Source organism: Epinephelus fuscoguttatus, linkage group LG6 (assembly GCF_011397635.1).
Source record: "Epinephelus fuscoguttatus linkage group LG6, E.fuscoguttatus.final_Chr_v1".
NCBI lineage: Eukaryota > Metazoa > Chordata > Actinopteri > Perciformes > Serranidae > Epinephelus > Epinephelus fuscoguttatus.
Window position 1 is genome coordinate 39804103 of NC_064757.1, and position 144179 is coordinate 39948281.

At 40.6% G+C, this 144179-nt stretch overlaps 1 protein-coding gene and 1 long non-coding RNA gene across 3 annotated transcripts; one reads left to right on the forward strand and one right to left on the reverse strand.

The window, feature by feature from the left end:
* The first annotated feature begins 355 nt into the window (after window positions 1-355).
* On the forward strand, window positions 356-41748 carry LOC125890164 (uncharacterized). Its single transcript, XR_007449510.1, has 4 exons — window positions 356-491; window positions 835-887; window positions 3981-4066; window positions 41076-41748. It is a non-coding gene; the product is annotated as an uncharacterized LOC125890164 (long non-coding RNA).
* Window positions 32266-73194, reverse strand: npffr2a (neuropeptide FF receptor 2a). Of its 2 annotated transcripts, none has more exons than XM_049578600.1 (4): window positions 72968-73194; window positions 64652-64986; window positions 50902-51001; window positions 32266-38956 (listed from the first exon to the last, which is right to left on the reverse strand). In XM_049578600.1, exons 2-4 carry the CDS (start codon window positions 64977-64979, stop codon window positions 38104-38106), a joined length of 1281 nt encoding a protein of 426 aa, XP_049434557.1. In that variant the 5' UTR covers window positions 64980-64986; window positions 72968-73194; the 3' UTR covers window positions 32266-38103. The 2 variants fall into 2 exon arrangements, with proteins under 2 accessions (XP_049434557.1, XP_049434558.1); XM_049578601.1 differs by lacking the exon at window positions 72968-73194 and adding an exon at window positions 67803-67867.
* Window positions 73195-144179: the final 70985 nt, after the last annotated feature.

Genomic DNA, 144179 nt, shown 5'->3' on the forward strand with positions numbered 1-144179 from the left:
TTGAATTGTAACGCTTTCACAATGATGTATAATTGGGTAACTGTCCACCATTTTAACTGCAAGGTGCTTTTTGTTTAATGACTTTGCATCGCCGGCGGGGCGGTGTCAGCTACCATGTAGGAGCCATGGATGTATTAAACGATATTTAAATGCATATTAATCGAATAAGTAGCTCTTTAATAATCAATTGATAATCAATTGTCTGCGCACGTAAAACGGTAAACCACAATATGAAGTTCTAACACCGCCTCTCCGGATGAGTTTCGGCGTACGCCTGGTCAAAGTACAACTGCGCCCTGAACAGTCGGGTTAACTGAAGAACATCTACTGCGCATGTCAGAACGCGATGGACAAACTGACAAACCTGCTACCTGTACTGGATCATTATGTTTTACTTTTGTGATTTTTAGCGTTATAAATATGTAAACTTGATAACTTTAAGTGACGTTACAAACAGACAAAATGTATGTCTTTCTCGGTGGGTCGCTTTGGTGAGTCTTGCTTCATTGTTTTGGTGAAAAAACACTAACCCATTAAAGCTAGCTTAATTGACAGGCATTAAAGCTAGCTAGCATTGGCTAGCTGTAGCTGGATAAAAGTATGTTCTCTGTAATAATGCAAGTTAATTTAAGCCTTGCTCTAAAGCAGGAACTGTCAGTTTTACGTTATATTGATTATGATAATTTAAGAGGGCAGCTACAGGAAAGGCTGACTGTGCACATTTAGTTATTGTAATGCCCTAAATTTAAACCCTAAAATATCAGTTAGTGTAATATGATTTTAGGCATTATTTTGAGCACTATCTGTATTTGAGTGCATTCCCTCTTTATCCAGGTCATGGGCTTGCTATCTGGAGAAATGCATTTGCCAGCATGGTGACACAAGGGGTGAGTACAGCTTTTGACACCTGTCAGATGCCTAACATACTTTTTTGTTGAATTGCTGTTACATATCAAAGAGGTAGTGTGTGATTTTAAATTTTGGTGAGGTGATGTAATGGAACAGGGTGTCTACAGGTCCTTAAAAAGTCTTAAAACGTCTTAAGTTTAATGTTACAACAGTAAGGCCTTAAAAGTCATTGATGGACTTAACTTCTACAAACATTTTTATCTAATTTCATTAATACATTTTTTAATTAATTTTTCTGAAAATAAGCCTTTCTATGTAAATGTCCACATTTATAATGTTACAAATCTTAACAAAAAAACTATTACACTGTCAGTTACTTCATACAAGATTCAAGATTTGCTTTATTGTCATTTTCACCGGGTACTAGACGCAGAAAAAAACGAAATACTGTTTCTCCATCAGTGCAGACAGTGCATTAAAAGTCAATAATAAATATTAAGAAAACAAACAAACAAACAAAACAAAAGAAAAACTGAAAAATTAAAACAAGATAGTAAAATTTAAAATCACACAACATACTCATACAGTCACAAATAAAGTGCTGGTAGTGCATCGAGTCCAATCTGTTGCCCTGACAGGTGGCTAGCTGTCAGGAAGGGGGATGTGTGTGTGTGTGTGTGTGTGTGGGTGTAAGTGTGGGGAGGGGGGACAGTCCATTGACCAGCCTGACAGCCTGAGAAAAGAAGCTGTTCAGCTTCCTGGTTGTCTTGCAGCTGATGCTGGTGTACCTTCTCCCTGAAGGCAGTAGGGAGAAGATGTGAAGGGAGGAGTGATGAGGGTCCTTAATGATGGAGGAGGCTTTGCGGATACAGCGCTGCTGTTATAGATCTATCAGGCAGTGAAGTGGAGCACCAATGATCTTTTTGGCTGTCTTTACGGTTCTGTTCAGCTGCTTTTTTCCCTTGGCACTGCAGCCGCCAAACCAGGAAGTGAAGCTGTATGTGAGGATACTTTCCACAGTACTCCTGTAGAAAGTGATGAGATGAGAGGAGGGAAGGTCAGTTTTTCTTAGTCTGCAGAGGGAATGGAGCTGCTGCTGAGCTTTCTTGACGACTACCAAGGTGTTGGTGGAGGAGGTGAGGTCATTGGCAATGTGAATGCCCAAGTATTTCACGCTGTTGGCCCTCTCCACAGCAGTCGGGGTGCATGTTGTTTGTGAGCTCTCCTGTAGTCCACCACAGCCTCTCTGGTCTAGTCCACATTGAGGGAGAGGTTGTGATGTCTGCACCATGTTGTTAGCTGCCTTACCTCTTCCCTGTCTGCAGACTCATCATTGTTCTTAATGAGACCTACCACGGCTGTGTCGTCTGCGAATTTCACAATGTGGTAAAAGCCATTTTGAAAAGATGTGTTTTGAGGAGTGATTTGAACTGGGAGAGGTCAGAGCAGCTATGGAAAAGGCTCTGTTGCCCCAGGTTCAGTGCTTGGTCCTGAGTGGTGGAGTTAGGAGGTTGGCATCAGAAGAGGGGAGACTGCAGGAAGGAGTGTGGCGGTGGAGCAGGTCAGCGAAATAGGAGGGGGTTTGGTTATAGCACTGACACATAGAGACAGACAACGATTCACGCTCACATTAACACCTACGGCCAATTTAGAGTCGCCAATTAATCTAGCCTGCATGTCTTTGGACTGTGGGAGGAAGTGTGATAACCCACCAAAAACCCATGCTGACAAGGGGAGAGCATGCAAACTCTGCACAGATGGGCGCCCACCATTGGCTTTGCACCCATTACTCATTACATCTGTGGGTGGCGGCGGCAGTCACCCCCCCTCGTGGCCCAATTGTTGAAAAATGCGCGCTAAAGTGCCCACCTGGCAGCAAAAATGTCCTCCTGGGAGCCAAAACGCGCGCTAAAGTGCCCTCTCGGCAGCCAAAATGCCCTCCTGGGAGCCAAAATATCAGCTAAAGTGCCCTCTTGGCAGCCAAAATGCCCTTCTGGGAGCCAAAATGCGCACTAAAGTGCCCTCTTGACAGCCAAAGTGCTCTTCTGGGAGCAAAAATGCGCGCTAAAGTGCCCTCTTGGCAGCCAAAGTGCCCTACTGGGAGCCAAAATGCACACTAAAGTGCCCTCCTGGGAGCCAAAATGCGCGCTAAAGTGCCCTCTTGGCAGCCAAAGTGACCTACTGGGAGCCAAAATGCACACTAAAGTGCCCTCTTGACAGCCAAAGTGCTCTTCTGGGAGCAAAAATGCGCGCTAAAGTGCCCTCTTGGCAGCCAAAGTGCCCTACTGGGAGCCAAAATGCACACTAAAGTGCCCTCCTGGAAGCCAAAACGCACGCTTAAGTGCCCTCTTGGGAGCCAAAATGCGCACTAAAGTGCCCTCCTGGGAGCCAAAATATCAGCTAAAGTGCCCTCTTGGCAGCCAAAATGCCCTCCTGGGAGCCAAAATATCAGCTAAAGTTCCCTCCTGGGAGCCAAAATGCGCACTATAGTGCCCTCTTGGCAGCCAAAGTGGCCTCCTGGGAGCCAAAACGCGCGCTAAAGTGCCCTCTTTGGAGCCAAAAAACACTAAACTGCCCTCTTGGCTGGTTAAAACATGATAAAATGCCCTCTTGGGTGGTAAAAACGCGTGCTAAAGTGCCCTCCTGGTTGGCAAAACACACTAAACTGCCTTCTTGGGTGGAAAAAACAAACTAAGGACTATATCACACAGAACCAGTTTGGATTATCTGGTGCTAATATGGTGTTAAAATGCACTAGAATACAAGAAATGGCATCTACTTAATTGAAAATGTTCTGGGGGAGGACTCCTACACTGAACTCATTGACATTGACCTTCTTTATTTTGTAAAAATAAGTAACACAAAAAACCATACTTCCTGATGTCTTGGAAAAAGACTGTGAATGACTGGGAACTCTGAGGGAACACAAGTTGTTATAACCTTAAAAGAGAACCTAGGAATATGACCTCCATTCCAACAATTTAAGTGCAGCTTGTTCACTTTACTGCTTGTCAGTCCAATCAGAGTTTTCTGCAATCTTCCTTCATCAGTCACTTGATGAGTGTTAGACAGTTGTCAGTGTACAGGATGTGATGCCACGGCTCTTATATTATGTAGTTATGTCTTTATAGGCTGTTTCTATAACCTGATCGAACCCCCTGCAGCACCAGAAGTTGTCCAGAGAAAGACCCTCAACACCCAGGCTGTGTTGGATACGGTACGATTTGTCTAATTTCAATTATGTAATTATTTTTCCTGTTTTGTTTTCCCCTGTCTTTAGTTGTGCATTCTGGCTGGCATTGCACTTGATGTAGTCTCTCTGACCCTGAGGCCATTTGAGTCTGCAAAAGAGATTATTCAAATGTGCAATATGTTAAGTCTCCATTAGAACTAGCAGACACAAACATCTGTGTAAGCGTTTTCACTGCGTTGCATCAGGAGAGATCCTGTTTTACATTTATTCAGCTGCTAATCTACGTTTGTGTTGTAGCAACTCCCCAGCTGGCCACATTTAAGCCGTCAAAATAATACTGCTCCTGTATGATATAGTTGTTTTTGACTTAAATCATTATAGGATTAAATGGGTACATGCAATACAATGCATAATGTTCTTTAAATTGTTTAGTAGTCATTCTGGATTGCGTTGGATTTAGGATTGTTTTTGGATTTCCCTCTTTTATTGCCTCTCATTTCTCGTATTTCATATTTTGCCCCTCTTCATCTTTGGGTGTCTTTGTCTCTCTTTTTGTTTAAATTGCTGTTTGCAGTTTGAATAATTACTATAAAGAAACTGCTTTAAAAAAACAAGGTAACATAATATGGTTGGTACCAGTACCTCACTTGGTCACTGTTAGTAGAGACTTCTGAATGCATTATGCACTCGCATGAATGCAGCCACGGGAGGGGATGCTTTCATAACTCTTGGAAAACTTTAAAAATGTCTCACGCAGCTTACTCGAACAATTGCCTGCAAGAAATGAGCCGACCTGTGAGCTTCAAACATCTGTACAAGTGTCTGCAGTTTGGTACATTTTGTGTGAAGCAATCCTTCCACAAAACAAGAGCTCAACCAGAGCACAAAGAACTCATAAAAACAACGTGACCAGAAAAAAAACTTGTTCAGTTTGAAAAAGATGTCATTCAGTTTCATTCAGTGTAGGAGTTATGCCTTTCATCATCCTATCACAGGCTGGGACATGTGTCACGATCCAAGGCTGACTTTTTATTTTGGCGAATGACAATTTAGAAGAGAATTAGAGAATGTTCTCATGTATTAGAGAAGACATTTCTGTGGATGTTTCTATAATTTGATAATACTTTTAGTTGAGAATCAAAACACGAGTTATCAGTGTTTAATAAAAAAATAAAAAAGCCTCTCCCCACTGGCTGTCTGTAAAGTTCAGAATTGATTTTAAAGTTCTCCTGTTTGTTTACAGAGCGCCTTAATGGTCTGGCCCCATCCTGCATTGCAGACCTCCTAAGCCCTTATTCTACCCCAGGTCCCTCAGGTCAGCTGACCTGGAGCTCCTGGCTGTCCCATGCTTCAGACTCAAGCTCAGGGGTGATTATACCTTTGCTGTGTCTGCCCCCAAACTGTGGAACAGCATCCCCTCCAAATCAGATTTGTCCCCTCCACTGATTCTTTTAAGTCCAGGCTCAAAACCTACTTTTATTCATTAGCGTTTGTGTCCCCTCGATGTAGGGCTGGGCAGTATGACCTAAAATTTATATCACGGTATAAATCGAATCCCTTCATGCTAACGGCATATATTGCGGTATAAATTTAAGTGTAAAAGTTATAATAGAAGTGTTTCTGAATGGGTTTTGTAGTCCCTTAGCAAAGCTAAATTGATAAAAAAAAAACAACAAAAGCAAAGATATAATGTATTTTTTAGAGCATTTATTGTGCAGAATGCAGATCTCAAAACTCAAAATTAAAACCCAGTACTCTATGGTGCAAAATGTCCCCTGGGATTTATATCAAAAGGTAATTTCCTTCTTTTAGCAAAATCCTAAATGACTGAGTTGTGTTTTTTCCACCTGGACCTTTATACTCTGCCATTTCTCCTCTAATCATCACGCTGTAACCTGTGACAGGCTGCTATGATACCACAACTATCACGTGCTAAATCACGGACATGAACCAGCTCCTCTTGCTCCGCTGTCTCTGTGCTTGCAGCCATTTTCACACTGAGGCAGGTGCGATGACGTCATCGACGATAGGACGGTAGAGCGCAAATCTCTACTGTGGGCCAAATTTATATCATTTCTACCGTCTACCGCATATACCGTGCAGCCCTACCTTGATGTGATATTGTGAGCCATATCTCCCACCCCGAGCAGCCATTAAAACAGTTACTGTAAACTGATAAAAACCTCACTGTATCAACATTCCAGTCAACACATAATTGAGGCTCCACAGGAATTAAGTCTCGCGAAGGTAGATGGAGCCCTGGTGTGTCAGTCATGATATGAGAAAATAAAAATACGACAAAATATGTGCCACTGTCAGCACTTAATGTCGTGAGGACTTTCTGTTGTGCCTGAAGCATGTCTCATTTCCTTAGGAAATATTCTGTTGGCTTCCGAACACATCCCGGCAGCTTTATGTTTAAGTGTCCTTGGAGCTTCGATGGTTTGGGGGCCTCATTTGACAGGATTTCACCACATTCAACATGCTGTACTTTCTGCTTGGCATCTCTGCCTGCCATCGTGAATCCAAATGTGATGTATTTAGGGTCATATTTCCTCACTAGGCTTTGGAGCTGTTCTTGTTTTTCTCCCTCATCACTTTTTCCATCCGTTATTTATCACTGCTTTCGAGGGAACCTGATGTTGTGATTTGTGTAGTGCTAGATGTTGCCCACTAGATGGCACTCCAAGGTCCGAGGATCGCTGATCTTGGGGAAAATGCTGTAAGGGTTAAAAGATGTCTGAAGATGTAGGATTATTATAATAAAGGAGTGTGAGATTCAACGATTTGACTTAGCTAAGGAGACCCCAATGATAAAAATCAGCCTTCCCACAATCATGGAAAACCTGGAGAAGTCATTAAATTAGTAACAATAATTAAACATTTTGGAAAAGTCGTGGAAATCATGGTCTTGTTGTGTGTATTGAATTGTTACAGCAATCTTCCGTGGATAATCTTAAACAAATTTAATTTCTGTAGCTGTAGAGGTAACGTTGCTCCAACACATGTGTGCCACCCAGCTGAAGTAAGGGTTGAATTGAGTTTGTATCTGATACGTTTAAGAAATGCCGGGCAAGTGGTCGGGGAAAGTTTTTTATATTATCAGATCTTGAAAAGTCATGGAAAAGTTTAGAAATTTAGTCCATGAAAATATGTGGGAGCCCTGTAGAGTTATGGAAGTATACAGTTTTGCACGTAATTTCTTTTCTTCTCTGCAGTCTATTGTCCTTGCACAGTGTCACAACCAAATTGAGAAAGTGTTCAATAATTTTTGACCTGCAGGAAAGGTAGGAACAGGTCAAGGTGGCTCTCCTTGACAAATTAAGTTGATCAAGTCGCAGATTTTGTGCCGTTTACGGAGGAAGTGGTAGTGCCTCGAGCCAGGTTGGACAATATGTACCGCAGGTGGCACAAATTTCAAAAGGACATCTCTGAGGGTCAGGAAAGTGGCAGCACAAGGTCTGGCACTTTTTAGAAGTGGGGTTTGTTATGTGGAAGGCTGCAATTAGCGCTCGTTGTGCCCTTTTCTTTAGTTCTTTAGAAATTCTGTGATTTCTTACAAGGTCCTGACCCAGCACCACTCTTTTGAGAAAACCTCTTCCAGTTATTAAATTAAACCAAGTTTGGGAACACTGAACAAACTCTCTGCGATAAAATATCCAGTTTCAAGAACAGACCAGGAACACAGATGTAAATAGTAGTAAATTCATTCTTCCTTTATCTCTGGTATCTGAGAGCACGCTGGCATCTGTACTGAGAACCATGGTGAATTTATGTAAAATGTTTATGTATACTCTATGCTTGCTGGAGGGTGATGTCACGCCTGACTAGAAGTTGGCTGTGGCTTTATGTCTACAGTACGTAGTCTCACAAACAAGTAATTTGTGTCGTCTCAATCACTGAAAGGAAACTACTAATTTAAAGAAAATGTTTACAGGGATAATTGTTGAGGTACATGTTGGAAGAGATAATTACACAGCAACTGAAGCGAGATATGTAACTGAATTTATCGCCTCACAAGCTCAAAGTTATACTCAACTCAAATCTATTTATGAAGCACATTTAAAAACAACTCATGTCGGCCAAAGTGCTGTACAAACGGAATAAGATGCTAAAAACACACAAAAGGCAACATAACTGTCAGGTACACAGCTCAAACATTCAGAGACACAACAAACTAGGGTTGCCCCCCGACCAATAATATTCCTAATCGACCACTAGTTGTCATTTAGGGCCATTAGTCGACTAGTCTCCTGCATGTTTATGATATTAATTTTATTATTAAATGATATCTTTGAGTTGAAGGTGTGAGAAAGAATAGTATCAGTAACATTGTTAACACTGTGCTACATTACAGAGAAATACAAAACCATACTAATGAACCTTCATTAATATAGGCCTGTATTTTATCTCCAAGTGCACGTCACACACTGAGCGAGCTGCCTGTTAATGACGCTGTGGGCTAATGGGCATGTAGCTACTTCCATGTTTCAGATGATACGTCATGTTTGTAGTCGACCAATGAAGATGAGTTTACATATCACCTTGGGTTCGTCCTTCACCTTCTCAAAATGATCCCACACTTTGGATTTCCTGCCCGACATGTTATTAACTAGCCTGTGGAATAACCGCAGGTACCAGCCCTGGAAATTAGGGGCCGTACACATGCTGCGTCTTTGACCGCCTGGAAAACTTGAGGTTGTGCGCTGGGCCCTACTGTTGGGCCTTTTTTTGTGCCAGCTTTCAAGATCGCGTCGGCATTTGAGGTTTCTAAGCAACCTGTACAAGCAGTGCAGAGCTCATTTTCTTCCAGGCCCTGTTTATAAGTGCGTAGGCCTATCGTCCGAGGGACAGATGTAAAGCTCTGGGTAGCCCTGCACTAACATGATCAACTTTTCTGTATTTATCAGACTGAATATTTGCAGAAGAAGGGAAATATATCTGTTGGCTGTGATTGGTTTGTAACCTGACTCCTATCTGAGCGTGGCCACTTCCTGTGTCTTTTTTTGCAACTAAGCAACCAATGAAATTTTGCCGACTAATGACTTTTCTGGTCAACTAACGTTTGGTCGACTATTAGGGCACAGCCCTATAACACACACAGGCATCCATCAGAGAAAGCCACATCAAGGGGACTCAAACGCTAATGAATAAAAGTAGGTTTTGACCCTTGACTTAAAAGAGTCAATAGAGGGGGCAAATCTGATTTGGAGGGGATGCTGTTCCACAGTTTGGAGGCAGACACTGCAAAGTTATAATCACCCCTGAGCTTGAGTCTGAAGCATTGGACAGCCAGGAGCTCCAGGTCAGCTGACCTGAGGGACCTGGTATGGAATAAGGGGTTAGGAGGTCTGCAGTGCAGGATGGGGCCAGACCATTAAGGCGCTCTGTAAACAAACAGGAGAACTTTAAAATCAATTTTGAACTTTACAGGCAGCCAGTGGGGAGAGGCTAAAACAGATGTGATATGGTCTGTCTTTGAGGAGCCTAGTAGCAGCATTCTGAACCAGTTGGAGGCATGACATGGTGGACTGATTAATAACAGTAGTCCAAACAGGAGGAGATGAGAGCGTGGATGAATATCTCAAGGACATACAGTGGTTTGTGGGCTGTACGGTAGATCAGGCTTACTCTCATATCCATTGATTATTTTTTTATTAAACACTGATAATTCGTGTTTTGATTCTCAATTAAGAGTATTCTCAAATTATAGAAACATCCATTGAAATGTCTTCTGTAATACATAAGAACATTCTCTAATTCTCTTCTAAAAATTTTTATTGTCATAGTTTTGCCAAAATAAAAAGTCAGCCTTGGATCATGACAAATGTCCCAGCCTGACAGGATGATGAAAAGCATAACTCCTACTCTTCAAACTGAATGACATCTTTTTCAGACTGAACAAGTTTTTTTCTGGTCACGTTGTTTTTATGAGTTCTTTGTGATCTGGTTGAGCTCTTGTTTTGTGGAAGGATTGCTTCACACAAATTGTACCAAACTGCAGACACTTGTACAGATGTTTGAAGTTCACAGGTCGGCTCATTTCTTGCAGGCAATTGTTAGAGTAAGCTGTGCGTGACAATTATTTGAAGTTTTTCAAGAGTTATGAAAAGTTTGTCTCAATTTGCCTGTTTACTCGTACTCGTACTCGTACTCGTCGTCCTCCGCTTATCCGGGTCCAGGTCGCGGGGGCAGCAGCCTCAGCAAAGAAGCCCAGACAGTCCTCTCCCCCGCCACTTCCGTCAGCTCCTCCGCGGGAACCCCAAGGCGTTCCCAGGCCAGCCGGGTGATGTAATCCCTCCAGCGTGTTCTGGGGCGGCCCCGAGGTCTCCTCCCGGTTGGACATGCCGGAAGGCATCCTTACCAGATGCCCGAACCACCTCAACTGGCTCCTCTCGATGTGGAGGAGCAGCGGCTCTACTCCGAGTCCCTCCCGGATGTCTGAGCTCCTCACCCTATCCCTAAGGCTGAGCCCAGCCACCTTGCGGAGGAAACTCATTTCGGCCGCTTGTATTCGCGATCTCATTCTTTCGGTCACTACCCAGAGCTCGTGGCCATAGGTGAGGGTTGGAACGTAGATCAACCGGTAAATCGAGAGCTTCGCTTTCTGGCTAAGCTCCCTCTTCACCACAACGGCCCGGTTAAGCGCCTGCATCACTGCTGACGCCGCCCCAATCCGCCTGTCAATCTCCCGCTCCATCCTACCCTCACTCGTGAACAAGACCCTGAGATACTTAAACTCCTCCACCTGAGGAAGGACCTCCCCCCTGACCTGGAGTGGGCAATCCACCCTTTTCCGGCTGAGGACCATGGCCTCAGACTTGGAGGTGCTGATTCTCATCCCAGCCGCTTCACACTCGGCTGCGAACCGCCCCAGCGAGAGCTGGAGGTCACTGTTCGATGGAGCTAGGAGGACCACGTCATCCGCAAAAAGCAGGGACGAGATCCTCCCGTCACCGAACCTGACACCCTCCACCACTCGGCTGCACCTAGAAATTCTGTCCATAAAAGTTATGAACAGAACCGGCGACAGAGGGCAGCCCTGGCGGAGTCCAACCCTCACCGGGAACAGGTCCGACTTACTGCCAGCCACGTGAACCAGACTCATGCTCCTTCGGTACAGGGACTGGATGGCCCTTAGCAAGGGGCCACCAACCCCATACTCCCGGAGCACCCCCCACAGGATGCCCCTGGGGACACGGTCGTAAGCCTTCTCCAAATCCACAAAACACATGTGGACTGGTTGGGCAAACTCCCATGCCCCCTCCAGCACCCTGGCAAGGGTAAAGAGCTGGTCCACGGTTCCGCGTCCGGGACAAAAACCACATTGCTCCTCCTCAATCCGAGGTTCAACTATCGACCGGACCCTCTTCTCCAGCACCCTGGAGTAGACCTTACCGGGCAGGCTGAGGAGTGTGATCCCCCTGTAGTTGGAACACACCCTCTGGTCCCCCTTCTTGAAAATGGGGACCACCACCCCGGTCTGCCACTCCAGAGGCACTGCCCCCAATGTCCACGCAATGTTGCAGAGGCGTGTCAGCCAGGACAGCCCTACAACATCCAGAGCCTTGAGATATCCGGGACGAATCTCATCCACCCCCGGGGCTCCACCGCTTCGGAGTTGTTTCACTACCTCAGCAACTTCTGCCCCAGAAATTGGACGACCCGCCCCCGAGACCCTCATCTCTGTTTCCTTACTGGAATACGTGTTGGTGGGATTGAGGAGCTCCTCAAAGTATTCCTTCCACCGCCCGACAATGTCCCCAGTTGACGTCAGCAGCTGCCCGCCCCCACTGTAAACAGTGTGAGGAAGTTGCTGCCTTCCCCCCCTGAGGCGCCGGACGGTTTGCCAGAACCTCTTTGGAGCTGATCGATAGTCTTCCTCCATGGCCTCACCGAACTCCTCCCACACCCGAGTTTTTGCCTCAACGACTGCCGCCGCTGCGCTCTGCTTGGCCCGCCGGTACCTGTCAGCTGCTTCCGGAGACCCACAGACCAGCCATGCCCTGTAGGTCTCCTTCTTCAGCCTGACTGACTGATTACCACCGCGACAATGGCAGAGCGGAACAAGGCCCATTCGGACTCAATGTCCCCCTCTGCCTTCGGGACGCGGTCGAAGCTCTCCCGGAGGTGGGAGTTGAAGATCATCTGGACAGGTTCTTCCGCCAGGCGTTCCCGCCAGGCAGACCCTCACTGTTCGTTTGGGCCTGCCGGGTCCGCGCGGCGTCTTCCCCCACCATCTGATCTAACTCACCACCAGGTGGTGATCAGTTGACAGCTCTGCTCCTCTCTTCACCCGAGTGTCCAGAACATATGGCCGCAGGTCAAATGATACGACTACAAAGTCGATCATTGACCTGCGACCTAGGCTGTCCTGGTGCCACGTGCACCGATGGACATCCTTATGTTTGAACATGGTGTTAGTTATGGCCAAACTGCGACCCGCACAGAAGTCCAATAACTGAACACCACTCGGGTTCAGATCGGGCAGGCCGTTCCTCCCAATCACGCCCCTCCAGGTCCCGCTGTCATTGCCCACGTGAGCGTTGAAGTCCCCCAGCAGAACCCCTTTCGTCCACCGGGGTAAACCCCAACGTACAGGCAGAGAGTCTGGGGGCTATCAGAAAGCCCACCCCGGCCCTCCGCCTCTCACCCGGAGCAACTCCAGCGAAGGAGAGAGTCCAATCCCTCTCAAGGACTAGGGTTCCAGACCCGGAGCTATGTGTCGAGGTGAGGCCGACTATATCTAGCCGGTAACGCTCAACCTCTTCCACAAGCTCCGGCTCCTTCCCCGCCAGAGAGGTGACATTCCATGTCCCAAGAGCCAACTTCTGTAACCGAGGATTGGACCGCCAAGGCCCCCGCCTTGGTCTGCTGCCCAATCCACATTGCACCGAACCCTTCTGGATCCCTCTGCGGGTGGTGGGCCTGCAGGGGGACGAGCCCATGTAGCCGGTTCGGGCTGGGCCCGGCCGGACCCCATGGGCAAAGGCCCGACCACCAGGTGCTCGCCCACGGGCCCCAACCCCAAGCCTGGCTCCAGGGCGGGGCCCTGGTAACCCTCCGGGCCGGGTACACGTGTCCTTGATTGTCTCCATCATGAAGGGTCTTCTGAACCGTTCTTCGTCTGACCCTTCGCCCAGAACCAATCTGCCATGGGAAACCCTACCAGGGGCAAAATGCCCCCGACAGCATGGCTCCTAGGGTCATTAGGGCACTCAAACTCCTCCACCACGATAAGGTGACGGTTCTTGGAGGAGTTGCCTGTTTACCTTAAAGCCAAATGTGGCATATGAGACCATTTTTTGTGAGTGCGCACAAAAAGTAGAATTGCAACAAATTAAGTGATGTAGTTTTTGCTTCAAATATTCAGTAAAAACAGAGGGAGAGACGCTGCGCTGCTGCCAGAGGAGCCGCTGAATGAGTTCCCTCTGAGCGGTAGGTCACTAAAAGAGTCTGAGAAGTCCGGGGCTGTTCATAAAACATTCAGGACGCCAAAGTTTATTCCACACTACTGAAGCTGCTCCTCTTTTTGGAATCACAGCAGTGTCTGTAATAATTTCTCCTTCAGCCATGCTTGTTGTTGCCGTGGTTAACAGTATGAAGTCAACATGTCAGCAAGTCAGAATATTGTGAGTATCACAATATGAATTTTTCATATCATCCAGGCGCCATCTCACTCCGTCCTCCTCTCCTTGCAGTTCTCGTCCTCCCTACTGAAATTACATCCAGCAACTACTATTAGTAACAGAGTAAAGTTACCAGCGGAAACACTGTGTTTTTGCAACTTGAGAGTAAAGGATTGTGATGTTTATTACAACTTTATTAATATCTGTTGCTCCATTTCTTTACCAGAGCAACTCCAGTCTGCATTCCTCTTTACCCATTAGTGACACCACAGCCTGCAGTGTTGATAGGCTTGTCTTGTGACATGTGACCAAATAGGTAGTGTCATGGCTGGGACGTTGAGTGAGGCTACAGAGTGATGACTGCAGACAGAGTGGCTGCAGCATCAGAGCCAAACTGGTGCATTTTTCAATTAATACATATTTTGTGGCTTTTGGATAAAGAAAAACAAACGATAATAATAATGATAAAGAAAGAGTGTGATGAAATCATGTGCTGGTGCGACCCAGTGGTTGCATCAGTGCTATTAGTCTCAAACTCTGGAGCCCTGAAATATGCTAAAAATATTCCCAAAACACTCAGGCTGAGAAGAAAATGTATCAGTGTTATTCACTGCATGCCAAAGGTGTGCACAATCCCATTTTTCATGGCCTCATAGTGCAGTACCCACAGGTATGCCTGGGCAATATCTGCTCATCCGGCGAGGTTAACTGCGGACACTTCAGCTCCTCCATCTGACCTGACACTCTTCCCTTAGGGAGGCTGGTTAACTCGTGGCAGCAGCATTCTCTCTCCGCAGTGCTGTGGTTTGGTTTATGTAGCGCTGAGGAATGACTGACTTTAATGAAATGTGGTTTAGAAATGCTTCTGACAGAGTGGCTTCATGCAAACATATTTGCTTCAGCTGTTTTGTGACAAGTTAATTCGTCGGCTGTGGTCATGTTCTCCTGCACGGCGCTAAGTGGTTTTAAAAGAGAGACGTGTTGATGATGAGCCAACAAAGAAAAAAAATCACCCCACACTTTTTATTTTCCACATCTGATAGCACAAGGTCAGCCTAAGGAACTGGCGGTTACATTTATGTGGCATTGCTGCATTGCCTTTTTTTGAATCTGTGTTGTTATTTACACCAACCCAACAGTCATATATAATAATCAAAATATATTGATGGGAATACAGCCAAGTATTATATAGTCCAAAAACATCAGATTTGATGCTCAAGAGATGACAGCATAGTTCGTAGACCTGACTTAAATATTTTACGAACTGCTGATTGCCACAAAATTTTGTGCAGACATTCATGGTACCCATATTATGAATCCCAACTTTTCCTCATGTCACCTTAACATTAAGATTTATGGTTTTACATGTTCCAGCAACTACTGAAGAGATTCAGATTGCCATGAAAATTTGTACAGGCATCCATGTCTCCCCTGGATGAGTCATACTGATTTTGGTGATCACCTGACTTTTCATGTAGCGCTATCATAAGGTCAGAATTTTAATTTGTCCAATATTTGGTTTGTGACGTTCTCCCACAAGTAATGGCATTTCTGTCATCCTCACCTGCACTTTGGGCTTATCACTTACAGGTAAATGTTAGTGCGGCTTATTACTCATTGGCAAATATAAGATGGCAAACATCGTGAACAATATAACCTGCTAAACATGAGCATGGTAGTGTTGTGAGCAAATATAGTCTCATAGGCTGAAACCTATCTCAGCACAGCCCTGTCATCAGAAGATATGTTGGCATTGTACGTTATATTTGTATCTATTCATACATTTCTCAAGTGACATAGTATATGAGCTGACTTTGCCATCGGGAAATGAGGGGATGGTGGACGGTGTGACCTGTTGACCTGTTATTATGTTTCCAGCAGTTTTGTAGCCACCAAATGTGGGTGTTTTTAGTAACCCATTACTGTTTTTCCACCGGGAATAGTGGCAGTTAGTTTGTCTTTTACCAAGACATCGCTGCATTTCTTGCCAGGACAGTGGCATGAAAGCAGGTCTATTTTAAGAAGACATAGCTGAATTTCCTACTGGCATAGTGCCACAAAGCTGTTGTATTTTTACTTAGACACTTCATGCGTTTTCTGATGGGATAGTGTCACAAAAGGATGTTATTTTTACTGAGACATTGATGGCTTCTCCAGCTTTGATTGCGCCAAGAAAACAGCGTTTTTTGAGCCAAACATAATCTCTTCCTAACCATAACCATGTGTATCATGTGCCTAAACCTAATCACACTTTAACCACAGCATTGTTTAAGTGTAAAGGTATCTTATACATAGTAATGTACAAATATAAGGTTTACAGAAAGGTACAATACCAAGAAGCACCCACTATCACAGTTCACCAGTCTGTCACATCTACCCTCTAAGTTCTAACCTGTATATCTGTGGACTGTGGAAAGAAACCAAAGCACCCAGAGGAATATCTGTGCAGGCAGAGAATGTGTTAACTCCTCACAGATAAATGTATTCAAGTATGATTTAATTCTCCTGCTCTTGACAAATTGCTGCTCTTTGTCACTGAGGCACCAGGTGGTCAAAGGCCACACCGTTGAATCCTCAGAGTCATGGGATTTTAAAACCGCCTAGGCAGAATAACATTATTCCAGTCAGACCATTATGATCATCAGAGTGTAATGGCTCTGTTCAGTGCAGCTTCTATGCCCTGACAGAAAGACATTTCACACAGGGAAGAGCAGACTAAACCAAAAAGACAGCTTGCTATGATGGCCCAGCACTGTCAGTCAGTGTTATGTGCACATGCTGCGACAAGGGCTGCATCTAAAGACGGTCTTTATTGAGAATTCATTTTCCAGTTATTTTTCAATAAATCTTTTAGTTTATTTTCAAAAGTAGTGAAAATACACATCACAAATTTTTAGAGCCCAAGATAACATTTTATGTTGCTTGTTTTATCTGAAAAACAACACAAATATGCAGTTTAAGGCAAATGTATTCTTTCTTTTAATTTTATCAGCAGCTAATGTTCAAATCTGCTGCTACCCTCATTTTATTACTCCTCTTTTTACACACTATTACCTGTGTCGGTTTAGAGCTAAACATAACTACAGAGAAAAGCAACATTTGAGGAGTATGAACCAGCAACTGGTTGATGCAGTGATGACCTTATCAAGGTTTTTGTCCCCAAACTGAGTCATTTAATATTGAGTGCTTAAACTGAGTCCCAGTCCTTCCATTTTCTAGATAAATCAGCTGCACAGTGTATACTTCAAGTACATTAATGTAATTAAAATCAATCCAGTGAATATGCTCGATGATTAAATAGCTCTGCAGTGCATGAAGAAAAAAGTTCCCGGCATCCAAGCTGTTCCTAAATTATTATTTTTTTCTTTTAACAAATAATCAAGTATAAAGTAACAAACTCTCTCTTTTATCATAGTAGCCTTGTTGTTTTGAGTGAATTTCTCTTTTCTTGTAAGCGAGTATTGCCCAGTGTTTGTCGCTTCACTGCAGTCAGGGCTGAGTGAATTGACTTCCATTGAGTGTTTATTTTTATTGTCTGTACATCTCTTGTGCAGATTAGGCAATGGTAATACTTGAAATAGCTTTTTACTACTGTTTTTAGCATTTTCCTTGTGAGGTGTTTATTGCACTCTCAGTCATGTGATGAGTGTAGTTGTCAAAAGCTCTGCACCCCGTCTCTCCACCGAGCAGGACGTTGAACAGAATGCACCACAAATGAAGCACAATGCAAGAGACTCTCGCACTGAGTTGAAATGAAATGAGTGCTTATAATTTTGTTTATTAAAAACAAATTAACAGTCTTTTACTGGATTTTGCTGTTGTTTATGGCGTGTAATGTTACGCCACGGACAAGGCTCTGTCCACACAGAGCTTGGCGAAGTGGAAGAGGGACAGAGAGCAGAGAAGATGTGTGTTGGTGAAGATTCTCAGTCTAAGATACACAGGTGTAACCCCTTTGTAATCACCAATATTTTTATTATTAACAATAATCCAATTACATATTTTCTCTCGGTAACTAACTTATTACAATAACATTTACATTGTAATTTACTGAGATGTAACTGCTTACAACACAGGGTGTCATATCTAGATTATACACATTCATTTTGCCCTGCAGCAGCCACCACTGAATAGCATTCAGCTGTTTTATGCGTAGTTGGTAGGACCAGCTGATCATCAGCTCATGTGGATGGTATAAATTACATCATGTGTCATCCCAATACTGTGTTATGGGTCTCATGTCATGCACGAGATTCATGCATTCATTTATGTGTCATTGGTATATTTAAAGATTCTAGTTTACCCAGTGGGAGAAGAACTGTTGTGATTGAAACAGCTTGCCAGTAAATAACAGTTTTATTTCAGAGAAATATCACTTTACCTTCAAAAATTGTAATTGGTGAAACAGAAAGGCCAAAATGTTGATACTCTGAAGGCTTCTCAATGAGGAAAAATTTAATCTGAATCAAACTGAAAGTTTGATTCAGATTCACTTTTTGGTAAAATATGGAAGCATGGTGAATGGAGGACATGAAATGCAATTATTCTAATTTCTCTGCATTGAATGTTACGAGGTGAAACTGGAAGGGTTTCGTTTTGTACCACCGCTTTTAGTCTGACTGCTCCACCACCTTAACAAAAGCTTTATTCACACTATATGCTCTGGGTGAAGAAATATGCCGTAAAAACTCCTGTGAATCAAAGTCATTTGAAACAATTTTTACACTTCCAAGGTTAGAAGTGTTTGGTTTCCTAAACCTTTAACAGCCAATCCACACTGAAGGTGTTTTTTAGGTTCGTCCCCCTTAATATAATGGTAGGGGAAACAAACACTGATCTACATCGATTAATTAAGGCTCCGAGAGAGGCTCCCCTCACTTGCTGTGGTGAGTGGGGAAATAAAATTACTAAATCCATACATGAAAACACTGATTTCTACTGACATGAAAACTATTGAATTTCTGCTGTCAGTCAACTTGGTAATGGCAGGTTAGCACCATCTACTCAGCTCTCCATCTACTGACAGGCAGCTGAGATGTTTTACAAAGCTGGAGTAAGTGTGGATTGGATGATAAGACCACTCATGTTTCGCTTATGTCTCACTTCCAATCAGGATTCCTAGTAAGAGATAATTGATATTGACATTGGTGTTATCTTTGGCTTCACCTTGGCAGCCAGTGACCCAGGAAAAAAGTCAGATTCGTTTTTATGAGGCTGTTTAAACTGGCATCACATGATCTATTTAATTTTTAGAAGCATGAATGGTTGGAAGTTCTGAAGTTCTGAGTGTGAAAGTACCATTGAAATTCTAATTTTTTTCAATTAAAAATAATCATTGAAAAAGGAAATGACTCAGAACATGACTCACAAGATCATTCAGTTCATCTCTTTCATGGAAAGAGTTTCGTTTTCTCTGTGCACCAGCTGACCTCCGTGTGCCAGCTGCTTTACTCCAGCTGAATCCTCTCTGTAGTGAAGCCTCTTCTGACAATAAGGCGCCCCAACCATTGGTTCCTCCTCTCCTTCTTTATATAATCCATCTGGACTCTTGAGTTGCTCCTCGCACACTTAGAATACACTGTGATTTAAACCAGTTATCAGTTTTTTAGAAGCTCAAGTGTCCTAGTGATCAGCCATAATCTTTGTCACCTTTACACATGTTCTGTTTATAACCTGCAGTTGAGCTTGTCAGTTGCTTTGAGTGAAGTTAACAACATAATATTACTGCCTATTTGTGGAGTCCCACCGACACGGCGTCCAACAGCAGTTTAACCAAATCAGCTACATTCTAATGAAAAAGAAGGGGGTTAAAAACTGGAGGAATAATACCAACAATACACGTTTTTGACTGACTTATTAACCTTTTTTTTTAAAATTATTATTAAAGCTACTTATAACCAATATTTTGTGGCAAATATTTGTGCAGTTTTAAACAATTTTAATGCCTTAAAAAACATCTCAAATGTGACTGTAGTCTTTCCTTTTGAATGGTTTTGTTTTGTCAAACAAAACCATTTTAGCATTGTTGACTATGTTAGCAGCACTAGCCATGTCGACACTGCTAACAGTGGTAACATACTAAACAATGCTGAAGGGGTTTTATGGCTCAAGTTATTAGGAATGCAGGGTATTGGATTTTTTGCCAATATCCGATATGCTGATATGTTACAACTCATTTGACTGATAACTGATGCAAATATCAATATAGCCTGTTTTTTCTTATATATATATATACTTAATAAAGCGATTGAGTCTTTTCTGTAGTGGAATTAACATCATATTCTGCCTGCATACTCTTATCATGTTGACCCACCAGCAGATAGAGACATGAAGTGCTTTTTAATGTATGTAATATTTATTCATTGTGCAATAAAAGAAAAAGCATGTTGGCAAATTCTGATAGTACATTTTAAAGCTGAAATTAGACGATACCGATGATGTGCCAAAATCATTGTACATCTCTACAATTTATTGCTGCTTATTCACTGGGTCTAGCTGGGAGGAGATCGAGGGCAGGCACAATGTTTCCACAGTGATACTCTTGGGTTGGGATGGCATCCAAATAAGCAATGCCGCTAGCTAGCTAGCTTCTACCAGACCTGGGTGGTGGGCAGTGCAGTAGATTGAAGAGTGGCAAAGTTGACCTATAGACCGACATGTAACTGGTCAAAAATGTTCTCAGTGTTTAACCAATTAATGGGAAACGTTGACGTCCCTAGTATATGGATATATGTATGTAATGTATACGTACTGTAATTTATACGCTGCAGACCTGTATAGCTCTAAAGTCACATCTTCTGAATGTTCCTCACTCGCAAAAAAACCCCCAAAACAATATGAAGCTTGCAGAGATCTGATGTTTGCTTGCAGAGAAACTAACTTTTCAATTCACTATTCATGTCATCTCATTGAAAACAGTATTTTCTACTAGCCACTCACAGTTGTCATTGTCCGATGTTATTTTTCAACCCGGTTTCACCCAGTTGTTAAAAGCTGGCGCTTGGTCAATGACTTCTGATATCAGACACCGACAAAAAAAAGCCGTCCTTTCACGTCAGCATGATACACGACTGGGTGCCGTTTCTGTTTAATTGCGCAGGGTGGCATCAGTGGGAAGAGCGACGGAACAACAACAAAAGTTAAAGAAGCGCAAGTCCGGTTGGGGCAGGCAGGAGTGGTGGTGGATGGGTCCTACAACCACCGACTTTCATCCGGGTGGCCTGTGTTTGCTTTCTGTAAGATTGTAAAGCCAAAGCTCGTTCTCTTTTCCTAAACCTAACCACGTGCTTTTGTTGTTGAAGGAAAAAAACTTGACTATGTCGGTACAGAGTTGTACCGACATAGTGCATTTATTTTGAAAGAGACTGTACAGTATGCAAACTGTACATTTCCTGTGAAAACGAAGTGCATTTTGAAAACAAACAATGCACGTAAGAGGCTTAAGTTGACACAGCGCCCAGAACGTCAACAGCCCCCACCTAGGGTACCTAGCATGTCATATCTCAACATGGAAAGTCCATGACCAAACATTGATATGTGATGAGGTCGGAGTGAGAATGTGTTGGATTTTTGGTCTTTAAAAAAATAAAAACATGATAGAAATGAGAAAGATCAATATCCACTAAATTTCTGATCTCTCACAAAGCCCAGAAGGAGCTGCTTACAAATGCATCGCACCAATTACTATAAACTGCAATGTGTGGCATAGTTTCTTTAGATTGTTGACACTGAATCGATAACTGTGGTGGAGAATGATTTTGGTACTTTATTGTTTCCAAGTTAAGACCAGTATCTTTATTAATGCCCATTTGGACATTCTGCTCTTAACAAGAACACAGATGCACCCATTCACAGTTTGGGCACATTGAAATATCTCTTTATACAAAGGCAGGACAGAAATGAGCTTGACAATTTTAATTGCATAAACAGAACCACAGCTTTTTTCCCATTAATTCAATACTACATACTAACAAAATAAACAGGGGAATTATACACTCAGTGACTGGAGAAATGGAGCCTCTGTTTCTTCAGACAACCATTAATTTTCTGTTATGTAACGTGAAGGTGTGATTATTATTGGGACTGCAGGGTGAGTGGGTGCCCTTGGTGGATAATTATGGGAGACCCTTTGCTTTCAACTGCTGCACGGTGGGCCATTGTAATACCTGGAGGTCAAAACCTTGATGCCAGAGCTCTGCTTAACAGCTTATCAGAACAGTGCAGGTTCATCCACTCATGGATTTTATGTATCCCCAAAGGAATGACTGAAACCTTTAAAGAGGGTCGAGAATGAATTCTAAAACTGGAAATGAGTCAGAATTTTTGCACTTGCAATTCCCTCATCTTGAAGTCAGTGAGTTGTTTGAATGGGTTTTTGGTCAGGTGCCTGAAATAAGGTCTGTGGTTAACACAAGCAGAGGAAACTTTCGCATTTTGTTCTGTGACAACTAAATGTTCATCTGTGCCCCACTCATGAATTTTTTACGTGTCTTAAAAAAGGCGGTTGCTAACAAGTGGCTAAATGAGACTGCAGAAGTTAGCCACTCAGACGACCTTGGTGTAGCCTAATGTCAGCTTTTTACTTCTGGCGATTGCATATATGCTTCAGTAATCATAAAATGTGAAAATTTATTTTGTTGAACAAAACATGCAAGTATCATAAATGTTTGCCACAGAGCTTTTTTTCCTGCAGTAATCCAAAATTTGAAAAACTGGGAAATCCATTGGCTTTTTTCAAGGGAACCGAGGCAGGTGGTAACTTCTGGGTTGTCCTACAAAAATCTTCATCCATTTAGCACTCTATTGCCTCTCTGGTAATCTTGCATGATTAGTAGGGATGCACGGATTTTGAAATTCTGGGCCGATACTGATGTTTTTGTATTTTAGTTTATTTTGGATTTGTTGTTATTTATTTCCCCTTTTGTACCAGGGGAAAAAGAAATCTAAACTATAGAAAATGAACTGTTTTAAAGTAACTAAGCCCTCTATTACACTACCTTTGAATGAGCACAAATTCAGTCATACACATTTATGAAACAACCTTTGATACAACATGCAACATCTCTGTAAAAAGCTGCTCCAGAAGCTTTTTCTGCTCATAATTCCCTCTCTAATATCCATTTTATATTGCTGTGAAAAACAGAAACAAATTTCTTCTTTAAACAGCTGTATTTATTCAAGTTTCTCGCCAAAAATTACATTTTACAAGATTACACTGAACACATCATGAGAACCATATAATTTTTCTCTGCCTAATATTTAATGTTACTAAATAGAGCTTGAACGCATCATAATGCAACTCAATGCATCCTCCGTGAGCTGTTGTGGCCACGGGCTGCTGATGAAGAAACAGCTTCACCAGTTTGATGACACATGCACAGCATTTAGAAAAGGGGGACACCAAAAAGTGATGCACACAGCTGGGACTAACTTTATATTACCATTGCATAAAACTTAATTTTAATTTGGGTGATTTTCCAGCACAACTACAAACCACAACCACAAACCAGGCCAAAAACAAGTGCCGCACATTGGTCATCAAATTGATGATGATATTTCTTTATCTGCTTGAGTTGTGTCTATTTGTTTGTGCTCTCTTAATACACTGTACATTAAGCTCTCAGGCTCAGCGTACAAAACATTGAGCACACACAGAAAGCGTATCTGACATCCGGCCATGATGTAAACCTGCAGCTTAAGCAACTGAATAGCGTATGCAATAATACAGATGAGGCCTCTTTCAAAAAGACATCCTGTCTTAGTCCAAGGACACCAAATGAATAGTTCAAGTAACATTCATGTTAGAAAAAGCTAAAGGGAATAAACAGGGGTCTGTTTTTCGGGTCACTGAATGTATGTAGAACGCAGAAAGACAGAAGGCAAGCAATATGCTTTTCAGTTACAGTAGGTACACTGAGAACAAGGCAGAAAAGAACTCAATCAATAGAAAGGTTGTGTCGGAAATCACTCACAATACAGGCTGTATAGTGTGTTGGTTGGGAAAGATATGACATTATTCTGGTCATGGCTCTTTGTTGAAAGTAATTTCAGTTCAGCAGATAGTGGCTTTGATAACCTTTCTTAAATTTCTATGTCATACTGTGGGACGTTATGAGTACAAGGTGTGCAAACCCTCACTGCACAGCTGGACTCCACTACAGTATAAAATTACAAACAAGTATATAGTGAATGATTTCAGACAAAGCCTTTTTGTTTCCCTTGTTCTCCTGTAAATAAATATACTTTTGCATCTTTTTTCATAGACAAAATGGTAAACATATCTCAATAGCCCAGTATTTGTTGAAATGAAATAACACAACAACAGTATGAATTGTATGATGAAGAAGTTTTCACTGTTTCACAGATTTTTAAAAGAAAAACACATCTTTCAAAAGAAGGAAAGCGCCATGCCGGGATGAATTCAACACAGATATTGATCTAGTCAGTCCTTTCTATCCTTATCATTATCACAAAAGAACAGAAATATTTCCACATTTCTTTGCAAAATACAGTAATAAATTGAAGGGTGTTTTGCTTTGCCAACATTTCAATTTATTTGATGGCACAAATTAAGTGGTTGTTACATAGTCAAAAAGAACAATGCAATAGAGTCAGTCAACCTTAAAATAGCTTGTAGCTTACGAACAGTCTCCCTACTGGGTTGTCAAAGGGGATTTGGCTGTGATTAGTCATGTTCTTTTCCATTCTTGCTTCCAAAAAATCCCCTAAATGAGTCATTCCTTGACATTAACATTGACTGTGTTATCAGAGTATTGACTGTATTCTGTATAAAACCTTTCTTTTTGTCTGTTTTTTCTTAAACTTCTCTGTTTAAAGCAGCTGTGCGGAACTTTTTACCATTTATAAAACTGTCCCTAGTTCGTATCACCCCCTTGAGATCCACATATTTAGTTGAACCCAACAGCGACAAAAAAACCTTTCTCTATATGGCTATTTAGTGTAGCCTGGCTCGGGTCAGACACAGCGGAAGTCAGCAAACCAGAATACGACACCTGGAGGCGAAAGTAAGTCTGCACGCCTGCAGCGGCCCACAGCCATTAAACCACAGAAGAAGAAGGAGCCGTGTTTATGAGTAGGATTTAAGAAACAGGCTAAATGACATGTAGTAGGGAGTAGTCTCTTTTACAGTAGGTGGTGGTATGCACCTGGAAGTTGTTTGCGATCCGCCAATTAATTGAGAGAAGAAGAAGAAGAAGAGCCGTGTTTACAGAGAGTGTTCTTTGAGTAAGCAGTATGTAACGGGCATTGCTGAACACATAACAGTTTTACCAGATGTATCTATAAGGACTTGGTTGTACTTTCGATGTCATGGCGGATAAAGAAGGAGCACCATCTAAAAGAAAAAGAACAGAAGAAGGCTAAACAGGACAGTGATAGGGCTCGAGCCCAAATGCATGTAAATCTCGGTCGGCATTCACCAAGTGGAGAGAGCTGAGAGATTTGAAAGGTTTTAAAACTGATCCCGAGTTGGCCCTTTTCCTAATCGACAGGTATGTAATTTTTGTTTTTATTTAGAGAATATACCGCAACTTGTTAGACGTTGTTTCACTTCAATATATGACGACATGGAAGTTATAAACAAGCTAAATGTACCGTTAGCTGATGTGAACTGCTTTTGTCTAGTAATGTTACAACAAACGCCACAAAATTATCTGTGACTGTGACCATAAACACAAATATACAGCAGGCAGTTGTCCTCAGTTTATAAGAAATTCAGAGCTACACCAGAGCATTTATGATTTTCCTCTCGCTCTCCAAAACAAATGCATGCGGTAATTGCCGGTTGCAGTCGAGATTTTACGAATGAAGCCGAAGGCTGCAGTCGGAATTTTACGACACCAGGCTGTGGGTGTCATACCGCTTCGACCAAAAGGGGTGCTATAATCAACAAAAACGGGAAGTTCTGCACAGCTGCTTTAAATTGTGTATCATGATACTGGTTCACGATCTAGCAACTGGTCTGAATCAGTGTGTCAGACATATTAAACTGCAGATACCCAACTAAAACTTAATATGCAACTGAAAATTAATGGTGCTTTCACACCTGCCCTGTTCGTTTGCCCCCTAAGTTCGCTTCGTTTGGGCAGGTGTGAACACAGCAATAACACTCAGGTGCGCACCAATAGAGACCACCCTTCAAGAAGGTCTCAGTCTGGTTACAAACGAACTCTGCTGCGGTTCATTTGTGGTGAGAACATGATCCGACCTGGATCTGAACCAACTGCAGTCACATGACACATTGTTTGGGTTAAACATGAGCATGTTACAGTCCTGGAGGATTATTAATGTGCACCTCCTCCTGTACTGCCTTAATATGCACATTCAGCACATCCAATGCATCAAAATAGTCCACAATGAGCAGCGCTAAAATCAACCTGCGTAGTTGTCCCTCCATTGTGACATTAGAAAGTGTCACATTTATCTTTCAAGTGTACTCTTCTTCAACGTTTGCTTTAATTCCTGGATTTTGCCCGCATGGAAATTCTGACCAATCAAGAGCAGCTTTCTCACACAAGGTATTTGATCTGGTCCGCTTGTAAATGCTGCCGTGAGAACACGAACCAACTCTAGGCAATTATACAACTTTGAAACAAAATTAGTCCTTGATTCAGACCAAAGCAAGACAACTCTAGGTCTGAAAGCAGTTTAACATTAAACCAACTACAAACACAGTTAAAAAAAAAAGTGGATGACAATTTGAAAACTTTCCCTTTTTCTTTGGTCGCTGACCACAGTATAAGAGCTTTAATTCCCTCTGAGCTGTTCTGATACATGAGCAGGCCTGGTGAAGGAAATGCTTCGGCTTTCTGTCATGGTGTTCTTTACCTTCACCTTGTCTGTTGTTTTCAAATGAATCAGAACACCTCTTTGTGCATTGCTTACATTATGCAACCTCTACAATTCATTGTGAAGTCAGTTACCTTCCAGTGTTATACCTCAGATGCTCTTTCATGTTAGTTTTCATAATGTATGAGTTTTAAGTGAGCAGCCACTATCAGATCAATCTGAGACCAGCATGAAAAAAAAATGCAACGAGTTTGTCAAACACTCTACTGTTACTGTTCACCTCACAATTGTAAAGATGAAAGATAAAGCAGTTTCTGTCATGTTAATTTTCCAGTTGTAAAATCCTGTCTGTGGTAAATACAAATGTTTGTGCAGTGTTTGGGTGTCATTTAAGTCTTCAGATGCATTAACCTGTAATCCAAAGGGACTTCCTGGATTTTATTTCATCGTCTCACCAGTATCTAAACAACACTAAGGCAGGACATATGTATTTAAGCAGTTAGATTGCCATGAGCATAACATAATTCTAATGAGATTAGTAATCAGAATGCTTTTCTTACTTGATTTCATTGCCTCCATCAGGCAAATATAATATCGAAGTCCACGAAAGTAAATGCTATCATTAGATCCACTTTGTATTCCACAGTGTGTCAAAGATTTCATACAAAATCTGTTTGAAATTGTATTTAATTATGAGAATTTGCTTCTAACCGGAGACACAGCAGTGAAATCTTCTTATAATTAAATTCTTGATCCTCTTTATATACAGCAAATTACATCAGATCATGTGCAAATGAAATAGTAATTATGCTGCAAAGCGGTGGCATTCACAAGCCTTTGTTGACACTCTGAATCTTGACGATAAATCTCGCAGTTATATTTTTTGCAGACAATCACAGAGGTAATATATAATGTGATGAATAGCCCTTCACAATTAAATAGGACACCATTCACTTCCTTACTTTCTATAAAAACCTACTATCTCCATTCCTGTAAAAACAGCAATCTGCAATTTGTGTCCCAACAAATAAATCTTAAAAATTGTTATTTTTGATATTATATAAGAACGTGTAGGTTCAGACACAAAAAAACACACATGCTAGTACACAAGATATACACGTGCAGACTATACAAAGGTACCAAGAGTCTCTAGATCCCCAAAAGGAACTTCACAGTAATGTGTCCATACTTAAAAACAATGAAGCAGAGAGAAAAGTTTTTTTTCACCACAGGCACCAAGAAGTACAAATTCATTACATTCATTACTGAAGTGTCACACTTTACATTTTGTTTGTGCTGAATGTCTCACAGACAATGCTCATAATGCCAGCAAGTCTAAAGGTGTTTTAGATTATTATAGATGCCACTGACTTTGGCAGCAATAAATCAATGGAAATGGCTGCTTAATACAGCTGTTTGAAAACAAACTAAAAAGTTGTGAGTAGCACTGGGTGTTGAATACTGTATGTGCACCTATATGTCCTTAGTATCAAAGTGTTGAGAATTGGAAGTTGGCATCGAATAGTTGGTCTGAATTTTGGGCTTGTTGACTTATTCTTTGATAGCTTTGTCCTGATCTAAATCAGAGAAAAAAATATAAACTTAATTATATAAAATGATATAGAAATTACATAACAACTATTTATATATGCTGTGGACAAAATTTTCTTTAAAAAAGACAAAAGCATTAAGGGCCATTCACAGGTTGCATCTAAAAACGCAAGGCAAACGCCAGCTCTGTGGCTTTCAGAATTTTCAAAATTTAGCAGTCAGCTCACTGACAAAACTACACAAAATCAAAACAAAGATAAATCGATTTCTGGCACCGTAAATCATTGACAGCAGGCTGACCTCTCAACCAAATGTTGTGATGTCCCTAGATGGAAAGGCTGAAGCAAATCCTGTGGAGCTGATTGGTTAATACTTATCATGTGACCTCTGGTGTTCTTGCTACATTCGAAAATGTTGAGATTTTTCCATCTCAGTGCACCCATTGACTACATAAAATAATGGACGTAGCTACTATGATGTTACCCGTTTTGAAGCCTTGAGCATTTTAGCTGTCGCCGTCTTGTTTTTCTGGAGCCAGATGTTACCTTATTTGGACGAGAGGCTGGAGCTGTGGAGGAGTGACGGCTGGATCTGACACTGACTGTAGCGACACTTAGTAGAAAGCCTATCACTAAAACGTCCCGCCCTTAAATATGCATGTCTTTAAGCCTTAATAAAATGTAAACTATGAGTTATAAATAAGATATCTGTAGAGACCACAACCCTTTTATGTACCAGGCTGTTTGGCTGTTTGAGTTTGGCATTTTATCATGAAGGTCAATGGGGATTTACTCTGTTTTGGAGCCAGCCTCAAGCCTCAAGTTTTTGGCACTTAATTCCTCAGCCTTGGAAGGTGCTGCTAGGTTACACAACAGACACGACCAAAAAATATAGGTGCATTGCAACAAATTTGCCCCGTGACAGCTTTGCTTTCGGTATTAAGCGTGCTCATCAGATGTCTCCATTTGAAATTATAAATTTGTATGTGCAAAAGACACAGCATGTGGATGGCCCCTTAAGCAGTGGCCTATGATGTTACAGAAAAAAAAAACCTAACCCTGACATATTTACTTTCTCCAAATATGGTATCATAAAAGGTATTAGTTTGGGATCAGTACCAATCAGTGTTGGCACTGAAAGCTAACATTTGCCCAGCCATAGCTGTGATGCTACGAAGGAAACAAACTGACTTGACCTCCCTGATGTTTTTTAACACTCTGGCTTATTCCCACTTTAGGCTTGTAAATGCTGGACTTCTGATTGCTGGTCCCACTTTGGATCCTGATTCTGAGCTGGTAAATTACCCTGATTTCTATAGCTTAACTTAAAATATCAGAAATCTAAACTACATTCAGTTGATTCAAAGGAATTCAGATTCACACCCCAACATGACTTGTGGCCCACAATGCTTTGTAGCGTACATAACAGCACTCACAAATGCATTCAGCATGTTCAGTAGCCTAAAGGAATTGCATCTAATTATAAACTGGATGCATGAACAGGGTTTCCACATGGTCACTCAGCCAGAAAATCACAGCAGGATAAATTCTGCAGGAGTGTATAATAGATAATAGCACTTCCCCTAAGTGAACAGCACTATTCAGTGAGGAGGTGTGAACTGGCTCTTCAAAAAGGGGTCAAAACAGTGTCACAGAGGAGTTTCGCAACTGCATTTGTTAATAAGCACACCCGAAACGGAGACAGGATGTCTCCAAACCAGAGAGGTCAAGGTCTCACTGCTGAGTGCAGTAACAAACCACGGCAGGATGAGTTATGAGCACAAAAAAGAAGGGTGTGAGGGTGTTAGAAAGCCATGTCTGGTGTCATGTTGGAGGTCTCCTGGAGAAACGGCAGCTTGTTTGATGATCCCTGTGGTGTTTCTAAATTCACAATTATTTCATAAGCATTGAGGCTAACTTGGTCTAACAATTCGTAACCTTAGTCAGTAGGGCTGTAACGGTACATGTATTTGTGTTGAACTGTTCGGTACGCGACTTTCGGTTCGGCATGACCCTGTACCGAATTATTGGGTGCAGGATATTATTTTATTTTATTTTGTTTTATTTTAATTCCGTTTTTGCAAGCCGAACCATTTAAAATATCTAGTTCCCCGACGGACATAATTGAGTGACAGACCGAGTCCGACCGTAAATCTCCACTTTCACTTTGTGCGGCGCATTCTCGCATTTTGACAACATGGCAAGTGAGCCTGACGAACCTGAAGACCCACCCACAAACCTTAAGTCCTCCGTTTGGGAACACTTTGGTTTGAGGGTAAAATACGAAGATGGAAATAAACAAGTGGACAAGACAAAAGCAGTGTGCCGACACTGCAGAACAGCGGTCGGGTATGTACTTGGAAACACATCTAACATGCTAACGCATCTAAAGCGACACCACCCGAGTTTGAACGTTAACCGGCACGACTAGAAAAAGCAATCTGGTGCAAACTACGATAACGTCGTTGTTTAAAAAGAAAGAGCGTTTCCCTGACCATCGCGCTAAAGAAATAACCAACGTCATTGGAGTTGAGTAAAATTGTTTAAGCTGCACTTTAGATATAAGCATGTTTTGTTTACTGTACTTTAACAAAGTGAGAAAGCTAAGTAAGTCCCTAGTAAAACTGAATCTGAGCAGGCTTTAAAGCTGACCAGCTGCACTATACTTTTTGTTTTAATTGAGTAAAATAATTTAAGCAGAAATTTATATTTATATTTGTCATTCAAAAAATGTGTTAAAAAAACAGCAGGATTTTATTTTTCACTTTTATATTTCTATTTTCATTCAAACAATGTGAAAAAGCAGGATTTTATATATATTTGTTTCATTCAAAAATTGTGTAAAAAGAGTTAACTGCTGTGGTGGTATGTTTTAATAAGGTTATCAATAAGTAAAAGATATTTAATAGTTGTCTATTTTTTCATTACTGTACCGAAAAAAACCGAACCGTGACTTGTGTACCGAGGTACGTACCGAACCGTGATTTTTGTGTACCGTTACACCCCTATTAGTCAGGGATGGCCAAACTATAGCCCGCAGGCCAATTGCAGCCTGCTGCCCATTTTTAAATGGCCCGTGGCTAATTTTTCAAATAAAGTAGAATATGGCTCAAGCATATTTATAATAAATTGCACTGCCCAGTTAAACACAATGTCACTGTCATCTTAAACAACTAGGCTACCACTAGCAAGACCTGCCATTGCACTTAATTTGAACTCTCAATGTCGCTACCTCTAGTCTCATAAAAACATTCCCTCAATAAACATGGTGGCAGGCCTAAAATTTTTGTATTATGTGGGCACACTAATCAAACAGTTTAGTAGTGTTGTGTAGTACTTTTGATAGAAAATTAATTGGGCTTTCCTAGTCCAGAAACACTGACTTTCTTGCTGTGTAACTGGTTGAAAACTATGCATTTACTATTGTTTGTATCATGACTCCTTTTATTTTTCTGTTTATGGCCCACAAACGAAAAAGTTTGGCCAGCCCTGACCTAAGTCACGTGTCTCTGATGAATCTCATGTGACAATATTTGACCCCAGTAAATCTCGTTTTACACCAATGTGCCAAATGTCACAAAGGCTAAAATGCCCGAAGCCTGCAGTCATTTGTAAAAAGCTTCCTCCAGTTGATTTTGACTAGTACTTGTAGACGTCGAACGATTAGGACAATGATGTTAGTGGTAAGATTAAATGTGTTTGCTTATGACAAGTGTTAAAATCTTGTAGTGCAGTCTGAGCCATTTCTTTCCCCTATGATTAGTTCGTTTTGTGTATTTGGTCTGGTCATTTATATACAAAAGCAACACATTGATGATACAATTATGAAAGTAGTTAATATATCAGATCATAAGGCCTATATCAAAACAAAACAGAATCAAACATAATATTCTCTGACCTAAAAAAAAAAGGTGTAGGTTGAGCCTGAGCTTATTTTGCCCACCTATACCCTTAATAACAGCAGCAGTGGCAGTGATCCCAGCGCAGAGCTACTCTCAGCTATTCAAACAATTAAAATCTGCAGTCAAAGTGCTCAACTAATGGCTCAGATGATCTGGCCCTACTTTACGTCTGACCTGTCACACCTCACGAGCAGACAAATGGCCTAATGTACACAGCATCCAACTGCGTCACGCTCCAGCTCCATCACAACTGCCATCTCTGAGGCGTGAAACTCATTTGTGAATGTATAGAAATGCCTACTGGCAACTGACAGGGATTAATTTTTAATGGTGTGTTTAGCTAGTTTCTGACTTTCTATTCACACACACAGAGTGCGCTTTTTTCTGTTGATGAAGTCAGAGAGACAGATGGAGAAAAGTGAGTGGCCCAAATGTTATTTCAATCCTCTCCTGCTCTGTCAGCCCTACTGTGTTTTAGTGCAGTTGAATTCACAATATAGTTGTCCTTGCTTACATATTTTTCTGTTTCTGTTGTCCAATAATTAACCAAGTATAAAATTTTGTGGCAGCTCAACTATCACAATATGCTGACCAGCAGCTATTACCAATTTGCTGATCTGCAGGTGATATCATTGTTTAATAATCATGGAAAATAAACAAAATTAGAAGTTAATGACAGCAGCTGTGCCGGGAGGTTGCCTTTATTAACATTTAAAACCACACGAAAAAAAAAATAAAATCAACTAAAGGTTGTCATAATCAAGTACAACCAAACAGCATCTGTCAGCACATCTAAATGAGCTGCTGTATTTATGCTTGCAAAACAAAAATAATATCAGCAAAGCACGTCTCATGAAGAACAGATGTCCCACTTCTGAAACGTTTCCAGTGGACATTGAAATGTGGTGCAGCCAGACACTGTGTACACTTGGCTTACAACTTGAAAATTGAATTGTACTATAGATCTGCAAACGATATATGGATACCGTATGGCGCTTTGTCAGTGTCCAGAAAAAGCTGTTGGGTTTTGCAGATAGAACAGTTTACTCAATCTATCACTTGCAGTTAACAAATTGTGCATCATTTTCACACTGCCGCTGTCAGCACCCATTAGGAAATTTAGTTCTGTCTGAATTGGCACTGATGTATGACTCAGCTGGTTGTGCCACAAAAGAAAAACTGATGATAAATTAGGTGAAGCAAACAAAAGTATTTGTTTAAACTGCCTAGAATAGATCACAATCAGTTTGTCTTTGAGTTTTTACTCTTGCACTTTAGATGATGTTAAACTGTTTTGAAACCTCTGCCACTTGTTGCTGCTTATGTAGCAGCTTTCCAACACATCCTGTTGCCTTTTGTCTCTCTGTAGATGTATGAACACAGCCTCACACTGAACAGCTGACACTGTTTTTCATTGAGTTAACCTTAATTATCTGTGAAGCGCAGCTCTTTATTTCGTCTGTTTAAGCAAGATGTTTGTGTTCACAACAGGTGAGAGCAACAACAAGCTGCAGAGAGTCCTCGCTAGAAAAAATTGGGGTGTAAAGGTTCCTATGAACAGAATAGTGTCACTAGTACACTGCGACTGAAAAGACAGAAGCGCTAAGCTCCAGTATGGCTGCCAGATAATGTACCATGTCACTTTGCTTTTTGTAGCTTCATTCTCAAATTAGTTCATGACTGTGTTGTTAGAGAAATGCATTGTTTCTGGTTCTTACACCTTTGCTGTACAAATTTTCCAAATGGACCCCTTTAAAAATGTATTAAACGCCACACCAACAATAGATGTTTAAAGTATGTAAAACACCTTTGACTCAAAGGTTGTCTGGTTCATTACCCTGCAAGAATTTTTCCCTAATAGCCAGTTCACAAAGACAGCTTCACATTATCACTTGTTATCTAAGCTTTAAACTCAGTCACAAATACTTACAGCGGACGATAACATGTTTTGGGGCCGATGCATGCCCACTGTTTTCCCGTTTACTGTACGAGTTAACTGCACAAGACTGTTCAAAAAATAAAACAAACAGCAAAACACTTTCAGATTTACATGGCACATTCGTAACAGGCTCATGAGATATTCATGAACAAATAATTTTAAATTCAGCATCATTACACCTTTTATGTACATGTTTACAGAGCAGATTTCAGAATAAAAGCCTAGATAAAAATAATTTGTAAGTAGTTCACTCACACACAATCAGAATCACAGTTCTCTTCTAAGCTCAAAGGTTTTTCAAGACAGGTTTAAAAAAAAAAAATAATGAAAGCATTAACATGCGTGTCACTTGCAGAATTGGTCTTTTGCTTTTGTGTGCAAAAGTGTGCACGATTTCCTGCCTAAATGTCTGTGTTATCATTAAAATAAGCCATAATTTAAATGGCTACGGTGAAGTAATTTTAAGTGACTCAGACTAACGATCTTCAGTTTCAAGTAACACCTTTATAATTAAAGGTTTTGCAGTTTCACACCAGCAAATCATTGTCACATCAATTGTAAGACATTAGTTTAATTGCCAGGAGTAAAGCAGAAAACTGTCTGATGAAGAGCATAATGCTCAAAACGTCAAATAATGCTTAAAACTTTAGCACTGGATCCCTGCAGTGTGCGAACTGTTTGTTTTTTCATCTCAGGAGTAAAGCAGACCAACAGAAAAAACATTTAGCAGCTTCTATCAGCCTCTGTGCTACACCTCACATTGTGTACCACTGGTCTGGAGTAATATTTGCTGGATTGCTTTAGCCTGGTTCCAAACCTTAGTAGCATTTCATTGTTGTACTTATTGATGGTTGTTTTCCTTGGTTGGAAACACAGTCGAGCCAGCATGCCCTGGATTTAGGACAGGGATGGCACCTTCTTGGGTCATAGCCAGACATATATATGGGTAGAACAATGACCACAAGTGTGGATGAGGCTGACACACTTGAAAAGGTTGTTGTACAGCAACTCACAGATCTGTGTATTTCTTTAATCATCATTGCATTGTTGCAAATGTTAAGCGCTCTCAGTAACTGCTTCCCCCAGCTTCTGTCTCAACTAAAAAAGGATGTTGGCTGCGGCAAAACAAATACATCCCCCTCTCAAACAGAAAACTAGCAGACTCAAGGCAAGACGTACAGTAGGGTGCTTACAAATTAGGTACAATGATTCGTACTGTGCCTGAGTACAATTGCCCCCAGCCCCCTCATTGCCATCCATTCCCAACACTCAGCTTTCTTTAGTAATTTTATTCCATACCTGAGTACACTTGCATCATCATCTACATGACATTTTTGTTGTGCTAGAGTGTGGCAAAGGACGCTGTAAACAGTGCATTGCTGCTCCAGGGGCCATCATCAGCAGGGACCGGCGGAGCAGCAAGACGCAGCTCTGTTGCTGGCCAGAGGAGAAGCCACTGCTGTCGAGCTCAAAGCTTTCTGCCTCCCGCCAGCAGAAGCTCCGGGGGCCTTTGGCTGCAACTCAGTGTAAATATGAACTGTACTTGAGATGACCTTTTCAAGCGGACTAGGGCACGGCTTTCCATACTGCACCAGTATTCACACTGATCTAACAAAGTGAGCTTTGGGGTCATGTGTACTGGGATCTGGGCCCAGGTCATTGAAGTGAATACAAACACAATTCAGTCTGGTAATCAGGCTTGGATTGCTTTATGGTACAAAACAGTGGAAGGGTGTATTTCGTCAGCTGCAGACTAAACTAAAACCGACACAGGAACAGTGAAATGTGGATTTAAATAATCCTTACTATTTCAGTCCCATTCAGTTAATTGAAAGCAAAAACTTTTGTCCAAGAGGAAGCTGGGACATGTGGCCTGAATTTTAGAAGCACCAGCAACAACAGTCTGACTGGTGTGAGAGGGTACAAGTGGTCCCCGACATTACAGTAATTACACTACCATAAAATTAACTCTTTAATCAGCATAATGAATCTTAGCCATTGGCATGCTGTCAGAGCCTCATATGCTCCAAATGCTAGTGATTATTCTTCATTAAAATGGAAAAATGCTCAGATCTACTTGCCAGATGCCATGTTATCCCATAATGAAGACAGAAAACCCAAAGGATGTTTCAACTTTTCAGAAAAACTGAAAAGATAAAGACCTCTGTTTCACTTTTCATAGGCCATTAGCTGCTGGCAAAACAGTTTCAGTAGACTAGTGCTGCCCCAGACTGAGAATTTTCCTAGTCGACCAATGGTCGTCATTTAGGGCCATTTGTTGACTAGTTACTTGCATGCTTAAAATATTATTTTAATTATTAAATGATATATTTTGGTGATTTGAGTTGAAGGTGTGAGAAAGAATAGTATCAGTAACATTGTTAACACTGTGCTACATTACAGAGAAATACAAAACCGTACTAATGAACCTTCATTAATATAGGCCTATATTTTATCTCCAAGTGCATGTCACACACTGAGCGAGCCGCCTGTTAATGACGCTGTGGGCTAATGGGCATGTAGCTACTTCCATGTTTCAGATGATACGTCATGTTTGTAGTCGACCAATGAAGATGAGTTTACATATCACCTTGGGTTCATCCTTCACCTTCTCAAAATGATCCCACACTTTGGATTTCCTGCCCGACATGTTATTAACTAGCCTGTGGAATAACCGCAGGTACCAGCCCTGGCAATTAGGAGCCGTACACATGCTGCATCTTTGACCGCCTGGAAAACGCAAGGTCGGGCGCTGGGTGCTGCTCTTGTGCCTTTTTTGTGCCAGCTTTCAAGAGCATAGTGGCAGGTTGCGTCCAAGGTTTAACAAGCATTGTATAGCCTGTTTACCTGCAATCCTAAGTGCAGAGCTGATCTTCTGCCAGGCCCTGTTTATAAGTGTGTCGACCATCGTCCATGGGACAGATGTATGATCAATGATCAACTTTTCTGTATTCATCAGACTGAATATTTACAGAAGGGAAAGATATCTGTCGGCTGTGATTGGTTTGTAACAAGACTCCTGTCTGACTGCTGTGCGTGGCCACTTCCTGTGTCTGTCCTTTCAAATTAAATTCCCACATGGTTCAGTCATATAGGTTTTGATTTATTTTGACAAGGCACAGCTCCTAATAGAGGTTCACTTTTTTTTCTTTTCTTCTTTTTCTGTGACTAAGTGACCAATGAAATCTTCCCGACTAATGACCTTTCTGGTCGACTAACATTTGGGTGACTATTGGAGGGCAGCCCTACAGAAGCCTGGTACATTTCCTCACATTTTCCTCACAAGAATCAACTATTCAGTAGGAAATGTAGATTACAGCAATGTAAGTAGCCTGAAAAGCTGTAAAATAATTTGTAATCCTGACTTACTTAAGACTGAGTTACGTTGCTAAGGGTTCATTGTTGTTATTACGTTTAAAAAGTACGGTATGGCTACAGTTTAGAGGTAGGTGGGCTTATTCTCTGCAGTCCGTCAGAAATGCTGCTGTGAAAATCATCCTAACAAAATAAAAGCCTTGATCAAGTTCAGCATCCCTCTGAAGAATTTTGTTCTCTGAAATAAAAATGTGGTTGTGTAAAAGGCCATTGTGATACTTGAAAAAGTGTTACTTCAACTTCTGTTGCTGTGCTGAAGTCTTTGATTTGTTGTTAGAGCCCTTTTGAAATCTGCTCTGCAGACATCACTGTACATACATGTTTGATGCATCTCTGTACATTTATACATACAGGTTTTATAAGGTACGTCATGGAGCAGGACAGTAGACTGTTATCAATGCAAGTTATGCAGTCCAACGAAATTGTTTTCCCTTTGTTGATAATCTCAACAGCACATCCTGCTGCCATTTTTAATGAGGCACAATATGTGCAACACACATTGTGTGGCTTAAAGGTGATAAGAAAAGGTTGACAACCAGTATTTTCTTTCCAAGTTGGCAATTTAAACATTAGTTTTGGATATGTATTTATTTCAGGAGCAAACACTGTGAGGTATCCTTCTGCGTTTATTGTTTCTATTGTTCGCAGGTCACTCAAAACGATAAATTATAGCTTTACGTGTAATCTTATCCAATTTTGTACTTTTGTTTTGCCTGTTTTATTTTGACAGTTTTGAAATTGCCTCAGACAAATTAGACATGAATAGTCAGTGGAGGAACGATGTTCAAAAGATAGAAACATTTTTTCTTGATAAGTGAACACCTTTGCTTATCACCAAGAAGAATATATCTGTGTCACCTCAAATAGACACTGCGGTCACACCACCACTGCTGCATGATGCCTTCTCCAGGTCTTCCATGACCAAGTCCTGTTCAGTGACGTGATTGGGTCGCCTGGAAGAGGTCTTATCCAGGCTGTTGAGAGAAATAGGCTCTAGGGACGTTGGTGCATTATTAGCTGGCAGCACGGAGTTTCCCTGAAGCCTGTGCGAGTAGGTTTTCCTCCGCTGTCCGTCCGCAGTGCACAGGCTGATCTTAAACACAGCTTGAAATCCTCTGCGGAAATTCTCATTGAAGAAACCGTAGATGATAGGGTTGACACTGCTGTTGAAGAAGGCTAGCCAGTGGGCAAAGGGATAAATGTAAATGTTGATGATCCTGTACTGCTGCTCAGTCAGGCTGGCATAGTCGCTCAACATCATGAGGGTCCACAGAGGTAGCCAGGAGAGGATGAAAAGCAAAGCAACTATTAGAAGCATTTTAATCACCCTTTGCTTTTTCTTTGACACAGTGTGGCGGTTGTCGTGCCCCGGCTTTCCTCCCGTTGGGACCGCTGTTTTGAAAAGCGTAATGCCAATCCGGGCGTACATGATCACGATGAGGGAAAGAGGAGCAAGGTAGATATTTGCAAACAGGACAGTGGTGTAAATCTTCCTCATATCCTGGTTCGGCCAGTTCTCTCTGCACCAGTAAAACGGGGTCGTTTTGTTGTCATACCCCAGTAACACCCGAATGGTTTGCTCCTTGGTGACTTGTAGCATCACCCCAGATGGACACATAATGGATATGGCCAGAACCCAGATAATGACTATTATCAAGGTGGCTGTGGATATGGTCAGCTTTTGCTTGAATGGGTAGACAATGCATCTGAATCTGCAAAGGGATTAAAAAGAAAAGACTGGATCAGGAAGGTGCATTAAGACATTTAACCTGCTTTTAAAAAATCTTTTCCACATGAAGTTAGTGACAGCAAAGAGCATTTACTTCAACATTAACTGATTAGAGTCACTGTAAATAATGAAGGGACACATTCACAGGTAGAGCTTTTCCTTTGGCATTTTTGGCTGCACTGAGTCAAATCATGCAGCATTGATTTGTGTTTCCATTGTCCATTTAATCGCACAGAGTTGTGTTGAGCCACGCCAAAGGTGGATCTCAGGAGTTGGGCCAAAAGCATGCCCTAATGCCTCCAGGCAAGTAGTGTTGATGTCTCACTGATCTCTGACCAATTATCTTACCCCCGTTAAACAAGCATGTGTTGTAAGACTAAACTGATGTTCGTGCAGGAGACCAGAGAGAAGGAAGTTTTTTAAGTCTTTGTGTGTAGCTTCTTACAGAGTATCTGTGGTTTGGAGTTTAGTTTTAATTTAATCTTCACTTAAAATGCTACCATTTCAAAGTGAGGATTTAATTAAAATAATTAATTCAGAAGCAGTGTGGACATAGAAATCTGATTTGTTTCCTATCAGTTCTGGCCCACTTTCATTTGTGGTCCTAAATCCGATCAAACAAATTCGATCATTTGTCATTAAACCACTGTGACAACGGTTATATTGGAAAAATTGTGTGTTTTTTCCCATATAGCCCATTTTTCATGTCATACTTCACTGCACAGGAGCAGATCATTTATCATACAGTGTCAGAGCTGTCTGTTCAAACTACAGAAGGATGCAGAAGCCGTACTGCTGCTGTGATAGGCTGCCCTGATAGCTAGCCAATACAGCATGACTGCCAGACACTTTGTGAAGCTTTCTGATGTGGCCCTAGACATCTTAAAGTTCTGGAGGAAATGTGGTTCTCGGTGAAACCCTCCACATCGCAGCCCCACCACTCCTGACTCCTCCCGCACCTTCACCTCTCTCCACAGAACCACAACCTGCTGGTGGAGCTGTGGCTTTTGCGTTTCTTTGTCTTCTCACTAATATGCCTTTGTTCTGTTCATCTTCTAACCGCTTCATCCTCTTGAGGGTCGCGGGGGGCTGGAGCCTATCTCAGCTGACATCGGGCGAGAGGCAGGGTACACCCTGGACAGGTCGCCAGACTATCGCAGGGCTGACACATAGAGACTGTCTCTATGTGTCAGCCTTTGTTCCAACGGCTCATAATTCCAAGCCTCTATAGTCTGAAAAAAATATCCTATTTTACGACAGCTCGGTATCTTGAAACAAAGGAGCCATGTGCCCCTTCTCAACATATGGCAAATTGTCTTCAGACCTGTGCAGCAAATCATTCTGACGATGGATGTTTGCACCACTTTGTCATTTTCCCCCCAAATGCCTTTGTCTCAAAAATATGAGTTTGTGTTGTTGTTCCAACGTGCATGTTTGTGATGTTACTGGTTGCATGTGAGGCATGTCACGGCAGAGATAACTTCACACTGATGTCAGATATGGGTCACAGAAAAAACTGGAATTGAGCATTAAGCCTTGTCCTGCAGGGAGGAACAGAACGAGCAGAAACAGCCACCATGAGATGCTGGATGAAGAGCTGCAAACAACAGGCTTTTACTGCTCCTCTGATGGCAGCTCATCTCCAGCAGGTCAACTTCTTTTACCTGCCGTGCTTTGTGATGGAAAAACACTCACAGCAAAATTACAGAACTTTTAGCCATGGATCGGCCTGCTGCTTTTAAACTTTATTGACCCAAGAAACGCACACTGTCAGTTAAAGGCGTCCCTTCAAGCGGGTAGCCCAGTTGTAATGGAGATGCAAATCCCTGCTGCTCTGGGCTGTCAAGCCAACTCAAGCCAAGCCAGCATGTGTGTGAAAAAGCAATAATGGAGGGGCTGTTGTCGGGAGACGTGGGGTCACACTTGTGTACATGTTACAAACAGTATTTATTAAGTAACAACAAACAATTAAATGAAAGCAAATACACAAATTTTGACTGTTGGACTGCTGCTCTCACTCTGGTACACTCATGTTCAGTGTTAAAGAACACTGATGTCTCTGTTCATGCTTAATTTCCCATTTTCCTGTCTGTGTAACGCAGTTTTCACCGCAGACTGACATATGAACCTTCTGTGACCCTGAGGACATCTGGGGCTGGCCTGTTGACTGTCCCAAGAGCCAGAACAAAACATGGTGAAGCAGCATTTTGTTATCATGCAGCACAAACCTGGAATAACCTAGCTCAAAACGTTCCTTTTCTACACTGCTTACTCCACCCTGTAATGACTGCAAACTTATTGTTAAACTCAATTTTAAATCATTTTAAATAAGCTTTTTATCTTTGCACCTCTTATCTGCACTCTTGCTCTTGTTTTTTTTTTTTTAAATTGTTAATCATTTAGTAATTAATTTCACCTTTTATATCTATTTTTCTCTTTAGTCTTTTATTGTAAATCTGTATCATTATTCATGTTTTATATTTTATTGCTCTGTAACGCACTTTAAATTGCCCTGGTGTATGAAATCTGCCACACAAATAAAGCTGCCTTGCCTCGCAAATCAATTTTAAAACATCAGGAGCGTAATTAACCTAGATCTCCTTGATACCATCACTGTGATCCATGACTAAATCAGCACCTGTTTATAAAAAGGTACATAATGTCAACAGCAAACTGTGCACAAAGGTTGTTTGTAGAAAACTGTTTTCACAGCGGATTTTTTAACCTGTCAGTGGGAAAGCACAAGCGTTGCTAACGACACTTTGTTCTATTCAAGAGTCCCAGTGTGATTGTGAGCAAGCATGCACAATACCAGGATTCTGAAATTAAAGCTGCTTAATGGAATTCAGCCATTGTTAATTTCATTATTTGTACTTGTGCTTTTCTTGCTGTGACGTGAAATTGTCATCCATGAAAGAGCCTATGGTGCTGAACAGCTTGTGGAACATTTGAGATTTTCAAGGACTGTTGTTTTGAAGGTCTGTGTAATTTTTCTTTGCACAGCACTGCTTCCTGAGCCTGGGAGGAGGGAGACAAACAACATAGAAGTTTGCACTGAGATCAGCCTGAAATGTTATTTAAATTCTCACGGAAGTCAACTGTACATTTTTATATCTGTCGACCCGCTGATACAGGCGTGCTCTCTGTATTTTTCCATCTGCATGTGTCTCCCTGCAGTCGAGCAGCGCAGTGTGTCTAAAGTTGGCAGCCACAGTCAGTAGTAATAACAGCCTGAATTTTTTATCACGCCTTTCAAGGGCCCTAAGGACGCTTTACATATAGGAAGGCAGAACGAATCACACACCAATAAGAAACTGCGATATGGCCCATAAGCTGTGACTGCTATTGGGGTTGCCACTGTAATGTGCTTTCTGGCCTTCCTTTTGACGTCAGAGCCATTGCTGCTGTCACTTTGCAGAGCTGAAAACATGTATGAGTAACCACAGCAGTGACCATCTAGCCATTCTTCTTTTATTCTTATTCTTATATATTCTTATACTGTCAGAGACATCTTACCTATTGACTTTACTAAATATTTTTAATTAGATATGGAGTTGATACTTGCATGCTCATATGGATAGGTTTGACACTAAAAATCCATCTCCACAGTAGCTTAATGCAAAATAGACAAAGGTATTACACAAAACACCTATACAATACTAATTGGCAATACATTTACAACTGCACATGTATATCACACGGTTAGTGATTTACTGATGAAAACATTGTTAAACTCCTCATGCAGAGACGCAGGAAAATGTATTCGCTCTGTACAAACACTCCTATAGATCAACCTTGGAATTTGAAAATGGGTTGCTGTTATAGGAGCTTCCTGCATGATGTTGAACCCCATGTATCTCTGAATCAGCCATCACTGTCAGACACTATTCATTTTTCAATTTATTATCTGAATGAATAAACATAATTCTATATGATATGACTCATTCAAGAATGTTTATTTGTGTTTATACGTGGGTAGGTTTTGCTTTCATAGTCACCAGCATCACAAAACCTTTATCCACAGTTACTTTTTAACAGACAAGTAAAACTGCAGAAGCCAGCGCGATAAACTTAAAGTAGAGATTTTAATGGTTAGCCATTTACTGCAGAAAGAATTTTTGATGCCCTATACAAGCGGTACTTCCTGGACCAAAGCACGATGCAGATTTCAGTGCCTCATTTCAGTGCCAGATTGTGTGCATAGCAAGTGTACGGCCGAGAGAAAAGAAAGAGTGTGTGTGTGTGTGTGTGTGTGTGTGTTTGTGATGGTGACCGTGAGGCCGCATAGAAGTTAAACATAGCAGTGCAGTGTGTGTACAGTTAAGACTTTTTGTCAGTGAATAAATGCTACAACCCCTCAAGATCCAAGCCAAGCCCCAGTGTTTTGCTTGCCATCTTGCCTTTTGTATGTAATGTCATTTTGCTTTTGTTTCTGAGAATTAACTGGTTGGTTACAGGTTAATGGATGTTGGGCTACTGAGAGAAAAATTAACCAAAACGTATATCCGTAACTTCATATACAAGGCTACAAGTACTCATTATGCAGCAGAATAGTCCCAGTTATGTATTGATGTATGAACGTATAAGAAGCCTTTTAACGTTGCAGTTGGTCTTAGTATAAATCAGCACACAAAAGAAATGCCCAATTGACCTTTCGCAAAGCTATGTCACTTTGTGATTGTCCGACAAGCTGGGCTCTAGTTTCCCAGCGCAGCGCAGGGTGGCGAACCCCGTGCAGAGCTAGTTTCAAGCAGTGCAACCCGAGGCGCGCTCAGTTTGGTAGTTTGGCAGACCGAGGTGTGCTGAGATGGGTGTGGCGGCACAGCAGGGGGAGGTGTTGACAGATCCAGCTTGGTGCAGTGACAGTTTTGTGCCAAAAGGCTTCGCCGAAGGTGTGCTAAAAGCTCGCCAGCTGAAACCAGGTCTACTGTCAGTGCAGGCAGAGTGTAGCCGGTGTAAGCCGAAGTTTGGCTGTCCGACGGACAGTGTGCACACGTCACCAAAACCTCACAGGCAGGTTTCCAGAATGTCAGGCACATTAACGATGCAATAAATACCCAAAAAAACACTATTCAATGCAACTATCTGCAATCAGCACATAAATGTATCTCTATATCGACTGTCCCGTCACATCTGATGTCAGATCAAAGGGGATTGGCACCGTTTGGCACGCGTAATGGAAACCCAACCTGATTTGATTAACACAAACTAATGAGTTCACATCCCTCTCAGCCAACCACAAACAGCCACAGCATCAGATAGGGAGTATATATTCAGCATCTGTCATCTTAGAAAAGTCAAAAGAAAAGAAACAGAGTGAGACTGTGAGAGAGAAAGAGAGAGCGTGCGCGTGAGAGAGAAATGCAACATTGATTTACAATTGTGGTGACCTCCTCCCAGGCTACCTTTGCATCATCAGCCCGTGGAGGTCTGCTCGCAGTTCCGTATATTCGGACACTGCGAGCTTGGACCTCCCAGACCAAAACATCAGTTTCCTCCTGGGAGAAGTCTGGCCGTCTGACGCTGCTGCTCTCTTCTGCCATGGCGAATTGAGTAAACTCTCATTACGCCTTCGCGCGGCACATTTCAGGGCGAGGAGAGGAGCTCATTTGATTGGTGTGATGTGTGTAAAACCCACTCCACGCCTTCTCTCCTCCCTCTTTCCGACTTGCGCAGGTAGGAGGGACGGAGGTGGGAAAGAGGAGTAGCTGCGTCAGGCGCACGGTGTGCCAAACTTACAAAATCCGCCTGGCCACACCCAGTTGGCGAAGCGCAGGTGTGCTGCACCCCGTCTCGCCCGGTCTGCGAAACTAGAGCCCGCTGTCGCAGTAAGCATGGAGCCCACACTGTAACTAACTGCACTCCCTGAAGAAATATTATCATATTTTTGGAAAACCGAAACAGTGATTCCAGAGAGAAGCAGACAGAGGGGTCTACAGTGTGTGTTTGAAGGATATATCCAGGATGTCAAACTGACTCAGCAGCAACAACAGGTTAAAAAGACAAAGATAGAAGCTAAAGCCGAACTATAGGCTACAGATCACAGCGTAAAAGTGAACCACCACATCACTGCTGATCGCCACACAAGACAATGAATATAAAGGGAAACTTTGCTGATATTGAACCAGCTGTGTGGCATCGCAGTGTGTGCAGATGTGTGTTTGGTTTTGCCTTTGTGTGGCTGCTAGCACCCAGACCTCTGCTGCAGGACGGGCAGTGATCTCAGGGGGAAAGTCAAACAAAGTTTCCCTGCTTCCCTTCACTGGTTCCTGTGCAGCAGGGTTGGTCTTTGTTTCACTCTTATAATCATTACAAAGCAAAAGCAGCATGTGTATACATTCAGTAGGCTATATCTTCAGTAGCTAGCTAGCTAACCCTACACTTTTCAGGGTTTGATTTTGGTTTTGGAACAGGGAAGAAACGTTTATCTTTTTCCAACCTCTCCAGGTAACGAGTATCATTAATACACGACGTGCCCCAGGCACAACATTTAGCTCCAAATCCACAAAACCAGCCTGAAAATGAAGGAAATCTGAAACGACTGCATTAGAGTCAATGGAGCACAGCTGTGTTGCTGTCGGACCCTGGTCTGAGCCAACACGATGCTACGTTATGATTGGTCAGTCTGCATCCAGGTGTGGGACTCAGCGAAGGGTCAATTACAACTCTGGGGTACTTATAATTAAGTAGTTTTAAAAACAGGTACTCAGTTACATCACTGCTAGGAGGAAAGAAGGTCATGGACGGTTTACATCATATTGGCCCTGCTTGAAAAACTCCCTGCCATTGTTAAACTCAGTCAAAAATAGTCAGTTATTATAGACAGAGCTGGAGGTTTGTACTTTGAAGCAGCTGCAGGCTTGTGATTTACAGTCAAAGGGTTTGTTGGATGGAAATCAATACAGCTGAAACTAAACTGCCGACTCCCATGTTGGGTGGGATGTGGTGTGACAAAGAGCGTCTTATTATTGTTGGTTTGAGAATAGAGACATGCAGACACAGCCAGACTGATCGATTCCTGAATGACTGCAGTTTGTGTTGAGAGATAGAAGAAAAAGGGGAATTTTGTTGGCCAGTATGAGATCTCAAACCAACATAGTATTAAGAGTAATTGTATAATGAATGGTGTGATAGCAATGAGCAGGAGGTGATTTGTTTGTGAATGTGTAAGAGTCCGTCTATTCTTGTTTTTCATTATTTTCTTTTCTCTGTTTAGAACACGCCATGTGAAATTACTTTAATCTAATTCACTTAAATCTCCGACTATTGTCTCTCGTCTCGTCTCTCTCCTGTATGTGCATCTCAATCACTCAAGTCACAGTGCTTATCAGTATAAAATTTGATTGGCTAAGTATCATCATATGAGATTATTGATAATGCATCCAATGGAGTGGTGCAGGAATGGGTCCTCAAACCAGGAAATGAATCAGCATTTTTGCACCCACAATTTGTTTGTCTCAAATACAGTGGATTTTTTGGTGGTTTTTGGTTAGATGACTAAACTAAGGTCTGTGGTTTTGTTCTGCAACAAAAAATATATCATGAAGTACCCCACTTGTGAATTTAGAAGCTTTTTGAATACCAGCAAGTGGTTAAATCAGAGTACAGGGTGTCATCATGCCGAGCACGGCTTTACAGCCTTGTTGTGGTGCTGACGTTGAAGTCATGCGACTATGGTGTAGTTTGTTTACAGTGTAACATTAGCTTTTTAATTTTGGTGATTGCATTTACACTTTAAATCATTAAAGTGGTGTTCACTGGTGAAAATGATCTTCGTGAACAAAACGTGTGAGTCACATAAACGTTTGTTTACCACTGAGCTTATTTTCTGCAACAATCCAAAATCCAACAGAAGTGTCCTATTGGCTCTTTGTCGAGGGAACCAGAGTGATGTTAGTGATGTTTGTTGGCCTACAAAAAATGTCGTCCCTGCACCAGTCTATTGGTCTGCAAGTTTCCTTAGCTGCTAAATCAGTGTCATAAAGGCGAGAAATACTGTGGCGGTTAAAATAGAAACGCTCTGTCAAAATGTAGTAATTATGAATAGTTTATCAGGAAGAGGTCTGGGTCTAAATGGAACAACGTCTGGTTCTAGACGTGGGGAATGAAGAAGGGATGTCAGGTTAACAAAAGGGTTTGTATTTTAGTCATTTGCTAACAAGGGAGATGTCATTCCCCCCTCATCCTCCCTCCAATGGCAACAAGGTCGAGTTAGAATAGATGCAGCCAGTCATTAAGATCTGGCTTATCTGTGCATGAATACACTGTTCAGAAGAAGAAAGCCTGTTATCTCCTCATTTATTCAAATCTTTTTTTAATCATGTGGCTGATAGATATGTAGAGTGAATCTGACTTTTGGGTGTCAAAGCATTTCAAACTCCATCTGGCCTTTCCAGAGGCAAAGACACTCTCCCATGATTTAAAATTGTGACAGTGACATCACTGCACATCTAGTGTGTGAGGACCAGATGATGATAATATCCCAGCTCGGACATTCTTACAGCTTGAAGAGCTATTGTAACTCCACTAAATGTGTTGTTTGCAGTTTCCAACTGTGATATTCTGCAGCTTCCTCCAGTGGTTTATAAAGTGATTAAACACGATTAACAGCCAGCTGGCGCCATCTCCATGGACAGCAATTAGGCAATTCAGCACCATCATTCAAAAGAGGACAAGTACCAGATAAAGATGAGAGAGCTGTACAATCCTGCTCATTTGTCTGTACCGATAAGTGGCAGAAAATAATACATCGGGCCAAAGAACAAATTACATGATTTGGCTTATTTGTTGTTGAAGATTTCTGAACACAGAGACTGGACATTTTTTTCATGAACTAATTCAGTTACGTGAATTAAGAGAATCTGTTTTTTCCATGTTCACACAGTATTCTAGTTTTTAATCTGCATCTTATATTTGATTGTGGTATTTGTAAGCCTATAAAGCTTTGTCTTGTACTCCAGCAGGGGATATTCCTGAAATGCACCGTCCATCTGACCCACTGCATGCCTCGTTACTGTCAGAGCGCTGTGTAATGTTTGTTCTCTCTGCTTCCTATAGGGTTGCAAAATTCCATGATTATTCAAGGTGGAAACTTACATGGGAATTACCAGGGACTTATGGGAAATAATGGGAAATATTGGGGTTATCTGCTCAGGCTGTATTTACCATGTCACATGCCGATAGAAACAAACCTTTTACCATATCATTAGCAGACATAATCCATTAATTTGCTGCTGAATAAATCCATTAATTTGTCAGATACATAGGAAGCTGAAAAGTGCAATGTGGTGAGTGGGTCATGGTACTGTGAAAATTTAAGCAAAACTTTGTAAAAATAATTTATAAAAGAAATGTTTTATAATAATGAGTGAGTGGGATTGGATAATTAAAACTCTACAGTGTGCAAAGTGCACCATTTATGATTAAAAGGTTATACAATTTGTACTTTGCTTTAAGCTACAATCTGCTGATTAACTGAAATATCATACAAAATGCACGCTGTATTTTCAGTAATATAACAAAACTTTCATGAAAACATGTTGCCCTTTGGCTCAGATAGTGCAGTAGTGTTGTGGTGGTGTGGGCTGCACGGGGGATGGGAGAATGCACTGTGCATGCAGAGGGTCGCAGTTTTACTGAATTCCTATTGAAGAGGATTCTGGCTAATGATCTGTACATGTGATGAAGAATGCTGAATGCAGTGCAAGGTTACAGTTCAGTCAACCTTATCCACTCCTCCCGTCCCAAACATGGACCCATTTTTGTCTTTTTTTAGGTCACGGGTACTTTAGGAGAAAGCAGGTCAACAGCATATGTCCACTATAAAGTGTTAAAGCTGTGAATGTGAAGATTATTTTTAGGTGCAGCCCCGCATTGTGTGTTAAGTTTATCTAGTCATAAAACATTGTCTTCTGGTCAGGCAACTATTCAAACTATAAAGTTTATGGTGTATAGGGGCTTAGAACATCATGATGGAGGTATATGATGGCCATTCCCATGCTTAATTATGTCTCATAAGTTGTTGCAGCAATTCTTGGGTTGTTGATACATAGATTTGGTGCTAAATTTGAACATTTTCACCTCTCAAGCTTGATAGAAATATAAAAAATCCCTCCAAAGTGATACATCAAGACACCAAGACCTTGAGGAACACCGCAGAAAAACTCATGCTGTAATTTGTTATCAAGAACTATTGACATTTGGAGATTTCTTTTAGAATGGTATTTATTAGCAATTGGTTTGTGAGCACTTCCTGTTCTGTAAGCTGCTGAGAGACCCTTATTGTTAATATAACTATGAAAGCCATTCATCCTCTGAAAGCCTGAGATCTCTAGCTTGTGGTTGTTGCTGCATTGTGTGGGCACCAGCATAAAGTGGGCATGTCTGTAACGGTTAGACTGGTTGGTATCCATAGAACACATTTTCACTCAGATATTTTGAAGTGAGAGGTCAAGGAGCCTCTGTGAAAATGGCCATGCCAGTTATTCCCTCTGCAAAATTTAGCCCAAATTCAACACATTCTCACTCAGACCTCGACACGTATCGACGTTTGGTCTTGGACTTCCCATGTCAGGATACGACACGCAAGGTCAAGTTCTGCCTGTTACATGCACTGTTTGTATCCAAAATACATTTACGTGTTCAAAGTAAATGTGCAGCTTGCATGCAGTCTCTTTCAAAATAAACGCACTACATTGGTACAACAACACAACAAATTATATTTCCTTCAACAACACACGCACATGGTTATGTTTACGTATGTGGTTGGGTTTATTGAAAAAGAACAGGGTTTGGCTTTACAGTCTTACAGGAAGCAAACACCGGCCTCCTGGGTGAAAGTCGGTGGTTGTTGGACTATCTACCACCCTTTCTGCCCACCCTACTGGGACTTACGCTGCCTTAACTTTTGTTGTGTTTCCGCCTGAGGCCGTTAAACAATAATGGTGATTGGCCGCATACAATACCAATGTGAAGGGACGACTTTTTTTGTCAGTATCTGACACCGGAAGTCACTGACCAAGCGCCAGGTTTCGAAGACTTAGGAGTGAGACCAAGTTGATGAATTTAGAGTGTCAATTGACCCCCATTTGACCCCCATCAAGACAAGCTAGCATGACATGCTTTTACCAATGGATTCCTTAGGTCTTCTAGTTTCATATAAAACCAGCATCTTTACTCTTTAAGACTTAACCCACTATAGCCCCTTAAAGACAGTAATGTAGGCTGAGGACGCTGAAGTCTTTGCAGAGTTGAAGAGGTTAAATGGGCAGACTTAAACCAAAACATGCCAAAAGACCTAGACTTGCTTTTTTATGTGAGTTTTCTCCCCAAATAAGTTCACCATTAAAAGGTATGATTTTTACATTGAAATAATGCTAAAAATGACAAAATCCCAGAGCTTAACTTCCCTTGGCAGTTTTTCTGGAAATGTATGGAACATTTTCAGACTCTTTGCAACCCTGTTGCTATTGCCAAGTGAAGAACACTGTACTGTGGATAACTGTGACACCAAATTGTTGCTTCTTTACCAAGAAGTAATGTGAGAAAGCTTTTGAATTGTCAGTTTGAATTTGTTCAGACTCGATTTTCTTGAGAATCACATCCAAGTGAATCTAGAGAATCACTTCCTTTCTGGAGCTTTTGACCACATCTTTCATTCACAGAAGATGTCTGTGAGAAACAGATGAAAGCTCTGGGGAAAAAGGCAGTCAGTGACCCCTGAGTTTAGAATATTTTATCACATAGCTGATAGGGTTGTGCAGCCTTTGTGGGGGTATTTGATCTCTGAATTGTATCTGGTTTCATCTGTTGTTGTTTTTTCTGCACATAAAACACTACTTTTAAGGTACCATTGAAGTGTGAAAGGAGCTTGGGAAAGGTTATACTGTTACATGTAGCAGCAGTAGTAATAATTTACAGCCACTGTACCTGTCAACAGCAATAGCAACCAGAGTGAAGACAGATGCTGACACGGAGATCCCTTGAACCATGCCGCTCATTTTGCAGACCAGGCTTCCAAAAGGCCATCCTGTCAACAGGAAAGATATATTCAGCGGATTTTAAAGACAATGCATTACGGCAGAACAGCAGTTTAATTCAGAGTGCCTCAAATGGATTGATATCCACAAACAGATAAGAGTATAGGGCAAGCTCATGGGTCTTGCCATAAATTCACTTAAGTACTTAAGTATCTTCAGGGGGAACAACCTTTTTTTTTAGCATGACTGGTAGCAGATAGGCTGACAGTGTAGATGTCGTACTGTGGCTGACTCACAATATTCAGACTGCAGGCGGTCATCAGTATAACCCCGAGTTTCTGTAACCTGTAATTTTGCTTGATTCTTTGTCATACACTTTCATAATAAGGACGACTGCGGATATAAAGCTATCTGGAGTTCACTGCAGTGGTTATTCATGGCATGAGTAAGGAAGAAACAAAATCAGAGAATTAAGATGTTGATTGTTGAAACAAGGGAGACAAATTTGAAGGGAAATTTTACAGACATTCCAGCAATTTTACACCTCAAACTCCGTTTGCTTGGCGCCAGCAGTGCTGCTCAATGTGTGGAAACGGTTGTGTAATATCTTCTGTGGTTTTGAAGTCTGAAAGAAAATAAACCTGATAACATCAGGGTTATCGCTGCTTGGGTTTGAGACTTAAAGCTTTTAGCAGTAAGGCTGCATTACAATCTGGGGTTGTGAGGTTTGAAAGAAGTGGGAATTTAGAGGCCAGCGGGGGGTCTGATGAAAGACGCTACAGGCTTGCATTATGGGAATTGCAAGATCTAGTATTTTTTGGAGCTTGACTCATGCTGCTAACTAAATTCTGAAAATCTCAACCTCTGCTGCGTCGACTTGCTGGATTATCCATTTAAAGAATTTGGTTAGTACCAGATGCAAAGCAGGGTGTAAGGTGATGGAAACAAAAAGCTTTCCATTGCATTTTTGTCTCTAGTCAAGAAGTTTTACAAGCAATAAAATGATTCACATTTAAAGCCCTCTCGTGGCAGTACTACACCATTATGGTATGCCTAAGGTGTTGCTAGATGTTTTAGAACAATGTTTTGGTAGTTTGGAGGGGTGGAAAAAAATTGATTCGCTTAAATATTCTATTTTTTTGTTTGTTTGTTAGTGATTTTTTTAATCGCCTGAATCAACATAATTCAAATGCAGAGGTATAAAGAAGTTTCTGCTTTTATTGTGGTAATCTACGAGTAATGTGACGCCATATCTGTTCCAAAAAAACAAAGCCAAAGCAAGAAAGCAGACAATGGTGGACAACAACACAGACCTTAAGCTGTTCAGATAGCAACTCTGATATAGCCAGCCCAGTGCAAACTCCACACTGGATCAGCAGACTTTCTGCTGCTGCAGTTACAAATGAACAATGGTGTTGGGGTTTGTGCCGGCTGAATTCGAGTTGCTACAGCCAGTACTGTAAGCTCAATTTCCGAAGCTTCGGCCAACTCTGTCCCCGTGAATAGTCTCTTAGCAGCTGGGAGAGGCAGAGATGCGACAGGGTAACTAAGGGTAACCAAGCAGCTCTACAATGGAAGAAGGCTTTACCCATTTTATATACTAAAATAAATAGAATATCAATGAGTGGCAGTCAGTATTGATACTGTGGCAGCTGCCACAAATGAGTCAGTGTATGGAAAACACTGCAAGCTTGATGAACAGGGATTGGACAGCTACATGTGGCAGTTAAAGTTTGCTTCAGAAAGTATTCTTTCAAAAGTGTTTATAGCAAGATTTGTGATAAATCCTAATATCAAATTGCAATACTTATAGAATTGCTTTACTTAAAAATTGGAACACATATTGAATCAGCAACTTGGTATTGTGATGGTATGGCATCCAGGGGTAAGCACTGGTATTGTATAACCAGATTAAACATACAGTAGGAAGTTTTTTTTTTTTGTTTTTTTGAACGTCGTTTCACTAAATAGTTGAGGAAACTTGCACATACCCGTTGAGCTCCTTGAGAAGACAAAGGTCACTTCAAATACCTTTTAAGTTGATAATCAATCTGTTAGGTTGTCAACACGTGATAAATGGATGACACTGCATCGTGTTGGCTTGAATGCTTGTTTTTCATTAGAGACAGCGATGACACTGAAGCTTGTGGCAGCACTACTGCTCTAATTGTTATTTCCACTGACCTGATTTTTCACCTCCCTGCTCTGCATTTAATTGAAATTATTTGAACTTTAAGTGTGGACATTGCTGACCTTTCAAACATGCCCAATCAGATTATAGATGAGCAAGAGATTTAAAGAGGGAGAAATCATATCTATCTCCAAAGCTAGATTGGCGTGATTTCAATGTTTGTATTGGCATTTCCTCAGCATGAGTTTACAGTTGATGCGTTGGCATCAGGCTCAACTCTTGAAACCATCTCTGTGAACAACACAGTGAAGGGTGCAGCCCAGTCTGCTTGTCATATTGCTTTTTACACTCCAGTCTCTACAAGACTTACTGATCTTTGTTCTGTCAGATGGGACAATGCATTTACAAGATAATAGGACGGTGAATGCAACTGAAATGTCGTCTTCGTAGTTTTTTCTTTTACTGTTGTTAATGGTTTCACTTGCACTTTGCTCCTTTTGTTTCTATATTATGTACTTTGTTCCTTTTTGTTAGTGTTATGTTGGCATTCAAACAGCTCCTTAATCGTTTTTCAAAACCGAAATCTTCACTTACAGCAGAGCCAGACTCCTTTGCAGAAATGCCATTATCACAGCCAAAGGCTCTGACAGATCTTGAGCTGCCGACCAACCCACATGGCAGGTGCAGTTGATCGGTGTCTTTTTCAAGAACATTGTTCAAGAACATTAGACTCATTTACAGATTCTTGGTTGTTGTAAGACAGGTGAGTTCGCAGCTGCTTGGACAGTCTCTAAAAGAAACAGTTCACTTAGATTTCTACCTTCATAAAAGTTATAAGACCTGACAGGTTACGGTGATACTAATGCAGCTCACTTGTTGTTTAATAATGTGACAATCTTAAAGATTTCAGTCCAGGTTGATGAAGCGACACCAGATATTACTGGTTGTAAAAACAAATGTGGTGTAACACTACAGGTTGCAGAGTTCTGGGGGTGGCAAAACAAACTTGTAGTTTTTTGTGAGGAAGTCAAAATTGGCCTTTTTTCCCCTCATTCTTTGAGTCTGCGGACAGCAGGGCCCAATTAAAGGAGTTGCTAGCATCGCCAAGTTGAAGGCGTGCAGCCTGTCGCCTGCAGCTCTTCATCTTAGAGCTCGCTGTGGCTGCTCCTTCTTGTTACCTTACTCCCTGCAATATTTCAAACTTATCCGCTATTAAAAAATGCTGAAAATTACCAGTTTTGTTTTGTAGGTGCATTTTTTTTATGCTTTTTGATTAGCAAATAAACACTGTGACTACAGAAAAGTCAACTCTTGTTTTGCTATTTACATTTTCTTTAAGGAACAATCCAGCCGAATATCAAAACAACGACCTGCAGTCCTATTTATCAGTCTTTATTGTTTTGGTGAGAGTTGTCGAGTGTTGGAGATATTGGCTGAAAAGATGTCTGCTTTCTCTCCAGTGTAATGGAACTAGATTGCATGCAGCTAGTTGAGCTCAGAGCGCCAAAAAAAAAAAAAAAAATGCATTTAAAGAAAAGCAAGAGCAATGTCTCTTTCTAGAAATTATGATAATTAAGATAATCCCTAGTTTCATGTGAGAACTATTTTCTTTCTACTAAACCACACCTGCCAACCATATCACTCAGCCAAGGGAAATGTGTATCTACTGCTAATTCACCTAGCACCACAGAGCTTGCTAAGGTTACAGCTCAGCCCAGGAGGACGCCATTAATGTTGACAAATTGCATTGTTAGGAGCATGAACCTGTGTTTCTATGAATAGATCCACGCTTCCTTGGTGATTTGGTTTCCGGTGGAGTTCAGTAGAAAGAAAAGCATCTCACAAGAGGGTCTGTGGATTATCTCGAGTAACTGAGTCATGATTTCTGAAAAAACACTGTTGCTGAGTTTTCAAGTGTACTTTTTTGGTGCTTTGAGCACCACAAGCCGAGTGCCATCTAGTTCCATTATATTTCCTAAGGCCAATATCTCCGACACTTTAAACTGGGGGTTGAAGTGTCCCTTTAATGTGAAGCTGCAGCAGTAGGGAATGTTCTCTTTTCATTAGCAGAAGCTCACACAGCATTTTTTTCTGTGAGTGTCGCTCTCAACACCCAGTTCATAACACTGCAGATTTATAAATATTACACTACTCTCATTAGTGGGCCATAGGCTCAATCACCATTGTCTTACCTCATTTGGTGATAGATTGTGACTTCACAAACATTTATTTGAGTGTAAGTCCTCGAGATTATTACTTTAACCTGCAGAAGTTTGCAATGTGATGATTCAGTCCCATTATTCACAATATCTTTAAAAGCAGATTGGTCGTTCTTGAGGTCATTTGGAGAACACTTTTGGGTGACACTGTTGCTTTCATCTCGTTATTGTGATGCTTCTTTATGTGCTTCACAAATTGTAAGGGGCTGATAAGCAATAATGCAGATGACAAAAACCCATTATGGTCCATTGAGGCATTATTCCCTGTAAACATCCTGATGTAACATTAGATGAAAGCTTTCTACTGAGAGTCAATGGCAGATTGCCGGTCTTAAAAGAGCACTCAGAAGTTAAAGGAGAGGCTCATATCGCCGCCGTCAGGCAGACAGAAGCCGGACAGAGTTCTCTGGGTAGCTGAACTCTGACCTTGGTATTTTCATCAAAAACAGAGACCACAAACAGATAAACATGTCCAGAGGATACTTAAATATTCTTTAAAATCACATTTTTGAAGGCACTGATACTGTGTTTTGAAATACTTGTTCCTCTGACTGGTGTGAAGTATTCACCTGTACACTCAGCATCACTGTCCTGTTACAGTGTGATTCATGGCCCTGACTATTGTCATGTCTGAGTGTCACACTCCCTGCTGCTGAAATGCACTGGACAGCATGAGGCTGTCATCACAAAGCTCCCCGGCAGGGATGGTGGTAGACTGGTGATGACCTCTGCCTGTAGTCTGATTTACTGTTTGCATTATGCTACAGCTGACTGAGTTCAATTTTCATCTCTGTGACACCAAAAAAATTGTTTGCCATTGCTGTCCGGGTCTTTCATGTGTCTTTCTGTGAAGCCTGACTCAACTTGACCCCTTTTTTGCAGGCAGCACTTTCTCTTTTACTCCCACTCTGCTAAGATTCAAGAAGTGTCACTTTGACTGCTGTGCCTCCAGCAGCTTTCTGTTCGCAGAAAAACAGCATCATTGCTTTTTTCATGTGTATGATCCTTGACCTCCTCAAGGAAGGTTCATCTTGCCTTGTTGCTCAGTTCGGTCGAATGATCTCATCTAAATTGGAGTACTGCCATATCCGCTGAATGCCTGTAAACTGTAATGAATAATGTACTTAAATAAAATCTGGCTCTCCACTAGGACATGCCACATACTGTAACATAGGTGGGGTGGACAAACACCTTAACCTTGATATTTACGCCCAGTGTCCACACTACTCCGGTGCTTTGGAGCATGTGAGTTATGGCGATGTGCTGAGGAGTCACACCTGCTCTGTTGCTAAATCTAAAATTAATACCACTTAAACGATCTCATTCTGTATAAAAAGTGTCACGTAAGGTGTGCATCGACGTGCTACAAGTGAATATGCCCAAGAAAGGAAAGAAAAACCAAAATGAGACAACCGAAGGAGGTTTTAAGGAAGACAACGTGCCTGGCTCGGATTTGGAAGTGGGGAGCAGATCAACGCATGGCCCGTTTTTGTCCGACGTTTGTCCACTGCAAGCCCTTTGCAGAGAAGCAACACTGACGATGCAAAGAGCATGGAAAGCCCCTCCATTTTGGACATTATGAAGGCCATACAATCCTTGAGACAAGGCTTTCATACTGAAATAGACGGTGTATTATCAGCAATAAAAAACGTTCAAATTCACATTAAAGAATGCAGCGGGTGTATCGCAGAGGCTGAACAACGCATATCCACTGTCAAAAGACGACATTAAGACATTTTCGAACTCAAAATCTGAGACTTAAGAAATGATGACGACGCAGACGCCCACGTTCATTTCTTATTGGGTCTTATCAATCATGTTGTGTCAAGCCAAAATACGAACAAAAATATGTTCTTGTGTTTCCACTACATAGGTCAGACGTGGACGTTGAAGAGTCCAGGGGGCTGGCACAGTGTAGTTCCTAGAGCACTTTGTCTTTTTGCAGTGTTGATATGGGATGGGAATAAAGTAACATTGGTTCAGCATGTTGATCAAAGGTACATAGGTTTAAAGCAGAAAGCCTCCCACAATAAGGATGTGAGTCCTCCTCCTTTAGGCGTAACGTACAATTCCCTTTTTTGATTTTGTGTGGGTACTGCTTTCCCATTATAAATAATAATGCTCCTGGCACAGCATCCATGTTTGCTTTGTAGTAACTTCCAATTTATATTTTCTGTGACTTTGACTACCCGCTGATGTTGCCTTTTGTGACAGTTCCACCTCGTCACTGGGCCAAGCAAAGACTTCTCTGATCTTCCTTTTTGCCATTGTTCTTCCTCCGTATCGTTTTTGTAACTTTGCAACCAGCCGCAGACAATCTGCCTGCTGTTTACACCAGTGTACGTGGATGATCATTTGATATGCATCCTTAGAAGTGTTAATATGGTCAGATATTTATGAAACTGTGCAAAAACATTCAAGTGCTCAGAGATTTTATCTTAAAAAGCCATTTAAAACTAAAATGTAGGCGAGTGTGGATGAAGCTTGAGATTTAAGCTGAGCACAAAGAATGAATGTACTTTACAATCATCTCAGTTTCATATCAGATTAACCCTGATCAAATACGGTTTACAGTTTCCTCTTAATGAAGGCAAATGTACATGGTACGATTACCGTCAATTTTCATACCACGGTATTCCTTGAAACCTTTATAGCACTGAAACCTTCCTCATGACTAATGCCAACCCTGACCTAACATTAGGGGGTTAGTGGTTGACATGACATTACAAGTTTCAGCTTCTGAAACTGAAACTGAAACTGAAGTGTTGACTTTTAGATTCACATGGGACACAAACAATGGTCTCCAGGGTCAAAGTCCTGTGCTTGTTGGATCCATATACCTCCACTCCCACCCCCCTCCTGATATGGACCGTCTAAGTGTCTAATAATAATGGGTTTACACTGGAGTTGGTTGAAATCCTGGTGTGTCTCATATTAGGGCTGCAGGGTATAATGGCTATGTACAATATGTCAATATACATTGATCAGCCAAAACATTAAAACCAGCGGTGGGTGAAGTAAGAAACATTGATCATTTTGTTACAATGCAATGCTCTGCTGGGAGACCTTTGGTCATGGCATTTATGTGGATGCCACTTGACACCCTCCACCCACCCAAACACCGCTGTGGGCTAAGTAACCTCCCCTCACGGCAACAGTACTCCCTGATTGCAGTGGCCCAGCAGGACAATGAGCCATGCCACACCACACAAACTGCTCAGGAATGGCCCAAGGAACGTTACAAAAAGTTCAAGGTGTCGATCTGGTCTTCAAATCTTCCACACACCAATCTGACTGAGCATCTTGGGATGTGCATATGTTGCATGTGCTACGTTAAATCAGTCTGTGAGATGAATGAAATGGCCGCAGCACATGTGCAGTGCAGTGCTGCGTTGCTAGTTTGTATGTGAGGTGGATCATAGCACGTTGCCATTCTTTTTGGTAGTTGTAGTCTGTTGTGTGACACTGAGACAGTGCCTGGATGCAGGTGATTGATCTGTTTAAAAAATGCAGCAACAACACAGATGTTTTATATGCGAGACATATCTGATGTGGACAAAGTGTCTCGCTCATTCCCTCCTGTTTCAAACTACAATGGATTTAGGCCTACTGGATCCTTTTAAAGTCATGTTATAGTTTTGTATCCTGTGCTGCGAACCTTTAAACCTCTAGCTCCAGTGCTGTGTGCAAAAAGTTAACGTACAGCCCTGCTCTTTATTTATATCATTTCTCATTTACATGTTGTGCAGCTGCATATTTTCAAACAGGGAAAAAATATGCATGCATTTTATTTTGATCACAGTCTGTTTTTATAAAAGTACTTGTGACATTTCAAATGCAGCTTTGACTTGCAACTGAAAACATGTAGCTCATTTTGTAGAAAATACCAAGATATATATTGTGTATCCCCAGTCAGCCTGTAAATATGGAGATATGAATTTCTGTCCATATCACCCAGCCCTTTCTCATACAGATGCTAAAGAGTGCAATGACAGCGGGGACACTGCCCACGCAGCGTGTTTTGATGCCTTGGGAGTGAGCCATGCTGTTTCAAATCATTTATATTGTATGTATTGTCATTCACAGGTGAGACTGAAATTCCTTGTTAACAAATAACTTCATTTTACCAGTTCCAACCGTTTCATGTTGCTTCCCCTTCCCCTATCAAGCCGGGTCGTAACACCTGTGTTCCCTGTTGATGGAGACAGAATGAAACTGGTCTCCTGTGTTGAAGACGCATGCCTCAACAGGTCTTTTTCAGGAAAACATGTTTGAACAAACATCCCATGCTGTCATTTTCTGGGGGGAGCAATCTCATGACAAAGTGAGAAGACCAAAAATCAATGAAGTTTGTATTGTCTCCACATGGCTGAGCCTAATGTTTTTGCTGACATCTGTTGCACTGGTCAAGCCCATGGAATGTCAAATCCAAAAGGCAGAATACATGAAACTTTAAAGCTCCACAGGAGATGAACCATTTACATGTCAGATACTCAGTGAGCTCTCCTCAGATCTCAACTTTGCACACAAAATACCTCATAATCTAATAGTCTTAAAATCCTTTTAGCCTATTAATCCTCCCATGGGAATAAGCCCTTTTGGTGTTAATGACACCATGGCCTCTCTGTAAATACTTTTAATCCCCTACTGGCTCTGAAAATTGTAAATTCATGATATTTGTTCATATATATCTGTGGTTATGTGTGTGTAGGCGGTACAGCAGACAAAAATGAATTCATAAATAATGTACAATGTAAAGGTAATATACATTTTTTGCCAACCATTGGCACTCTTAATGCTATTTCATGTTTATTAAATCAGGTATTTTTGAGTTTATTTGAACTTTACTAAAATGTCTCTTACAATGTCTTACAGTGTGCATTACTGATGTTTTTCTACCATAGGACATTTTATATTGTGCTCAGGAGGTGGAGATTTCAGAGGTCACTAAGTAGTCTGTCTGCCAAACAAGTTAAATATGAGCAAGCTTGCTGGAACTCCACTGTAGACATTTTAATTTTTACATTTATGCATTGTACTGTGAAGTGATTCCACACCTGTAAAGTTATGTGCAGGAAAAAACACATAAAATGGAGAGTCTGACAACGTCATTCACAGTTAAGCAGATGTTCGCTGATGTCTTATTGTTCTCTGCTAATGAAATTTCTTTTTTTTCTTAAAAAACTTTTCATCGTTTTAAATGTGATAATTTAATGCAGAGCTAACACCATTCTTCTTGACTTGTGGTAGCTGCAAGCGATCCATAATAATTCAGGATTTAATTCTGTGTTATGTCATTGTAGCAGGAATTTAATCACACAAAGCACTCTGCCAGCTGGATCTCACCAGACTCAAACATGTTCGGGGTCTGACACATTCCTGATTCAGACAATGACTGATTACACTGCTTTTACACTTTGCTCCTTACGAAGCAATAGATGTATCATTTGTTAAAATGTCTATAGCCACTAAAATAATCTCGGGAGATGAATAGGGTACTTTAATCTAACAACATTCTTTGCAATCACAGCTTATTATTGTTCGGTTACAAAAGAGATGGGCTTTAATTTGTTATTAATCTAAAAAATGGATGGCCTTGATTTTAGTTAGTTGAGAGGAAGCTTGAATCCTCCTGAATCATTGTGTCTGGTTTTTATCTGTCAGGCATAATCCATTGAAGGGATCATATGTTTGGACTTGTGTGTGAATGTGTGTGTGTGTGTCTGTCCGTCTGTCTGTCTGTCCCCAGTTAATCTCGCAAACTACTGGACCAATCAGCCTCATATTTTGTGTGCACATTTATGCTCGAAAACCACTTAAGGTTGTGGTAATTAAACATTGTTCAAATTGTTTGACTCTTTCATACTGGACTGCACTTCCGACCACTCAAAGCACTTTTACACTACGTCACATTCACCCATTCACACACTGGTGGCAGAGGCTACCATACATGATGCCAACTGCACCAACACACACAGCCAGCAGGAGCAATTTGGGGTTCAGTATCTTGCCCAAGGATACTTTGAAATGTGGATTGGAGGAGCTGGGGATCGAATCACTGATCTCCTGATTGGTGGAGGACCAGCTCTACCTCTTAGCCGTAGATGCCCGACTGTTGATAACTGGTGACTACTCATTCCTCTCAACTGGCCGGTAGTGACTGCATGTTTTCCAGAAATCAGCTCACCTAAAAACAACAAGTCTTATCGTCTGTTGCAGGACACATCCTCATCTTCACCCAGGCTCAAAAAACAGCCATAGAAAAGTTTGTTCTGTTTGAACCGCAGCATCTGCAGAATAATTCCATACCTGATATGATCCACTAAAGTTATCCATATGAGATTGATAAACCCCCAGTTTTTGTTATCTTTGCCGCCATCTTGACTGTACAGAAGCCAGGAGGAACAAAACTAGTGGCTGCAGCTCTCTGTGGTCAGGCTGCAACCCAGTTTTGTTTTATCCTCCTCACAGTGTCATACCACACTGGGCGCATGGAGCATTTTAACTGTCTATTTGTAGACTTAAACATTTTGTTGATTTGGTCATTTTCCCTTGATACTTGTGCCTCTATTGTCAGTAAGTAAGTAAGCAGGCTGTGTAGTTAAATGGTTTGTTTTTTTGTCTGTTTTAACTGGGTTTATGGTTGTTGAGTCTTACTTTGTTGTGCTGTATCCTACGGACAAGGTTAATGTTGTTAAACATCCAGTTATGAACAACATGGACTAAAGGTTTCCGGCTGTGTTGTGGTTATTAAAATAATGTCGTCCTCATAATTACACTGTAGACACTCTATAGTTTACTACAGTTCCTGTAAGCAGGAGAAATGGATTTGCTCTGTGCAACGCTCCGTGGCTTCGTCAAATATAGCTAAGGCATGTTCTTTTATTAGTTTCCAGGAAGCTTTGAAAGTGCTGCGATGCGTCTGCTCGAATTACAATAATAGTCTAAAGTGGCTGTGATCAGCTCGGGGGGCTGCCTGGTGGAGATCTGCACTCTACTGAGTGAACTTTTTTAGTTTCTGTTTTGTTTTTGTTTTAGAACTGAAAAGAGGAAGTCATTGCAGCTTCTGCAGCCTACGTGACAAATGTGAGCTTTCAGCCACTATCATTAGCCTTAAGAATCGCTCCTGTGAGATTTGAATCATCAAGAGTCAACTGTCAAGTCCCATCAACACAACGCGGGAAAAGCCCTGATCTTATTCATGCATGCAGGGCAGTCTGTCTGACTCCCCTGAGCCCTCTCTACTTCTGATAACTGCAGACTGTGAAGAAAAAGATCGCACTTTTTAGTCATTCCATGATTGTCTCAAGGTTCATGTTGCGTGGGATGGCCTCCAAATGCCTCTTAGAAATCCATATTAATACTAGTCCAAACTGAAAACAAAGCAACCCTACAGAGAATTAAATAACATCAGTGGTTAGGGATTAGGGAAGAGGGTTAATCAAAGGATTTACAGGGCTAACAGCCCTGCGAGGCTGTGATGCATCATTACAAAGCAAACAGCAAAACTATTTGTTGTGTAATATCTCTGTCGTTGCCACAGAGACGTTTACACCAAGCTGGAAAGAAAGCCCTGAGGGTGGCACCAGAGGAAATTTAAAAAGGTTTATGTTGGGATATCTCAGTTCATCAAGCTCAGCTCTGCTTTGTCAAACTTGACTCAACTTGAATTAGTCAAATCTGGAATATTTCCACATTTGACATCATCTGACCCACAGTTGAACCTCATCAGCTTCAACTACTCTTAGACAAAGTTCCAACTCAATGCTACATACTATACACGTTAACATATTGATGTATTTGATATTCCAAACAGAGACGTTACAGTGCATGCATGAGTATGCTGATGCTCCTATTGTAAGATACTGGAGCTGATTATCCCCAGTTTGCATTTCGAGAGAACTGTGGGAGAGCTCTGGTCCAAGCCATCATTAGGCACACAATATCTGCCAAGCACAGATATTTGTGGATAAGATTTAGTAGCTGACAGCAATTAGATAGATGGTTTATGATGTATCTGGTCATGAACTTAAGTGTTGGACACATGGAAATTTTTACCTGTTGGTGGCGCAAAGTCAGGGTTTTGACAAAATTGTTACAATTAATTCTTAAATGTCTTTACCAAATGTAATGGCAATCCATCCAATAGTTGTCGAGACAGTTCCTCAAAACCACAAATGTCTGCCTGTTAGCGGCACAGGGGGTTACTAAAGTCACTGGGATTCATCCTTCCAGGTACCATAAATGTCCTGATCTCTATAAACATATATCTGCATATGTATGTAGAATCTGTAGGCAACAGGACAAGTTTTTGGTATCAGAAGCCTTCTGGTTTCTGTTTGTAGTCCCAGTGGTATTGACCGATCATGTTTGAGCACCAGTTTGTGTGGAAGGGCAGAACGCATTAGCCGAAATGCAATCTTGGAACCCATCAGCTATTGTCTGACGAAGGCTGGGCCCATATATCTGCTGACGACACTAGCTCTTCTGAAATATTGTCTGTTGCCCCGAGAGGCTTATCGTCATCAGACTGTTAGCCGATGGCTCTCAAGATTGTGAAAGTTTTAGGGGCTGTACACACGCGGCGTCTTTAACCACCTGGAAAATGCAACGTTGGGTGCTGGACGCTACTTTTGTCCCGTTGTTGAACCAGCTTTTAAGAGCGCAACGGCAGGTTGCGTCTGAGGTTGCTAAGTAACCTTAACAAGCACTGTATTTTTGCATATTGACCTGAAATCCTGAGTGCAGGGCTAGGCACTGTTTGTGTGGGCATATTGTCCATGGGACAGATGTAAAGCTCTGGGTAGTCCTGCATCAAAAATGATCAACTTTTCCATATTTATCACAGACTGATATTTACGGAGGAAGGGAAAGATATCTTTTGGCTGTGATTCCTCATCACATGACATGACACGCTGCTGCGTTACAAAAGTTGAATTTGGTTTATCTCAAGGCGTTGGTGTTTGAGTGCGCTTGCCGCATCGTCTTCATTGAAAACAATGAATTTGAGGGTGCAAAAATGGGACATGTGAACCTAGCCACATTTCATGTAAATTCACCTAAAAGGTTATTGGGTTACGTTTTTTTTAGGTATCCTGTCATGAGATTAAATCTTGGAAAAATTTTCCTGCTGGTGCGCTAGAAAAGTCATATGGATTCATCCTCTGGAGACCATGAGTGACTGTACCTATTTCTCGTTGAGACATTTCAGTCTGGAAAGTGTTGGGAAAAAAAACAAATGACTGACTGACAAGACAGCCAACTTGACTAAAAAAAACATGTCTTATTTTGACAGAAGTTAAACACAACAACAACATGATGATGAAGCTTGAAATTACTGTGCTGCTCACCTGTTATTATGTTGTCAAGAAGTGTTGTGGGCATACAGAAAATCCCAACCAGGAGGTCACTGACAGCAAGGTTTAAGATAAACAAGTTGGTGACTGTCCTCATGTTTTTGCTCCTCAGGACAATGAAACACACCACGCCATTTCCCACCATGCACACGAGGAAGATCAGCAGGTAGGACACGATGAAGATGGCTGCTGTGGACGGCTGATGAAGGTAAAATCCAACATAGGTGATGTTGTTCCTGGGTATGATGGGCTCCAGGGAGGAGTTGTAAAATGTCCAGTTGTCATAGAGTTGAGTCAAGTTGTTGTCAAGTCCTTCGTTCATTTTAAACCTGAAAAATGAAGGACAAGCAGATGACTTCATGCTGAATCAGCTTACTTTATTGTGCAATTTTGAAGAATAGGAAATTATTGAAAGCATGATGAAGAGTTTTAGAAATTCTTACAATGAAACCACTTTTTCTACTTAGTTATCAAAAGAAGGAAGAAAGACAAATCACAGAAACTTTGAAATGGAACAGTAATGTATCTTTCTGTATTCATGCTAAAAAAACTTGTTTTAACAAGAAATTCATCGAATAATGGAAACTAGACACCACTGACAAAATGTTTGGTATATGGTCTATAGGTGTAGCTAGGTAGGTAACTAATTATACTGGTAAAAAACAGAAATGGATAAAACACATGCTGAAGCTTTAACCTACATTTAAATGTTTTTTGCCACTTGGGGCAACAGCTGTGAGCACAACACTGACATATTGTCACTTCTACAAGGTTGATTTGGCAAATGTTCACCCATCCAGCAGTGCAACATCACCACGCTGGTTTGGCCTACACCAACTCCTAGCAGCCCCCTTTCACATTAAATGTAGTCATTTGGCCCATTTGTAATAATAACATTAAAATAACTAAAATATTGAGTAGTACAGCCAATTTTAGTTCCAGTACATGTATTACGTAGTCCCAGTGTGCATAATTCATTGTGTCACCAGCGCTTTTATGGAAATGAGAAACAGCCTCAGCTCTTAACTCATTCCTTCACTGTTAAAACACCATATGTCTCAGAACATTAACAGGTTAATGCCAACAGTTATGACAGATGGAACACCCATCAAAGATCATTTACAATATGGAAAAACAGCACATACAGCACGACATTTCAGACCATGATGACTGCTTTATGTGAGAGGGGGCGGTAACACGACCTGAGGCCAGAAAATTAACAGTCTATAAAAAGTGACATTACAGGGAAATGATATGTAAAAGGGTTATACCTTTGTACTGTCATAATAAAGTTAAGACAGAACAGTAATTGAGATGAAACATCGCTGTCTCTGCTCAAACATCAATCTGTGATGTTCAGTGTATTTCAGACGTTGCTGTATTTCATGATGAAGTGCTATTGGCGTGCCAACTTTCCCATAGCCTCTCTCATCAGAATAATAACCAGCTTATTTGGCCGAGTAGGCGTGAACATACAAGGAGTTAGTTCCAGCCTAGTCTGACAAGCATGAACTGATGAAGCCTCTTGGATAAGAGGTGAAACGTCTTCTAAGACAAAAGTAAGTCCAATTGTGTTTGATTCAACTGCCTTGACATAACTATGATCTGGATAAATAAGAATATCCACAGGCACAACTTCCATGGCTGAAAAAACAAAGCCAATGCAGAAGTGCCAAAAACTGCAGTTCCTCAAATGGCCACTTGAGGCTTGTAAGTCAATCCCCAATGTCAAAGTTCTCAACTTTTAAAAATCCAAGATGGCGATGACCAAAATGCCAAACTCAAGGCTTCAAAACTGGAGTCTTCAAACATACGGGTGATGTCACAGTGGCTATGTCCCTTATGTTACACAGTCTGTGGTTGCTCCCGATGTACAGAATACAACAGAACAAAATACACATACAGCTAAAAACAAGGATATTAAATCTGAACCAGATGAACAAAGACACTTGACTACTATAAATACTGACTATGTTCAGATATAAATATATCTACTTAAACTCTAGTTTGTAAGATTCTAAATTCCAGAATATGACTTTAAACAGCCTCTCACAGAGGAAGCTGTAGTTGCTTGCTGCATACGTGCAGGTGAAGAGAGAGCAGTGACAATAGCAGAGGGGGGTTGTTTTTTCCCTTGAGAGAGAAATGGAAGCAGAGAGGGAACAATGCAGAAGTCAAAGGAACAGGGCTGCAGTGAATTCATATCTGTCTTCTGTCTATAGAGAAACCAGTGTCTCAGTGTGTCAGCCTCCTTTCTAAATGATTTCTTTCTGTTTGATTGTTGAATGCAAAATGGTGAGTTGGGACAGAAGTCCTTGCCCTTTGATTCTGATGGTTAGCTTTTAAAACCTGATGTTTAATGTTGATGAGTGTTAGGCTTTTCCTTATTTGCTGTAATTTATAAATGGATTTTATATTAAACATGACCAAAGTTTCAAATAATGAGGTAAAGGTATGTTCAATTAAGTCTTGAAAGCAAAAACCTCAGGCCTCTTAATACTGTTTCCAATGTTCTTTTTTGGCCATATGATGACCTGCTTCAGAAACACTACTGCATGTATTAACATTACATACACTGCTACATGTAGCGCATGCTAACCTCAGAGAAGCACGTTATCTTGGTTGCCGGTGTTGTTAATTTCTCCCAGATTTCGGATCATTTTCCTGCTGTAACATCCAGTTGTGTTCGGAAGGTGCCGCTTTTTCTATTTCAGTAATTTCTCAGCTGCAAAGACGGTACAGACGCCAGGACCAATCGGAGCCGACTGGGGGGTTTTTTTTAGGAGGGGGGCTTAAATAGAGAGGTACCAATGTGGAGCATCTCAGACAGAAGGTGAATACAGCAACAGAGGGAAATAAAGTGTTTTTCTGAACATCAAAGCATGTAAACATAAACCCTTTCAGTAATGCAACTACCATTGAAACAGTCAACATTAATTCTTGTCAGGGAATCTTAAAATGCTGTTTGCATGGCCATTTCTTTCTTACAGCTTTGTCTGCGGTCCGTGTAAACATTTCCTGTTGTCCGACTCCATGGTAGCTCCAATGGAAGCTGACATATTGCGATAAATAAGAAAATAATTGCTGTTTACAAATGGACAACAAAATGGGCACAGAAATGCAAACATCTTCTCTTTCCACTTACGGCTGTTTCCGGGGTGCACAAGCATCTGGAAGTGGATTTTTTTCCCTCCAAGTCAACAGCAGATAAACAGCTGTGACACTGTCTACCTGTGCAGTTACAGAGATTTGCAAAAGATAAGTGTAGCTGTTGTGATTATGAATCATGCTCATTATGGCTGATTATAACTGTGTGTAATCTTGATTGGATATGTGGTAATGCTTGAGGATTATAGCAGAATTTACATGGGAAAAGCATATTTATTACCAGTCACACTGACCAACTGGGTAGAATATTGCCTTTACTACTTCTGTCACCTCCTCTGACCATTTAGCAACCCCTACTTTTTGATTGATGCCGACAGAAATGCCTCCAAGTACGAGCCATTAGTGACAGTGATAAACCTCACAGTTGCTTAATCGCTCTACAGACTTTCTTCTTTCTGCTTTGTGTGGATGCGTTGAACAAATGTGAATAAAACATGATGAGCAAATGGGAGGCGTGGGGGGTTAATTGAAGGAACTGAAGAATTATAAATTTTGAAAGCCATTCAAAGTGCACCCAACTCTGCAGTTTTAATGCCTTATTTATAGAGACACAGATGTGTCCTGGTGGTCTGTGTGGAGTGTTGCGTATCTGAGACTGTGTGTAATAATTTAAGCTGTTTTTGAAGGACTGGGGTGAAGGTAGGTCGAATTGTAGCGACAATTATAGGCTACAGTTCCTGAAACTCTGGTCACAGCTATTTTTCTCTGGAACGCCAAGCAAGCTTGCTGCGTCCTGTGGACACGTTCTATATTAATCACTTTCCTCTTGCTTTTGCTCGGAGACTCGGCACATGTGGGCACCAAGATAAAATCTATAGAGTAAATGTAATATAAGATGTAATAGACCACCTAAAAGAGACTTAGACTGAAACCACACAAACAAGCACCCCCACTGTTCATTTATCCCATGACTAAATTAAAGTGTCGCCCTAGGATGCCTTAAAAACTTTGCTTAGATGCCGCAGTTTCTTGTTTAGGTGCATCTAACTGCCTTAATTTTACTTAATTACTTGGCTGAGATTTATGTTGTTTTCCTGTATTATTTACTTTCCCGTTGCTTCCGCTTGGAAACTCAACCTATGCCGCCAACAGGTGGCAAGAAAAAATCTACATCCCATAGCCTTAAATCTCCACAAACAAGGACCCTGGTAATTTTTGTTCTTAGTGAACAGTGTTGCTACAGACTTGCAAAATGCTTTTTTGACTTTCTTCTGCATAAAAGACTCAAGGTAGAATACTCAATAATCTAAAAACAATTTTATGCTCTGCTGATTTCCTGCAGAGACGAGCAAATTTAGCCAGAATGAGACATGAGCTTTTTGTCTGTTATATCAGACAGTAAATGGAATCCCAGTAGCCCCTTTAAATGTGACTGGTGTGAACTGTGCGTATGGATGTACCTCCACAGTAATCCTCTGGATTAGATTTTTTTCGGATGTGATGGGTGAAACGATGTGACACTAAACCACATTTCACCTCCTTCTCTTTTGCCTTATAACCTATATGTCAGATGTGGTGTTGAACATGGGGTGATGTATGGTTTCAGGTGGTTTAACATCACAAATTGATTGACTGACTTCTTTAAACTTGGTAAAACTGAAAAGAATTTCCATGATCCTGAGGGTTTAGATAGTCTACTAGAGGGAGAATGTCTCCAGATGCTTGAGCTTTACTTGTGTGACATAAGCAACCACCTGGCTCAGATATGTCACATTGGTGATTTGTAGTCTCGCTCACCAGACCTTTCTCAAGAAAAGAAAGGTCTGGCTGGGCCGACTCTCACTTTAAGATTGGAGAAAAAAACGCCCTGGCTGCTTGTATTTCTTTCAACCAATCACAATCGTTCTGGGCGGTGCCACAGCAACGGTGCGCTTGCAAAAATATTGCCCGGGGGAAACAGGTTTTGGTGTAACACGCCCACAAAAATATCGCCTACAGGACGCGAACCATGGCAGAAAAATGGCTACATCCCCGCAAGATCAAACACCGCAAAAGTTAGTAAAGGACGTGTTGAAAACGGTTGAAAACTGCTACACAACCGGAGGTGGTAGGGCGGGACTTAAGCGGGTGACTCGTTCCGCCCAATGAGAGGCTGATCTATGCAGCGAACTTCTGCCCACTCAGACTAGCTGATTTGTGGTGTTCAGGCATTGGCCAAGCACGTGTCTATGAGGCAATATAATAAATCCACCAGTAACTCATTTTCTGTTACTTTTAGATTAATTAAACCCAGGTTCTGTGTCAGTGTACAGACATAATGAGTTTATTCAAATCACACTCAACCATAGAGCACAGTCTTGGCTAATGTTGATGTCAGAATCTGTACATTGATCGCTAAAGAAAAGAAATGAAGTCATTTTTTCTCCTTATCCATGTTTAATTCATAAGCCTTGTGAATTGCTGCCTGTCGTCTACTGATGGACCTACTGCTTTCACCCACAGCTAGTGAATGTGAATTGCGATAGTTTGACCAGTGATAAATGATTGTAGTGTAGTGTGGTGTGGTAGGTCTTGCTCTCTCAGAATGTCAGTCTGAAATCATTAGCGCTCAGTAAAGGTCTGGTTTCACAGGCTTTTTCCACCCTGAGAGTAATAACATCAGCAGGAGACATTTAATAGCTTAGACTTGTGGTCGTGTTCATGCTCAAGCTGAAAGATTTAGAATTTTAGCACAAAGGTTCAGATTAAGTGATGATGCTTTTTTTATTGAAGCATCATTCATAAACAGTGTAAAAAGCATGTAATATCAGTATAGTGGAGAAATTATACAATCCTAGTGTGATAAACATTGCGGAAAAATGTGCTCAGTAGGTTGACTAGACTCTAAAAAATAATCCACTCGTTCAGTTAAAAAAAAATGAAGGTAACAATTTGCATGCATTTTTTTAAGTAGTTCCAACTCTGCCATTATTGAGTAAATCCCAGTAGTCTTTTTTATTCTGACAAACTCAATCACTTTAGTACAACCAACATGATTTGCTTTGATCTCGAAAAACTTGATTAAGTTGAACCAACTTAATATTTATCCAAACGTTGTGTTGATATTTAGTGGTCAAACGATTTTATTTAAGATATTCTAACTTATTTTAGTTTTAGCCTTCTCAAAAATGTAAAAAAAATTCTTAAAATAAGTCATCACTTTTTTATTTTAAGCATTATCCACAGACCTGATTAATCATTTTTTAGAGTGTACATTAGTCCAGATACAATCTGGATTAAGATTTTATTCAGTCAGTTTGATTTAATGAATTAAAGACATACAATATGTCACATTACTGCAGTATGCAACAATATTGTGCTGTAGGTGACCAGGCTATCCTAAAATGTGAACAATCAAATGGTCAACAGAAACCATGTCATGTAAATATATGACAGATACAGCATTTTATGATATTGTAGTTTGCTGTTTTCTTTTATAATATTTACCTGCTGTATCAATCACAACCTCCTAAGTTATAGCAACCATAGCTTCTTCATTTATGGCCAAGAGAGAAACCAAATCTAAATCTTCTCGTCTGTTGTTTTGTTTATCAGATTTCAACCAGCCTCTGTCCACTTCATTATGTCATGATGTTGCCACAATAGTTCAGTCTTACTAATATTAGCAGCTTACAGTAGCGACAGCAGGAGTCGAAGCTAACACTGTCCAGATGTCCCAAAGATGACACAACATGATTTTCGAGCTGAGCTTTGGCTATCACAGTGCATTTACCCCGTGAATAATTTAAAGTGTTCCCCCAAAGACACCTAGAAAGCTTCACTATATGATGCTGTAGTTGAATGGCAGCCTGTTGCAGCAGCTCACAGAAGTTCCTGTGTCTTTTGGGGTTTTTTGGTGCATATAGTCGCCTTGCTTTTCCTCAATTTTACCTCTAATACACTCACCTTGGACTCATACACTATTGGCACTATTGTGTATTGCCACTACACATGTATATATCTACAGAAAAAAACCCTCCTTCTTGTTTTAAGCTTTGAGTATAGTTTTTGCTCATTGTCAGTGTCTTTTTGCTGCTGTGACAGTACAATTTCCCACTGGGATAAATCTGTCTAACATTCATGATCCTTCACGTGCCTTCCTTCAGCATTACCAAATAGGCAGTTTCAAATAAACTTCAAATGTATTTGAGTCTCAGAGGGTAGACAGCCCCAGAGGGTGCATGTTCACAAGCCTGCCACAACCTCCGTCTTGCTTTGATTGCACTTTCTACTTTGTCATGTTGCAGTGTGATCGAGTTTAATGTTTCACACAATATCCTTAGCTGCACGTAAGAAAATAGCCACATCAACAGGATATATAGCTGCGTGTTACACTGAGCATGCAGGTCATTATTTTTACTTCCAGCTCAACAGACTGCAGGTCACAAAATGGAAATGTTCAGGGTCAAAGAACAGTGGATGTTTAGAGGCTTGTTGTAATGCAACGTCTTGACGTGTTTTAAAAACGAACCGAATATGTGTTTCAGTATTTCTGAGGGTCTTACTTTTTATCTTAACTGTATTCCTGTTACTGTATTCATGCCCTCGGACTCCCCACTGTCAGGTTTAGCCTCCAGCCCTCAGTGACCAACATGTACTGTAGCTTCATCTCTGTTTCCCCTCATTAGCACTGTGCGCAGAATTCCACAGCAGCAGACGGGACCTCCGCCGGTGGGTGCAGGCACAGAACAGAGAATATATGGATGTACATTTTGTGCCAACATTGCGCGCGTAGCAGTCTCTGCACTTCACATGCGCTGATGGGAAATTAGGGTTCACCAGGGCTGTCTGGCTCCTGATTGTCCTCCTCTGGTAACTTTGCGCATCAAATTAGGCGATGGGTGGCACAGGATGCAAACTTGAGGGAGCTGACTGTGCGCAAAAACACGCATGACTGACCACTCTTGACAAAGAGGTTTCTGTGTCCTAATGGAGCTCAGTGCATCAAAGTGGAGAAAGCTGGCAGGATGGAGAGCCAGACGGAGAATAAGGACGTGCGCGCACCGATACGCTTGAGTTGTCGACTTTATATGCACTCAACGAGCTTTGGCTGCATTGAGTCAAATTCAAACATCAAAAAATAATTACTTTTAAAAATGAATTTCACCAATTAATGCACACATTTGTGGCAGTAAGTAACGCCAACAAACTAACTTGTCTTACCTTGGTTTATTTCAAATCAAGCTGGCGACGGGCTGTGTGCTCCGAGGAAAAGAAAAGTAAAAAATGTCCACTTTCCTCTGAATAAAGACATACGTGGATCAAGAAACGACGCAAGGACAGAGCATGGGAAAAAGAAAGAGTCAAAGCTCCGTTTCCCACTGGGTTCAATATCAGTACAGTTTCATGTGCGTTGCTGCGAAGCGCCACATGTGTCCAGCTTAGATGCGCTCAGGCAGCCGCTCAGAGCGCAAGTGGCGGGTTTCCAGATGGATCCGTTCGCATTTGATGCGGTGACGTCGGGAGTGAAGGGGGTGGGATGAGAGCTAGATGAACAGGCTAATGGTTGAGTGATACACCCCCTGATCTCTCCCCGGCTGCTGTCTCTGAGATGTCAAGGGTCCACTATTAAAACAAACAAAAGTCTGATGTGATGCTGATTGTGAGAGGGCAGGTCACAGATGATCAGAGCCACAAAGCGCACTGCTGCTGCGCAATTAACGGCGTGACCATAAACACAACCAATGCAGAAACACGCACTGCTAGCACAGAGAGAGAGTGACGAAAGATTTATCAAATTTGAGTCACACAGTTAAATCCCCGAGGTGCCAGACTTTAATAGGCTCCAATTATTGAAAATTATTTTTAAAATGAGTCTTTCTTAAATGCTGCTGACAATTAACTCCTATATAAATTGATTTAATGTACATCAATATAAAATATAGCCTGCAGGAAGTGAGAAGCATATATTGAGTCTGAATGTTACATTTATTTGTTTAATTCCAAATGCATATATACTGTAGTGTCTTAAGTTTCTCATTTTTAATTGATGAAACTTTTCCCTCACCAGACATCATGATGCTAAAATTTATAATGCCTCAAAGGCAGTGAGTGTAAATATTTGAGCAGAGTTTTCTCACTGATGGCTGCTGCAGCTGTCATTGTGTTTACGGCGCCTCCTGTTTATGACACCACAGAGGGTTTAAACTTCAACATGAAGCTGAGCAAAGACACGTGAACAGGAGCCGTGGAGTTTTGAGGGATCATGTAAATGTGCTGCAAGTTGGTGATGAATGGTCACAGGTAGCAGTTGGGTGCATTCAGTGCACTTTGATTAAAAGTTACCTCGCTGTCAGTCAGCTTTTGTGCTTTTGGCTACATGTCCCGACTGCTGTCTCACAGGGAGACTGTTTTACTAAATGTAACTCCATCCACAGAGACCACCTACCTTATTAACAAGGACTAATTAAATAAAAGCTTTGATTTAAAAGAATGATGGTAGTTGTTATTCTGATGTAAAAATACACAGACATAGTCCCAGTTCTGACAATTATTGCAGCCTGTTCTTGTGAAATACCGTCACTTTGTTAGTGATTTCAGTGTCGGAATACACATACACCACCTTAGTTATGTATAATACCATTTCATAGTTTAGTGTTTAGGATTAATTGTTTATGTGTATCTTTAGTTTGTTTTTTACCACTAGAGGAGGGAGGTCTCACTCTGATGCTATTTTTAGTTAATCAATTTTAGTTGGATTTATATTTTTTGCAATAAATGGGAACGTCACCCAAAAGAGAAACTTCTTCTGGACAGTTTAATTTAATGGACTGGAGTACATGTTAAGAACATTCCTGAGCCACCGCAGGTGACTAATAAAATTTTTGGTTTACGATAGTCACCACAGTTAGTAACGCAGATGGACCGAACCTTTCGTGGTTTTATGATACACCGCTGGTCGGCTGGACAGCACCTGTCGCTGCGGTATGATATGTAGCTGGACAGCTAACAACATAATATAAGGTGTAGGAAAGTCCACATAGGGCAGGTTGGAGAGGCGATGGCTCCAACAAACGCTGGACTTTCAACTAGAATTTTGGTGTTGGCTTCCTGTACAAATGTAGAGATAAACCATGATGTTTTTTCTGAACCTAACCACCTAGTTTGATGCCTAAACCTTACCATGTGCTTTTGTTAACATCTCAGCCTTGGTAGTGGCATCGTGCAATGTCAACAGCAGATGCAGAAAGATACCTAGCACGTAGTACATAGACGTGAAAGGCCACTGACAAAACGGCAACATGTGGCGACTTGGGGTGAGAACGCGTTAATTATTGTCATTTATGGGGCATTCTGGTGGTTTCAAGGTTTAAAGTGGAAACTGTGTAATCACTACCTTACTGTTTCAAGCTCCCGTCCAGTCTTGTAGGCTAGTTAACAGAAACCCTTAAATATTTTAATTCAGTATTCATTAATTATCCATAACCACTTAGCTCATTCTTTAGGTTTCAGACAAAACAAGCTACTTTAAGACTAAATCTTAAGCTACAGAAAATTGTGATGGTTGAGTCTACTTCCTGGCACTTTGAGACTGAATCCCCCTTACTACTACAATATATGTATGTTCCACATTATTGAGCACTGTTGTGATTGTTCTCATGCAAAATCAATGAAGGTGTCCTCTTTCCATTAAAGCCAATCGGACCTGTAGCCGATAAATACCTGATACTCCTGAGGAGTAATTTGTCCCAGGAAAGAATGTCGATTGTAACCCTTCCCATTAGCCAGATGTTAGTGGGTTTTTGTCCAGAAGCAAAGAGGCTTGTGTAGCAAGTAAAACCCCTGCTCTGCTTCACCCCACCATGCGTAACATGTCATGTCCATGCCCCATGTGTTTCAGCTGTTATCTTGCCAATTAAAACTAAACACAATGTAGAGCTGAGGCTCATGGGACTGACATTAGTTTTGATCATAGATCAAAGAATATTTGACAGATCAAATTTTTGTTCTGATGGCCCGACATGAAAAATCCCAGAATCATTTCAGTTATTTCAGGACATCCTGAGAGGGACAAGAATGTGTGAACCAGATTTAATGGCAATCTATCTAATAGTTGTTGAGACATTTTAGTCTGGATCAAAGTGGTGGACCGATCGACTGACGTTGGGTTCAGGGTTTAACTAAAAGTTTTCTGAAGGTGAGTTCAGGTGATGTGAGTAGAAAAGGGTTCTGTGATAAATTGCTAAAAAAAAAACAACCTCACATTGTGAATTGAACTGTCAGAGTTTGATTGACTTCCTCTGAGTCCTTTGAGCTGCACCTGCAGGAGAGTGACTCATGGATGGCTCATATTAAGGTCAAAACACTTTGCTCTTTATCCAACCCACATGGCTCCGGGCTCTTTAAGGAGAGTTTGAGCTGTCACTTTTTCCTTATGGGGTATTTCTGTCTCTTCATTTCATTTTTCATTAAAAGCCGTGCTTGAGCGCCAAGGTCCAAGCCCTTGAAATTTTGACACAAACTGCAGCTTAGAACTGACGGACCGCACAACAGATGAGAGGTCTGATTTACATATTACCTCGGCTACACCCAAAATAACCACTGCTACCACTGCTGCTGGGTTGATTAATACTGTATCCATGAATCCAGCTCTGCTGAAGCTTTGGCTGATTGAAAGTGAAACAAATTTTGGTGAACTTGAGTAGAGCAGAGTGCATTAATACACAGGAATTGTAGGAAAATGGACTTTGCGCTCACTTCTCAGCACGCCAGCAGTGTGCCAGGAGCAAATCCGCTCATTGCAAGCAGCAGCAGGAAGAAACCGAAAAGGATCAAGAATAAAAACCCTGTACCTTCTCCCTGTGATAAGTCAAAAAGGCTTTAATAACAGAACCCAGCTGGAAGGTCTGACTCCTCGGGTAACGTTTCTTGGTATGCGAATGTTTTAAAGGAGATGAGGAGTTTTTCTAGAAAACCGTGCAGGCTGATAACGATGTGTTTCAGGTTCACACTTGGCCCAAAGGAATTACTGGTGCGTAACCTGGATGAGAACACTTCAGGAAGTTGGCATGTAAACTGTCTATACAGTAGAGCACTGTGCGACTATACATTTCGGTAAATTTATTGATTTGTTAAATGGTTATGATGTGAATGCTTTTTTCAGAATGGACATTTTATATTCACCTTTGTCTTTTGCAAATGTGCAACTTTATGACTCTGGCCATCTCTGCCAGTTTTGCTCTGCCTAAGGAGCTTTGGCTTCAGACGTCTGTCTAAAATGTGGTTTGTTTTTTTTTGTTTTTGTTTTTGTTTTTGAGACAGACCTTTACATAATTTGGTTGAATGCACGTAATTCCCATTACATCTCTCTGTTTATTTTAACCAATTTCTGTGTTCATGTCTAAATTTGACAATTCATTCACCAGCAGGCATGTCTGTAGTCTCTTGAGGTAGAAAGTGGTTTCTGGCACAACTTCACTGATTCACAAGGTGCATGGAGAGTGAGGAAACACTGAAGAATGTCAAAAGAGCTCCAGCAACACTTGTGGTATGGAAAGAAACTTTATTGACCGACGCGTTTCGGCTTGTGGCCTTCATCAGGGTCATCAAGAAACATATTGCACACATCATTTAAATAGGTTCATTTGAAATTGAAAAAGTAGAAAAAAATAAAAAAAAAAATGCATGCATGTGACCAATCCTATTCATCCACATATACATATCTCAACCAATCAATCACTAATAAAGGTGAGTGTGTCGGAAGCACATGAGACATTTGGACCAACCAGAACTGCCAGAGAAGTAAGGGGAGTGTCTAGCAGAGGTGTAGAAAACACCATGTTTGGTCGTGAACTAGAGAGCAGTAACATGAGGAGATCTGAAGTGCTGTACAGAGAAAAAATGAACAAAAATTACAAAACGATAAAAGAAAAATAATAAATAAATAAATAAAAATAATAATAATAATAATAATAATAAAGAAAAAAGGACCAGCAAAGACAGCAAAAAATAATAAAATATTAAAAGATAAAAAGATAATATCATACTAAACATTGTAAAGAGTGCATTTTGTAAATACACTAGATAAAACACATCATAAAACCCACTATAAAAAATCACTAATTGAAAAATCCTCATTCATACCCTGTGGAGAGAGACATTGCAGATAATAAATCCAAAATGCTTCTCTCCTTTTTCAAATGAAGTTCACATTACCTCCTCTTTGATTTGGTTTAATGACTTCAATGCCTAAGAAAAACAGAGAAGAGAGAGGGTGATTCATTTCATTAAAGTGTCTCGCCACAGGACTGGTGAAGTCCTTTCTTTTAATGGCACTCCTATGTTCTGTAATCCGCTCTTTAAGGGATCGGGATGTTTCACCTACGTATATTTTTTCACATGGACATTTTATTAGGTACACCACATTTTTTGATTTACATGTTATCAGGTCCTTAATATTGATAATTTTATAAGTGACAGGATGATTAAATTGTTTAATATTTTTGGTTAAACAATTTAATCATCCTGTCACTTATAAAATTAGAGACACTTTAATGAAATGAATCACCCTCCCTCTTCTCTGTTTTTCTTAGGCATTGAAGTCATTAAACCAAATCAAAGAGGGGGTAATGTGAACTTCATGAGAAAAAGGAGAGAAGCATTTTGGATTTATTATCTGAAATGTCTCTCCCCACAGGGTATGAATGAGGATTTTTCAATTAGTGATTTTTTATAGTGGGTTTTATGATGTGTTTTATCTAGTGTATTTACAAAATGCACTCTTTACAATGTTTAGTATGATATTATCTTTTTATCTTTTAATACTTTATTATTTTTTGCTGTCTTTGCTGGTCCTTTTTTTATTATTATTATTATTTTATTATTATTATTATTATTTTATTTATTTATTTATTTATTTTTATTATTTTTCTTTTATCGTTTTGTAATTTTTGTTCATTTTTTCTCTGTACAGCACTTCAGATCTCCTCATGTTACTGCTCTCTAGTTCACGACCAAACATGGTGTTTTCTACACCTCTGCTAGACACTCCCCTTACTTCTCTGGCAGTTCTGGTTGGTCCAAATGTCTCATGTGCTTCCAACACACTCACCTTTATTAGTGATTGATTGGTTGAGATATATATATGTGGATGAATAGGATTGGTCACATGCATGCATTTTTTTTTATTTTTTTCTACTTTTTCAATTTCAAATGAACCTATTTAAATGATGTGTGCAATATGTTTCTTGATGACCCTGATAAAGGCCACAAGCCGAAACGCGTCGGTCAATAAAGTTTCTTTCCATACCATAAGTGTTGCTGGAGCTCTTTTGACATGTCTGTAGTCTCTTACACAGACACCGATGACGTCAGCATGCTGGCTGACTCTGTCGTCTGTGGACATTCCCATAGGAAAGTTGTAATAGAACTAGCGCTGGCTCTGCACGGCAGTGATGTGATTGCTACTCTCTTCCTCGACCAACGGCTGATTAGCTTTGCTTTACACCCGCCTACACCGGAATTGCTGTTCCCAGAATTGTTGTCCGTAGTACAACAGAAAAGGAAGTGTTCGGTGCATTGCAAGAAGAGTTTAAAATGGATATGATTTCATTTGATTCAGCTGCTGCAACGTCCCTGTTACATGTAACACATGTGCCGCACCTATGGCAACGCCGTCATGTGGTCTGGATATCCCCACCCATTTCTATTGCAAAACGAAAGACGAATGTCCCCAGACTCCCATTCCGAAGTAAGGGAGGCTGGTCACGCAAGACTAGCATATCTTCAATTATTTTTGTCAATGAATCTATCATTTTCATATCTTTTTTATTATTTTTTTTTACCAAATTTTAATTTTAATTTCTCAGTTAGTCGATAAAATGGTGACAAATAGTAAAGGATGCCAAACACGCGGTCTCAGATTGTTTTGTCAAACAAACAGAGTATTAGCTTTGCAAGTAAATGAGATACATTCTCACATTGGAAAGCTGAATCCAACATTATAAAATTAATTTGTGCGCTCTGGTGATGTGGAGACAAGCATCCAGTCTCCCTGTGAGGTGAGGTCAGCTAACAGATCATTTTCTGTGTTGTTGAGATATTTTGGTTTGTAGCAAAGCGGTAGACTGATCAATAACGTTCAGGTATTACTAAAAGTTTTGCTAAAGTGACCCTTACCTGCAAAATTTTATGCTTTTCTTTGTTTAGGTTAAAATGCTATTAATAAGCTGATGGCACACTAAAGTGTAAGTGAACCAGTAATAAAAACTCATTATTATACCATTCTCATATGGTTCTAAGAAAACTCCGACCAATCATTGGCCGAGCGTCCTGCCTGTTTTCCCCACGTGGAGGCCTCCAACTGACGTAACCACTCGCGTAACATCTCCCTTGCTCAACATCAGCTCTGCTTTTGAGCGATGGCGAAGACTGATGCAGCTTCATCCTGAGCTAAAAATGGACGAGATGGTCACAGAGTTTCTGCTGGACAGGTATTTTTAGTTTGCCTCTAATGTAACATAGGCTATAACGTTACATATGACAACACAGCATCTGGTTGCTAATGGCTAACATTAGCCTACTGTAGCGTAGCCTCTGAAACATTAACGTTATCTTCCTTGTGCGTTTCCACTTACTAGTAACGTTAAGGCTACTATCTAACGTCAGCACTGTAACCTTATTCTAAAACTCATCAGTCATCACTGACTCCGGTTGAGTTTTAAAACTCCAGGGTTGTGTTTGACTGTCTTGGTTGTAACGTTACACTCGCTCTCCTCTTCCATGTATCTAACATTACCTTGCCAACGCCTATGTCTATCATAGATGTAATGAGGATGTAATGGAGGTGGGGGGAGTAGGCCTTTGGAGGGAGGTGGAGTTGCAGGAGGGGGATGGGACTTTGGAGGGAGGCGGGAGTTGTGGATGTTCACATTTTTTATAAGTGCTGTGTGAAATGCAAGAAAGGTAAGAGTTGCTTTAAGGTGAGTTCAGGTGACGTGGTTAGAAAAAGGTTTTATGATAAGAAAGCTTGTTGTAAATGAAAACCTCACACTGAGAATTGAACTGTCAAGAGTCCTTTGACCTGCACCTGCAGTAAAAGAGAATAGCTCATAGATGGTTCATATTGAGGTCAGTGCACTTTACTCCTTATTGAACCCACAAGCTGTCCTTAAAGAGTCTGGCTCCAGGCTCTTTAAGGAGAGTTTGAGCTGCCACTTTTTTCTTATGGGGTATCTCTGTTTCTTTATGTATATTTTTTTAACTACTCAGACAATTAATCAATCATTATAACTGTTGGCATTTAATTCAGTAATTAATGTTCTCTGCTGGTGTGGAGGCAAGGAGGTATTTTAGGTGAAGTGATCAGCTAACAGATCTTTTTCTGTGTTTCTGGTGTTGAGTTTAAAACTTTAAGATAAAACATTTTTCATTTGCGACAACTGCAGCCTGTTATTTGTCTATGTACACATTGGCAACCATAAGTGACAATGAATAACAACTTTTATATAAACTTTACTAGAGCAGTGATGTTGCTAGGTACACGTCCTGTGTCTGTGACACATTAAAATCTGAAAGGAGCATTAAACCCGCGATCGCAGCGCACTTTTTTCCCTAATAATTCTACATTGTCAACGACAAATCCATGTTGAAATCTTATAGACCATTTTAGGACCAATGTCACAATGATGTCATTTTATTTGCTGGAGGCAAAACACGACTCTCCACCACAGGGCTGTAGGCTACACAGGAGCCTTAAAATGTTGTCTTGTTGTGTTATTAGGAGCCAGAATGGCTCAAAACTTAAATTTTATCACATACCAGCTGCCAACTGTTCAAGTGTCGTCCTCCTTTGTAAGATTGGCATGGTAATCGACCACAAAGCTTCCTGTGACATCATCCATCCACTGGGTGAGAGCATACGGGTCGGCCAGTCTGGTCCCGTTGGGCAGTGTTTACTTATTCAAGTAACACCTGAACATGGTCATTCACCAGAGAGTGAGCTAGGCCACGCCCACCAAAAACATCATGTTGTTTACTAACAGTAAAAGAGTCTATTAATGACCTAAAGAAACCTCACTGTCATCTGTCATTTCTTACTGTCTGCACATCTGTCTTACATAGACAAGATCCAGTGTTGGATCTTGTGGTCTCAGTCATTGGGAGAGGAGCTAAATGCCCTCCCTGCAACAAGCTGCACAGATTTCATTTCAACAGTCAAGGGTCCAAAATTGGTATTAGCAGATAAACTCACGTGGCCACTGATTGATGCTGTGTTCACTTATGTTGATGATGACCTGTTGACATGTTTTACCATCCAGGGGATGCGCCATGTTCAATAAATATTATAACTGATGGCTGATATTTTCTTACCATCTGCGCATATATCTTACGTAAGACAACAAGATCCCGTTTTGTTTGTACTCTCAATGAATCAAAGAAAAACCATAAAACCTCCTCTCAGAAAGAGAAGAGAATAAGCCTATTTCTCAAAATATTGAACTTTGAAATTTATATAGTAGCTTATTTAAATTATTATGGGTTGAATCATACTTTAAAACGTTCTCTTTAGTTTCTAAAAAAAAAAATGTATGTATATATACATATATAAAACGATATATTAGGCTTGGGCGGTATCAATTTTCTCATAACTTTATACCTTCCTGAAATTTCTTCAGGGTATACAGTATATGGTGGTATTTGTGTGGAGGAGGGGGGACTTCACTACACTCTGCAAGCTCTCTTAGATTTTCCAGTCTAATACATAAACATGAAACTCATGTTTCAATGTCAAGATAGGTTACATTCTCATGCCTTTTTCCCTAATTAAACAGAGAAATACAACTATGCTCCTTCTGAATTACATTTTCTCTCTTTCACAGAACCACGACTATTTTACCATAAAACAGCCGTCATTCACCAAACTCACCAGATCTGTCCTAGTCTTGTTAGTTTACTTAGTCCACTGTTCCAACACTTACCAACTCTGATTTTGTCACAGTTCTGCATTCCTGGCCACCTGCTCTTTCCTGCCTACACACTCACTCAGCCCTCAGTTAGTAATTTTCCACTCATCCCACCTTTCTGCCACTCCTTCCTGCCAACCAATCACCTGTCTATACTTATCCCACTCCTGCCTGTCAACAACGCCCACCTCATCATGCCAGCTTAGTTCACCTGTCCCTCATTACATACAGCCAGCACATATACACCAGCCTCTCAGTCACTCGTTGCCACATTGTTCCTCGCCACTCCTGCAAGACTCTCCAGCACATTATTCTTGACTGATTTCCCATTGCTGACCCTCCCCGCCTCTGACCTCCCTGCTTTGTCTGTCACAGTTTCTCCCTGCTGTCTCCTCTCCCATTGCTAGCCGGTTGTTTACAGTACTGTAATGTTATCCCCACCACTGGGAGTCACCATGTCTGTCAGCTCACCTGCCTGTTCCAACAGTAGAGACTGACCTCTAGTGGCACCGTATGTGCACTACAGAGAGTACATTCTGAATACAGCATGTCCTTATGAGTTAAGGAGAAAGATAAATGTCTGTACCTTTGACAGTGTTGAATATCATACAGTGGGGATTTCTAAATACCCTGGTATACTGTCATACAGTGAAAGTGTCCAAGCTTATTATTTAAATATTACAAAATGTTGATGTGAATAGCTGTTCTCAAAAAATGTTGATATTCTGATTTGGAAAAATGTGTGAGAGAAGGGAAAGCACCTGATTTAAGAAGCGTGGAGATAAACCTAAAACTAACACTTTAGTGGTCAATGACTCTGCAGAGATTTACAGCTCTCTTCTGGGCAGTGACTCTCTGCTTAGTGAGAGAGTGTGTGTTCTAACCATGTTACATCAAACACATGTTTAACAATACAGCTTGTCAAAAAAAACTCCTGTGACCACCTGTGGGTCCTGGAGACTCACCACACTGAAAACCCTTTAACATCACTGCAAGTGATCAAATTTTTTTGGCCCCGATCCAGAGTCCAGTTAGACAAAACAAATCCCTTTCCTTGTAATATGTATGATAAGATAAGATAATCCTTTATTTTCAGCAGCAAAGGGATAGTGCAAACAGGAAGCACCTGTAGAAAACAATAAAATACAAAGCATTATATAAGTACATAAAATAAGTAAACTATACAAATCAAAGAGCAGAACAATAAGCAAACAAAATAAAAATACAAAGAAATGTTATAAAGAAGCATCAAAAAGAAGCAGAATATAACAAAGAGACAGATTGAGTGGTTGATTTTTACATTAATGACCAATGGAAGTATAGATTTTGCACAGTTTAACACAACTGATACTGCACCTGAGTGATTGTAAGTGGTAAAAAATAGTAAAAAATTTTCATGTGTGGTCTACTGAGAACAGTGTTGGTTGTAAAGTCTGACAGCAGCAGGAAGGAAGGACCTGCGGTATCTCTCCTTCAAACACCGCAGGTGAAGCAGCCTGTCACTGAAGGCGCTGCCCAGTGCTGTCAAAGTGTTCTGCATGAGGTGGGACATGTTGTCCATAAGGGATGATAGCTTGGCTATCATTCTCCTTTCTCCCACCACCTCCACCGGATCGAGAGAGCAATGAAGGACAGAGCTGGCCTTCTTTATCAGTCTGTTGAGTCTCTACCTGTCAGCTCTCGTGATGCTGCTGCCCCAGCAACCCACTCCATAGAAGATGGCTGATGCCACCACAGAGGGCATGATTGGCAGTAACCCATGAAGGTTTTCACACTGTTCCAGGTTAAATGTAGCATTATTCCTCTGTTTTCCCCACAGAAAGTGCAGTTCATGTCTTATTATAAGTAAATGATGATTTGTAGGGTTTAAATCTGTGAATCTGAAAAATGTACTTTTAGGTGTAGACGCTTCCAGTGGCCTCTCAGCTCAGCTAAATTTGTGCTAAATTGAGGCTCCTACGTCTTTTTCTCAAGTCTTGGTGGTGCTTTTTGTGATTGGCTTTGGACGGTGGTGGCGTGCAGCTGCGAGTCACTCATCAGGATGAGTAAATCAACCCACCAGTCTGTAAACTCTCCTCCTGTCGACTTCTGCTAGCTAGCTGCTAGCTTGCCAGGTCAAGTTTTCAAAAGTAAACACTGAGGATAGAGAAGAATGAGCACAACCTGAACTAGCATCCTGCTAGCCATTGTACAGACATTGAAAATAATCTGGATGACCTCAATGCCACATCAGTTTCCGATGGAATATCAGGAACTCTAATATCCTTGATTTACCAAAGCTTGGCTTATCCTGGACAGTGTCATTCAACCAGGTGACACTCTTTCTGTATCCCGATCCAATAGAGCAGAGGTGTGTGATTTACGATGAATAAGGACTGGTGTGTCATTGGGATAGTTGAGGTCGGGAAGTGTGGACAGTTAAATCATTTCACAGCCAGAAACAAAGGATTACCAGAACCATCTGGAATCATGTCCATGGTAAGAAGATGCAAAAAGGACTAAACTACAGTGCACAAATAAAAAGAAGCCAATGAGTTCACATTTCACTGGAGTTGTACTTTAATGAGCATAGTGTTAGTTCAGGCAGGATACGATGTCAAGCTCAGCTCACATCCCAGCTCCATTAGCTGATCTCAAACAACCCAATCAACTGATGGAACAGCTGATCACATGATTCCATTCAATGCAACCAACTGCCGAATCTCATTCAGGGCGCCCTATTTAAACTGCTCTGGCCTGCCTACTGTTGCTGCTTCCTCTGCAAGCTGCTTTGCAACCTGTCTCCACCCCAGCTCCTCCTTTTCATGCTGTGTCTGACTCATCATTGTCATTTCTGGTGGCCATTGATGCTGCTCTGTTCTGTTCCCGGGGTATCTTTGCTGCTGCTCTCCCTGCCATAGGCTTTCTCTGTAGGGACATGGAAGGGCAGGGAGGTCTGCTCTCTCTGCCACAGGCTTTACTGGTTTGCGTGTGGAAGGGCAGAGAGGTGTGTTCTCTACTTTAAGGCTTTCCATGCAGGCAGGCATGCAGAAGGGTGGAGAGGTGTTCTCTCTCTGCCTTAGGCTTCCCACGCAGGCGCATGGAATGGCAGGGAGGTGTGCCCTCTCTGCCTTAAGGCTTTCCATGCAGGCACGCAGAAGGGTAGAGAGGTGTGCTTTCTCCGCCTTAGGCTTTCTTCATAGCCCTAGGAAAGGCAGAGAGGCCCCAGAACAGGCCATACCGCCAAATATAATACTGCAAATGGAAATAAAGTTTTCTTTTACTAAAGTGGTCCTGACTGAAGTATAGTTCCATGTGACAAATAAGTGACTAAATTAAACTGAATCTTATTAGACACATTTGTAACTTTGTTGAAAAAAAATTAAAAAAAGTCTGTGGCAACGATCTAACTTTGCTAATACGTATCATTTCTTCAGAATAGTTTCAGGAACAGTGATGGTTTGTTATTGTCCTGTTGTTGCTGTTTGGGAGAACAGCTTTCGCCCACAGCTGTCTCTACTACTTTTGATAATAGTTGTTCAGGATCATTTGCTTTATAACTTTTCAAAAGTGAGACAACACCTGAGGGCATGGCATCAAAACTAATGAGAACTCTGTCTGAGTAACAGGGATCTGAATGTTGTCAATACATTCAACGTGGTTGTAAGGCAGCCTCGAAATTTTGATAGAAAATATGATGCAACCAACAGAAAAGCGTAGGTGTCTAAAACTGAGAAAATGAGAATAGGATTGGAGATTTGTCAGTGTCACAGTTGTATAACCACTAACCACAACTTTTGAAAAACATCACCCACAGATGATGTAACAGGGTTTTAGTCAACTTAGTTATCCTCTGAATTGCTTTGCTTGTCGAGGCTCAAGCCTTTATTAGATCTTTGTTATTTCACACCTGAAGGGAATCTGAAAGCTAATTCCAGTGTCACAGTGATTCACAGTGAACGGGACAAAACAAGTTATTAGACCTGTTTTCTGAACTGTAAAGGACACTGTCAGTCAAAGAAGGAGTCGAAGTCAAGTACGTTTTGAAACTGTTATGCAAAAACTCGTTTTATTTTTCACAGATTAAATTAGACATAGAAAATAATGATTACTCTCTTGAAGTGTGAGTGCAGCGAAGTGGATGTACGCACGTTTATTTAGTTCTCCTGCTCCCTTCTTCTCATCTAATGAGCGCAGGGTGAAAAATGAAGCAGAACTCATCTCCTTTGAGGAGAAAAAAAGTCAGATTTAAGTTTGCCTGAGCCCCAACTTCACGCTTGACTTCTTTTTAATTTACAGAATTTGTTTATCCATTTTCTTCGCTTCCTTAGTCATGTCATCTTTAAACCTTCATATGTATTCATTGTCTTTTCACTGCATTATTTTATGCTCTGTTGCCCTAATTACACTGTTGTGCTATTCTCTTCTTATTTGATTTAGATCTTTTTGTTTTTTACGCTGTATCTCCCCCTTTCCCCCATTTCATATCATCTCTCTTTTCTAAAAGATTTTAGGGAAAGATCAACGTCACTGTTACAAGAAACCATTGTTTACTGCAGACAGGTTCGGACAGATTAGACTTTAAGCATGTGAAGGACTTAATACCTGTACAATTGGGAGTGCTGCATTTTGTGTAAAAACTGAGAATCGCCCTCCCCTGGTTTCACCCAGTTCTAAGTAGTTTCACAGTCTTTGTTGTAGCTGCATTTCCTTTTGCTTCGTTGTAATTTCCGTCACATTCCACTTAAATCTGCACTGTGACTTTGTGATGACTCGCAGTTTTCCCTGTCAGACTGAGCATAGCAAAAGCACTGACAGCTTAACCTGCACTTGACCCACGAGCACACACTTTGATTGGCATCAAACACAGCTCCATGATGACAGCCTTCCCTGCTCTCTTTACAGACAGATTTTTAAAAGTCACCTGTCCTACAGTGGTTTGACTTTTGAAAACAAGAGCCAATCAAAATTCAGGACATCATCTAAATATGTTGGATGTGGGACAAGGGATAAAAATGCTGTGCCGTCCCGTATTGAGTGAGACAACTGGTCAGTTGTAATGGTTGCTGTTGGTTGTGGCTACATTGTTCATGAAAAAGGGAGGAAATCTCTGTGAGAATGTTTGTCATTGGGCAGAGCAGGGTTATGTGAGTAATATTGGAATGATATAGGTAGCTTCCAGAGGACTGCATTCAAGAGATCTATGAGCACTGCATTGGTATTAGATCCCAATGCAATCCTCACAAATCTCGTGAAGCACAAATTATATCTCGCAGACCCAGGTGGTTTTAATTTTCTGCGAGTGGAAGTGGGCAGTCATTCATTGGGATACAATGAAATTAGGAGCACGACCCCTGATAAAAGTCTCTTTAACGGAACTCTTTCTGTGTCTGTTTTTCAGGGTGTGCTTGAGAGTGTGTGGGCTCACTGGCCAATCACAATCAAGCCAGTAAACCTTGTGCTTATGTCATAGGCGACACCGAAGCCTACTCTGTCACTACCAAGCAGCAACTTCCAGAGCAGAAAAACTGTAGCCACCACAAAAGTACAAAAGTTCTTTGAACGGCAACTTGAGGCTGGCTCCAGAATTGTGAGTTAATCCCCACAGACCCCCATGATGACATGTCCAATTTTACAGCAGAAATTCACATGTTTACAGCCTGGTACAAAAAACGGTTTTGGTCTCTGTAGACCCTTTTACTGTTAGTGAACAGTGTGATGTATTTTGGTGGATGGTGTTTAGCTGGAGGCAAAACAGTTCTTCACAGACATTAGTTAGTGCTAGTGAGCAAGTTCTATTGGCTTGTTTTTGACAGTGGAGGAAGATAATACGAGTTGTGTGTTCGGAAATACTCATTCCGGGTGCTGGAGCTCACTCTGGCACGAACTGTTCCTTTTGCAAATTCAAAGCACTATCCTAATGTATCGTTGAGTTTCCAGAGCACCAAACTCTCAGAGTTGCAGAGCACCAAGCAGAATGAATATGTGACTAACTTAAGTGTTTGTTAATTCATGTAGAAACATAACGCTCTGTTTTTTTGTCCAGCAGGGCTTTTAGTGTAGAGTGTCAGACTGAATTTACGAACACACCATATCAGGTCACTCAATCTCCGGCACCGTGAGGGTTACTTGAATAAGACCACACTGTCCGACCTCTATGCTCCCACTCAGTGGATGGATGACGTTAGCTACGTTAGCTAACGCCCTAAAAAGTTATCGTTACAGAGAAATCTAATACTCCTCTTAATAGCCCCCCAATTTCTGATTAGGTGGATTATGTTTTGAGCCATGACTCCTCCTATTCTGGCTCCCAATAACACAACAAAACGACACTTTAAGACTTTTATGTAGCCTACATCCCTGTGGTGGCAAGTCATGTTTTGCCTCCAGCTAATAAAATTATGTCATCTTGACGTTGGCTATATAGGGGTCAGTAGCTATTTCATAGCCTGGTTCCAGACCATAGACCCCGCCCACTCAACTGAGTAGGCTTGCATCTCTGGTCTGGCATGCTGCAATGAATTTGCGATTTATCTCGTCCAAACGATGGACGGACCAATGAACGCCGGAGGTGGGGGCGGGTCTAGCGATTAGCCAATCAGCGCCACGCTGATGTCAAGCTGTACGCCGGTGGGTAACTGGTGAGGATAGCAACAATGGCGACCGCTACAGATCCTACAGACCACATTAACGATGCTATCGAGGTATTTCGCCACTACTCGCATTAATGGAGGACCAAATTAAGGAAGCTGCTAAACTGGATTTAACAGCGATGCAGCTGGGCGTGCACGACGACGGAGACATTTTAAACGGGCAATGCTCGCTTGTTTTCGGCACCCTCGAGGCATGGATACTAATGACGTCAGATTCTGGGTGAGTCGTTGATCTCTACTGATTGGTTAGGGAAAAATCAAATTCCCTCCCCCTTGTAAATCGCCTCAATGGCAATGTCAGACTGAAGGTTCTGGGAGCTTCAGTCTGACACTCAGGCTAGCTATTTCAACATTAATGGCAACTGCCACGGGGTGACTTTATATTAAATGCACCCGTTTACATTTTATCAAGGCTTAAATGTACACATAATTAAGGGTGGGGCTGCTCTGAGTGACAGGTTGTCTGCCAATAGTGTCCTCTCAATCAGATCCACCCCTCGCTCCTTCAAAGCTCCACCCTCTTGTCCTAATGTGGTCTCTTCTGATGTCAAAAAATTTCCACAGCCAAAAGTGTGAAACTCGAGGCTTCAAACTGGGAGTCAATAAATCAGTGGGTGAGGTCACAGTAGCTACATCCATTATTTTAAAGAGTCTTTGTTCGCTACTGTTTGCGGTGGATAAATTGATATAAGTGTGCTAACCCCGGCAAAATAAAAGACTTGTTTTACCATCAGAATTAGAGCAATACAGTCCGGTAACATTTGGAAAGTCTAGTAGAGCTGCACAATTTAATTATTTTATTCCCATTCAAATTAGCATAGGGCTGAACCAGAAGGTTTGTGTAGGTTAGGGCTGCAGTACATACATATGTAATCATACGAACCCCCTCAAACCGTAATTGACTGCCTGTATGCTTTACATATGATTTGGACCCTACAGAGCAACCCATCCTCCTCTGGTCCTCAGAGACAGACGAAAGAACAACAAATAGCGTGTAGTAATTCTCTAAAAACCACCAGGAATGGGCAAGAGCAGGATTAGGAAAATATCTCCATGCAGGGCTCTAATAGCTTCTCTACATTTTAAACTTACTTGTTCTGTGCATTCTTAATGCCAGTCGTGTTGTGATTTGACAGATAAATCCATTGCTATACAGTATACGCACATGAAGCTGAGCCCTGAGCTTTCCTGGTGTTTCAGCAACTTTCTACCACTGTATTTACTGCTGAGAAGTAAGTGGCACAACAGCAAGAGCTTGTTTCTTAGGAGGTAATGAGCAAAGGTTGTTTGAAGTGTTCAAACAAAGACCAGCGCTGTTGTTATTGTGGTGAGGACAGCCTCAAAACTCGATTCCAGCACCGATTTTGATTTTCCAAGCTCAACTATTGTTTTCATACAAATACATTAAAGTTTTTTAAAATAGCTTTGGTTGATTGGTCTGTCTCTAACATGTCATTTTAATTTCAAATTGTTGAAAAAGTTATAATGATTGTGAAAAACTCATTTCTACCAGATGACACGGTTACTTATTAGCAACGAACAACAAAAATAGGCAGCCAGGAACAATACCTCACTCTGGATCAGACAGTGTGGAGTTTAAAATGAGAATCAGGTGTCGTGAAGTCTCTTCATTCTTCTGCAGAAGTGAGTGTTGTCTGTGTTTTAGCCCTCTGATGGAATGACAGCCTGTTGTGTGTGTCTCCCTTTAGTCTGATGTGCTCCAGCACCCCATGACCACTGAATGAATTCAAGTCAGCTTTATCCCCTTGTTTGCCTGGGTTAAGACCTTTGGATCTGCCCATTCCACTAAGTGCAAGTTGACCATTTTGTCAGGCATCATAACATGAAACAGCAATTTCTTGTTTAAAAATAAGAAACAACCAATCAGCACCACAGGCAGGATGTACGCTAGTGTCAAGCAGTTTTTATTTTGCTCTGCTCCATTCTTAAAATCCCGGCAAAGCAAGTTGTTTGTGTGGCTACGCATCAGTGTGGACTTAAAATAACATCAGACTGGGTCCACTCCCGTTCCGTGTGCCAGTGGTCCGCTTCATACATTAACAATGAGGGCCGTGGAAACAGTTTAAATGGAGTGCAAAAGGTCAGCCAGCAGCAGCAGCCATGTAATTGTCATTGCGAAAACAAACAACATTGTTGGCCTACAGGGCAAAATCCATGGTAGCTTTCCCATTTCACAAATAATAGCCTGTATGGACAGTGATGTTCGTGATGTGATGTGATGTTATTGAAGCTCAAATGACATTCATCCGTTCTCTGCCTAATCAGTCTCCCTTGGTTTGTGTGTATATGTACAATGTGGTCATGATGATGTAAGCTCCACTCTCGCTGCTGAAATTCAGAGACAAATCAGGCATATCTAGTGGCTACGACAACTGTCAAATACATTGGTCTCTAGAGATTGGTTAGGGAAAATCGAATATTGACATGTTGACAGCTCCACCTGATATCATACAATCTCCTCTGCAAAAAAAGAAAACCTTAGTCAACATTCCTCACTTGGTAGGATGTTGAGTATCAACACTGAACCCTCACAGTAAAGTTTGACCTTAAACTTAACCAAACCTTAATTCAAATTTAATTTAAATACAGGAAGCACATCAGAAAATGTCCATGAGTCACTTTTAAAGGTAAAAAATAACCAATTCAGTCAGGATGACTTTAGTCATTCGGTATGGCTCTGTTCTGGGGCCCCTCTGCCTGTCCTCGAGCTTACACAGAAAGCCTCTTTCATGTGCCTGCGTGGAAAGCCTAAGGCGGAGAGAGCACACCTGTCTGCCCTTCCATGTGCAAATGAAGAAAGCCTGAGTCAGACAGAGCAGACCTCCCTGCCCTTCCATGTGTCTACATGGAAAGTTTTAAGGCAAGGAGAGCAGCAGCAGAGACCCCACGAACAGAACGGAGCAAGCATCAATTACAAACAGAGATGACATTGATAAGGCAGACACAACATGAAAAGGAGGAGCTGGGGTGGAGGCAGGCTGCAAAGCAGCTTGCAGGGGAAGCAGCAACAGTAGGCAGGCCAGAGCAGTTTAAATAGGGCACCCTGAATGAGATTTGCCAAATGGTTGCATAGAAAGGAATCATGTGATAGATCAGCTATTCCATCAGTTGATTGGGCTGTTTGCAATCAACTGATGAAGGTGGGATGTGAGCTGAGGTGTACTTCTTGTCCTGCCTGAACTAACGCTGTGCTAAAGTTGCTTTTGTGAACAAAATAATTTCACCACAAGGCCACAGTGTAAGCTGTTCTGGAGCTTTTGATCACATCACATGATCTTCATCAGCAGATGGACTTTGTCTCATATTTTTTTTCTATGGATCTTAGAGACTTCTCATCCAAATTTATTCTTGATCTTGGAGACATCAATAGATAGTAATTTAGGTGTTGACTTGGTGGAGGTTCTGACATTTGTGATTTTTGCACACCTGGTACCATTACTTCTTCTAATGTACCACTTGATAAATGTGGGTCTGTGTGTTGTCATGAGTATCAGGCTTGATTGTCCCCCTTTTTGGCCCAAACACTCCTGGAGAGGAGAAATGAATATGCTGCTGCCCTAAAGCTGCCTGGTTTGCAACATGAAGCATGGCGCAGCCGGACAGCTGCGGGACAAAAGACTTGGGGCTTCAGAAATCTGCCATCACAGTTCAGAACTGATGTGGAGACAGCAGTGAGGACCAGACAGAGGGGGAGTTCATCATCCAGCTGGCTTTGTGTAGATTTCATGGACAAGGTCTGTCTGAACTGGATCGCAAACCCGTCTGATTTGTCTGTGTGCTTTCATCTTTGTAGCTTCTTTTGAGCCACTTTTTATCCTTTCATCCTTTTCAATTATTGTTTTTGTTTTTTAACTCTTTTTAACTAATTAATATCTTTTATGCCTTATGTAAAGCACATGTAGGCACTTTGAATTAAATTACTCCGTGCATACAAAGTGCTTAATACATTTGCCTGGCTTTTTGAAGATGTCGTTCTAGAAACATTTTGTAATAACTAATTACATCTAAAGGGTCACGTTCTAGAGGTATTACCCCTGATGTTTGGGCAGTTTTTCAAGGCAGAATAGAAGATTTGAAATGGTGTTTAGACCATAGAGTCAGACATAGTACTGCCTGTATATACTTGATATTTACTGAATACAGCTGATTAATGAGGGGAAAAACATGTGAAAAACAAGAAAACAGTGTGCCTGCCCCAGCCAATCCAAAGAGCTGTGATGAGACACCCTGCCAGTACATATAATCGGTGAATAGAGCATATTAGCATATATGTTGAATAATAGGGCTCTGTCTGATCCTGTGGTGTGTATGATCCTGTATGTGCAGTGTCGTGTTTCTTCAGGTTGAAAGAAAATTGCCATATGAGATCACTGAAATGCAGTTAATGATGTACACTATATTTTACTATTATCTGCTTTTGAGTGTCTTCTGTCTTTGCCTCCATGTAAAATCCCAAAAAACAGTGCATTAATTTGCAAATCTTTTTTTACCATTATTTGATTGACAGTTCAAAGACAAGATATTTAATGTTCAGACTGATACACTAAATTGTTTTTCACTGATTCTGAATTTAATCCCTGCAACATGTTCCCAAAACGTTGGTACAGAGGCAACAAATGACTGGGAAAGTTGTTGAGTGCTCAAAAAACTTCTGGAACATTCTTCAAGTAAACAGGTTAACAGGTATCAGGTGGTAGTATCATTATGGGGCATGAAATGTGTATCCTCGAAACACTTGGGTGTCACAAGCAACGATGGTCACTTTGTAAGAAACTGTGTGGGCAAATAGGCCAACAGTTTGAGAGCAATGTTTCTTAGGGTGCTTTCAGACCTAGAGTTGTCTTGCTTTGGTCTGAATCAGAGACTAATTGTGTTCCAAAGATGCATAATTGCCTAGAGTGTGTTCTCACGGCAGCATTTACGAGCAGACCAGATAAAATGCCTCGCGCAAGAAAGCTGCTCTTTTTAAAATTACCATGAGAGAAAAATCCAGGAAGTAAACAAGAGTACATTTGCAAGATAAATGTGACACTTTCTAATGTCACAGTGGAGGGACAACTACGCAGGTTGATTTTAGCGCTGCTCATCATGGACTATATTGCTGTCATTGTTCATTTTAGTCAAACCATACAGTTTGAAAACGAGGCGCGGCTCCAACTAGAAAACAATGTTTTGATGCATTGGATGTGCTGAATGTGCATATTAAGGCAGTACAGGAGGAGGTGCACATTAATAATCCTCCAGGACTGTAACATGCTCATGTTTAACCCAAACAATGTGTCATGTGACTGCAGTTGGTTCGAAGTCGGAACACGTTCTCACCGCAAATGAACCGCACCAGAGTTTTTGTTTGTAACCGGACCAAGACAACCTGTGATTGCTGTGTTCACATCTGCCCAAACGAACCGCATTTAGGGGGCAAACAAACTTGACTTCAATTGAACCGAACCAATAAGGGCAGGTGTGAAAGCACCATTAAAGCACAATTGCAAGAATTTAGGATTTCACCGTCACAATCATAACATCATCAAACAATTCAGAGAATCTGGAGAAAATTCTGCATGTAAGGGGCAAAGCTGAAAACCAACACTGAATGCTCCTTTGATCCCTTAGGGTTCACTGCATTAAAAACCGACATGATTATATAAAGGACATTACTACGTGGGCTCGGGAACACTTTGAAAAAAATTGCTGGTAAATATAGTTTAATACTGCATCTACAAATGCGAATAAGACTTTACTATGCAAAATGAAAGCTGTATGTAATCAGCATTCAGAAGTGCTGGGGCTTAGCTCATCTTAGATGGACTGACATAAACTGGAAAAGTACGCTACGGTCTTACGAAGCCAGATATCCAATTGTTTTTGGAAATCATGGACATCATGTCCAGATTGTTACGAAGTTCATCAGCCAGCAGCTGTGATGGTATGGGGGTGTGTTAGTGCCCATGGCATGGATAGTATGGACATCTGTGAATGCACCATTTTTGGGGGGGAGTTTTTCCTTATCCGCTGTGAGGGTCCAAGGACAGAGGGATGTCGTATGCTGTAAAGCCCTCTCAGGCAAATTGTGATTTGTGATAGTGCTTTATAAATAAAATTTAATTCAATTAAATTGAAAATTGAAGTATATCAAGCAAGAATGGGAAAGACCTCAACAGTTAGTCTCCTCAGTTCCCAAACACTTGCTGAGTGTTGTTTAAAAAAAGGTGATGTAACACTGTGGTAAACATGCTCCTGTATGAACTTTCAATAAAGTGTTGAAGGCATCAAATTCAGAATAACTGTATATTTACAAAAACGATAAAGTTGATCAGTTTGAACATTAAATATCTTGTCTTTGTACTGTAGTCAATTGAACAGAGGTCAAAAAGATTGCAAATCATTGTTTTTATTTACAGTGTCCCAACTTATTTTTGTGATTGGGGCTGTATTTATTTATTTTCCTTACAGTACATTATGTAAAAAAAAAATAGATAAAGGGACATAATTAAATCTTTTAATTCAAAGACTTTTTTGGCCAAAAGTGGTTTTCTGCAAAATAAAGAGCAACTGTAAATTGTATAACGAAGGAGGATTGGACATCAGATGGGAAATTTTAATTAGAATATTTGTTTTTAATAAAGGTTTAGTGTCAGGAAGTGATGTACTAAACCTAAGCCTGCTAGTGGCAGATTTATTGTATAAAGCCAGTTTCCCCATCATAAAGCTGTATTGGAGTTCCTGGTTTCGACACTGGGACCTTGTTTTTATTCCAGTTCAAGCGCTTATGAAAGTCACTAACAAGAAGGCAGTCTGCCATTGGGGATGACAGTTATCCTGCAATGCTGACAGGGCACGGCTGAACACAGCATGACAGTGACAGTGTTTTATATTCACAGAACCTGCAGAGAGTGGAGGTGGTCCTCACAGCTGGGACTTTGAAAAGTTTAAAAAACTATACTACTATTGGGGCTTTGTGTGTGTTTGTTTTTCAGATATAGTGCATTAATTAGCAAAGTGGTTTGTGACCAATATTTGAAGAGAAATCAAAAGAGAGAGAATTAGAAATTATCTAAACGTCAGACTCATTCTCCTTGTTTTAACAAAAGTCAACAGAAAAAATATTCAACAGATGTTTGGATCCTCTTACCCTTCCCGACATCGGCTCTTAATGTGCCTGAACGCATCATTACAGCACTAATACACCTTAACTTCACATTCCAGCTTTACCCTTGCATGTCCAAAATATGACTGTGTTTTAAGTCTGGCCATCTCTAGTTTTTGTATTTTTTTTTCCCAACTGAGATTTGAATGGGTTTCATAAACCCAGAGTGCAATTCAGGCATGAGCAGGACAATTATTTCAATTACCGTCAATTAAGCTCGCTAACTATTTTACCTGTGCCATAGATTCTCAGTACACAGATAATGGTCTGAAACAATAGCCACGGTCATGTTTTGGAACGAACACAAGGCTAATTCCAATAACCGGTAGGGGGGAAACAAAACCATAAATAAATACACTTATGAAATAGGGCAAATCAGAAAAACAATGTGTGTCTCTAATAATAACCTTGAGATACACGACACAGTGTCCTCAGCCACTATTGGAGAATTTACATAGACATATTTTTGTCCTGTGTTTGAGCTGTTTTATTACAGATATCATCCATCCTCAAGATGACAACTTGTGATGATGGTCTGAGGTAGAGTGTGGATACCCAACCCGAGCCTGACGGGGTCCAACGGAACCTGACAGGTCAGGCCAGGTTTGGATAACAAATCAGAAATTTCGCTCAGGTTCGGTTCAGGTTTGGCCCACTTGACATACTTCTGTGTTGTGCTATGGTCTAATCAAGTGCTGGAATGCATTATTTACGTGACAACGCCTGAACGCATCACAGGCCAGTAGTTACATTTCAGGCAGGAGGCATAAATATTCAGACTTGAAAACAATGGTAAGACTCTAATTCAATTATCTTTGTGTATTATGTGTGAGTGTGGTGTGTGAGTGAGATTGCGTGAAAGGTTAGGCCACAGCATGTCTATCAACTCCAATTGAGTGTGTGTGCTGTGCTGCGCTGCTGTGTGTGCGACGTGTTTAACTGTGCTTAACAGAAGCCTTTTGATGGTCATTTGAACACTGTCCATGTGTGATCAAAGTAAACAGACAAGCTGCAACCATGATAACAATAACTATGTCAGGTAACAAACTGCGTCAGGCTCAGGTCGGGTTCGGACTTAAAACCAAAAGTCTGTCAGGGTCTGGCCAGGCTCGGTTATAACTGTCTCGGACTCGGGTCGGATTGGTCAGGAAAATGTGGCCCGAGCTGTGCTCTAGTCCGTGCAGCATTCACTTTGCAGTCAGGCACAAAGTCACAGTATCAGTATTAGGGCTGAGTGTTGTTTAAAAAGCATGAAACCAGCACCAGTGCCAGTACCTTTAAAATGATACTGACACCAACAGAGTACTTCATATCATTCCCATGAACAGGATACCTCGAGAAACCATTCGAGAAATTCTTCAGATTTGGCACAAATGTCCACTTTGACTCAACGATGATTTAATTAGATTTTGGTGGTCAAAGATCAAAGTTACTGTGACCTTGCGTCTGTCTTATATGTGTGAGCGTAATATCTCAAGAACACCTTGAGGGCATTTATTCAAATGTGGCACAATCATTAACTTTGACACAACGATGAACTGATTGGATTTTGGTGGTCAAAGGTCAAGGTCTCTGCGACCTTGCATCTCTCTTACTTGTGTGACCACAGTATCCCAAGAACACTTTTAGGGAATTTCTTCAAATGTGGTACAAATGTTTTCTTGGACAAAACAATGAACTGATTAGATTTTGGTGGTCAAAGGTCAAGGTCACTTTGACCTTGCGTCTGTCTCATTCCCATGAATGCAATTTCTCTTAAGAAGTTTCCTGAAATTGGGAAAAAAACAAAGAATTTAGTGGTTGAAGGTCAACGGTCAAGGTAACTGTGACCTCACAACACGCTTTTGGCCTTAACTCAACAAATTATCCACTTAATAGGATAAAATGTCATACTAACGTCTCACAGGATATAATGATGAAGTGACATCTTATATCCAAGAGGTCAAAGGTCATCTTCTCTGTGACCACATAATGTTCACTTTTTATAACACTTTTTAGGCCATTACTCACGTCATATTTCAGGAACAGTTGGGAAGACGTTTGGTCAGATACTCAATTGGCAACTCTAATCTCGGGCTCCCTACAAGGAAGCGTGTTCATTGTATATCTTATGTGTTGCTGCTTGGTCTAATGACTACTTTACATTTAAACCTGCTACTGCTGCACTGCCTCATCACAGACCAACGGAGGCGTCTGCTGTGCCTAATGTTAAAACAATGATTTTGGATCAGGCCCTGTTGAACCAGGAGAAAGTGGTACAGTTTTGAGAGTGGGGTTGTTTGCAAAGAGGGGAAGTAAAACTTTTGCATTTTTAGAGCATCACTCGTATCTTTGATGAGTCAGTCCTCAAATCCAAGGGGGAGTCTAGGTGATGAGATCACCAGTGGTTTTGAAAATGGCAATGTTAGTCTGTGTTAGTCTGGCTTAAAAGGGAAGAATTTCTTGAATACTTCATACACCATCAGTCGGAGACTAACAGCACACCAAACTGACAAACTAGCCAACACTGCACCACTTCACAAATTTTCAACCAGCTCTTGTCATTGAAAAAATAACTCAGTCCATTGGTTTCATTTCAAAAGCCCGGCACCCTGCAGGTTTGGATATAAAAGGCAGCTTTCCCTGAATCGCTGCAGACTTACTTGATATGTGATTCCAAAGGGGCACACTTTCACACACTTTTCTCTGCTTTTTTCTCTTTATCGGACCAGTTGTGTGCCATACTGCATTTCATTCAACGATCAGATCTGAGTTTTTTAGGTCATTGCGACTGTCTCTTTAACTGCCAGATGTAATATGGCACTGTGTTTGCTTTTTCTTTAAGGTCTCAAGTTGTTTTCCGAGGAAATATTTGACTGGACAAGCTTTACATTTATAACTGATGACAGCTAATCGGTTAGATTTGAGATCTTCAGAGATTAAGAAGATTACCTTTGACTAATTGGTTGCATCCCTCCGTAAAATCTTCATATCAGAACAAATCCATAACATGTCTACAGCCATGCCAACACACGTCTGATATAATCAGGTTTGTCTTCTTTAATCTGCATGGTGTTAGATAAACTCTGTGTAAAATGTGAGTTGAATGAACTCTTACCTCACACAACTCATTACCTTTGTTATATATTTCAGGATATCTTGAGCCCAGCACATTTCAAGTAAGTCACTGGCAGTTGAAGGGATTAACCAAGTCAAATATCTTATCTCACTTGTCCATACAGGTTATTTTGAGATGTAATCTGATGATTTTCAGTGATGCTTGACATCCTAATATAGATTTACTTTATGTATCGTAAATGTGTGTATTCTGTTGCTTTAAAGATTCCTCAGGCAGTGGTACATCTCACCCATCTTCCCTTACATCACCAGATACCTTCAGGTGTCTTAAGAATCCCTTTATTTCCACAAGTTTGACTGATTTTGTGTTTATTCATCACATAAAGAGTAATGATAGAGATGTTTGCTGCAGTGAGCCACATACTGATTTTAACAGCCCCATTGCCAGGAGAAAATGTCGGCATATTACATTTCTGCAAACCATGGATATGTTGCATGTTTTCTATGCATCATATAAACAATTCTAAAGTGATGTAGTATAGGGGTGAGTGATATGGCCCTCAAAAAATATCACGATATTTCAGGGTATTTAAGTCATAACTATTTTCTTGACGATATGACAAATTAGTAAAAAAAATGTCTCATTTCTTTAGTTTGTGAACAACAACAGTAACTCAGAGTGTCAGAGTTCCCTCTGAGCATTAAGTCACTAAAAGAGTCTGAGAAGTCCGGGGCTGTTCATAAAACATTCAGGACGCCACAGTTTATTCCACACTACTGAAGCTGCTCCTCTTTTTGGAACCACCACGGAGTCAATAAAGTCAAAATATCATGAATATCACTATGAATTTTTCATATGAAAATAAAAAAATTGTACAGGTATTATTGTGAATGAGATGATATGGCACACGTCTAATGAAGTATATGAACTGACTTGAGGTGGATTGGATGGTGGATGGCATGACACCTAGGTGAGATGCCGGCCAAGTTGCAGACCACTGTTAGAAACCAACACACAACAATACTGGTTGTGTTTTAGTGAGTCATTGCTGTGATTTCAGCTGCTTTTCAGGCAACACACTTGGGTGTTTTGTTGCAACTCATTGCTGTTTTCCCAGCTGGGTAGTGCCACAAAAAAAGTGCAGCCGTTACATACTTCCGACATGAGGACAGAGAATTCTTTTCACTATATTACCAATCTGCTCTGTTCCACCATTATGTAAATTTCTTTGTCGTCCCCTACGGTCATATCTTGCTTAAGCAACACTACAATGCCTCCACAATCTCCAAGGGAACTGTTCCATTTAGCTTGTATCAGCACTCAGAAAACATGCACAAATAAGGAGGAAATGAACACAGAGTATAGACAGAGGGCTTTGTCTGTCTCTTTATCTAACGTTGAGCATAAAGGAGCCCATAGATAGTCTCTTCCTCTCTTTGTACATTCATGAACTAAATATTTTTGATGGGAACAGATGTGAATTCACTATAATTTATGTCACCCCGACCAAATCCAATCATTCTCATTTGTCTTGTTGGAAATATTACTGCAAACTAAAAAAATAAAATAAAATCACATTTTATACGATTGAGGGCAGGAATGTCACAAATTTGCACAGACTCACTCATTTATTTAAATGGTTTATTTTATCAGCTGTAGCTATCTGGTAAATTAGGAGTATGTGAATGCAATTAGTTGATGGAAAACAACATCTCCAGCTGACTCATTTTGAGAACCAAAAAAAAAAATGGTCTTAAATATAAATGATGGTTACATATATGATATTGAGCTGAAAGACTGAAGCTGAAGCTACATTTTTCAGTCAGCATCCTCACCTGCTGATGATCTATGTAGAAGAAATTAAATGTGCAAGTGACAGAAGCTGCGAACGTGGGATTTAAATTCTGCTTTTTTTGGAGTGTTTCATGTTTTACTTTTATGTCCTTGTGGAATTAGTTATATTATTCAATATGTAAAGAGTGTCAGACACAACGTGTCGACATGAATAGATGTTAAAAGAAACAACCTTGATGTGTCATTAAACTTGCAGCACTCAATCTACACGTGTTACTTTTAACCTTTAAAGCAAGGAAAAAGAGACTGTGCTCCATTTGGTTCAATTTATGCTTCTATTCAAGAGCATTTGTCAATAGATTATTAAAAGTGAATTGAATTAGAAGTGTTGATTTAGTCTTATTCATCCCCCTATTGCTGCATCTTTAGTCCTCTGAGAGTAATTTTCTGCCTTTTGACCGAGCAGAGGATGTTGTCAGTTGGTTTGGAAAAGTAATTTGAAACCAGAATTATGTGTTATTGGTTAAAAAACATTAAATCCTAGCCTGGGAACCAGATGTATCAGCGAGCTCATGTGTTATTTGCTCTGGCAGATTCACATTTGTGAATTGGTCTGGTGATGCCAGGCTAATTGCGTCCTATCTTACAGGGACCTTAAAGAAGTCTGAGAGCAAGATTTTTTTCCTCAGGGGTGGTCGAAGAGTTGTAGCTTTTGTAAGACTTTTTTTCCTCTTTGAAGTATTGCTCAGACAGCAGGGTGTTTGTCTCAAGTGACAGTGCAGACAGGATGCTAATCACAGTGACTGCTCTGCTTTACCCTGGGGTCACTTCATGAGTTATGAGTTTTGCTATGGGTTGGGCATTGACTCAGAAATCCTTTTGTCTTTGGCTGGATAGTGTTCACACAAGTCCTCTGAGCTGGTAGGCCTCCAAATGTTGTGTCAGCCTTCACACAAAGGAAACAGGAAACTTCATCCTCAAAGGGGATTTGAGGGGTTTTTAAAATTTGAAGTGTTTGTATCAAGTTTTAGTGTTATTCGGTAAATGTTCAACTGTTTCCAGTTGCTGAGATTTCCCAACATGACGACATTTGGGCCTCTAGTTTCCCGGTGCGGCGCAGGGTGGCGAACCCCGCGCAGAGCTAGTTTCGAGCAGTGCAACCCGAGGCACGCTCAGTTTGGTAGTTTGGCAGAACGAGGTTCGCTGAGATGGGTGTGGCGGCGCAGCAGGGGGAGGTGTTGACAGATCCAGCTCGGCACAGTGACAGTTTCATGCCAAAAGGCTTAGCTGAAGGTGCGCTTAAAGCTTGCCATCTGAAACCAGGTCTACTGTCAGTGCAGGCAGAGCGTAGCTAGTGTAGTGGAAGTTTGGCTGACCGGCGGACAGTGCACACGTCACCAAAACCTCACAGGCAGGTTTCCAGAATGTCAGGCACATTAACGATGCAATGTATACCCACAAAAACCACTATTCAATGCAACTATCTGCAATCAGCACATAAATGTATCTCTATATCGACTATCCCGTCACATCTGATGTCAGATCAAAGGGGATTAGCACGCGTAATGGAAACCCAACCTGATTTGATTAACACCGTTGCAAACTAATGAGTTCACATCCCTCTCAGCCAACCACAAACAGCCACAGCATCAGATAGGGAGTATATACGAGAGAGAAATGCAACATTGATTTACAATTGTGGTGACCTCCTCCCAGGCTACCTTTGCATCATCAGCCCGTGGAGGTCTGCTCGCAGTTCCGTATATTCGGACACTGAGAGCTTGGACCTCCCGGACCAAAACATCAGTTTCCTCCTGGGAGAAGTTTGGCCGTCTGACGCTGCTGCTCTCTTCTGCCATGGCGAATTGAGTAAACTCTCATTACGCCTTCGTGCGGTGCATTTAAGGGCGAGGAGAGGGGCTCATTTGATTGGTGTGATGTGAATCCACTGTGTAAAACCCAACTCCACGCCTTCTCTCCTCCCTCTTTCCGACTTGCGCAGGTAGGAGGAACGGAGGTGGGAAAGAGGAGTAGCTGCGCCAGGCGCACGGTGTGCCAAACTTGCAAAATCCGCCTGGCCACACCCAGTTGGCGAAGCACAGGTGCGCTTGCGCCTCCGCCTCACCCTGTCTGCGAAACTAGAGGCCATTGTTCCAAAACCATCAAACTATTTAGTATTATTGTGATTATAGAATTGAATTCATTTTATTCATCTGAGCACTGTTTGTTAATGAGGCATTTGTGTTGGATAGTTTCCCCTGGTGTGAGTGTGTGGGCCCATTACACTAAATCTGTAGCATTCAAGCTGGCAAAATGTTCAAATTATATTTACTCCTGCTCATTTTGACATGTTTGATTTATCAAAACTAGGGCTGTCAAATGATTCGTTTTGGAAATTGCAATTAATTGCTGCATTTCGTTACTGAATCGCGATTAATCACTTTTTTTTTTTTAACCGCATGTTTAAAATTCTGTTATGTTATTTCAAAAGGCAAGGCAGCTTTAGTTTTATACCACATTTCATACACGAGGGCGATTTATAGTGCTTTCCAGAGCTATAAAATATAAAACATAATAAAGGATACAGTAAAGAGTGAAGAGGAAAAAAAGATACAGAAGGTAAAATTAGTTACTTGATGATTTACAATAAAAAAATCCCCATTAAAAATAGCAAAAGTGCAGACAAGAGGTGCAATGATAAAAAAATATATATTTAAAATGATATAAAACTGAGTTTAAAAATGAGGTTGCTGTCATTACAGTGTAAAAAATGAATGTTTTTAGTTTTGACCTGAAGGTGGTCAGAGTCCAGGCTTGTCTTACATCATCTGGGAGGTTATTCCAGGTTTATGCTACATGATAACAAAACGGTGCCTCACCATGTTTGTTCCAACTCTCGGAATGGTCAATAGGCCGACCAGATGTCCTCAGGGTCCTAGAAGGTTCATATGTCACAAGCATGTCAGAGATATATTTGGGCGCTGAGCCACAGAGTGATTTACACACAAGCAGCATGATTTTGAAATCAGTTCTCTGAGTGACAGGTAACCAGTGTAAGGATTTTAGAACTGGAGTAATGTGGTAATTTCCCAGTTTTTGTTGGGACCCGAGCAGCAGCATTCTGAATAAGCTCTGTCAAACCATAGGCCACAAAACAACAAAGCACACTGCTCAGTCCAGTACAAAAGGTGTATTCAAGCAGCAAACAAACAAAGCAATCTTAGTGTGTGTGTGTGTGTGTGTGTGTGTGTGTGTGTGTGTGTATTTGTTTATTTATTAGGATCCCCATTAGCCATCACTCCGTTGTGGGAGTAATGGCCATTCTTCCTGGGGTCCTCACACAGGACACAATTATATACATAGTAAACACATACAGAATAACAATAACAATCTAGAATCATATATGATAGTTACAAGGAAAAAAAAATACAATATTAAATTCAGTAATTTACCACAATGTGGACTACTAATTGCAATTGGAAGAAATTGTTAAAAACAGTTTCTAAAGTTTTGCAAACACACCAAATTAATACCTAGGTTTATGAAACAGAAAAAAACAAAAACTAACAAATAACAAAACAAAACAAAAGAAACCAAGAAGTCAGATATTATACACTCACCTTTCTAAAATCATCTTTTTCCGTTTGTTTTTAAAACTGCTTCTGCTTTCCAGCAATAAGAGCTCAGGTGGAAGCCTGTTCCACTCTGCAACAGCTCTGTACATAACTGTTCTCTGAAGTGTGTTGGTTCTCAGCAGAGATAATGTGAATCTGTGGTTTACTGCTTGTCTTGTCTCGTGGTTATGTCTGTTATTGATTGGCACTAGTTGTAAATATAAGCAGTTAGGTTTACCAACAGTATATATATTCTTTACAAACAGAATAAGATTGCCTGTCAGTCTGTATTTTACCATTAGCCATGATAGTCTGTCATGCATTTCTAACACATTCTCCCTTATGAAGCACTGAAGTGCAAGGCGAGCTGCTCTATTTTGAGTTAACTGGAGTTTTGACATTTCATTTTGTGATGCACAAGACCAGACTGTCAGACATTCCCCCATTAAAGGGGTTTTTTGGGGAGTTTTTCCTTATCCACTGTGAGGGTCCTAAGGACAGAGGGATGTTGTATGCTGTAAAGCCCTGTGAGGCAAATTGTGATTTGTGATATTGGGCTTTATAAATAAAATTGATTGATTGATTGATTGATTGACAATAGTCCAGATGTGAAAGGACTAGAGACTGAGTTACAATTTTTAAAGATGACTCATCTAAGAGACTAGCACTTTTTTAATGATGGAAATACCCCTACACATCCTCGTGACTATACTACCAATATGACATGTCCATGACAGTGTTTCGTCTGTAGTAACCCCGAGCAGTTTAGCCTCCCTGACCTATTCAATATCAGTATCATTTAGGGAGAGAGATAGTTTGTGATCCAACCTTAACGCATATTTAGAACCTATTTGGTTATGTGTGTGAGTGTGTGCGTGTCAACAATCGTCCCACAGTCTCAAGAGTTCAGTCTTGAGTCCGATTTTGGTTTTCCTGACAGCCCTTCATAGTTCAGTTCCAGTCCAGTTTTTAATCGCCATAACAAACTACAACTTAAAATTCCCCTTTGGTTTACTGCTGATCCCCACAAAACAAATGGTTCAATGACAGGAAATTATTTACAAAATGTACACCTGGTACTCATGGTGCCACTGACCAGTCAGTCAGTCATTTAGTCTGTCCGGTTTACAGGACCACAACTTTTGGAGAAACTTCGACAGGGAAACACACATCCACAGCAATATTCTCTTACTGATACCGGGTGGTTTCCGCAAGTTGACTAATCCAGTGGTTCCCAACTGGTCCAGCCACAGGGTCCAGGTTTCTCCCTAGTCATTAGTTCAAGGTCCACACAATAATATGTTCAACTTCATACTTGAGTTCGGCCATGTCATCAAGCTAGTTTGCTGCCTCTATCATGTAGCTGTATCTTAGTCACTCACTCTACAGCAGGAAATGGCACTTCAGCATAAAAGCTCTGTGCAGGAAATTCCTAAACACATTCCCAAGTCACTTGTGGTCCATTCAGAATGGACTCATGCTGAGTGTAAAGCTAGCATACTCTTCTTCACTGACTAACAGCAGCGGGGGCTCTGAGAGACACTAACAGTTTTTTCTCTGCATATAACTTTTGACTTTTTAAACTGAACTGTCTGTGAGGTTTTTTTTAAATGAATTGAGTCATTAAAAAAGCACAGGGGTGTCTTATTTTCCATCACTGTGGCAGCAGGAAGCAGAGAGCCGTTGTGGAGGATTGGCCAGGGTGCGTCAAAGCAACAAAAATAGCAGCATGTGATAAATGCGATTTTAAAAAATAACGTTTTATCATCAGACCTTAATCCATTAACGTGTTAACACTTACAGCCCTAATCAAAACACATGCCATACTTGTGACTGATGCGTAAGTGTGCATGAGCCTTAAGGGACTCAATGACTTATCTGCAGTTTGTGAGCAGCAGTCATTTCAGCGCAGCATGGCAATGATATGTGAGGGCCATCTTTTGCTAACTGCATGTAAGCGATAAACATAAATAGCTTTTGTGTCAATAGAACACAATAAATACGTCATATTCCATGGGAGAAAGAACATATGCTATACAACATCATTTACATGGAGAACCGAACATTACACCCACATGTGATTGCTAAACATGTCACACAGGCATTTTTCTGCTGCTGTATCAGCCTCCACTCTTCTGGCTTTCTACCAGAAAACCTGGCTGCAATTATTTTCTCCCACTCAGCCGCAAGAGCAGTAGCAAGGTCCACCACTGCAGCCCTGTCTCCTAGAAAATACAATTATATACAATGAATTTGAAACAGCAAAATAAATCGATATTACTGTAGATCAATATCATGTTATTGAGATTGATTTCATAAGTGTTTACTTTTTCCTGGTTTCAAAAGTAAAGTAATGTAAAGCGATGTAATTTTCTGAAATTACCAGACTGTTCCAGCTGTTCTATTATTAGCCCTTACCCATTTAGTCTATATATCCACATTACACTGTGTAAATATTTTGCAGAAGCACCAATAGTCAACCCTACAGTATGAAATCAAAAATCAAAAAAGTTAAAAAATATCATGGTATTTGATTTCCTCTATACCCCCCGGTCGCCTCACAGCAAGAGGGTTGCCGGTTCGATCCCGGGTGTGGGAGCCCTTCTGTGCGGAGTTTGCATGTTCTCCCCGTGTCAGCGTGGGTTCTCTCCGGGCACTCCGGCTTCCTCCCACAGTCCAAAGACATGCACATTGGGGACTAGGTTAATTGATAACTCTAAAAATTGTCCATAGGTGTGAATGTGAGTGTGAATGGTTGTCTGTCTCTATGTGTCAGCCCTGTGATAGTCTGGTGACCTGTCCAGGGTGAACCCTGCCTCTCGCCCGATGTCAGCTGGGATAGGCTCCAGCCCCCCCGCGACCCTCAAGAGGATGAAGCGGTTAGAAGATGAAGAAGATGAATATCCCCCAGCTTTACAGCATATATGTTTGAGGGGAATTTAACTGCAGGTGAATTACTTTGTCTGTTAACATAATGAGGAAATGTTGCTAAATTATGAACCTGGCAAGTTGCAAAAAAGTTGATACTGTATGTATCAGCAAAATGGTTCTTTCCCCTTCACCCAAACCGAAGTGCTTTATTTGCCGTAAACCAAAAAGACAGGAGTCTGGATGCAAACCCAGGATCCTGCTGTCACAGTCCTGCATTTTGTGTATAAGTCATCCACTGTGAGCACCTCCCCACAATTCCATTATGGTACATAAATGTAGCGTTTCATTAACTTACAGAAATGTGGTCTCTGAATTTAACCCAGGCAGAGTAACTTAAAGTAAAGTTTAATGTCATAAATAAAAGGGCAGTCTGGCTCACAGACAGCAGTTAGTAATAGTAAACATTAAATACAACAATGAATGAATATGGCAATTATCACAGTATATACATGAATACCATACATGAGGCGGTTGTGGCTCAGAGGTACAGTGGGAGCCAGGGATTGAGCCACCAACCTTCCGATTAGTGGACACTAATCAGAAGGTTGGCGGCTCAATCGCTGGCTCCTCCTTAGCCAAGATGCTGAACCCCAAATTGCTGCTGATGGCTGTTCCATCGGTGTGTGAGTGTGAGTGAATGGTTACTGAGTAGCAGGTGACACCATGTATGGTAGCCTCAGCCAACAGTGTGTGAATGGATGAATGTGACATGGTGTGTAAAATTGCTTTGAGTGGTCGGAAGACTAGAAAGGCGCTATACAAGTGCAGTCCATTTACCGTTTTCATACACAAATAATAAGGGTGTAAATCACCAGTTTCATGACGACAAGTTATTATATCTATAATTTGTAATATCGGAAAATATATTATTGTCTGAAGTCTGCCACGATACGGTTTTGATTCGATGTGATTCAGGGATCTGCCATCGATATTAGATAATATTAAATGCCTATTTAACACAATCAGTTACAGAAGATGCTGCCACCCCTTTCTTTTTTGCTTTTGACCATAAAAGATAAAAACAACACATAAACAATAAGTTCAGTAAAGTTTACCTTAATTGACTCCACTAACACATATAAAACAGCACATGGGTTTAGTTAATCCTCAGGGCTTTCTGTCAGAGAGACCTTTCTGAGGGAAATCTTTTCATTTGAACCCAAACCATCATCTTTCTCCTAAAACTTCAGGTCTATCTGTCTTAAAGGTTAACTTCGGTATTTTTCAACCTGGGCCCTATTTCCCCATGTGTATGTGTGCGTATGATTCATAGGTACAACTTGTTTTAAAATTGGTTCAGTATTGAGGGAGGCGGACGCAGCAGCTGGCTGCCACGAGGTAGATATGGGGGTAAATGTGTCCCGTATAAGTTTGCGCATTAAAAGTGCTTTTTTTCGCCACTGACCGGTTCAGATCCTCAGTGCTATTTCTGTAAATAGCATACTAAGTGTTTCCCTGACCCTTCACTTCTGTGGGCTGTGTGTGACATCATCTCGCGAGAGCTTTGCTTGTTGCCGGAAGAAAACAGGGTACGATATATACGAGGGCAAAGTACAGTAAATGTGCGTCTCGGAGACAATTCTAGGTATCAGTATTGCATGCATAAAGACATATTAGTTATACTTACTTGATGGATAGTTGACCATTTGGTCCCTGTGGTTTTGGCCGCCTCCTCCAATTTATTTTGGGCACATGAAAAAAGGTATCCAGCACTGCCCTGTTGATCAGAGGGGGGAAATCCTCTAACGTAGTTACACATCGTTTAGTAGTTTCTGTATCATCCCAGGACACATCGAGACCATGAATTTTGGGCAACAGGTCCCACTCGTTGCAACACAGACATTCTTCCTCTGTGGGCATGGAGTCACAGCAACCACAGGAGCACCACCTGTCCTCAGAAGGCAAACTTCTCCAAACAGCCATAAAGTAAATTAACAATAAGATCATTTAACAAAAGTATCACAATCAGCTTAGTAATACCTGTCAAGGTTCATAGACAAAGTAATTGTGTTTTGCTAGTGCCCCATTGTTAGCGTTAGCATGTTTACATTGTATGAATTAGCCTAGCACCTAGCAGACTTTTTTTCTTCTACCTCTAATTTAAACGACAGCTAACTTTTTCATTTTTCTTCATCACTGTTGGTCTAAGTCACTGCATGTCCAGGCAGAACAGCTCAGTTGCATTTCAGTCTGCATGCACGTTTTTTCAGCCTAACGTTGTTGAAATAGAGTTGCTGATGTTGCCGTAGCAAGATGTTAGCGGAGTGAGATGCCCGTCCAGGCAGGTACGTCTTGTCTTATCTCAAAGCAGCATTGTTTTTGTACGTCATGAGCTCTGTCTGTTGACGTGTATTTTCTTCAAAATCCAAAATATTTCCACACTGCTGATTTATTCCCGAGTAAATAACCTTATCCTCATCGGCTTTCTCTCGGCTGCTTGCTGTCTGCCTGCTGCTGTTTGACAGTCACATAGTCTTTCAAAATAAAGCGTATCCTAAAGATGACGATATAGATTGATGTTTTCACTTTGCATTGATGACACTGAATCATCGATCATTGAATCGATATATCGATCCAGATTAGTCAATTGTTACACCCCATTGCCACGGTCACTATGGTCACGGTCACTCAACAAAGCTATACGTAAAACAGTTAAACCGAGCATGACTGATAAAGTGACACAGGGACAGATAATTACATTTTGGAAAATGCATTTTGTATTATACTAAGTCTTAAAAATGCAGATGGCACCAGAAATAAAAGATTTCTTAAGATATTCTTGGTTGCCAAAGACTCTGAGTAGATAACGGATGATGGTTGTCCGTCAGGATGTTCATGTCTGTATCTCTTGTTCTGCCATTATGCGAGTCAGCTGCATTTGGGATTTCACATCTGTTTTACCTCTTTAAGTATTCTCAACAGCTCACTCCTGAGCCGACAGTTCATGTGACCAAACCGTGATGTTAAGTGAAGTAACTCTGGGGTGATGGGTGCTGAAGAGAAGTGGGATAAGTGCACAGCAGGAGTAAAGCCCTGAATCCTGATCGACGGAGACATCAGGGTCGAGATCAGCCGATACCAACTGACACGTCTGCCACTCACCACCTGAAAGGCTGTTTGCTCAGGGCCATGGGCTCATCAGCATCACAAATTTTGGTTCTATCTATATCTGCGCTAACCCCATTTGTGATGGAGTTAAATCAATAGTCTTCTTTTATTTAACCAGCTTGCTAGTGTTGAGCACACTTTCTATGCCGATGTAAGAGTCCAACGTCTTTCTGACATGAAGTTGACGTCATGTGCCAGCAAAGTTGTTTTTATCAAATGTTTCTCAAATAGGATTATTTTCCGCCGCAAATTAGAACACACTCGCTGCTCTAGTGTCTCTGGCAGCAGGACGGTTTATGACGGACAGATTCAAAATAAACAACAGTGTGTGTATTCCTGGTAATGAAGGAACATGTCACCAAGTGCAACAGCGTGACTCATTGAATCATTTTTAATAGTTTTTGGAGCTCTATGGCACAGAGAGGAGGAAGATACATCAGAGTGTAGATACACTCTTGCTACTAACACTTGTCATTAGAATAAATACATAGTTGGTTTTGGTCTTTACGTGAAATGTGTTGGCAATAAGAAAAATATACAATATCACTAGACTCACCTTTACAAGCAAAACTGTATGTCTGAGTGACAGTAATTTGGGGCTCCTTTTGGGATTATTCCGTAAAAGACTTGAGTGTGCTCTCAAGCTTAAAAAGACTAAAAATACAATCACCTGAGTGTCTATTTCCCCCAAACTCTCACATTGACATCTGCTAGATAATATTATTTCTCGCTCAACAAAGCTGGCATTATGTTGCACACACAAACCCACATATGAAAAGGGAAATGCACTGTGCTCACAACATATCAGCGCATACATTTTAATTTATCAAAGAGGTCAAATGTGCTGCCAAGTACTTTACAGGTTGTTTGAAGTAGCTGTTATCTCTGCATCTCATGACGAAAACACAGGCTCATATTTCATCTGAAGCCAAACTGCAAACAGCAAAGGTGTGAGGAAGTGACGGCAGTACTTGGATTTAATAGCTGCCCAGCTGCAACCCCGGTAGACCTGCTGGGAACCTTTTGAAATGGAAATATCAATGTGAAGAACTGGGAAGCCAATTAATAAGTAAGAGCTGTTTCACATAAGGCACCTCAGTCCCACAGGAAGCTCCCGTCGTTCTCTGATATGTGCTCTCACACAGGAGGATTATTCATCAATATGTTCTGTAAGGTGCAGCTCAGATTAGACGACCACATGTGCACAGAATAATAAGTAGGAAATAATGACACCATCAGTCTCAAATACAGCTGGTTGCATTACAAAACAAGCAAACAAACAAATAATTTAATTAAAAGAAGAAGAAGTGAGCCACTTTAGAAAGATGCTAATTAAAACAAGCATGTTGTTCCATATTCAAGAAGTCGGGACAGCAAAGTCACCTCTTGATTTTCAGTCAGACTTTCGGGACAAGCGACGTGTCCTTGCTTGAGGATTGAAGAGCAAAGAGACAGTTCAGTTTCCCTGAATGTGTTTGTTTCTGAGCACATGTCCTTGGGCAGTGACAGTGACACGAGGCTGTGTAAATTAAGCCATGAAAAAGCTGCAGAGAGGCAGACTGTGACATGCGGTTGCCCAACCTTACAAACACTTCACAAATCACACCAAGAAAGCTGTGCTCAGATCTAGTGACTGCTACGATATAGTTGTAGTGCAAAATCTGCATCTGCTTTATTTAGTTTGGGTTTAAATGAAATCCTTTTTTAAAAAGATATAATTTCAACAAACCATACTACCGTATGCATTAAGTTGCATCTGAGCTGAGTTTACTTTAAAGATACATTCATCAGCCAAAGTTTCCCAGCCCCTTAAACTTTTAGATAAAAATGAGGCGCTTGCAATTATTAATTGAAATGCGAGACACCAACCATGATTCCGGAAACACAGAAGTGTAGCGAGGAGGTTGTCAGATGTGAGAATTAATATGCTGTCTGTGTTCCACCCTGTGTGTCTTTGTAGTTCTTCTGAGCATGACTGACAGCAACATTTTTTTCAGAAAATCCATTTAACTCACACCTGATATACATTTATGGCTGCAACAATTCATAATGTGAAACATCTGTGAGTGATGACGCTGTGCAACGCTTCCTGCAGGCCGACAAAATGGATGACGGTCAAAGTTTTTGTTTGCGAAGAAATGTTAAGGATTACCTGTGAAATCTAAAAATGTCTGACATGCAGGATATACAGTGTAGGCTTTTCTTATCATTAGGAGTATTCAAATAAGCATAAAGCTTCCATTTTATCATCCAAAATTATTCTTAAGGCTCATTTATACTCCCCATATGTCCAAAAATAGAGACATCCATTGATTGATGGCACAGATACAGCCAATAGACTGCACCAAAGGGCAGAGTCAAAAGTTTCACACAACAAACCAGGCGACAGTGAAGGAGGTCGTAATAGTGTACCTTTAAAGGGAAGCAGCGTTGTAGACAGTGGTGCTCTGTGCCAGGGGCGTAAATATAGACAGTGCAGGCAGTGTGGTTGAACTGGGGCCCATGAGGTGGAGGGGGGCCCATAAAGAGAGTGGGCCCTCCAACAATGTGTTGGGTGGAGAATGGGCCCTTTTGCCAACTTGGAAATATGCCTGTGTTCAAAGAGGAGCTTTCATTGAATTAAAACAGTGCTCATGTGTATTTTTCTTTTTATTGTGAAACAGTCAACAGCATCGATAATAAAATGATATGCTCATTCCAATTAAACAATCATAATCTGTTAAAATTGTCAAGTTAAATAAAAAAATGTTATTTTCTTTGGTATTTTTTGTCATATACAGATATGCAATGACCAATGTCAAGTCTCTGATCATGTGACGAGACAATACGTGCACAGTGGCATGCACTAGGGCCCATCATAATAGCGTGCACTGGGGCCAATCACAGCTTCCTTATGCCACTGGTCTGTACAGCCATATAATGTTACGTCCCAACATGTGGACGGAGGATTCTTTTCACTATATTACAGATTCGTTCCATTCCACCATCATTTGAATTTGCTCGTCGTGGTCTATTTTCGTATCTAGATTAAATTGTGCATCACTGCCTCCACGATCTCCGATGGTGCTGCTCCATTTCATCCAAGCTTTCAGGAAACACGCACAAATGTGGATGAAATGAATGCAGAGTACAGACAGCAGGCTCCGTCTGTCTCTAACACTGAGTATGAATGAGCCCCTAATGATAGTTGAGCTTTCCTCCAACCAACCTAGTGCCACTCGTCACAACTTTAAGAACACACAGTGATTCCCACAACTCTTAAAGCACACTCCGCCCCATTCCTTCAACATTTTCAGCTTCCCTACCTTCATCAGAACGCATCCCTGACCTCTGGAAATTACTTTTATATTTTAACCCTAAACTCAGATTCATGCCCAGTCCTGTGCCGTACTTGTTTTAAGTATTTCACTCTACCAAATGTTTTTTTGAAAATCTAACTTGCTGGTTTTAGTAGCGTAAACAGAACTGCAACATTAACATGGGAAATGTATTATAAAAGATCAAAGACTTCACTGTCAAACCTGGTTGTGGGCCAACCTCACAGTAATTTAAAAAAAAAATTTGTGATAGCCTACAAAATGGATGTCAGAGGTAAAATCTAAGGGAGTTGACGTCTTACAGAGTTGACAAAAAGTTGAATGTTGTTAAATTTCACACACACTTGTGCTGAATAGCAATTTTATTTTCAAAGTTGCTAAGAGTTCGCTTAATGCTTATCAAAAAAAAACTTGTTTTTAAAACAAAATTCTTATTTAGCTTTGATTTAGTAGAGCTACAGAGTTGACCTGTCATGGTTGAGACACACCTTAAAGTAATATTATTTAATGAATTTATCAAAAAATAGAAAGCTCACCAGTGCTTGAGCAACCCTTATGGAAACCAGGAAGTGAGACAGGAGTCCTTGTGATATAGCTTAAAGGGCCAGTGTGTAATATTTGGCATGGTTTATTGTCAATCTGAATCTGAATCTGAATATTCTACCCATTAATATGTTTATACAAGTGTATGATCGCTATAAAATAAAATTCGTTGGTTTTCGTAGCCTTATAATTATGCTTTTATATATATAGCAAGGGCCTTGCTTTAGAGAGGTCGCCATTTTGCGCCGCCATGTATGTACGGCAGACCGAGCGGACAATCCAGCCAGCCAGAGAACACGTTTCGCGTGTATAAATGAACCAACGAAGACAGCGGGAGGAAGGAAGAAGGAGGAGGAAACAGCAGAGAGTGTTAGTAGTTCGTCGACAGAGAGTAGTGAAAAGTTTTTTTAGTGATAAAGTTTGCAAATGGACCACACTTACCACGCAACAGGAGAGAATGAACCCGAACCGTCATCTGCGAGGAAAAGAAGACGCAACTTCACTCCTTGTGATGCACTCTCTGCGGCGCTTTTCCTCCTGATGATATATCTCCCCAATGATGGCAGCAGTAGCACCAAATCCCATTCTGTGCAGCAAAATGGGAGCGGAGGATTCAGCCTCTCTTCTCACCCGCTCAGCATCAAACACATGGAGTTCCTCATCTGTATGCTCCGGCTCAAACAGGTATGGCTCTGGGTCTGTGTCCGCTACAAGAAACTCTTCAAAATCGCGTTCAGCAGAGCAGAGAGGGGAGGGGGTACCCACTCGGTATGGTAAATGAGTATGTGTGTAAAGTATGTGTGTAAGGACGGAGTGGAGTGTTACCGGAGTTTCTGGAGTGCTCAAATAAACGGGCCTTTTTCCCGAACGCTCCTCTGGTCTCCTGCTCGTGAGGGATTCATTACAATATCATAACATGGTTTAGATTTCTAAATAAACATTCACCTCGTTGCTAGATAGACCTACTCCTGAAAAACTCGTGCGCAAGGCTTTTTGTCCCTACGAGGCCACCGTCATTTACCCGACGGGAGGGGTGAGCGAGTGAGCCCTGCAATCTAGAATTTGACCACTCATGTCACTGTTTTCAACCCATTTTACACACTGGCCCTTTAAATGATGTTTTTGCAGAAATTTGGTGACGTTCTATGGCAAAAACAACCTGAGGACACATCTTTAAAACAAAGATGATTGTAGCAGTATCTTTTTACACCAATGTGCTGTTTTAGATTTTGAAGGCTTTAAACATTTTTTAATTATTTGAAGCAGATCAAATATTCATTTAAATTCATATAAATCCTGTGAAAATTAAGTTTCACCCCAGAAATATAATTAGTGTGCTGATGAATTATATTTTTTTTTATAATTAAAGTTTTTTTTTCTGGTAGGACAGGATTTGTCCCAGTTGAAGAATGGGTGATAAACCTGTGACTTGTGGACCAGAACTCTGAGACTTAACACGTGTGAAACTTAATTAACTACACAGACTGAGTAAATACTGAGTGACAGAACCATTTTCTCTCGTGCTCAGGGCTGCTTCCTGTTTTCTTCATCACACAGCATTTATTCAGCCTCTGTTTAAGAAATGTACCAAGAAATCTTTGAATCTCAAATAGCAAGGGTTTTTTTTTTCATTTTTCTCTCAGGCCCTCACTGCGTACAGAATTATATTAAATTATGTAAATGAGCCACAACATCACGCCTGAATATAAAAGTGGGTTTAAATGTGTGAATAGCTCTCAGCATCTTATAATCTTATTTTATTTCTCATTACCTTTAACAGCAGTAAAGTGCTGTGTTTCTGACTGTGGGATTAATTGTGCAGATTTTAATAAGTGCCAATCTGAGCCAAGGAGCCGTTATATTCATGACTGGAATCCTTAAGTTGACCTTATGTGTGCAAGCAGGATTCATTTCTTCATTTTCCTCCAGCTCTTCCTGTAGGGATCACATTTTCCTCATTTATCCATCCACCATCTCATATTATCTCTCCTCAGTTTCTGAGGAGTTCCTGATGCTTCTTTGTTTCATAACTCTGGTCAATATAACAGTGTGGGCAGTAGTGTAACAGCAGCTTTGCATTTTCTGTGGACGAGATTTGAGTGCTTGTAGATTTTTCTTATTTTACTTTCCTTTATATGTTCAGCCGTGTTGGCTGCCACTGCTCGTGCCCACTGCTCTGGTGGTTCTGTTTCTAGAGGGGTCCATCCATTGATTGCCAACTCTGGTATCATTTAAAAGCGGGCTGATTGTACATGCTGCACACTGAAGTCTCCACTTCCCTCTGAGTAGCAAAGGGCAGCACTCAGCATCTACACTGGACTACACTGCTAAAATAGTTCAGACATTTTGTGCTATCAACAGTGACACAGACTCCGACAGACTGTCAAAAGCTTATAAAAAGAAACAACACAAAAGGGTCTGTGTAATGTTTACTAACAAAAACATGATTATTTAAAATAATCATAATGAAATTACAATAGTTAATGTTTTCTTCCAGAGCACTGACTGTCTGCTGTCTTACTGCTTTTATCACAGTTACACTCGCTGCTACAGGGTGTTTATTCTGCCACTTAGGTGGTGTTACAGGAAGTGGTATTGTGTGAAGGAGTGGCGTCGGTACACTCCTAATATAGAATCTGTAATGCCATTTTTCTTTTAAAACAAACGACTTTTGCTTCAGTAAGAAACATACAAAGCATCAGTTACTGTGAACCAGGCTGTTATTGTGTTCATGAAACAATCTTTGACACTTCTGAAACACAATGTCTGGTAAAGCAGCAGGTGTGAAAGCTTTCATGAACTGTCTGTAGGTTGAATTACTTCTGAGGAGAGTGGAAGAGAAAGACAGTTGAAGGTCACAGACAGTTAATTTGCACCATCTTTTCACTCCATTCCTTTGAGGATATACTATGTATATACACACCGATCAGCCAAAACATTAAAACCACTGAAGTGAATAACTTTGATTATTTTGTTCCCATGGCAACAGCGTGACAAAAAGCTCAAGGTGTCGACCTGGCTTCTAAGGGCTGGATCTACTAAGATCCCAATTTGCGTGTACTAATTCACCTGCGCAGTCTAGAATTTTGCGTGCAGGGCTGAACCGCGGTTTCCGGGTGATTTACTAAGAGTGATTGTGCAAATGACAACAGGTGCAAACGTGTTGGAGACACCCTATTTAAATGAGGGTTTTGCGTGTTTTATGGTTTGCAGCATGGCGAGAAAGCGCAAAGTGAAATTCGACCCTAGGTGTTGGTAGATGAGGCCAATAAACTCTAAACTGAGCTACAGCAAAGAAACCTGACCGTCTCACAAAGGAATGCTATATGGGAAGAAATCTGTGACCAACAGTCAGGGACCGGAGAGGGAGGAGAGGTGCGCACAGCGGGCAAGTTCCAACTGCGTAAAAGGAAACACAAATAATACACTCAACTGTCATGTTTAAGTTTTCTTATACTGGCTGTGAATATTCATTTTGTGTAAAATAGGGTATACGATAAAGAACAGTTTAGTTTAGTTTTTTTGCCACAATAAATGTTAGAGCTATAGCCTAATATATTTTGTGACTGAAACAATGTGTCTTTAATATGATGTTGTGTGGCTTAACATAATTAGACGTTAATGAGACTGTGTATTTCGTTTGATAATAATGTTTGGAATCTAAAAAGTGATTTCAATCATCTTTTTCTCAATAAATGTTGATTTGCTTAACTTTGCAATGCTCTGCAGTTTATTGGGTCACACTAGCACTCGTATTCTAATCTACAGCATTATGTTTAACACTAGAACCGCCACGACGGTCTGTTTGGGTTTTTATAATGCAAATAACTCTGTTTGGATAAAACCTACAAGTTTCTCCTCCGATGACTTTTCCTAAAAATCTGTCTTGTATGTTTTCTGAAGCCTATAAGTCACAAACATGAAACACACTAAGACTTTGAGTATTTATACCTCTGAACGCAGCAGCGGAAATTACACATTTTGATACATACAGGTAGGCTGCTATACATATTGCAAAACTCTGTAAAAGTACACCAAAGCATACATTTTCGTTTCCAAATATTTATTTGAAAACAAAACCATTCATAAGTCAATAAAAAAACATTTTGTTAATAATAAAAAACGAATATAATCTCAACAGTGACCTCGTCAACTGACGGGACTGCGGCTGAACCGCTTCCAATATTCATTCATTCATTCATTCTCCTCTGGCATGGCATTCTGCTCCGGCCCGTGTTGCTTGCTTCACACGAGGGTGAAAAATACGTTCTCTGCGTCTTCTTTCATCGTTTTCGATGTCTCCTTCTTGCAACAATAACCACAGCCATGTGTGCGCAATTACGCATACAAACCGTTTGCACCTCCCTTTGACACGTGTTAAATATAGACGCAGTTTCTATTTGCGAAATTGCTTTCAGGTCTGATAAATCACTTTGTGTGTGCTAAATTAATATATTTACATTTTCTCCTCCCAGCACACGCACAATTGCGTCTTAACACCCCATATTGCATGTTCATTGCAGCAAACGTACTATCTGAATGCAGACGCGCTATTTTGCACCTTTGAAAGATGCAACCCTTAGTGTGCACTGTTAGTAAATCAGTTTGTACATTTTTTTGCGTGTGCAGTGAGTTTGCACATGTTTTTATACACGCAAACCTTTAGTAGATCCGGCCCGATTCTTGTGATGTGCCGCTAACCCAGATGTACCCCTAATCCAAGGTGGGGCCTCCTTGGATCAGACTTGGCTCTGACCTGTCATGACATGAACACAGGATTTCTGGGAGTGTCCTGCAGTGTCTGGCACCAGTTGCGTCGGCAGCAGATCCATTTGGTCCAGTGGGTTGTGATTGAGGGCAGACCCAGAACACGTTGCAGAGATTACATATCTTATCTGGCCTTGGAACACCTCAGGGTCCCCCAGGATGAACTGGAAAGTTGGGGAGAGGGACGTCTGGAATACTTTGCTCAGCCTGCTGCCTCTGCGGCCCGGCTTCAGATCAGCGGTTGAAAATGGATGGGTGGATGGGTTTCACTGGTGTCAACTTCGTTGTCTCATTGCAGGGCGATCGTTCAGACACACATGTAGAGGCAGATGGAGCAGTGTTCACAAACACACAGTCTAGCTGCCGTTTGTAACAGCATTTATAATTAAAATGTCAGTTGGTAGGGAAGATACATTTTGTTTTCTGTAGTGTTTAGTTTTTTGCTGTGGTGGCATAGATGTTATCAGCAGAAACAGTGGTGCACTGGGTTCATTGATCTATAAAGAAAACTGGATACAACTTGGAGGCAGGGCCTGGTTTGTTCCTAATAAGGTTGTCCGTAGGTGCATGACGCCAAAAAAATGTATAAAATTACCAGGTGCTTTCACTGTGCTGCAGTCCAGACCAGGCAGCTCTTTTCTTCCTCTTTGGCAACACCTTTCTCGGTGCACTGTGCTGATTACGATTCAGTTCCACAATGTCTGTGTAATGCCGCAATTGCAGTTGTAAATGACAAAAATCCACCAAGAGCAATGTTCGTTTGAAAATAGTGTAGACACCCGTCAGAATTTTGTCGTGAGCCGCAGGCCGCTTCGTGATTCTTTGTGCAGGAAAAACTCTGTCTCTCAGGACATGGCTTATTCCAGCTGCAAAGCACAATCCTAACTGCTGACCATTGCATTTTGTCGCATGTCAAGACATTAACTTTTTTACCTTAGCCAAGTGTAAAAACTTCTTTTGTGATATTTCTATGTGCAAATATGCAAATTAATCACTTTAAATCACCGATGAAGGTCTTAGGACGACCGAAACTTTGTTACTGAAGTGAGTGTGTTAAATAACTCAGACCTGATGATGTCCAGCAGGTTGCAGCAAAACAGTTAAGTAACAGGATGGCTCTGTCACATCCAGCCTGATGAAAAGGTTGACCCAGGCAAAACAATATTAATTCATTCTACAAAGAGGACTGCTGCCAGATATTTATCACAGAAAAACAAAGGATTGTCTGGAGGCCAAGAAAAGTTTGTAGTTGCTTTCTTTAGAGCAGTGAGACATGTCCAAGTAGCAAGAATTTCAATAACTGTTATAAACACAGAGCATTTCCTGAACCAAAAGCCTAAATCTGACACAATTGTCAGTAATGATAGCAACACACGTCAGCATGTATCCGGGAGAAAGGCATTTCAAGGTAAAATTACGATGAAATGGATTCTTTGCACAAAGATATGAAAGCTTAATCTGAGTGGAATTGAAAGACGGCTCGCTTCACAGCGTGTCGCATTTCACATATGAGAGGACACTGATTTTCCAAAGACCAGAACATTATTGCCCGGCGAGTTTCCTCCTACACCACATCCAGCACTTGAGACATCTTCTGAAAGCATTTAGAGGAGAATATTGGCTTTTATCTGATCAGACGACCACATGCATTTAGAGAGAAACCACTGTTACATTAAAATGAATTGAAGGCTGTGATGTATGGCAGAAAGCTGCTAACTTCTCATCTATAAACAATGTCTCTCCCAGGAGAGCAGTATGTGCTGTATACGAAGTGTCGTAACACTTCACTGATGCACATCTACAGCACTTTGAAGGGACCTATTATACTGCTTAATACTTCTACTAGAACATTTTTACATGCTTTAATCTTCAAAGAAAAGCTTTATTTTCCTCATACTGCCTGTACCGAAACACATTCTGTCTGAGATGCTGCACTTTTGTTCCCATCTCTTTAAGATCTTAGTCAGACAGAGCTTTTTTATTTGCCTTGGGGAGCTTTTTGTAATTGTTTTCAGTGAGAGTAAAGCTGCCTTTGTGCTGCTGAGTGCCTTGCATTTTTCCACTCTATGCACCTCGTGTTTTGGCAGGAACGCTCTGAACACCTTGAGTTGACAAAATTTTGACTCAGAGCAGAAAAACATCCAGTGTCATTGGTGTTTTATGCCATTGTCCAGTCAGATGAATTGAGAGATGGGCCTTCTGTGGTGGCGAATTCATAGTGTACATGGTTTATGTTAAACCTCAGCTCACTTTAATCATTGCCCTACAAGGCAAGCTGCAAGACATATCTGAACAAACTGTAGCCTCAACCACTTTCTAGCATCATCTGTCGTTAGGCCTGATGATGGTCTGCAGATTGTCAAGCTTTCCCCGCCTCTTCCTAAACTAAGCCTTGAACCAACCATCATCGAGGCGAAGCTCCTGGGCCATCTGGTAGTGCTCCCTGTGATTTCTTGTATTTTTTTAGGGTCTCATGTACCCACATAGATCTCTGTTTCCTTGTGTCCAGTCCCCAAGTGCCCTCTGTGTGACCATTCTTTATGCAGATTACACGGTACAGATCTGTGAGTTTACTTCACAGCAAAATAGCAGTTAAGCTAAGGACAGGCTATTCGGTGGTTGCCTGGCAGATGGAGCTTCAAAAAGTGCTCCATCTGATCAGGGCCTAAGCCCCCTCCAGACAAAGACAAAGTCTGCTCTGATTAGTCAGCATTTCCAGGTGTTTGTATCTCACCAAACACCATTGTTGGGCCGGGCAATGACTGTAACCTACCATGAAAACTCGCCAATGAAACCACACCACATGTTCCAGCAGGAATATGATCTAAGGGTGCTTTCACACCCGCCCTGTTTGGTTCGGTTAAACTGAAGTCAAAGTTGTTTGCCCCCTAAGTGTGGTTTGTGTCGGCAGGTGTGAACACAGCAATCACACTCAGGTGCACCAGAACAACTGGACCGAGACCTTCTTAAAGAGGTGGTCTCGGTCCGGTTACAAACGAACTCTGGTGCGGTTGGTTTGTGGTGAGAACGTGTTCCGACCTGGATGTGAAGCAACTGCAGTCACATGACACATTGTTTGGGTTAAACATGAGCATGTTACAGTCCTGGAGGATTATTAATGTGCACCTCCTCCTGTACTGCCTTAATATGCACATTCAGCACATCCAATGCATCAAAACATTGTTTTCTAGTTGGAGCCGCGCCTCGTTTTCAAACTGTATGCTTTGACTAAAATGAACAATGACAGCAATATAGTCCACGATGAGCAGTGCTAAAATCAACCTGCGTAGTTGTCCCTCCATTGTGACATTAGAAAGTGTCACATTTATCTTGCAAGTGTACTCTTCTTCAACGTTTGCTTTACTTCCTGGATTTTTCCCACATGGAAATTCTGACCAATCAAGAGCAGCTTTCTCACACAAGGCATTTGATCTGGTCCGCTTGTAAATGCTGCCGTGAGAACACGAACCAACTCTAGGTAATTATACAACTTTGTGACAAAATAAGTCCCTGATTCAGACCAAAGGAGACGACTCTAGGTCTGAAAGCACCCTGAAATTGGGCAGAAATTTGGCAGTCAAGTTGATGTTTCTCTGAAGTTAGCATGTTGCTACATGTAGCTGTGTAGACTACAAACTCAAGCAGATGATCATATACACAAATCTGTCACAAGCTGTCGTCAGCTTCAAAAGTAGTTACTATAAATATGAACATCGGACACTGTCACACTATATATATGACAGAAAATATGAAAAAGCATAATATGTACCCTTTAAATATTTAACTTCTTTGAGATGTCCCTTCTCTGATCAACAGGAGTGTAAACAGGTTTATTGAAACTCAGTCTTTCATGATGATAACACAGTGCAACACGGTGCCAGTCAACCATTTCAGCTCATTGGTTCAGTTTTGTCATGGTTTCAGGCGACACTGTGTGGGTGTAAAGCCAAATACGTATTAGACTGAGAGAAAATGAGACTGTCTGCTCTGGCACTAATGTTCTCTGAGTCATAGTCACACAGGTGGATCAGTCAAACTTCTTTTTTTTTCGGCACTAATTGTGCATGAAACCAGGAGTGAGGATTTGTTTTTTCTCCTTACTTTAAATTTGATAGATTTAATGGTGTTTTTTCTCAGAGGACTAGAGGACATTGGAACAGGCTTATCTTTAAAGGCATTGTGTTACATGTTTCCCTAAATTAGATTGTGTAGTGAACTGCTATTTAAATTACACTAAAAATAATCCGTTACCAAAAGGAAGAAATGTACATCAATCATCCATCATTTGTTTTATTTTTACCTATCTTTGTTCAGCTTTGTAGTTCTTGTTTTCAGCTGTATGTCTATTTCTATCTGTCTTTCCGAAGACTGTTCCTGGAACAGTGTGTAAGTGCCTGAGTGCACATGAACCAGATGAGTAATGTTGAGGAGTGATTTTTGTTCCCCTTATTTGAACATGTGCTAATTCTGATAATGATGCTAATGATGAGCTACTATTTCAATTTTATGTGCGATGCCTCCTTTGCGAGAAAAATGAATACCAAAAGAAAGAAACATTTAGCATTTGCTTGTTTCATGCCACCCTCCTGTTGGTATATTAACAACGGCAACTCTTTTCATAATCATTTAATCTGTTATTAATAAATCAGTTGTTGCTTCTATAAAATGTCAGAGTATTGTATAAAATTCACATTACACTTTCCCACACGTCAAGAAAACAATTACATTAGGTAAGCGTTGCTTTAAAAATTGACTAAAAAAAATGGGTAAGTAAAAAACTGACTAAATATTGAAATGTTTTTATTTGTTTGTTTGGTTTTTGACTTTGCTTTTTCAAAATGCATGAAGCAAGGAGAGGTGAACAGTATGAAGCAATGAAGGTATTGGTAATAGTACCGGCAAGAATTTTAAAACTACTTTCACCCCTGACCAAAACAGCCCTGAGCTTGTAAGCTTCAGTTAAAAGTTTGTTTTGTTTCAGACTCTGCCGGCTTAGTTGTCACATATAATACACATATACACATATAATGTAATATACTGGCTCACACCCTGATGCATCTCTGAAGAGCCTTTTATGCCTCTGCACTGGCAACAGCTGTGGCTAGAGGCATTATGTCTTTAGGTCACCCAGCTGTACATCCGTCTCATTCTCTTACGAACACCTTGAGGGAATTTCTTTAATTTTGGCACAAATGTACACTTGGACTCAACGATGTACTGATTTGACTTTGGTTGTCAAAGCTCATTGTGACCTTGCACCCACTTCATTCTTGTGAACAGGGGCAGGCTGGGGTTGAAATTCAGCCCGGGAGCTTGATTTGGAGAGGCCTTTTTTCCGATCGCACGACAGACGCAAGTGGATCCGTAATTTTAACACGAATACTTTATTTGCAGTATAAAATAATCTAATGATATTAAACACAACACACACAGATTAGTCAGTCAGTAGAGTGTATTGAATATAATATAATTCTATGCAAAGACCTATTGCCAACCCAGTCCTGCACACTGCACCTTTACCTGGCACTGTTTTTTTGGTGGTTCCTGCTCCACTTTCCTCCTCCTCCTCCTCCTCCTCCTCCTCCTCCTCCTCCTTCTTCTCCTCCACCTCCTCTTCCATCTCCTCCTCCTTCTCCTGTCCCTCCTCATTTGTCTCTTCCTCCTCCTCACTCCTGACTGGCATTATACTGTCCCTCTGCATCAACTCCATGACTGACACTGGCCTTGTCAGCTAATAATAACAATAACAGCAACAATGATAAACGTTATAGCACTTTTGCAAAGAATTCACAGTGTTAGAACACAAATACAATATAAAAATCAACATAACAAAAGCGCCACACGCATGCGCGCATGCATGCACGCACACACACACACACACACACACACACACACACACTGTAAATTAATTACTCACTTTAATGTATTTTTCCTGAGCTGGTAAAAATGGCTATATATTAATGTAGAAACAGAACAGGCAAACAGCTGTATAGCCTATATATTCCAATATTATCTTTTTAACTTTGAACACAGACTCTCTCCTGAAATAGGCTATGTTTTCTTTTGCAATAAAGAAATTTGTGGATTTTTCTGGTCAGCCAGTATGGATTTTATTTTTAATTGATAAAGCAGATTAATGATTTATGCACATATGGTGTAACATTGCTGATAGGCTACCTTTAATGTTCTGTGTGCCCTGAACACATCCAAAAACACAAACTAGAGTTCTCAAATTACAACCCGACCCTGCGGGTTTTTAAGCCCAGACCCGACACAGCCAACACACCAGCATTATTTTTTCGGCCCGACCCGTCTGGGATGATAGGGCCATGTAGGCAGTGCTTGCTAACTGCTCATATCCTCCCTTAATATGCAAAATATTAGATTGACCCAGTCTGACGTTCCACTCTGTGCCACTGCCACCTGCGGCTGCGAGGGCAGGCTGCTGCGGTCAACCGCAGCTGCATTTTATGGGGTAAAAAAACGTTCCGACTGGAACAGACCGGCCATTCGGGAATACTCCCGAACCTCCCTATGACCAGCCCGCCCCTGCTTGTGAACATGATATCTCAAGAAGATCTTGAGGGTATTTCCTCAGATTTAGCACAAATGTCCACTTGGACATAAAAATGAACTGATTAGAATTTGCTCGTTGAAGGTCAAGGTCACCGTGACCTCAAAAACTTTTTTTTTGCCATAACTCAAGAATTTAAATGGTAGATATGACAAAATTTCACACAAATGTCCAACAGGATAAAATGATGATATGACAACATTTTATATCCAAAAGGTCAAAGGTCACCTTCACTGGGATATCGTAATGTTCTACAAGAACAATTTTCTGGCCATTACTGAACATCATAAATAGGGGTGGGCGATATGGCCCTAAAATAATATCACGATATTTCAGGGTATTTTTGCGATAATGATATTCTTGACAATATGAAAATTCGTTAAAAAATTGATCTGTTTAAGAACATAAAATTGCAACAAAATAAGTGATGAAGTTTTACAGTTTGCTTCAAATATTTAGTAGAAACTAAACAAAAATGATCTCTCATTTCTTTAGTTTGTGAACAACAACAGTAACTCAGAGTGAGATTCAGATTCTGTATACAATATTAATAGCTCAACAAAATAAAATCTACCACAAATTATTGGAATTATTGGGATCTATACATATAAATCAACAGGTCATTTCCTTCTTTTAGTAAAATCCTAAATAATTGGGTTGTTGTTGTTTTTTGCTCTGCCATTTCTCTAAAATTTTCATTTTCATTTTCATTTTCGCTAAAAGAGTCTGAGAAGTCCGGGGCTGTTCATAAAACATTCAGGACGCCACAGTTTATTCCACACTACTGAAGCTGCTCCTCTTTTTGGAACCACCGCGGGGTCAGTAATTATTTCGCTTTCAGCCATGCTTGTTGTTGCCGTTGGTAATAGTATGACATCAATATGTCAACAACTCAAAATACTGTGAGTATCATGCTATGAATTTTTCATATGTTATTAAAAATTATACAGGTATTATCGTGAACAAGATGATATGGCACACTTCTAGTCATATCTCAGAAACAGTACTTTTGATACTGATTTTATAGATCTTCTGTGCCGCTGCGGTGAAGATGTGTCGCAAGCATCCATGTTTACACAGACATAAACTGTAACTTCACTCGTTGCGGAGACATAAAACTGTGATGCAGTAATTCTAGTTTTATAGTTTATAGTTTATAGTTTCTGTCTAGTATATCAATATATTTGAAAATTACTTTGATGTGATTTGACTGCAAAAACATGTTGACTCATTGTGGTTTTAGGATATTATGAGGTATTAAAATGCATAAAAGACATTAAAAGGGAAATAAAACAAATCAAAATGCAATAAAATAAAACAAAATAAAGATACAAAAGACTAATAAAGACAGGAATAAAGTTTATAGTGCAGTTTCAGTGCAGTAATAAATTCCTCAAAAAACAAAACTGGAAAGGTTTTTAGCCTTGATGTGGCAGCAGACCTGAGATCTTCTGAAAGTTCTTGCAGTTACTTTATGTGGAGCACAGGATGTAAGATCTGCCTCACTGCAGCTGCTGCGACTTTTGTTTGATGCCTCAAAGGACCAGTAAGCAGAGCAGCTCGAGATAACCTGAGTGATCCTGAGGGGATGTAACACAGACGTCTGTAGCAGATGTATTTTGAACTGAAATGCTCTAAAGACACATAATAGTGTACTTTTACTTGCACTCTTCTGAAAAGTGCAGTAAGCAGTGTTTTCAAACAGCTGTAGCTGTGTGTAGAAACCATTACAGCTGAAATAAGAGTTTTATTCCAGGACAACACAGTTTACACTTTGCAAACCTTCTCCTTCAGTGTGACATGCATAGAAATTACAGCTAAGGATTTATTTTCTTAACTTCAAAAACCTCTCAGATTCTTTCACTTTCGTTCACATCCAAACTGAATAGAACCAAATAGAAAATGTTTTATTCAGTCGGTAAATTCAGTCTGAAGACATCTCTGACTGCTTTCTACTTCTTCGAGACCAGGGTGTTACAATCCTCTCAGTTAATAGTGGAGAAAGATTATAAAGTTCATCATGTGTCTGGATTCGGCATGAAAAAACGAAATGCAGTGTACCTAAATCCTGTCTGGGAACATTTTGCAAAAGGATGAAAAGTTCAAAATTTCAAGTGTGTCAGTCTGTCGAGTTGTGGCTTTTTAAATTTATCATATCGCTGTATTTTGAAGATAAATGCCAGCAAATTTTGCAGGCCACTCTTTGTGGCTTTTGTGGCTGCTAGACCTGCACAAATAAAACAAAAAGAAGCCGTCTACACAGCTGCAAAGCAACTGGTGTCTCAGTGCTCTTGTGCTATTTGCACATATTTAAAATACTTTGTTTCCTCTACTCGTAGCTTAACAAATTACATTACATCATAATTTTCCTTACTTACCACTGGTTTACTCACTGCATTTCCTGACAGAACAGTACAGTTGAATATCAGCCTACATGCACATTTTTGTCAGCCGAGCATTGTTGAGTTAACTGTTGACTCTAAATTATCAAAGTATGTGTCAGGCCTGTGATAGTCTGGCAACCTATCCAACCTGTCACCGCTTCTTGCCCAATTTCAGCTGGGATAGGCTCCAGCCCTCCGCGACCCCTAATAGGAAAAGTGGTTATAGAAATGAATGAATGAATGATGTATTCCTGAGTCAGTGAAGGCTATCCTCATCTTCTTTCTCTTGGCTGCTTGCCATCTGCATGCTGCTGTTTAACGGGGACACAGACTTTCAAAATAAAACCGTATCCTGCAGATGACGATACGGATTGATGCTTCCACTTTGCATCGATGATACTGGATCATTAATCATAGAATCTGTGTACCAATCCTGATCGATGGATCGTTAGTAACAACCCCTAGTAACATACCTACATTTGGCACAAAGATGCCCGCTCTCTACGGGATGAGCCTTGTTGCAAAACAGTTCATTTCACGAAGATCAGCACTAACAGACAAACACAGTTACAGTGACATTATGAGCATCTTCAGAGGGTTGGTGGTGACTGAACTGCAGTGACTCAGAGTTTCCAGTGATCCTGGCAGCAGTGAGAAGCATTTGTGAGGCATTGAGTGATGTTTTCCTTTTGGCCTCTGCCTCAGATCATCTTCTTTTACAGCGTGTAAGTTGGGCCACACTTATCAGGGCCATTGCAGCATTGCTACCTCATTAGAACAGGACATCACACACACATCACATACATGATGTTGTCCATGTTGTTACTGTGGGCTGTGTATTTGCTCTTGTCTGATAATGTACAGTGCTGGGAAAAAGAATCTCCCCTGGGGACAATAAAGTCTAAGTCTGAAGGTGTTTATTTGAAAACACCAACAGCACTGACAGACTGGGATATAAAATCTCCGGTATGGTTTCTCGCTGTCACATTTATATTCCTTGCCTGCAGTTTTAAGAAATGCCTCTGCACCTTGTCAGTCAGGACCTCTAGCTTGCATTGGAAATTTAAACTTTCTTTTTCCGTCTGCCTTCTTTATCTTGGCACAAAGGCAACATTTATACTTTGCCACGTGGATAATTGCACTCAGATGGAAAAAAATGGCAAAAATTTATGAGCATGTTTGTGCTGTAATGTCATCAGCACAATATGTTTTGTGAATCGAACCTCTAGATGGAGCAGATATTGATTGCAAGTGATGCACATTTCATCAGCAGCAAACCAATATTTGTGAATTTTCCCATCAGAGTAGAAAGTATGTTCCCGTAATTATATGTGGCTTATTTAAGTTCATCACACCTAGAATAATTTGACAACAATGTTCGGAAAAGGACACAAAGTCTAAAATATACAAAAATATTTTTTGGCTCATGTAAATAATTTATATACCAAATTAAGAATTGAAGGATAAGAAAATAGTAGCAGGAGAGTTGGAGAAACAACTAATTTTCTATGTAGAACTGGTCCTGGCCTGTGCTTAAAAAAAATATTCACCCTCAATCAAAGAATCCAGGAAAAAAATTAATTTATCCACCATATGTTTCAGGACTGATGACACAGATGCAAGGTGCTCTGTCAACAATTTTGTTTTTCTTTCGGCCATGACTTAACATTTTATGGCATTTCATGAAAATCTGCGAAACAACTAACACACGAACACAAAAGGCAAAGTGAAGTACTGAGTCCGTAAGCAACCTTCCACAAATTTTGGAGAACTCTAATATTTCCATAACCGCTTATCCTGATGGGGGTCGCAGGAGGGCTGGAGCCTATCCCAGCTGACACTGGGTGAGAGGCAGGGTTCACTTTGGACAGGTCACCAGACTATCACAGGGCTGACACATAGAGACATACTGAGGTATTTGGATACAAACCACAATAACATTCTTTGTATTTGTTTTGATTCATGTTTAACTAATGGTGACTACATGTAAATAGATGCAGTTTTGTTGGTAGGACACAGGATGGCGCACTAGAACAGGAAAACACAGGTAATATAGGTGAGGTGCAGGTGATGAGCAGCAGGTGTGTGACAGGGCAAGCAAACCGTTTTTTGACCGTGTTGAATCTGAAACTGATGCATGGAAACTCAGAAACTGACCTGTTGAATACACACTTACTTAAGATGGACTCTGAAACTGTTAAGTAGAGACTTACCTGAGATGAGTTATGGACATAAAATGTGTTACCTGTGTGAAGGTGAGCACATGTGGAAATAAATGGGTCACACTCAAAGAAACCTGAGGAATTGGACACTGGTTTATTGTTGTTCCCCAGAACACGCGTCGGAACAAGTTCTCCCTGTTCGCCCCTCAGAGGCCTTAAATGTCATGTTTTTACTGAAACACTCTACAGTGATATTTCATTTTCATTTTTTCCCAGCTTTATGTAGAACTTGTTTTTGTATCTCAGCTTGAAGATTAGGACACGTTGTCCGCTTTAGTGTTGCATAAAGATGTTCCATCATCAGTCACAGTCCTGCAAAACTGCAAAAACATCACAACAGTTCAAATCTTACTCTCCACTGCATGCTGTTACTCACGCTTTCCCGCAATCTCTCCTCTTCCCTCCACTGTCAGAAAACAGTAGAATGCTAAAATAAATAGAAACAACAACAGAGATGAAGCTTCACTACAGGAAACTCCAGGCCTGGAGGATTGGAAACAAGCAATCACTTCACTTCTGTTGATCAGCAGTCCTGTACATCCCTGGAGATATACTGTACATCCTGGAGCAGGGAAACATCGTATTTGTCTCTTTGGCATTTCACCTTTTTGCGGTTGTGGAGCTGTAAACATTTTTGTTTGTTGTCCCCTCAGCGTCTCCTCAGGTTATTCTGCCGTAACAAATGTTGTATGACAGCAAACTGAAGCTACAGAGAAAATGAACAATGAACTGAGGAGGAGGAGGAGGACAAAGATGATGAAGCATCCTGTACAGAGGCTGCACAAGGAGCAAAGCAGTTGTTTTGTTTGTTTTGTTGTTGTGACAGTGACCTGAAAAAACAACAAGCTGCTTCAGAGCATAGCAGAGCATCAGGAGCCTTGAGAAGTCTTGGTGCTGCTCGTGAATACCACACTGTGACGATAAAGTTCTGCATTCAAAAACTTACTTATATATAGTGTTTAAGTATTATTAGCAAATTGTACTTAAAGTATGACAAGTAAAACTACTCATTGTGCAGAATTATAATTACTCTTCTAACTATAGACCCTTTTATGGGCGACGTCACTCAAGTAAAGTACAAGTACCTCACAGCTGTGACACAAATGATTCACAAAGAGTATGAACTGAGCTAAGGCATATGTGCAATATACGGCCTTTATTGGCAGATATGTGCAATATCTGGTGTAGGGCATCTGTGCAGTTTTTTTGGTGTGTATAAAAACAGATATACTGTGAAGACACTGTGTGCTGTTTTGTCACCTGTTTCTCTAGAATGCCCAAGATAAATGTCTCCTAGGAGAGACAATAAAGGCTGATCTAATCGAATTTGTATTTAAGTACAGTTTTTGAGTAAATGTAATTTCGACTACTGCCATCTGGTTTCCCTGGACGAGCTGAATATCTGTGCATCTTTCCAAAATGCACAGCTCTGAAGGGTATAGACAGAAGGAAATGCTCAAGAGAAAAGTGGTTCAGGAGCAGAGAGAGGTTTCTTTACATGAGCAAACAAACTGTAAGACATCTGTCCCTGAGCAGATCACACAGACATTTTCTGTTAGATTGAAATATGATAGTTGTGTTTACCTGAGCACATTACAGGTGACGTTATGTTACATTTCTCAGGCAGAGCTGCTGTAATCAGATTAGTTGAGCTAAATGTCACTGGGAGCTGTGGAAATGTGATGTGAGTAATTTCTCCAGCTTGTTGATAATGAATAGCTTGAGGCCACATGAAGCTGTTTGTTGGTCTTAGCTGGCCTGTGGCACAGAGGAGATGCTGGGGAAAGTGGTGCACTACCTGAAATGTATATTTTCAGTGGCCATTTAACCGTTTGTAGACTTAGTGAGTTCGTAGTTTTGTGATTTGCACCCAGTGAACATGGATGTGTTGATTTAAAGGTCAAAATTGTAGATGTAGAAGCTTTTGATTTGCTGGTCCGTCTACATCCCAACCCTCACCTGTGGTCATGAGCTCTGGGTAGTGACCAAAAGAACGAGATTGCGGATACAAGCAGCCGAAATGAGTTTCCTCTGTGGGGTGTCTGGGCTCAGCCTTAGAGATAGGGTGAGGAGCTCAGACATCTGGAGGGAGCTCGGAGTAGAGCCGCTGCTTCTTCATGTCGAAAGGGGTCAGTTGAGATGGCTTGGGCATCTGATCAGGATGCCTCCTTGGGGCCTCCTGTTAGAGGTGTTACAGGCACATCCTATTGGTAGGAGGCCCTGGGGCAGACCCAGAACACACTGGAGGGATTACATATCTCATCTGGCTTGGGTACACCTTGGTTCCTAAGCCTCCTGGCTTTCCAGGAGCTGGAAAGCATCGCTGGGGAGAGGGACATCTGGGGTGCTTTGCTTGGCAAAGTCAACAAGTCGAAATATCATGAATGTCACGATACAAATATTCATATATAAATATTCATATGGTATTGAAATTATACCAGTGTTATCGTGAACAAAATGATATGGCACACCCCTATTCTCAACAACGTTTTTGGTGAAATATTTAGAGACATGCTACTCACTCAGTGCTATGTGAGCCTACCAGGAGAAAGAAGTCGTCATATTCAGTGCTGACTTATATTTCTTCCAGTGACATGAAAAGGTTTTTAACTTTGAGAGATTTTAAAACCTTTTCCCTCTATACCTTCTTTCATTCTTTGTGCATCTATGAAGTTGTTGTTATGTATGTCAGAAGATGAGGTTATGTGACTCTGTGTCCTTTTCAACCAGCCCTCATTATTCTGCTTATTAATGTAGCACTTGGCAGGGAGCCTATATATGTTCCTTCTTAATACTGCAAAATTAAGTGAGGCATCAGTGGAGAAACCTTATAGAAAGTGTGCACTTTGAACTAGTCTGCTTCTGTTTGGTGTTTGTTTTTGTTTGTGTTGTAGCTTATACCTTGTTAGCCTGGAATCCTTGTGTATTCAGGTAATGTTTGTAGCACTCGGGTCATTAGCCAAGCCATAAAGGGACCACCCTAACCAGAAAATCAACAGTGGCTGTGTAAATAAATTACGACTGTTGTCTCTCAGAAGAAACCGCAGATGTAGTGTAAAGTTGTTTGGGTGCCATAAAACTTCTTATAGAGGAGGTTTGGGTGAATGGTTGGGTGTGGAGATCACTGCTCATTCTCTGTTCCTCAGCAGGAGTAAACTTTGTTTGTTGGTATTGTTTTCACTGTGAACACAGTGAACTGTCTCACTGCAGCGTTCTGCACCAGCTGCAGGTGAGACAAAGATGACTGGCTGACACCCAGGTACAGAGAGTTGCAATAGTTGAGCCTTGAGGTGATTATTGCAGTGGTTACAGTTGTGATGTCATTATGAGAGATGATGGACTCAAGTTTTTTTTAGTTGGAAATAACAGCCTTTCACCACAGTGTTGATTTGTTTGTCAAATATGAGAACAGAGTCAAAAATGACAGCAAGATTCCTGGCATGGGTATGAACGTATGATGAGAGTGGTCCTCGGTGGCTGACTATGCTGTTTGTGGGGTTGAGGGTACCAAAAACAGTAACTTCTGTTTTGTTATCATTAATCAGATTTCCCATCCTGGAGGCAGTTAAGGCGGAATGTGATGGAGCTGGAATCCTCTGGGTCTAACGAAAGGTAAATTTGTGTGTCGTCAGTATAACGGTGAAAGGAAACATTGTGCTAGCAGAAGATAGAGCCTAATGGAAGCATGTACAGTGCAAATAAAATGGGCCCTAAGATAGAACCTTGAGGTACACCACAAGACATTCGGGCAGGAAAGGAGGAGAGGCCACCAATCTTAACAGAGAAAGACCTGTCCGAGAAATAGGAGGCAAACCACTTGAGTGCCCTGGATGCCAGCCAGTGAGCATTTGTGCCTAATCCTAATTAAACTTTTCCCATAGCGGTAACAAATCAGAAACTTTTCATTAGAATTTTAGAGCTTAAACAATTAGGTTAAGTAGTTGATTCACAGTTAACCTGCAACTCTTTTGATAATTATTTGATCATTTTGTCAATTTTCCAGCCAGACATATTCTCTTGTTCCAGTTTCTCAAATGTAAGGATTTGTTCCTTTTCTGTATTTTATGTCATTGTAAATTAAAAATCTTTGCGTTAGTGAGACAAAACAAGTAATTTGAAGATGTCTTTGTGGAATCTGAGAGCAGTTTTCTGCCATTTTTTAGATCAGTGGTTCCCAACTGGTCCAGCCATGGGGTCCAGATTTCACCTTAGTCATTAGTTTAAGGTCCACAAAGTTCTTTGTATTCAGTGTCATACTTGTGTTTGGCCATGTCGTCGAACTAGTTAACTGTCTCTGCCAAGTAGTTGTCGGTTAGTCACTCACTCTACAGCAGGAAATGACACTTCAAAATAAAAGCTCAGAGCTGCAAATTCAGTTTACTTGAAAATCAAGTTTGTTTTTTACAAACATGACATGTTTGCAAATCACTTATTCCTAGCCCCCATGATACCTTGCATGAGTTATGATTTCTGATGACTTATTAAGAGATACTAACTCATACGGCAAGCATTTAACATAGTTCAGTATTAACTGTAGCTCCATGTAAAGTGAATAAATGTGCTGTTTCCCAGCGAATCCTCCACTCGTCTGCGTTAACGATGCAGTTTACACTTTTTTTTAACTTCTGCAGTTGCACCCCGAACACTGAATAATATAGTCTTCCTGCAGAAAACATTCTAATGGGCTGTTTTGGACAGAAATTTAGAAGTGCGTATTGTGTTTCTTTGACTTCTGTTTTGCCATTATCACTCTTTCATACAAAACTCATCTCCAGCAAACAAAAGAAAAGTAAAGTAGGACCTCAAGTTATTACACAGCTGTGAGGAAATATTAGAGAATCGCAGAGAATAATTAGGTAAAAGTGCAAAATAAATAGACATGCTAGACAAAAGTGAAAGAAGGATCCAGTACAAGTCGTCGACTCTGTAATGAGCTGATTGTTGGCTGTTAGTCGAGGTTAATGCAGCTCTATAAATGAAGCTCCTCCATAATGTGCGCCGCAGGTTGTCTGCAGTCACAGAGGCAGAGAGCTGAGCGAGGAAGATAAAGGAGGCGAAGCTGCTTTTCAAGACAGCAGCTGAACTATTATGACTGGAATATTAAGGAAAACATTTCTCACACACTTTATCTCCAGTGTTTGTATCCGCTGTTAAAAGCTGGGACTGAGCTTGTGGTGAAGCTGCTGTTAGTTTATTTGACCTACTTTGAAAGTGATTTAGTAACTCAGGTGTGTTTTTAAATTTATGTAGCCTACATGGACAACAGTCCACATCAGATCAGATTTTACCTTGATGTATTGTTTTGTTTTTAGGCTGTTTTTTAGGCATTTTTGCCTCTTGCTACGTGACAGTATAGAAATGGTAGAGAGAGTTACAGAGACAGAGTGTATGACACTCAACAAAGGTTCCAAGGCTGGAACTGAACCCAGAGGTTTGCAATAATATGGTAGGCCCTGTCACTACTTGTTACCAAGGTGCGCCACCTTGGTGTATTGTTAATACTGTTTTTACTGTTTGTGTGCTATGCATGCATGTATACATATAGTGTGTGTGTGGCAATATTTTATGTAAAAGGAAATATAATTCACTTATTTTTTCACTGAAGTTCAAACATTGCGTAGTTGTTCTTACAGTATACTCAGTTGTTTCTCAAGGCTGTCCATGTATAAGCAAAACATACCTACATACATACAACGGTTTTACAACACTGACTATTACTGTTTTTTACATTTAGAAATGGCATCAGATTTGGTCAGGACATGTTTATACTTGTTTTGAATTGAGGGCATGATTGGGATCTTACAACCCCAATTCTCAAAAAGTTGTGAGACTGTGTTAAACGTAAATAAAAACAGAATGCAATGATTTATGCAATGATGATGATTTTGCAAATCCCTTTTGACATATATATATAATGGAGACTATTTAATGTACAAACTGATCAACTTTTTCTTTTTTTAGTAAATTTACACTGATTCTTTTGACGCCTGCAACATGTTCCAAAAAAGCCAGGACAGCAGCATTTTTAGCGCTGTGCTACATCAATTTTTCTTTAAACAAAACTCAGCGAGTGTTTGGGAGGTGGGGACACTGAGTGTTGAAGTTTTGAAAGTGAATTATTTCCCATTCTTGCTTGATATACGACTTCATTTACTCAACAGTCCGGGGTCTCCGTTGTATTTTGCACTTCATAATGTGCCACACATTTTGAATGGAAGACAGGTGTGAACCGCGGGTCGGCCAGTCTCATACGTGGAATAACATGTGCAGAATGTGGTTTAGCATTGTTTTACTGGAATAAAGAGAGACAATAAGCCAGACACTGGACCTGATCGATATACTGAATTTTACAGCTTAGAGTTGCACTTGGAACATAACTAACTCTGCCATGTCTCATCATGTCACCCCAAAAAAACACAAGAACTTTCTAGCAGACAACCACAGCATGCACCTATACCTATATACATATATAAAGCTAATCCCGTTATCATTTTGCATATTACTGATGCGGTATGAGTTGGATTTAGAGCAGTGACGTGGTCTGCATAGGTTGCTGATGTAGGCGACTTTTTAATTTGCCAGAATGTCCCATATGACAAATGCCGGTGCAGCTGGTTTGCATAAAATCAAACCAGATTATACTCGTACACCACACTGAACTGGAAAAACCAGAAGCTAAAAGGACGTCTAGTTTCATGCAGGACTCTGTGTAAAACATTAGCAAACTAACATCTGCTTAACTTTGGCAAAGCCAGCTAACTAATAACCTCACTACAAAATCTGCTGTGGCGTGCTGCTTTTCTTAGCCAGCAGTTTTCTGCTGTGTCAGTTGCCTGCCTGGCTACAAGAAGGAGTTTGAGTGCAGTCTTTGCTGTGCAGTGTTTCACTGGTACAAATCCGACGAAAACAATTATTCATTTTTCTTGCAGTGTTAGAGGCTCGGTGCTAACTCAACTTTGTTCTCCTTGTTGCTTGATAAGGTAGCTTGCAAACTCATCTGGTCTCGTCAGTTTTGTGTCTGCTGGGAGCAGGCCGCATTCAGATCAGAGAGCTTTCTGCTGTGAACATACAGGCAGGTGTGAGAGCGGGGGAGGGTGTAGCAACAAGGCTGCTTGATGTCCTACCTCTACAGAGGTCCAGGAGAAAGAGCAAGAACAGAGCAGAAATGTTCTCCTTTTGTCAGCTTGGTGACCTTCCAGGGGGTCACATGGTACAGTGGTCAATCATGTCTGTTTTAACGTTGCTCATAGTGGTGATAGGTGGAGAGCCTAATGTTTTCTGAGGTGGTATGAGGTGGTATTACAATGTGCAGTCAACATTTACTTTATAATTAGTTAAAGTCAAAAACTTCTAGATCTGTTTCCATTAGAACGATCATCACCATTCTCTGAGCATCGAATGAAGGCTGAAATGTGGATTTATGACACAAAGCCTCCATGTTTCGTTTGTGAGCAGAATGTCCTCCAGAACAATCAGAGTGTCCTTCTTTGTTTGAATTATGCTAAAGACACTTCAGAAACCAAATGTGTTTCTATTTTCTTCTTCCGTGTGTCATTGGAGCTTTGTGCTGCTGCTTCCTGTAGACAAACGACTCAGACAAAAGCCCACACAATGACATCACAACACACACCACATAAACACTACCTGTCAGTGACGTCAGTAAGTTACAGATTGCAGCTGCGGCACTGTGATTAATCACACCCAGTTACAGCTTAATGATACGGTGTATGTCCACAGAGTTTATATTTATTCCTTCAGCGTGAATGGGCTTCACTCTCTATTCTTTACATTTTTATTCATCGGTGGCTGATTGCGCACACATACCTCCGCTTTGACTGTTACAGTCCATCCCCACTTTACACACACACACACACACACACACACAGAGACTTAATTATTAAAACTGTAACGTGGAACCTTTTTTGGACTTTTGAAGGTTTTAAAATGAAGCTGCTTGTGAGCCCTTGTCACTCGTCTGTTGCAGACTCTCCAAACAAAGAGTGATTTTCCTTGTTGTATTTTAGTGATTAATGGGATCAGTGCAAAGAAACTGAATTCATTGATCAAAAAAATCAAAAATAAATCCCATGACTAAGAGTCTACAGCCGTGTTAGCTGCTCTGTAAGGGCTCTAATACACTGAGAGGCCATCAGTGAGTCATCAGTGTCAGTCGCTTTAGTTTTTGCAGTGTGTGCATTAACACTAGACGAGCCTTTTTTGGCTTGCTTTTTTTTTTTTTTTTTGGTCGATCCAGCATTCTGAATCAGTGTTGGAGATGGCAGAGCCCGTTGGTGAGAGAAATCACTCTAACTGGCAGTTCAGCTCAGTGCACAAAAACAAAAAAGAAAGTGAGGAAAGGAAACAAGCAGCTAAAGTCAAGAGGGAGTGAGATCAAAACAGAATTGTTATATTGGGTAAGATCATTGGGTTTGTTTTTAGATAGATAGATAGATAGATAGATAGATAGATAGTATCTGACTTTGTGTACTTTATCTTTTTATTAAGTCCATTATTAAGTGTGTGACAGTGATCTCACAGTATGAAGCCCCGAGTCATTACTGTACAAGACGCCTTCTTTTCATCCTGTCTCTGTGTTAGTAATTATTCACAACATGTGATTGATTTGCAGTCTAATAATAGCCTACTAATAATGCCTTTGTGATACCAAAGAACATAAATATAAACACTTCAGAAGCACTAAATTGCTGCTGCATAAATGTCACCAGAATTAGATTTCCCTTCGTCGGTCCTGGTCAGAGTAATCTGTCAGTCAGTGGAACTTCAAGTTTATTCCTCCTGGATCATTTGCAAAAACTCAGTGTGAACAGGAACCAAACCAAAACTAAAATCCAACAATGTATACTTTTTCCCTCTGGTGCAACCATATGAAATGAACTTCGCACTGAACTGAACCGCACTTCAAATAGCAAGTGTTAGTGTGGAAGGACACAAACTGAGACACACCATATGTTCACCATTTTTGTTTGTGCTAATTAACACTAAACAGTAACAAGGCTGAGGCTGATTGAAGTTGAAGGTGCTTGGGTTGTAAACTAAAGCGTTGTACAAATACTAATTTTGATCTCATGGTGGCCCTAGAGGTTCATAAAGTCGGCCGTGAATGTCTGTACAAAATTTTCTGTCTGTCCATCAAGTAGATGCTGAGTGATGCCACTGGATAAGTAAAAAGTTTGACCTGCTGGTGCCTGTGTACCTCAGGCTGAAAACAATACTCTGCACGTCTCAAAACCTTCATTAGACCCTCCCTGTCTGGTAAACGTCCACATCTTTTAAACTCCACACCCCCAGTTTGTAACCCCGGCTTTCTGTTCCTCCAGAGCCACAAGAGATATGAAGTCCCCTTCAACCATCTTAACTAAATGCATAAAACCTAAAGCTTATCTAACCTCTGCCCAGAAGCCAACTCCCAACCCTCCAACACCTTTTGTTAAAAAGCGAGGACGAAGGGAGACTGAACTCATTTCTAAAGGTCCAAATGTCAAACTGGTCCTCACAAAAATATAGGTACACTCACACACACACACAGTATCTCTCCTCCACGGCTCTTGTTTGCCCTCTAGTGGGGAAAAACAGAGCAGCTTTTTATATCTGTGTGAACATGGCTTTGAATTCGGCTCATTAATTTGCTGCTTTTCAAGTCATTCTGTAATCTACTGACGTGTGGTTATCTGCTAATTAACTGGAGCACTCTTGATTAGACAGAAATAATATGAACAAATCTGCCGTCACTTATTTAATTTGTCTGTTTAGTTTTAATGGCACCGTTTAAGTTTGACTTCTGCCCGAGGGACATTTAGAATATTTAGAAGTTCTGCTTTGATGACATTTAGATTGAGAGGAATTTTTGGACCGTTATCAACCACTCTGACATCCTGTAAATGATCCCTGACTAACTTGAGTTAATATGATGATTATTTAAGGGGGCAGCTCCAAATGTGCACTGCAAAGTGACCCTTCATTGGACAACCAGGCTTATGTCAGTGCATAGCAGATGTGCTGGTATTTGTTTTTCCCCAAACATTGGAACATATAAATATTCAGTTATAATAGTGAAAATCATATATTTATATGATTAAATAAAAAAATAACCAAGAGAAGAAGAGTTCCTTTTTTTAGTATTTCTAAGGGAAGTACTCACGCCAAGTACCTGTACATCCACACAGGAGTTTTTCTTTGTTTTGGCAGGACTGTGATTTACTGACAGCTTATTCTGTTGTTTTTGCATGTTAAACAGCAGAGATCTCATCAGGCACAATAACTGAAAACTAAGGAGTGAATACTGTATCTAAAGAGTACTGCAGCTTAACTTAAACTTAACTAACCTTTCAGAACAAGTCCTGAAGAAAAATTATAAAGATAACCAAATCTGTTTTTTGTTTGACTGTTTCTGTATGTTGTAATGCAGCTGGACTGACACTAGAGGGAGCTAGTCAATCACGAATCATAAAACCCTGACAGGGTTTAGGTAGTGCAATACAGCAGCTTTAATTTATCTATATTTACTTTGAAGGTTTATGACATACTAGTCTAGGACATATTTATTTATATTTTATATATAATTAACATAGTATAGTAAGTCAAAAAAAATGTCATGAAAAAGTCAAAGAATATAAGGTTAACATAACATAACATGACATTTTTTTAACGTTATGTTGACATAACATGATATTTTTTTACATTCAACACTATAACTTTTTTTAAAAAATTCTTTTGACATAATAAACTGGGTTTTTTTTACGTACTCTACTATTACATTTTAAGGACTTTTACTTCCAAAATCTGAACTATAGGATTTTTTACATGCTATACTTTGACTGTTTTTATACTACGACATTATTTATGTCATTATTTTTCACACACTACACTATGATTTTTTTTGACATGCTATACTGTGATGCTTTTTCATGATTTTTACAACATTATATACGATGACTCTTTTTAATGACATTTGATGACATACTTTACTGTGATGTTTTTTAAAAGGTTTGTGAACGACAAACCTTACTGTGATGTTTTAAAATGATTTTTCACAACATACTATACTATGACTTTTTTTTCATCATTTTGGACCACATACTATACTATGACTCGTTTTCATCATGTTGGACGACATACTACTGTATATTATGACTTTTTTTCATCATTTTGGACGACATACTACTATAATATATTTTTTTTTCATCATTTTGGACGACATACTATACTATGACTTTTTTTCATCATTTTGGACGACATACTATACTATGACTTTTTTTCATCATTTTGGACAACATACTATACTATGACTTTTTTTCATCATTTTGGACGACATGCTATACTATAATATTGTTTTTTTTCATCATTTTAGACATACTATACTATGACTTTTTTCATGATTTTTGACAACATACTATACTATGACTTTTTCATCATTTTGGACGACATACTATACTATGACTTTTTTCATGATTTTGGACGACATACTATATACTATGACTTTTTCATCATTTTGGACGACATACTATACTATGACTTTTTTCATGATTTTGGACGACATACTATACTATGACTTTTTTCATGATTTTGGACGACATACTATACTATGACTTTTTTTTCATTATTTTGGACGACATGCTATACTATGACTTTTTTTTACATGATTTTAGACAATATATACTATGACTTTTTTTCATTATTTTGGACGACATACTATTCTATGACTTTTTTTCATTATTTTGGACGACATGCTATACTATGACTTTTTTTCATGATTTTGGACGACATACTATACTATGACTTTTTTTTCATGATTTTGGACGACATACTATACTATGACTTTTTTTTACATGATTTTAGACAACAATATATACTATGACTTTTTTTCATTATTTTGGACGACATACTATTCTATGACTTTTTTTCATCATTTTAGACAACATACTATACTATGACTTTTTTTTCATGATTTTGGACGACATACTATACTATGACTTTTTTTCATCATTTTGGACGACATACTATTCTATGACTTTTTTTCATCATTTTAGACAACATACTATACTATGACTTTTTTTTCATGATTTTGGACGACATACTATACTATGACTTTTTTTCATCATTTTAGACAACATGCTATACTATGACTTCTTTTCATCATTTTGGACGACATACTACTATAATGTTTTTTTTCATCATTTTGGACAACATACTATACTATGACTTTTTTTCATCATTTTGGACGATATACTACTATAATATTTTTTTTCATCATTTTGGACAACATGCTATACTATGACTTTTTTTCATCATTTTGGACGATATACTACTATAATATTTTTTTTCATCATTTTGGACAACATGCTATACTATGACTTTTTTTCATCATTTTGGACGACATACTACTATAATTTTTTTTTTCATCATTTTGGACGACATACTATACTATGACTTTTTTTTTTACATGATTTTAGACAACATACTATACTATGACTTTTTTTTCATTATTTTGGACGACATACTATACTATGACTTTTTTTTCATTATTTTGGACGACATGCTATACTATGACTTTTTTTCATCATTTTGGACGATATACTACTATAATATTTTTTTTCATCATTTTGGACAACATGCTATACTATGACTTTTTTTCATCATTTTGGACGACATACTATACTATGACTTTTTTTACATGATTTTAGACAACAATATATACTATGACTTTTTTTTTACATGATTTTAGACAACATACTATACTATGACTTTTTTTTCATTATTTTGGACGACATACTATACTATGACTTTTTTTACATGATTTTAGACAACAATATATACTATGACTTTTTTTCATCATTTTAGACAACATGCTATACTATGACTTCTTTTCATAATTTTGGACGACATACTACTATAATGTTTTTTTTCATCATTTTGGACAACATACTATACTATGACTTTTTTTCATCATTTTGGACGACATACTATACTATGACTTTTTTTTCATTATTTTGGACGACATGCTATACTATGACTTTTTTTTTACATGATTTTAGACAACAATATATACTATGACTTTTTTTCATCATTTTAGACAACATACTATACTATGACTTTTTTTTACATGATTTTAGACAACAATATATACTATGACTTTTTTTACATGATTTTAGACAACAATATATACTATGACTTTTTTTACATGATTTTAGACAACAATATATACTATGACTTTTTTTCATCATTTTAGACAACATACTATACTATGACTTTTTTTCATAATTGTGGACGACATACTACTATAATGTTTTTTTTCATCATTTTGGACGACATACTATACTATGACTTTTTTTCATCATTTTGG

Excerpts from the sequence above, each read along its gene's own strand:
- npffr2a (XM_049578600.1), bottom strand. The coding sequence starts at position 64,979 with ATGAACGAAGGACTTGACAACAACTTGACTCAACTCTATGACAACTGG. Across the intron at positions 51,002-64,651 it reads TCTTGACAACATAATAACAG|GATGGCCTTTTGGAAGCCTG; the intron begins GTGAGCAGCACA and ends TCCTGTTGACAG. Across the intron at positions 38,957-50,901 it reads GTTGCTATTGCTGTTGACAG|ATTCAGATGCATTGTCTACC; the intron begins GTACAGTGGCTG and ends ATCCCTTTGCAG.